Genomic DNA, 144,179 nt, shown 5'->3' on the forward strand with positions numbered 1-144,179 from the left:
GATACTTTTCAGCAACTTGGATTCGTTCACGACCTTCATTCAACTACGAACCTGAATGTGGCGCTAGCAAAATTGCCCAATGTCGTACGCCTTGAGTGGAACAAATTTGTGCTAGAAAAGGACTTCCAGCAACCATCTCTACAGATACTCTCTGATTGGCTTCTGCACTACATCAAAGCATGTCGAGATTTAAACTCTATCCCCCAAACTTTTCAATCAAGCCACGCACAATCGTCCTGGAAAAATTCTCCGAGTGTACCAAACTCCACAGCAGCTACAAGTGGATGGAAAAACAATCAATATAAACAGTCAATTAGCAGCTCTAGCAGGAACACGGTAGTTCAGTGCAGGCAACCCACTGTGAAACTTTGCCCAAGCAATGATAGTTGCCAATTCCTATACAAGTGCACCCACTTCCAAGCTCTCCCTGCAAGCATTCGCAGAGAGCACATAAGAAAACTTAGATTATGTTTCAACTGTTTTGGAAACCATCACGTGGAAAAGTGCACCTCCAAAAACGTTTGCCGTAGCAACAAGTGCGGCATGAAACACCACACTCTATTGCACGATAGTTTTGCTATTAAGTCAGGTTCAAAAAAATCTAATGTGAAAAAATTTAATTTTACAAGGAACAGGACAGGTAGCTGTTGTTCCTGTACAACTCAAGAACGGTGATAAAATTTTGGATACTTATGCTTATTTGGACAATATCAATTGCCAAAGCTTGTTGCTGAGGTCAACTGCAACAAATCTGAACTTAAGCATGAATACCATTGTCAAAATGCCAATTAGTGGCTATCATAAGACTAAAGAAATTGATTGTGCACCTGTAAAAGTTCAAATTAGACCCTTACAAGGGGAACAGTCATTCGAAAAAATAGACGTTGTCGCCGTTCCAGATCTCAATATGTCACCTGTAGATACAAGGAAACTTAATCATCTCTGTGATTCGTTTGAAGACCTCAACCATATATGTTTCCCAGACATAGGGGACAATAATGTTTCCATCATTCTCGGAATTGACAATCTAGATCTGATACACTACAAACAAATAGTTAAAGGACCCAAGAATGCACCATGCGGAGTCGAAACCCAACTTGGTGGGACATGTGCTTGAAAAACTGATTTAATCCCAGATGATTGCAATCCAGTTCAGTTCACTCAACTAAACAGTCATCATAATATGGACAACAGAATGTTCAAGTTGGTCTTCGATTGGATGAAAATTGAAAACTTAGGCATAAAATCATCCAACAAAGCAATGTCTAAAAATGACAAAAGAGCCCCTGATATTTTAGAAAGTACCACTAAACTCGTCAATGGCCATAATGAAGTTGATCTTCTCTGGAAAGAGAACGCCGATCTCCCAAATAACATATGGCTTGCGGAGAAACAGCTTTATCAGCTAAACAAAAAATTTTCAAAGAATCCAGAATTAGAGCAAAAAGACGAAGAAACGCTAGAAAAAGACTTAAAAAGCGGCTATGTCAAAAAAACTATTCAAGTAAAAGAACAACCAGATGAAAAAATTTCGTTCCTTCCTCATCACCCCGTGACTAATGAGAACAAACCTGGAAAAGTACGCCGTGTCGCTAATGCATCAAGTGTGTTTCAAGGTCAGTCCTTAAATTCTAATCTTCTGAATGGTCCAGATTTGCAAAGCAATCTTACCGGTGTAATTTTGAGATTCCGGGAGAACAAAATAGCGCTTTCCGCTGATATCGAACAAATGTTCATGCAGGTTAAAGTTGCTCCTGAAGACAGAAAATTCCTACGCTTCCTTTGGAACAATGATGGTCGTATTGAAACTTACGAGTACACCAGTCACACTTTGGGAGCCACAGACTCACCATGTATTGCCTCATATGCTTTGCGAAAAACTGCTCGTGACAACAAAAAACAGTTTCCAGAAGCTCTCAAATATGTAGAACGCAACATTTACATGGATGATCTTTATATTTCCACAAATTCATTCGAAGGTGCTCAAAAAATACTGCCAGGAATGAGAAATGATCTCTCTAAAGGAGGTTTCAGCCTAACCAAATGGAACTCAAGCAGTCCTGAATTTCTAAATTCAATTGAACCTAAAATAAGATTACATCCAGCCAACGCTCTCCCTCAGATACAAAAAGTACTTGGTTTACCATGGAACGCAGCATTAGATTGCTATGTGATTGAAAGTAAATTACTACAAAAAATTCAGATTACAGGCAATGTAACTCAAAGAGTTTTACTCAAGTTGGCGGCGTCTTTGTTTGATCCCCTTGAGTTCATTGCGCCTCTTACAATTCGTCTACGAAAATTTTTACAAGCCACCTGGAACCACGGTCCAAAATGGGACAAACCCCTTTTACTCGATAACATCCAGGATTTCAGTAAGTTAAGGGAAGAACTTCCGGCATTTAAGGACGTCGAAATTCCTAGGAAATTTTTCCTAGACAAAACTATAAGCTCAATTGAGCTTCACACTTTTACTGACGCTTCGGAATACGCTCAATCTGCCGTCTCGTACATGCGAATTGAGTACTCGGATCGATCGATCTCCGTTAAATATGTAATGGGCAAGGCTCGTGTCGCCCCAATAAAAAGGATGACTATCCCCAACCTGGAATTGCAAGCCGCTGTATGTGGAGCTCAATTTGCCCAGTTTATAAAAGAAGAACCAGATATAGAGTGTTCAGATTTTGTTTTTTTGGTCTGACAGCACTACAGTCTCGTACTGGCTGAGAACACCTGAAATGCGCCATAGAATATTTGTTGCAAATCGAATAGTCAAAATTCTTGATGTCTCCTCCGCTTACCACTGACCCCTTACCACTGACTCCAAATCTTTTTCTCCTAGGTCGTTCATCCGTTAACTTGTCTCCTTGCGTCTTCATTGGTACAGAGAAGAACCTTTCAAAAGGTTGGCGTTCATCACAACAGATTGCAACTCACTTTTGGAATCGCTTCCTACGGGAGTATTTACCAACTCAACAAGTACGATGTAAATGGCTTAAGATGTCGAAAAATTTACAGGTTGACAACTTGGTATGGATTCTAGAAGACTTCATCCCCCGTGGCCTCTGGCCTTTGGCTAGAGTCATTCAAGTTTTCCCTGGCACAGACGGGATTGTCCGATCAGTTAAAATGAAGACGTCATTCGGAGAACGCGTTAGACCCGTTGTGAAACTGAGCAAAGTTTTCCCAGAATGAAACCCAATTTTCGACATAAACAAATCAGTCTTTCTAAAGACAGGCATTTTAGGGACAACAATTTGCCCTTCTAAAACAAAAGTGCTTGCTCATATTTTCATTGCTTCTGATCAACACGTTTTACGCTCTTACATTCTGGATTGTCAAATACAAACCAGCAGATCGAATCATCACACTTTATGTTCCATTGATCTTCCCTTATCAACAGCCCATTTCAAATCGGAATACGCTCAATCTGCCGTCTCGTACATGCGAATTGAGTTCTCGGATCGATCGATCTCCGTTAAATATGTAATGGGCAAGGCCCGTGTCGCCCCAATAAAAAGGATGACTATCCCCAACTTGGAATTGCAAGCCGCTGTATGTGGAGCTCAATTTGCCCAGTTTATAAAAGAAGAACCAGATATAGAGTGTTCAGATTTTGTTTTTTGGTCTGACAGCACTACAGTCTTGTACTGGCTGAGAACACCTGAAATGCGCCATAGAATATTTGTTGCAAATCGAATAGTCAAAATTCTTGATGTCTCCTCCGCTTTCGATTGGAAGTACGCTTCATCTACAGCTAACCCTGCAGATGACGGAACTCGAGAATATAGCGTTGAGCAAATGACATCAAAACCTCGATGGATTTCAGGACCGTCATTTTTGAGTCAAAGAAGATCTGAGTGGCCGAAACAAGAAATTTTGCATGCCCAACAAGTAAAGGTTTTTTCGTTTTCTTCGGTAAACTCAACTGTATCGAACATTGTCGACGTGACAAGATTTAGCAGTTGGAACAAAACAATACGTGTGATAGCACTCTGTATCCTTTTTGCGGACAAGTGTAGGAAACGACACGCAGAAATGAAGTTAGCACATTTCTCTAGAGCTTATCTTTATGTTATTCAGAGACAAGATTTTGACCCAGAATACATGTTGTTGAAAAACTGAATTGAGGTCTCTAGTACTAGCCGATTGAAATCAATATCACCTTTCCTAGTCGAGAATAACAGATTAAGAGCACGTGGTCGATTGGCAAAAACAAGTTTTCTGATGACCGCTCGTCATCCCATAATACTTGATGGTAACAATGCTGCAGTTAAGCTACTGGTACAACACACACGAAACTAATTGTCATTGTGGTCCCGAGCAGACTCGAAGCACTCTTATGGAATACTATTGGATTCTTCGCTGTAGAGCAGTTGTTAAACAGACTATGCGCCACTGTCTGCCATGTCGTAGAATGCAGCAGGATGTTAGCAACCCCCGATGGCTGATTTACCCAAGGAAAGATTACCCAAGAAAAATCAGTTCGTCTTTGAAACAACTGGTCTCGGTTTCATGGGACCTTTTCCTGTTAAAAACAATGGCAGGTTATCTAGCCGATATGTTTTGCTCTTCAACTGTCTTGTTGTTAGAGCAGTTCATCTCACAACAGACTCTACAATCAACTGCATCAGGCGTTTGATTAGCCGCAGAGGAAAACCCAACAAATTCGTCTCAGATTGTGGCAAGTCATTTGTTGGTTCAAACAACGCTCTGCAATCTAGCATCGTAGAACTAAAGAAATCAAAATTATTGGCAGCTAAGCTACATTCAATGAACGTGGCGATAGATTGGAAATTTAATCCCCCAGCTGCTCCCCTTTTCGGAGGAATATGGGAGAGATTTTTAAACTATCACTTTACAAGGTCTTTGGTTCGAGAACTTTAACTGACGAAATTCTGAGTACAGTTTCTTGTGAAATAGAAGCAAGCATGAACTCCAGGCCTCTCACAAATATTCCATATGACATAAACGACCCCTTACCACTGACTCCAAATCATTTTCTCCTAGGTCGTTCATCTGTTAACTTGTCTCCTTGCGTCTTCATTGGTACAGAGAAGAACCTTTCAAAAGGTTGGCGTTCAACACAACAAATTGGAACTCACTTTTGGAATCGCTTCCTACGGGAGTATTTACCAACTCAACAAGTACGATGTAAATGGCTTAAGACGTCGAAAAATTTACAGGTTGACAACTTGGTATGGATTCTAGAAGACTTCACCCCCCGGGGCCTCTGGCCTTTGGCTAGAGTCATTCAAGTTTTCCCTGGCACAGACGGGATTGTCCGATCAGTTAAAATGAAGACGTCATTCGGAGAACGCGTTAGACCCGTTGTGAAACTGAGCAAAGTTTTCCCAGAATGAAACCCAATTTTTGACATAAACAAATCAGTCTTTCTAAAGACAGGCATTTTAGGGACAACAATTTGCCCTTCTAAAACAAAAGTGCTTGCTCATATTTTCATTGCTTCTGATCAACACGTTTTACTCTCTTACATTCTGGATTGTCAATTACAAACCAGCAAATCGAATCATCACACTTTATGTTCCATTGATCATCCCTTATCAACAGCCCATTTCAACTTGTTATTGGTTTTATTTTCTCGCAGGTCTAAGACCCACCCCTCTTACTTTCCTTTGACAATGGAGGTATTTTGGTTAGTATTTCCGATTAATGATTTGGTTGGCACGTTTTTACGAACCACCAGCTTTAATTTGTACTCTTATATTTCATTACGGTCAATTTTTATTTTACTTCCTGTTGCAACTTTACGGATGATTCAATACGCTGCAATCCGACAGTTTTATTCTTTCTTTGCAATCCTGCAAATGGGGCCGGCGATGTCAAGGACACTGTGACTTCTTGTTAGCAAAAGCCCGGCATAAAACAACAATCATAATCATCAAACTGGACAGAAGTAGCTGACTTCCAAAAACTGTAACAACAAAATCAAGCGAAACAAAACGTAACTGAATTACATTATTAATCAAAACCGTTCCGAAATCATAAGATCTAATTAACCCCATCCTTCCCTTATCCAATAACATCTATAACTTTTTCTTTAAAGGATATATATTCAACTTAAACAGACATTTGAGAGGTGTACACTCTAAATAAGTGTTTGTTTTGGCGTTCCTGCACGTTCCTTATTATAACATTCTGCCTTCTGTTTCCAAACGGAAGGCAACATCAAAAGTTTCCCTGAAAAACGAAATGAAGTGAAATTAATTGGAAATATTTTTTGTTGGAACAAAAAGTGATTGATATTCATCAAAATCTTATGATTAAACCTTTTGAAAATTTTTTTTTACATTATTATTATTAATCTCTACGCTGCACATTAAGTTGTGCATAGATTCTTATTTCATATTCTTTACATAACTAATTTACATAACTTTACATAACTAATTTATTTCAAGTTCTTAAACAACTAATTTAATGTTCAATAATTTTGCGTACTTGTATATTTTGAATCGTACAATTGTTCTTCAGTATTGTCGTTGTTTGTAGCACCACTGTCCACGAACGTTTTTTATGCAGAAACTGAACACTGAACGGAAAAAAAAGCCAACAGCTGGACGAATACGAAATTGTACCACATCTCCTAAAAAAGTTCCCTATTTTTATTTTCTGTCATATCCGTCTGATAACAGAAGGCAGAGTGTTATAAAAAGGAATTTATTTTAGAACAATTACACCACCTTAAAATAACTAATTCCTGTTTCAAATGTTTTTTCCCTGTGAAGTTTTTTTTGTCACTGTAGAGCGGCACTTTCTGTTGAAATGTCAGAGTTTTTGTTGAGCATGCAATAACGCAAATCTGCACAAGAAAACTGAATGATGAAAAACTGGTTACCAAAACTGAGATCTTGGGGATAAATTTTATTTCTTCTTTTAAGCTCACGTTCTGCATCAACACCAAAATTAGAAAACGGAATGTTAAACCTGACCCCTTACTCGTTTAGCAATATTTTTTTGCTGCAATTTTTGTCTTCTTGAGTAAGCTTTCACCATTTGTACTATTTCTGTATTCCACAATAAAAGTAAACACAAATTTTTACTTGAGTAGTATTTTTTCATTTAGTCATCAAATTATAATTTGCTTTCAATAACTATGCAAAAATGTTTCACATTATCTTAGTTTGATTTTTTTGTTGTCAACAATCAATACCGTTTTTGATTACCTTTTACTGAGGCTGAATATCATATCAACTTCCTTTTGTCGGTTAACCAATAACTGGAATTTGTCCAAAAATCGATATGCACTGAGATGCTACATCCAAGTTAAGACTTCATTTTTTAAAGAAAAGTCAGCAATTATCAAGGGTTTAGAATCTTTTTCCTCGATCATTACTAGATGGTTAAAGAAAAAGGCGGAAGGCAACAGTTCAAGACGGAAGCCAACATCAAGAGTTTCCCTGAAAAAATAAATGGCGTAAAATTATTTGGAAATGATTTTTGATGGAACAAAAAGTGATTGATTTTCATTAAATTCCTTTGATTAAAATTTTTGCAAACTTTTGTTTAACTTATTGTTAACATCTACGCTGCACATTAGGTTGTTCATAAATTCTTATTTCTTGCTTGTTTTTACTACTCTAAGGTCAACTCATTTACATAAAAAGTTCAATGTTTAATAAATTTGCGTAATGATATATTCTGAAAATTACAATGCTTCTTTACCATTGTCGTTTGTTTTGGCATCACTGCCTGCGAACGTTTCATTTCGCAAAAACAGCACTGAACAGAAAATAAACACTATAAGCTGAACGAAAGTGAAATTAAACCACATCTCTAAAAAAACTCCCTCTCTGTATTTTCTGTCATATCACTGAACTTTATTTTGTCAGCAAAAACTAAATTCTTTATCTGTTTTTGGTTTTCGAGCATACGTCTGCATTCCAACAAATGGGTTTTACGTTTATTTTTTCACTAACGCTTTTTGGTACTTTTTATCGCCATTGTTTTACAGAGCGTCTTGTTTCGAGAACGAAAACTGTTTCCTGCTACAACAAAGCATTACAGTACCAAAAAGCGTTACAGAAGAAAAACGTAAAACTCATTTGATGGAAAGCAAACGTATAAAAAAGAATAAAAACAGATAAGTAATTTTGTTTTTGCTGACAAGATAAAGTTCAATGATACAACAAAAATTACAGAGAGGGAGTTTTTTCTTCGAGATGTGGTATATTTTCGTATTCGTCCAGCTATTGGTCTTTATTTTATGTTCAACTTCTGTAAAATGGGACTTTGGCAGGTAGCGCTGCCACAGACAACGACAGTTCAAGTCAAGAAATCAAAACAAAGTTAATTTCTCTAATACAATAAAAAAAGTGCAAATGTTTAAGAAGGATTGCTTGATTCAGATTACATCATTATGCAAATTTAACAAACTTTAAATTAGTCATATAAAATACTTGACTTTATAGCACTTAAAACGAGCTTGTTTTAGAAATTTATCCTCAGCTTAATGTACAGCATGGGGATTTATAATGTAAAAAAAAAGTTTAAAAGATGTGATCAGAAGATTTCATTGAAATAATGGATATCAATCACATTTTGGTCCATCAAAAACTGTTTCCAAATAAATTTTACTTGAATTCGTTTACAGGGAAACTCTTGATGTTGCCTTCCGTTTGGAAACAGAAGGCAGAGTGTTGTAAAAAGAAAATTTTTTCTTAAAACAAATGCTAACCTATAACAACTGTTTCTTGTTTCAAACATTTTTTCCCTGTGAAATTTCGTTTTCAATGTAGGGCGACCATTTTTGTTATAATTTTGGAGTTTTTGTTGAGGGTGGAATAGAGCAAACCTGCAAAAGAAAATTGGAAGATGAAAAACTGGTTACGAAAAGTGAGATCTTGGAGATAAAGGTTGTTTCTTTTTTTAAAAACAGGTTTTAATTCCCAGTTGAACTGTTTTTCTATAACTATAACACACGTTCTGCATCCACACTAAAATTAAAAAACAGAATGTTGAACGTGACCCCTTAATCGTTAATCGTTTAGCATTATTTTTATTTGTGCAGTTTTTGTCTTCTGCAGTAAGTTTTCACCATTTGTACTATTTTTGTACTCCACAAAAAATTGTAGACACAAATATTACTGAATTAGTATATTTTCCTTTCTTCATCAAATTATAATTTGATTTGAAAAACTATGCAAAAATACTTCACATTATTTTAGTTTGATTTTTTTTGTTGTCAACAATTAATACAGGTTACCTTTTACTGAGGCTGAATATGATTTGATCTTCTTTTTGTCTGTTAACCAATAACTGGGAATTTGTATTTAAATACCTCGAAATGTACTGAGATGCTATAACCAAGTTAAGTGTTCAATTTTTAAGAAAAGTCAACCCTTTTTTAGTTGTGCAGTTTTAAAACATAAGACAGACATGATCCAATGAATTATATAAAAGATTTTGAAAAAACATTGGTTGGAAGTTTTATGATACAGCTATAATAAAATCTAGAGATCTGGACAAAGAAATTATATCCAGCTGAGTGTTCACTAGGTTTTTTGAAGTAGAGGTTGGACAGAGATTTCACAAAGGACAAGGTGAAAGCAAAAATTTCCGACAAAGATGATCTCATTACAAACAGAGATCTCAACAAAATTGTACACAAGCTGATGTGTTTTTGTTCAAAATGGAAGAAACATCAATGACAAATTTGCGAGTAGACCAACAACTGTGTAATAACCAATTCTCTTTCACAACGGGAAAGTCAGGAAAATGACTGCCCACCCTAAAATCAATTTTTGATAGAAATCTAAAACTTTATGTGGTATTTATCTTTAAATGTAATGGATGCGCTTTAATTCATTTTGGCAAACAGCCGAAATGTTACCACTAGAGTTTCAGAAGGTCAAAAGAAGGGTTCTCCGGTAGGATAACACCTCGTTGAATATTGCGGTGCAGCGCATAATGTTGAATGGAACACTTTGATGCATGTCGCTGGCCTGATAAACTAATGGTAATCGAAGCGATCTACATTAAAACGTTCAGGCCGCAACTAAACACTCGCGATGAGTACCGGGGGCAGAAAATAATATTGAAGTATTAGTTGAAATGCTAAATAATTGACTTTCGAGACAAAAAATTTATTATGATACAATTCAATGCAAAATTTTCTCGACCCCAACATCTGAAGGATAACACAGGATAGTAAACACTGATAAATACTGAGGGTAAAAACTCATTTTCAGGAAAGGAAAATAAAAGAACTTTGAAATAAAAAAGCTGATGTTTTTGGTTTCAACTTAGAGGATTTAATATTGTTGTCAAGTTCACATTCTTCTACATTTTAAATGCAACTTTGTTTATTTCATAATCCTCTTTAATCCTCATAATCGATACCATGAACGCAAGTCGCTTGGAAGCATCTTCTTTTTTGAAATGCGTTCCCGACAGATCTGTTTTCTGACAATTGGCATAACATTGGAAATTTAAACTATAATATTATGTTGTTGCTGTTGTGGTTTCGCAATTTCCGTCGCAAAATTTTGAGTCCCAGTCGTCGAAATTTAAATCATTGTCCCCTTATTTCCACAGAGAGAGGAAACACAGAACAGTTGCTCTGTCCAGACATTCTTTTCATAGTAACTTTTGTTGACTAAATGCCACGTTCTCGCTATTACCCTTTTCTCAAGTCCAGCTCTGAAGTTTAACGTAGTTAGCCGCTCTATTCAAAAGTCGCCGGTTTTGGGGACAAACTCTCCTCGAGACTATTCCGTAAGTTTTTTGTCTCGAACAGATTCCGTAAGTTTTTTGTCTCGAACAGATTCCTCTTTCTTCTCGAACAGATTCCGGCATTTCAATGCATTTTGAATCTTTGTTCATCGTTTTGGACAGAAGCAACAGATTATGTGCTTGCAGAAATAAAGGAAGAGCAGGGATATTCTCCATGCTGATTGGTTTTCATAACTGAAATTTGTGAGTCAAGTGATCCACTGGACAGATTTTTGGGAATTTCACAAGCCTTTTTAACTTGGTTTTTGATGCCGTTATGCAAACGAAACCAGAGAACAGTACTGGAAGAATCAAGGAACCGAATTCGTAGATTCAAAGTTTGATTGTCGTTTGTACATCCATTGCAACATTCATGCAAAGTAAGCAGATCCCCTTTTTTGCTTTCTTTAACCTTTCTTTGATGAGCTCCTTCCAATTATGGTTACACGACACATGAATCCCAAATTTTCTCACGGTCGTGGGTTTTGACGTTGAACTTCTATTAGTTTGAAAGATTTGTCATTTTCATTGAACGTAATTCTCGTGCATTTTTCCATACCTAGATCTGCTTTATTCATTTCCACCCATTTTCGGGTGGCATTAAGGTCTTTCGTACCTCTCAAATATATTTTTCAGTTAATTGTGAGTTTAGATCATCACCAACAAAATTGAATGAGAATTGGATTTGAGAATTAGAGGGCGTCGGCAAGTTCTTAACAAAGGTGAAGAAGAAAAGCTGGCCGAAAAGAGACTTTTTATCACTTGTCACTGCTGGTGTTCGTGATCTTGTGTTGCCGACACGTACAAATTGTTTCATTACTTTTAGTAGTTGATCAGGATCTCCAGTAGACACCCTCCTACTCCTATGGTTACAACAATTTTTTTGAGCTCGAAGTGAGGTACTTTGTCGAAAGTCTTAGAGAAATCTGTATAGAATGCCAAAACTTCGTTTTTATTTTCCAAAAGGATAGCATGTTGGTTGTGACCTATCGTTTTGTTACAAAACCGCGCTGATGCATTGTCAGGAAGCCACAGAAATGGTTTTAAAGTGATCTGTTTCAGCACTTTTAAAAATTCTGCTCTCTATATCCAGCAGTGAAGCAAGTCTGTAGTTGTTCACAGATCTTCTGTCACTCTTCTTATAAATCGGTAAAATTGCAGCCAATTTTCATCAAATAAAGATTTTGCTTTTTTGAAAATTTTGTTGAGGATTTTGCTCATGCTGTCATTGATTTTCGGAAGAATGCGGGGCAGTCCATTCGGATCTTTCGATTTTGGTATATCCAAGCATAGAAGCATGGGGTTGATGGTTTTCTTGGAAATGTAGAATTTGGTCAACGTTGATTGCTCAGTTTTAATGTCAGTTACACTGAACTCAGGTTTTGGAGAGAAAATGGAATGAATGAATACGTTTAGCATATTAATCGTGCGTTGATTTTTAACTGTCAAAGATCGTGATTTTGAATAAACTTTAAGAATTGTTCAAATTTTTTCAGGTTTTTGAATATTGCATCCATGGTCATTAAGCCCAGTAGTTTTTCTTGACACAATGTCCCAGACTTTGTAGTTCTGTTAAGATTTTTTTTGCGGTAATTCGTTTGCCTGTCAGTCAGCTTTTTCTCCGCAGAGTTTAGTTTCATCATCAAATTGAACGTTCAGCACTTGATCCAATGTAAGAGCTTAAGGATGTCTGGTGTCATGGGACATAGACATGGGACATTATCGTTATTTCAAAGTACTCTTAAAATTCTTCTACCATATTGTTGAGGTTAGAAAAACAAGTTGGTGTAAATGATTTTCTATCATGCATTTGTCCATACCGTCGTAATTGCACTTCTACAGCTTCTGAGAACTTCTACTACTGGTTTGCATTCTCGGGTTGGGCACTCAAGTGTTAGATGGACTGCATCGTGATTCGAACATTCGTACATTCCGGAGAACGAATGGTCTTTTTCAGATGACCGTTTACAATTCCGATAGAAGAGACTACATTCAGTATGTTCTGCGCACATATGCGGAATGTTATTGCCTGCCTGTATGATTTTTCTTCGCAAATCTCTATCACCTCCTCGTCAACTTCATTTGAAATTGTTGGTGTCTTCCAGTTCATCTCAAAAATAGCCGCAGAAAGATGTTGGTAAGTTTTTGAGAATAATTTTAGGAGCAGGTTGAAGACGATTACGTGTGGTTAAGTGCTGCCCTTTGGGGGTTTGAGAAAGGTAGGGTCGTGATTTCAGAGTTGTTAATTTTCATAATACAGGCAACACTACAGTCAGGCACTAGAAAAATCTGTCTTCGAGAAACAAAAGTGTTTTCAACAGCTAGCAGACTGCCGCCGTAATGGTTATTTTCGTTTATAATAGATCTATGTCATTGACAGATAGATTAAAGTCTAAGGAGAAATTCTGATGTATTGATAATATAGATTAGCCAGCTTCTTGCAGGGACATTTTATTGAGTAGATAGATATTACAACTGCATTTGCAAACTTCATTCTTCTCTCTAGGTTCACCAAGCTCTTTGTGGTTAGCTGCAAGATGCTCAAGAGTCCTAGTCACTGACCCTTTTCAGAGAAATCAAAAATTTCTCTGAAAAGAAACAAATTTGTTGTTGAAACATTCCTAGTTCCAGATCTTAAGTTTTCCTGCTGGCACTCCAGATTTTGAGGTATGTATGCCGGAAATAAATAACTGGAAGTATTAAGACGATTCTTTCTCTGTGTTCAATTCTCCATTGTGAACTCAACGCAATTTTCAGTTACTTAAAAACGTTCACTTGATACCGTTGCCAGTAGTGTTCTAGGTTTGCACTGCTTAAGGATGAATTTTCCAAATTGTTTGAATTTTTCGGCTTCTGTTATTTCTCCTATCTGGTGCCGTTTTCCATTCAGCTCTTCATGTGTTGGAACAAAATATTCGGCTTTCTTTTTGTTTGGGTCTTCACTGATCTTTTGTCCTCAAACAGATTACTTGATGTTGTAATTTTCTTTCTTTTTGTTTCAATTATGTTCGTCCTAATGGTTATGCTCCAAAGTTTTGTCCCCGGAAACAACAGCAGCAAACTTTTGTTCAACTTTTCTTTGGTTGATTTCAGAAAAATTCCCTCTTTATGATCAACTAACTCGGTTAATCGTTCTTCCATTGAAATCAGTTTTTCGGTGATATCAAGTTCTTACCTGTTTTTAGTAAAATTAGCCATGCTATGAAATCGGATAAAATAGTCCCGATCGTTGTTCTCCACACAAGCGTTGCAGAGTAGCATCCGGCTTGAGGTGCATGTAGGTGTTGCAGGACACACAAGAGTAAAACCATTCACTCGCAGTATTGATTTTCTCACAGGTTATACACTTTTTCCCAGAGTTTAGTTTTTGTATTAACTTAGGGATGAAAAAAATGAAATAGTTTTGATCAGTTACCAAGAAAACCAGCGTCTAAGTACTTCACAAAAATATTTTTCTTGCGCCTCGTCAGTTTTTGGCTACTGTTGTTGTTCTTTTGGTTCAAATTTGAATTGTGTCAACCTCAAAACTTTTGTACTCAATTAAAAAACTTTTGTACTCAATTAATTGTGAGAAATTCAATAGAAGTTTGGTGACTGGTACTCTGAAGTTAGAATTAGTTTTGATCAGAGCCAAAGAAACTAATTTCCAGAACTTCACAAAACTAAACAACCACGCTTAAAACTGGCTTTGCACTTACTCAGACTTTCTGTTGCTGATTTCTTCGTAGCTGTTATTGGGAAGGACTATGTCTTTTCTGACGATTGCTTTGAGGTTACCAAAGTACTTCCGCACAAAAGTCAGAGTCTTAATTTCCAGAAAAGAGTCAAGGTGCAGCTTTCTCTACTGCTTCATGATTTTTAGATCTTTTTCTTCTTGAAAATAGACGGTTAACGATGTGGAAAACTGCTACCTCTGTCTCCTTTATCTCCTCCGAGACGTCGGGTGCCCCGCTTCCGACATAGTAAACAATTCGAATCACCTCTTCCAAGTTCACAATTGCAAAAAGCAGTTGCACTGCTGTTATAGGTGTTCGGGTTCTTTTTGGGGTTGGTCAAGGAGTTTTCATGACATAATTCCAGAAAATGATTTTTTCCGACTCGAGAATTTTTGCTTTTACTTTTTTCACGATTTATCAACTTGTCTGTAGCCTTGGGCTAATGGTTGAAACCAGACTTCATTTACAACTGCCTCGAAAGACGGAATGGTTCTCTGGTGTTTCTTCACTTCTTCTCAAGAGAGTGATGTAGTGAGCTTGCACCAATAACAATTACAATCAGGAAAGAGCCACCACGGCCGCCCTAGATTTCATTTGTATCTGAAAATTTTTGTGTATAAATTTTATGTATACTCAACCAACGAAAAAAATAAGTTTGACAGCTGATCGTTCGCCTTTGCCATTTTCTCAGAAACCAGTACGTTTTCATATATGCTTTGTAGTTGTAAATGTTGAGGATTGACCAAAACAAGAACGGAATATATTCCGTTTGTCCTCCTCCCAGCTTCGTGGGTGCATATTATTTGTACCCCTCAGAAGCAGTGTCATATATTTACATTTTGAATTACTATGCAATGGCAGATGCTCTGTAACTGGAGGTGCATAACCTACTGGGGGGCGCAAACAAAAAAGATCCCAAAACTTTTCTGTGACTGCATAAAGGTCGTTTGCATAAATTGCAATTCGTTCAGCATCTTGTTCACGGGTGATCTACGGTTCGGGAAATGTCCTTTCGTGTTGCAACCAGTAGTAGTAGTAGTAGTAGTAGTAGTAGTAGTAGTAGTAGTAGTAGTAGTAGTAGTAGTAGTAGTAGTAGTAGTAGTAGTAGTAGTAGTAGTAGTAGTAGTAGTAGTAGTAGTAGTAGTAGTAGTAGTAGTAGTAGTAGTAGTAGTAGTAGTAGTAGTAGTAGTAGTAGTAGTAGTAGTAGTAGTAGTAGTAGTAGTAGTAGTAGTAGTAGTAGTAGTAGTAGTAGTAGTAGTAGTAGTAGTAGTAGTAGTAGTAGTAGTAGTAGTAGTAGTAGTAGTAGTAGTAGTAGTAGTAGTAGTAGTAGTAGTAGTAGTAGTAGTAGTAGTAGTAGTAGTAGTAGTAGTAGTAGTAGTAGTAGTAGTAGTAGTAGTAGTAGTAGTAGTAGTAGTAGTAGTAGTAGTAGTAGTAGTAGTAGTAGTAGTAGTAGTAGTAGTAGTAGTAGTAGTAGTAGTAGTAGTAGTAGTAGTAGTAGTAGTAGTAGTAGTAGTAGTAGTAGTAGTAGTAGTAGTAGTAGTAGTAGTAGTAGTAGTAGTAGTAGTAGTAGTAGTAGTAGTAGTAGTAGTAGTAGTAGTAGTAGTAGTAGTAGTAGTAGTAGTAGTAGTAGTAGTAGTAGTAGTAGTAGTAGTAGTAGTAGTAGTAGTAGTAGTAGTAGTAGTAGTAGTAGTAGTAGTAGTAGTAGTAGTAGTAGTAGTAGTAGTAGTAGTAGTAGTAGTAGTAGTAGTAGTAGTAGTAGTAGTACTAGTAGTAGTACTACTACTACTACTAATGTCGAGTCAAAGCCGAAGGTGAGAAAGGACGCTTATTTGATGTCAGAACGGGCGTTAGGCAGGGTGATGTGTGGTCCCCAATCCTATTCCGCCTTGTCATCAACTACATTTTGGCTAACTCGGTGCATGGAGGATTAGACATTGGGAGACTGGTGGCTGTCTTAGATTTTGCTGATGATGTTGCTCTCGTGGGGATCTCAGACAGTGAGGTGCAAGAAAACCTACATCGAATCGAGGCCCTTGCGGAAGCCGCTGGTCTGAAGATTAATGTGGCCAAAACAAAGAATATGGGCGTAAAATGCGACAGCCCAAATGTTGTTGCAGTGCCTAGTATCCAACAGAACGTGGAGATACTCACTGGAACACATAAAGGCAAACTAGGACTCCTGGCAGAGACATCTAGCCAGTCACGACTAACCATCAGCACGGAGGTGCTGCTGGGAACGAAAAAGAAAGCGGGCTGGTTCGAAACACAAGATGGCCGGAAGCTAAGATTGAAAAGCTTAGCGGTGGCTAAGCCAGCGTTGGTAGCTTCACAACAACAATCTGCGGTAGCAGATTCAGAGTCGCTAGAAAATGAGAGTCGGTCAGTGGTGGCTGACCAAGAGTCTTTAAGATGTCAGAATTGTCAGCGGCAATTCAGTACAGTTACCGGACGCAAAGTGCACCAAACAAGATTTTTCAAAGCCGGTGTGTCAAAGAATGTCGTCGAAAAGTCAAAGTTCGAGCAACTAGAGGCGAGCCTTACTTGTGACAAGTGTGAAAGAAAGTTCAAAACAGTCAATGGCCGAAAAGTTAACCAATCGAGATACTGTGGCAAACCTAAAGCAGTTGCCACACGCGTGTTTTCCTGCAAAGTATTCATGCAAAGATGTTCTCGGAAACGAGTTTGAAAACATAGAAGCGTTCAGGTATCTCGGATCATATGTCAGCCTCAAGCATGGAGACCTGCAGGAAGTCAATTGCAAACTTGCAGAAGGTAGACAACGGTTTGCTAACTTCCAAAATCTCTGGAAGAGCAAGCAGCTCAGCGTGCACCTTAAGTGCAATTTGTACAAAGCACTCGTTTTATCAGCCGTGCTGTACAGCTCAGAGACTTGGACTCTTTCCAAATAGAGAAAACTTGAGAGTTTCCACTGTGGTTGTCTTCGGAGAACTCTACGTGTGTCATATCTGGAGAAAGCAACGAACGAAGAAATTATGTCAAGATCACGAATGCCCCAACTATCCACGATGATCATGCTCAAACGGATAAAATGGTACGGACACATCCAGAGAATGGAACCAGGAAGATTAGCCCGCAGTGCCTTCGATTGGGACCCGCCCGATCAATACGTCCATGCTAGACGCGCTCCTGGGGGCAACGGAAAACGTGGATGAGTCAAATCGAAGGAGACTGTGTACGAAACAAAGTATCGTTCACCAGATTGCAGGAGAAAGCAGCAACCGGGTCAAAGAATGCCTTCAACAATTTCGTCGTACAGCAATTCGCAGAATAACCAAACAAATAACTCTTCTTGTTTTGTTTGTATTTGTTGCCAACCGTGCCTTTATTTCATATTTGGAATTAAAGTGTTGAAACAGTAGTAGTAGTAGTAGTAGTAGTAGTAGTAGTAGTAGTAGTAGTAGTAGTAGTAGTAGTAGTAGTAGTAGTAGTAGTAGTAGTAGTAGTAGTAGTAGTAGTAGTAGTAGTAGTAGTAGCAGTAGTAGTAGTAGTAGTAGTAGTAGTAGTAGTAGTAGTAGTAGTAGTAGTAGTAGTAGTAGTAGTAGTAGTGGTAGTAGTAGTAGTAGTAGTAGTAGTAGTAGTAGTAGTAGTAGTAGTAGTAGTAGTAGTAGTAGTAGTAGTAGTAGTAGTAGTAGTAGTAGTAGTAGTAGTAGTAGTAGTAGTAGTAGTAGTAGTAGTAGTAGTAGTAGTAGTAGTAGTAGTAGTAGTAGTAGTAGTAGTAGTAGTAGTAGTAGTAGTAGTAGTAGTAGTAGTAGTAGTAGTAGTAGTAGTAGTAGTAGTAGTAGTAGTAGTAGTAGCCGAAGCTGTTGGCCTAATAATCAATGTTGAGAAGACAAAGAAAATGGGTGCTAAATGCGAAAAACCCGGAGCTAGTGTACCCATTGCTCAAAGGAACGTGGAAGTTCTTACAGGAAACCGCAAAGGCCGTTATGGGACTCTCCTTGAGGCCGAAAATCAATCCCGACTACTCATTGGCAGAGAGGTGCTGGTGGGCAAGAAGAAGAATGCGGGCTGGTTCGAGACACTAGCTGGTGAAAAACTGAGACTGAAAAGTTCAGCGGAGGCTGAGCTTGTGACAGTTAGCAGCGACGAGAGGTCAGTGGTTGCTGATCTAGTGTCTACGGCGATTAGCAGATCATCTGCGGTCTCTGATGACGATAGTTGTGTATGTTCAGGTTGTAAACGTCGCTTCAACACTGCAAGGGGCTGCAAAGTGCATGAAGCCAGATTCTGCAAGTCTAAGAATTCAAAGAGGGTCGAAGACAGCGCGTCAAAGTTTGTTGGGCTAGAGAAAAGCCTCACTTGTCAGAAGTGCACTAGGAAATTCGCAATTGTGAAAGGCCGACGAATTCACGAGTCACGATACTGCGGCAAAGAAAAGGCTGGAAGATCTCGCATTTTCTCCTGCAATGTCCACGATCGAGATGGAGTGGAGTTCGAAAATGTAGAAGCTTTCAAGTATCTCGGTTTTTTCGTGAGCTTGCAACATGGTGACCTAAAGGAAATCAGTGTCAAGCTGGCGGAAGGGAGACAGCGATTTGCGAGCTTTCAGAAGCTTTGGAAGAGCAAACAACTTAGTATTCCCCTCAAATGCAAGTTATACAGAGCTCTCGTGTTATCAGTGGTCTTATGTAGCTCTGAAACGTGGACCATGAATAAATCAACGCAACGGAAACTTGAGAGCTTTCACACCAGTTGTCTGCGTCTGCGAAGGATACTATGTTTTTCATATCTGGAGAGGGTGACAAATGAAGAAGTACTGGCTAGATCACGTATGTCAACACTTTCTGCAATGATCAAGATTAAACGGTTGAAATGGTTTGGCCATATCCTGAGGATGAATGACGATCGTCTAGCGCTCCGAGCCTTCACCTGGGAGCTGACAGAAAAAAATCGATATGCTAAACGAGCTCCAGGGGGTCAACGCAAGACGTGGATGGATCAACTTGAAGAAGATTGCTCAAGGAACAACATGAGCTACATCACCTTACGACAGAAAGCGAAAAGAGAGTCTAAATCCCGCTTCAACAGTTTTGTCGAACAGCATTTCCTGGATTAAATAAACCCAGATAAGCTCAAACTTATATGCATTTTATTAACTTGTTTGTACTTATTGTCATTGTTCCTTTATTTCGTTATGGAATTTAAGTGTTCAAACAGTAGTAGTAGTAGTAGTAGTAGTAGTAGTAGTAGTAGTAGTAGTAGTAGTAGTAGTAGTAGTAGTAGTAGTAGTAGTAGTAGTAGTAGTAGTAGTAGTAGTAGTAGTAGTAGTAGTTGTTGTTGTTGTTGTTGTATTAGTAGCAGTAGTAATAACAGTAGTAATAGTAATAGTAGTAGTAGTAGTGCACGATTTAGAGTTAGGATCTTGGGTTTCCACCAAAATTATCATTCAGATCAGTTTGAACTTGTTTAGTATGTTGCACGTTCCACATCTGCAAATCACTCTCCATGGGCATTTGTTCTCTTCCACATAATGACTTGTGAAAAATTCCAGTATATTTTCTTGAAAGTAATTTCGTTTAGGGTCTTTCTGTAATCATTTGCAACTCTAGAAACGTAGTTGAAAAGCAATTTCGTTCTTCTATAAAAGTTATTGTTAGTTTTGTTATTTCTTGTTTTTGTGATTCGACATTCAATCCGTTAAGTCTGACGTGTTGTTTCTACTTCTTCTTCAATATCTTTTATATCTACAGCATAAACCCCTCGAATAATGGATAATAGAAGCAAAAGATCGTGCATGTCTACATAGAGACTCAGTGGTAACATTTTTAAGGTCACTAAACAATTCCAGTAGCTCTGATTTGAGCTGAGTATCAATTTTATTGCATGGTGTGGGTCTTTTCATATTCATGGAGGTTGCTTCTAGTTGGTAGCCACGTTTGCCGCTTGCAGGGCATAGACAGCAATCGGCACAACATATCTAGTGTATGAATTAAGTTTCTTTTTCCAGTCACATCAGCTTGACCAATTACGTTTTAATTGACAGAGTGAGCTAATTGCTTTCCTAAACTTACTAAGGTAATTTAAGTTTCCAACTTAAGTTTCGCTGTATAATGAGACCGAAATTACGTTGAGACTTGACTGAATACAGATCTTTCTCCCCAATTTTTGTTTGATGCTCCCTTTTATGTTAGTATTTGAGAATTCTTTGTTTTTGGTTTCATTTTGCTGGTCTCAAGCCATTTCCAAATATTTCTGTTGCCTTACTCTTGTCAATTTGGTTGCGCGCTATCCGTAACCGTTGCTTTCAACTTCTTGCATCTTTTTGGGCAGTCTATTGATGAACAGGAGAAATAGAAGTGGCACAAAGAATTGAGCATTGTGCTACGCCGCTTGTAACATTTTGAATGGAAGTTTTTTGGCGGTTTATTTGCTCAATTTTCTTTCTGATGGAGAGATAAAACTTTATTAGTCCCCATATGCTTCCACCATTTCCGGGAAACTTGAAATTTCAAAGTAAAACGACCAGCAAAATAGTGTCAGAGGCTTTGGCGAAATCAAGATACAGTCCATTTAAATTTCCAGTTGCTTAAAGATCGTTGTATTCAAAAACTTGATCTAGAAAGATGACGAATTGAAGTGTGGCAGATCGTCGCTTCCTAAAACTTTACTGACTTCGGTTGCAACTTTCTTTCAAAAAAAGTAACTAAATTTTGCCGAAATTAGTTTTTTTTAAAAGTTTGAGGTCCAGCAAAGGAGATTTATTGGCCAAAAATATGTCATATCAGCCTTACTTCTTTCGTTAGATATTGGCGTTACCTGGCTTATATTTCAATATGTAGGAAACTTTTGTTTCTTTATGCATGTCTGGAAGAGTAAGGTCACTGATTTACACAAAGTTTTGTGGCATTTCTTTGAAATTAGGTTCCCGATTCGATCCGGTCCGGTGGTCTTGTCTGAATCGTTGGTTTGCTTTTCGCTACTGCCAGTTTAATTAAAATTTCATTAGTATTCGTAGTTGTTACTTTTTTACACTTGCTAAATACTGAAATGAAATGCCGATTGATCAGTTCTGCCTTTTCCTTGTCACCGGACGTCTCCTCATAGTTTTGCTGATGCACCTCAGATATTTTTGAATCTGAAATAATATCTCTCTCTTCTAAATTGATTTCTCGAAATATCATAAATCATTGTCACTCGACAGTTTGATTTGCTTTTCTAGCTTTTTCAATTTAATCATATTTGCTGAGAGAGCACTCAGTTTGTTTTTTGAGTGTATTCAGTCCTTTAATTAAATTTGATGTAACACTTGAAATCCATAGAGCCGGATTAGATCGGTGTTTGTTTATCCGCGGACAATTTTGTCAATTTTTTTCCCATAGCCTTTTTACCATTGGTGCAATAGTTCGTCAAGCTTGCTGTAGCAAAAAAAGTTAAAACGTTTGTTGTTTAATACATTCAGTCAATATCTCCCAATTCGTTGTTTTAATGGAATTACTTGTAGATTTTGCTACGGATAAAGTTTCAGTTTTGGACAATTCAATTATTGTTTCAATCAGCTTGTGGTCAGAAAAATGTTTGCTGTTCTTGAAAAGTTCTATCAATACTTTTTCCTTATAATCACATTTTATGAAAAAATCAGGATCATTACAAATCGGCAATTGGAAAATTATTGAAATTAAGGATCAATTAGCTGCACTAATAATTTTTTTCGTAATCAATTGTTGACGACATAGAGGGCCAGTTTGTTTTTGAGAAGTTCAATTTACCCGTTATTATCACTCTATCACAAAAGTTTTCAATTGCTCAATAATGAATTAAATCAAGGAGCTGCTGCATTTCATTTAATTTGCATTGATATGTGCTAGGTTACCGTGCGTTGTATATATTGCAAATAATGATATCAGAAATTGTCACAATTTAGTCTGTTATTGTCAAAATTTTCATACTAATGAAGTCCGGATTTCCACTTCCTAACACTAAATATAAAATGAAGAGGAATATTCATTTTGACAGCGATGAGAACAACATCATGTTTGCCCTTTCGTATTTCAGAAATTTTTCTATCGTTTGTGTAGATCAAGTGATTATCAAGGAAAAGTGCTGAGGACGGTATATCTTGTGTTAGCCAAGTCTAAGTTATTCAGATGAGATAATATTATTTCTCATCGGTATAACCAATGAATGTTACACAAATTTTTTGTCCCTTAGAAGGCATAATGAATCTTGCTTGTGCTCCAAGAACCGACAGAAAGTTGATGCTTTCGAAATCTAGATTTCTCGAGTGGGAATCAGCAAAAATTAAGCAATTCTTCTGAAATTATATGAATTTTAATTTTAGAATACAACGGAAGCCACCACGGGAGCTGCTCCACCAATGGTTTTCAACTAATAGACTCTATTAACTTCCGATCCGGAACCCGAGACCTATCAGGGATTTAGAAAAGTTAATCGGCTAGACAAAATGAGGAACAATCAATTCATTTGATTGGCTCAACACAAAAATCAATGATTGAAATAATAGCAATTATTGATCAATTAAATTTGGCTTTGTATCAGTGATTTTTCCATTTATTTAAAGAGTTTGGCCTGGTTTACCCAGAAAGTTAAAAAAATGGTTATACTATCTGAAGCATTAAATTTTTTAAGGAGAAAGTATCCAGGGCGGAATTTTCTCCATATCAAAATATATCATATGTAAAATTTTGATGTAAAAATTTCAACCCGCTAAGAATTTGCTCCGAAAAACAATAGCGAAGCCTACAAGTATTACTTTATAGGTTTTTGACTAGAGAGAATCTTTTAATTTTCTCCAATCTTAAGGCTTTTTTTGTATTGTTCCTATAAAATGTCGAAATTTAATTAGTCTCATGTGACTTCTTCCGTTTGTTCCAACCCATTGGGTTATGCGCCTCCAGTTACAGAGCATGTGCCATTACATAGTAAATCATTATATGAAAAATATGGCACGTGAGTCTGTGGGTGGCAAATAATTTGCGCCCGCTTAACGGGGGGCACAAACGGAAAAGATCTGTCGCCAATCAATTTTTGCAATCAAATAACTGCCAATTATTGCAATTCCAATCAATTTCCCAAATCCCTGCGTACAATTGCGTTCCTTGTAGATTTTTCTAGCAGTGGAGGCCCGAAGCTGTCTGAGCATTGAATGATAGAAAGGCAAAACATCAATTGCTGGGAATGGTTGTTTAAAATTGCGTACCATGTAACTCTCGGTTTTCTGGTGGTTTTAGATGTTTCTGGTGTCAGATTTTAGGCATAGATATCAGATTACTAGCTGAAAGACGATGGATGAGGGAATAGTATTTGCCTTCTATTGTTTTTTTCTGTTTGGTCAAGATTTTGTTCCAACCAAATGACGTCAAAAACAATTCAAATCTGCTTTTTGTTCATTCACTTCATCTTCAACTGTTTTGCATGCGTGACATCTTTTTTCAGTCTTAGTGTAAAGAGTTTTTTGTTCATTAGCGTGGTTTTGGTCACACGTTACTTACCTCACTCTCAAAAATGACTTCCTAATTCTGAAATTGACTGTTCTTTGCTTTAATTCTAAGAGATAATGTCAATTGATTACCTGTCAAGGGTATTTGAGGGCAGCTTATAGAAACAGCAATAGGTTAAACAGATTCTTAATCCAAATATAACATCTCAGCATTTAATAAAAAGAAGTTTCCTTTTGAGACTGCTCTTCTATGAAGCTATAGCGGCTATTTTTTGCAACTTGCGAGATATTTTTGCTGTGTTTTGCAAAGCGTGTTATACTTATAACATAGTTATAAAAAGTAATCGAGTGGTTTTTGGGTTGAAAACAGACTTCCCTCGGGACCTTGTTATATGACAGAGTCTATATCTTGGCTGAGGGTGTGCTTTTGGCGTCGCACACAACGCCTCTAAAATTCTTTTGATGCTCTTGCTACAGTTAACGAGATTCTCAGAATCAGGTTATTTTGTAAAATAATGGACATAGTTGTTGATATTACAGCTTTATGAGTTCTTGTGACAATTGCTTTTTTAATTAAAAGCGGTGTCTTTAATGAGTACTCGATGTCTGTGCTTGAACTGCTCTCCTCGGCTGTACTAATGAAGTCCATGGGAGTAATGTCTAAACTTTGATTGTATTAAAAGTTGAGCCATTTCTATTTAGGTTTAGTTAGATTTTATTGGTGGAAAAATGTATGAATTGTTGAATGAATTAGTGGTAAGGTAGATAGCTTACCATTGGAAAAATTCGATTGGTAGAACTGAAGAAGTAGAAAGATTTTGAAAAGTTGAAGGAGAATATTTAGAAAGACTGAAGAAAAGAATTGGCTGTTGGAATTATGATTATTTTGGTATAATTGCTAGACCCACATCCGAAGACCTGAAATATATTATGATTATCATCAGATACTCAATAACATTATCAGAGAACACAAATAAAAATTTGTGTCAGAAAAAAGCAGTTAGAGGTAATGATAAAAAATTTTCAAACGCCAATTATTGTTTATTTGGAAAGCTAACTACGTTTAAGACTTAGAAATCCAACATTTTCAACGTTCTTGATAAAAAAAATCAGAGTTAGAGTTATCAGCGATATTGGTCCAATTTTATCTTACTTTATAAATTATTTTGACACAGCAATTTTCATATTTCCCCAAATCCGCAGTCGACCTGGTGTTCATATATTTTACAATACTGAAATTGAGCACAATTTTACTGAAATTAAATCGACTCTGACCAGCAACTCAAACTGCATCACTAATTTGAAACGCCGAACTCAAAGATTTTTGCCTTTTGAACCTTATTAAACAAACTTGATGCTATCCAAACGACAATATGACAGACTTTACCGCAACGGCTACGGCCATTAAGACTGCTATTCAAACAGGCATCACAGGAACAAGTTCAGGACAAACTGTTGTTCTCAATCCATTTTCTGGTGGCGAAACAGAAGATTTTCGAACTTTCAAGGAACAGATCAGAAGCTCAATGTCACCTGCGCAAGTAACGAACAACTCTAAAACAGATTATCTCAAACTACATTTGACAGGCAGCGCAATAGTTTTCTTAGAATTTCAAACAACAGAAAGACACACATTTGACAAAGCAATCCAAATTTCGAAAACCAACATCTACTTGAAAACAGAATATAATTACTCAAATTGAAATTCGAAGAACGACAATTCTATTTATCGAGAGACCCCTGAAAATTATTAAGCGGATCTGACGAGATTGTCGAATTTAGCATTCCCAAATCCAACAGGCGGAATGGTATCACAGGAGTGAACCACACGGATACGTGATGCATTCATAAGTGGTATGCGTTCCCAACTACGGCTAAAGTTGCTGATGGAGCCAGATACAGAAACATTTCAATAACGTCGCATATTTATCTCCAAGAGGTTAGCGTTGGAAAGCATCCTACCACATCAAAAAGCAACAAGTATTCGCTATTTGTGCTTGAACGGCTCTAAATGGCTGCCCTAATGAAGGCCATGGGAGCAATGTCTAAACTTTGATTGTATTAAAGTTAAGCCATTTCTACTTCGGTTTAGTTAAATCTTATTGATGGAAAAATGTGTGGATTATTGAATGAATTAGTGGTTTATAGCTTACATTGGAAAAATTCGATTTGTAGAACTGAAGTAGTAGAAATAATTTGAATAGTTGAAGGAGAATATTTAGAAAGAATGAAGAAAAAAATTAGTTATTTGAATTATGATTGTTTTGGTATAATTGCTAGACCCACATCCGAAGACCTGAAATATATTATAATTATCATTAGATACTCAATAACATTATCAGAGAACACAAATAAAATATGTTGTCAAATAAAAAAGCCTACCTCAAACTACATTTGACAGGCGGCGCAATAGCTTTCTTGGAATTTCAAAAAACACACAGACACACATTTGACAAAGCAATCCAAGTTTTCAAAAACCAATATCTAAGTAAAAACAGAGTAGAATTACTCCAACTGAAATTTAAAGAACGAAAATTCTATTTATCGAGAGACCCCTGAAAACTATTAAGCAGGTCTGATGAGGTTGTCGAATTTAGCATTCCCAAATGCAACAGGAGGAGATATATCACATGAGAGAACCACCCGGATACGTGATGCATTCATAAGTGGTATGCTTTCCCAACTACGGCAAAAGTTATTGATGAAGCCAGACATAGAAACATTTCAATAACGTCGCACATTTGTCTCCAAGAGGTTAGCGTTGAAAAGCATCCTACCACATGAACAGGCAACAAGTACAATTTTTGATAAACTATCTTTTAATGAGACAACAAATTCAATGACGAAAGCTCTTAATTCGGTTGCTGTTACCAATCGTGAATTAAAAACGCAGAAAGAGCTCGGAAATAATTTGCAGAGACTCTCGGGATTCATTAATCAAAGAAGGCCATATAGGGGCTTCATGCGTCCAATGGGAAATCACAACAACAACTGTTGCGGACAAAACTCATTTGCTAGCCCAACGCGCCAGAATAGAGGGAATTAGACTTATCCCAGACCACCGTCACAACGCGTTCAAGCCTCCTACCGAGGAAGAGATATTCTGTTTTATAACTGCCGTTGACAACCAGGACACAAAAGATGGGACTGCTGGTTTCCATCTTTATCAGAACGTGGGACAAAAATCCAATTCAACAGATACGATCCTTCAGAAAACTGAAAAAACCACAATATCTAACGGCTATTGTCCCCATGTAAAACTTGCAAATTGTCTTTACTAGGAGAGAAACTTTTCTATGTACCGCGTTTTTTTATACTTTCCACATTAACGTTTTATTAGATACGGGCGCATTTTTGAGCGCATTGCTATTTAAACACTTCATTCGATACTAAACAAGCAGCCGAGGAAGATCCTCAAATTGTCAGAAGTATTTACCGAATCAGTAAGTGGCCGATGGTAAAATTATCCGTGTTGAAAAGTGCGTTCGAATAACTATTGGGAATTGTCATTTTACAGAATAATTCTTGGTTTAAAAAATGACTTCACCGTTTCTCGGCCTTCCATTTATTCGCAAAACATCATTTCAATACATCCTTTAAAACGTCCTCTTTATTTACCGGACTTAACTATATCAATGGCCTCATCAAAAAAGTACGATAGAAAATTATCGAAATTACAAATTTCACATAGAATGTAAAATTATTACACATCCGAATCAAACAGAAATTTTTGATTGTGAATTGATTAAAGCAGACAAAGCTTATGAATATGCTTCAGGATTGATAGAACTTTCATTTCAATTTGAAAGTAATTCAGCCCTTTGCATAATGTCTTCTATTAGTAAATTAGATACAAATTGCCGAATTCATATTGGAATTATGAATCTCAATCCAGACAACAGCACAATTACAGCAAGTACAAGAGCAGTGAAATTTAAATTTTTGACATCAAAACGGGTTTCGTTTATCAAATCTATTGATCCCTCATCTTGTAGTCTGATTAAAACAATGAACACGACAATAGCTATCCTTAATCAACACATCATTTGCGTCGACAAGCACTTGAAGAAAGGTTTGATGGCTTTTGGTTTCCGACACCTGAAAATTGTAAAGGCCCCTGGGACCTTATCGGAGTATAAAAGAAAATTAATGAGTCTCAATGAAATTTAAGGAAGAAATGCTTTATTCAGCCATTAAAGGTGAAAGAAATCTCTGTCTTTGAGAAAATATAATTGGGATAAGTCAATATTCAATACCAGTCAAAAACAGAAAACAGAAGAACTGGTGCGTTTACACAAAATTTTTGCACAACACAGAATAGATTTAGGGTAAAATACCGACAGTCCAGTCAAATTGACAACTGAGCATAACCGTCCGGTATAATCCGAAATGCGATTTTTCTGATGCATTTACGGGACGAACTAATTATTGAACTCGCACTTATGCAATATTATGATATCATAACAACGTTACCATTTTCGAAGTATTCGTCACCGATCTTTGCTCAACGAAAGTCAAGTGCAGAACTTCTGATTCTGATTGATCTTAGAAACCTAAACCAATTACATAGACATGACTACTCGAATCATAATTCTCCTAGTCCGACAATGGCTGATGCAAGTGCTCATTTAGTAGGTAAATCAATTTTTGCAAAAATGGATTGCAGCCAAGCATACTTTTTGATGCAAATGGTGGATAATTTCAGTATTCAATTACCCGCATTTAATTTTGGAGGTTGTACATTCGCTCTCCAGCGACTTGCACAAGGCTTAATCAGATCGTCTACAGCCCTCAGTGCTTGTGTGAACAAACAACTTCATGAATGCGTTGCAATAAATAAATGCTATGTTTAATTCGATGATTTAAGATCAGGAGCAACCAATGGACATGCATTTATTGAAAACTTTGAACAATTTGTTTCAAATTGTCAATAGTAAAATGCAAATTTGGATTACCTGAATTCAATATTCTTGGTCATACAATTACGGTAATTGGTATCATGTCTAATGAAGATAAACTACAAAAAATATGAAACAGTGAAATTACCTAAATCTGTGAAGATTATTTGGGTTTCTTCAAAATTTTCAGAAGTTCAATTCAAACGTGGCTGAAAACTGCTATTGCTATTATTCTTTAACCTACTACAAACAGAAAGCACATTATAAATTCAGATCATCACAAAAGCCTTTAAAAGCTGAAGGATGAACTAGAAAAAGCGTGTTCATTGTCATTAAAGATTGCAAAGCCAAGCTGCCAATTCGTCATCTTATATGATGAAAGTTTCAATGTAGCAGGCTTTGTATTACTCATTGAAGAATACTCTATTCCCAATAATACCACTTCAACAAAATCTTACGCATCAGTAGCCTTTAGTTCCCATTTATTCTCCACAGCAGAGCTGAAACATTCAATCTATGTCAAAGAATTACTTAGTGTGCAGTATGCCTTTGAAACGTTTGAACGTTACTTATGGGGAGTCTCAAACAAACCTATTATTGTGTTATCGGACAAAAAACGTAATACGTTTCTTTCAAGCTAAACGGCTACCGAGCAAACTTTGGAACGCTGTTGACTACGTGCTTTCATTCAACTTTGTATGAGGCCATACTCCAGGCAAAGCAAAGCCAGCTGCGGAATATTTGTCTCGAATACATAAATTCGGCAACAAAAACAAAAGTAAAGCTTTGAGATGGAATATCAATACACAGAACTCACCTTGATGTTTTATCAAATAAACCAGATAATTCAATAATGCCAGTAATGTCTACTGAAGAAATCGCAAAAGAACCTACTGTCACCAAATAAGTTGGTGACAGGAAAAAAAACAGTTATAGATAATGATTAAATATTCCATTTGTCAAAGCGCCTTGAACATTGATAATTGCCACAGTTTTCCAGTCAATGGATTTTAAGGTCGATTCATTATAGGAACTGTTCTTATACAATTCCATTTGTTCGTTTAATGATAACGACAAATTTCGTGTACTTGGCATATTTTATCTTTTATAAATAATCCATTACTACCTCATGAATGAGGAATTTTTTATTTGTTTACCTTTGAAACATTAAAAATTGTGTTGCTGAAGATTAATTTGCGGATGTACTTAGCAAAAGATCAGCAATTAAACATAGCCAGCAGCATGCTTACAATACACAGGCCAGAGAGAACAACCACCAAAACTGTATAACAAAAGACTCCTTTTTCCGAAGTTTATTTCAAAAGTGGCTGAAAAACTGCAATTATTCCCTAACTTACTACAAAAAGAAAGCACCCTTTAACTTTAGAACATCACAAAAGCCTTGAAAAGTTGAAGGATGTCCTAGAAAAAGCGTGTTCATAGTCATTAAAGATACCAAAGCCAAACTGCCAAATCGTCATCTTATGTGATTAAAGTTTCTATGCAGCAGGCTTTGTATTACTCATTAAAGATTACTCTATTCTCAATAATACCACTCCAGCAAAATTTTACGCATCAGTAGCTTTTGGTTCCCATTTATTTGGTCCAGAACAGCTGAAACATTCAATCTATGTCAAAGAATATCTTAGTGTACAGCATGCCTTTGAAACGTTTGATTGTTACTTATGTGGAGTCTCAAACAAACCAATTATTGTGTTATCGGACAACAAACGTGTAATACGTTTCTTTCAAGCTAAACGGCTACCGAGCAAACTTTGGAACGCTGTTGATTACGTGCTTTCATTCAATATTGTATGAGGCGATATTCCAGGCAAAGCAAATCCAGCTGCGGAATATTTGTCTCGAATACATATAAATTCGGCAACCAAAATAAAAGTAAAGCTTTGAGATGGAATATCACTACACAGAACTCACCTTGATGTTTTATCAAATAAACCAGATAATTCAATAATGCCAGTAATGACTACTGAAGAAATCCCACAAGAGCCTACTGTCACCAAATAAGTTGGTGACAGGAAAAAAGCAGTTAGGGATAATGATTAAAAATTGCATTTTTCAAAGCGCCTTGAACATTGATAATTAGCACAGGTTTCCAGTCAATGGATTTTAAGGTCGATTCATTATAGTAACTGTTCTTATACACTTCCATTTGTTCGTTTAATGATAACGACAAATTTCGTGTACTTGGCATATTTTATTTTTAATAAATAATCCATTACTATCTTATGAATGAGGAATTTTTTATTTGTTTACCTTTGAATCTTTAAAAATTGTGTTGCTGAAAGATTAAATTGCAGATGTACTTAGCAAAAGATCAACAACTAAACATAGACAGCAGCATGCACACAATACACAGGCCAGATTGAACAACCACCAAATCTGTATAACAAAATACTCGACGTTCAGAAGTTTGTTTCAAAAGTGGCTGAAAAATGGCAATTATTCCTTAACTTACTACAAAAAGAAAGCACCCTTTAATTTCAGAACATCACAAAAGCCTTCAAAAGTTGAAGGATGACCTAGAGAAAGCGTGTTGATTGTCATTAAAGATGGCAAAAGGCAAACTGCCAATTCGTCATCTTGTGTGATAAAAGTTTCTATGCAGCAGGTTTTGTATTACTCATTGAAGATTACTCTATTCCCAATAATACTACTCCAACAAAATCTTACGCATCAGTAGCCTTTGGTTCCCATTTATTCTCTCCAGTACAACTGAAACATTCAATCTATATAAAAGAATTGCTTAGTGTACAGTATGCCTTTGGAACGTTTGAACATTACTTATGGGGAGTCTCATACCCACAAATTATTTTGTTATCAGACAACTAACGAGTAATAGGTTTCTTTCAAGCCAAACGGCTACCGAGCAGACTTTGGAACGCTGTTGACTACGTGCTTTCATTCAACTTTGTATTAGGCCATGTTCCAGGCAAAGCAAACCCAGCTGCGGATTATTTGTCTCGAATACATATTAATCCGGCAACAAAAAAATAGTAATGCTATGAGATAGAATATATCTACACAGATCTCAAATTGATTTTTTTATCAAATAAACCAGCGAAATCAATAATGCCAATATATGCCACTGAAGAAATCGCGCAAGAACCTACTGTCAGCAAACAATTTGGTGACAGGAGAAAAGAATTTAGAGATAATGATTAAAAATTGCATTTGTCAAAGCGCCTTGAACATTGATAATTGGCTCAGGTTTCCAGCCAATGGATTTTAAGGTCGATTCATTATTGTAACTGTTCCTAAATTATTCCATTGATTTGTTTAATGATAGAGAAAATTTTCGTGTACTTGGCGTATTTTATCATCAAAAAATAAATCTATCAATACCTGACGAATGAAGAATTTTTTATTTGTTTACCTTTGAATCTTTAAAAATTGTGTTGCTGAAAGATTAAATTTCAAATGTGCTTAGCAAGAGATCAGCTATTAAACATAGCCAGCAGCAAGCACACAATACACAGGCCAGAGAGAACAACCACCAATAGTAAATAACAAGGACTCCACTTTCAGAAGTTTATTTTAAACGTGGCTGAAAAACTGCAATTATTCCTTAAACTACTACAAAAAGAAAGCACCCTTTAATTTCAGAACATCACAAAAGCCTTGAAAAGTTGAAGGATGTCCTAGAAAAAGCGTGTTCATTGTCATTAAAGATAGCAAAGGCAAATTGCCAAATCGTCATCTTGTGTGATGAAAGTTTCTATGCAGCAGGCTTTGTATTACTCGTTAAAGATAACACTAGTCCCAATAAAACCACTCAATCAAAATTTTACGCATCAGTAGCTTTTGGTTCCCATGTATTCTCTCCAGAACAGCTGAAACATTCAATCTATGTCAAAGAATTTCTTAGTGTACAGTATGCCTTTGACAAGTTTGAATATTACTTATGGGGAGTCTGAAACAAATCAATTATTGTGTTATCAGAAAACAAACGTGGAATACGTTTCTTTCAAGCCAAGCGGCTACCAAGCAAACTTTGGAACGCTGTTGACTAGGTGCTTTCATTCAACTCGGTATTAGGCCATGTTCTAGGCAAAGCAAATCCAGCTGCGGATTATTTGTCTCGAATACATATTAATCCGGCAACAAAAAAAGTAATGCTATGAGATAGAATATATCTACACAGAACTCAAATTGTTTTTTTTATCAAATAAACCAGAGAAATCAATAATGTCAATATATACTACTGAAGAAATCGCGCAAGAACCTACTGTCAGCAAAAAATATTATGACAAGAGAAAAGAATTTAGAGATAATGATTAAAAATTGCATTTGTCGAAGCGCCCTGAACATTGATAATTGGCACAGGTTTCCAGCCGATGGACTTTAAGGTCGATTCCTTATTGTAACTGTTCTTAAATATTCCATTGATTTGTTTAATGATAGCAAAAATTTTCGTGTACTTGGCATATTTTATCATTAAAAAATAAATCTTTCAATACCTTACGAATGAAGAATTTTTTGTTTGGATACATTTGAATCTTTAAAAATTGAGTTGCTGAAAGATTAATTTTCAGATGTGCTTAGCGAGAGATCAACTATTAAACATAGCCAGCAGCAAGCACACAATACACAGGCCAGAGGGAACAACCACCAACAGTAAATACAAAGCCTCCACTTTGAGATGTTTATTTTAAACGTGCCTGAAAAACTGCAATTATTCTTTAACCTACTACGAAAAGAAAGCACCCTATAACTTTAGAACATCACAAAAGCCTTGAAAAGTTGAAGGATGTCCTAGAAAAAGCGTGTTCATAGTCATTAAGGATAGCAAAGGCAAACTGACAAATCGTCATCTTATGTGATGAAAGTTTCTATGCAGCAGGCTTTGTATTACTCATTGAAGATTACTCTATTCCCATTAATACCACTCCATCAAAATTTTACGCATCAATAGCGTCTGGTTCCCATTTATTCTCTCCAGAACAGCTGAAACATTCAATCTATGTCAAAGAATTTCTTAGTGTACAGCATGCTTTTGAAGCGTTTGAACGTTACTATGTGGAGTCTCAAACAAACCAATTATTGTGTTATCGGACAACAAAAGTGTAATACGTTTCTTTCAAGCTAAACGATTACCGAGCAAACTTTGGAACGCTGTTGATTACGTGCTTTCATTCAACTATTTATTAGGCCATGTTCCAGGCAAAGCAAGTCCAGCTGCGGATTATTTGTCTCGAAAACATATAAATCCGGCAACAAAGAAGTAAAGCTATGAGATGGAATATCACTACACAGAACTCAAGTTGATTTTTTATTGCAAGAGCCTACTGTCACTAAGTAGATTGGTGACAGTAAAAAAGCAGTTAGAGATAATGATTAAAAATTGCAATTTTCAAAGCGCCGTGAACATTGAGAATTGACACAGGTTTCCAGCCAATGGATTTTAAGGTCGATTCATTTTTGTAACTGTTCTTGAATACTTTCATTTGTTCGTTTAATGATAGCGAAAAATTTCGTGTACTTGGCAAATTTTATCGTTAAAAATTAATCCATCACTACCTTACGAATGAATATTTTTTATTTCTTTATTTTTAAATCTTCAAAAATCGAGTTGCTGAAAGATTAAATTTCAGATTTACTTAGCAAAAGATCAGCAATTAAACATAGCCAGCAGCATGCACACAATACATAGGCCAGAAAAAACAACCACCAATGCTGTTAAAAAAACTCCACTTCTTCAAAAACGCAGAGATACTCTACACTATCCGAGGTGAAGACAACCACCCCAGACTCCAAGAACATGGTTGCATCTTTGCAACACGAAACTTTTGAGTCAAGGTCTACATTTATCTCATTACAGGCCAAAGCCACAGGCCAAGGCCATAAACAAAAAAATAAAGAAGCAAACCATATTTCAAATGAAAATATACTTACCAATAGTGATGATTTAAATTTATTTCATACTTTGCGTTACAACACAGTTACTGAAAACAGACATTTCAATTCAGTTACCAGAACATTTCTATTGTTATGCAGAACTTATGTGAAACGTTACCTGTTGAAAGCTGAGGTCTAGTCTAAACCACCACTATTTTTTAGAAATTTGCAATAACAGATAATAAAATTCAGTTATTGAACATTTACGACGACACATCAAAATTACACGCTACACCTCAATACGACGGCTATCGGCATGATGAATGCAACAAACTAATCCCGGAGTTATTTTGAAAATAAAATAACTACTACAGGATGTTTTCTGAAGAATCTAACTATCTAAAGTTGTTATAAAAAGAGCCCGCGGATGTTTTCTTTTGAGTCTCAAGATTTGAAGTTGTTTTTTAAAATTAAAATGACTTGATGAAAACACAGTAAATACAAATTATTCTTAGCTCGGCCACGTAAGGATAAAAATCAAATCCTAACAAAAGTCTGTCATTTTCTCCCAAAATGGTTTTGCTAACAGCCATGAGTGTGTTTCATCGAGTTATTGCGAATATCAAAACAACGTCAAAGAAATTGTTTATCAACAAATTTTTTTATGATCTGAAGATTTTATTAACGTTCAATTTTTGGTTCCGTTACCAAAACTCATTGAAAGGATTGACAAGCAAACCATACATCTGGCCACCGGGTTATCAACAGCTTGGAGCAAATACGAGTTTGATTGCAACCTGTCAAATATATCAACAAATGAATTATCGCCTAACTTTGAATTGATTTCAAAGCCCATTGATAAACAAATACAAGCAGCCAAAAACAACATAAGAGAACTTCAAGGAGAACTTATTGAAACAATGGGATCAACAATATCAGTGAGTAGTTATTCATCTCATAGAAACAAAACGGAAGCCAGCTTAATATCATTTGGAGCATTAACTGCTTTATCAGCAAGGGCAGACATTGCTTGTCAGTATGGTCAAAATTTGGAAGTTGCGGAGGCACTGACTATGCCTAGCAAGAACTGGAAGAAAAAAACATCGCTGGACGGAATTCAACTCAAAATTAAACGAAAAATTTTCTCATAATTGCATCATAAATGAAAAATTCAAAAAATGCAATCACTTCCTACTGAAACGCAGAAAAACCAAAGCTTGACTTTACACAACGCTATTAAACTGCTAAATAAAAATACGAGACGCTTAAAAGCTTGCAATCAGTATTTCTACGCACGAGATGAATTGCTCCAAGTGCAATCAAACTTAGCAGTTTCACTGCTAGCAAATAACAATAAAATTTAATCTTACATAAGTGCTGTTTACGCCTAAAAACTCAATTTACTAAATTCTGTCATGTCAAGGGTTAATAAATTTCAAATTGTTTTGTCTCGACTACTGCGATCAAAACTATTTGAAGTTCTTTAAAAAATATTCTTACCTCGACTTCACGAGACAGATAGACTGGCACCTGCTATTCCAGCAAAACAAATTATTACATATTACGATACCAAGACCATGACAAATGTAGCTGTAAACTGTAGTCAGTTCAAAAATGATCTTCGCCTTAGTAATGCCTTTTGCATCTGGATTGACAACTCTCAATTTATATAGAGCAACTCCAGTACCAATGCCAGGCGGAAAAGATGTTTACGCCTCTCAACGTGAATTGGAATCAAACTATATTGCAATAGCTGAATCTACAAACCGCATAGCATTACTACTAACCGCATGGCAGCACCATCACAATTGTGTGGGCTCCAGTAGCTTTTCTTTATGCATAAATGAATTCTCATTGGAGACCGCAGAAAATACGTGTCTTAGTTCAATACTAATTGGCAACCAGTTCTCAGAATTACAGAACTGCAATATACTGACGGTCAAGCTTCCGATTACGGAAAAAGCAAAAAATCTTGGTAATGGTAAATGGCTGATAAATCGTCCAGTAAAAACTTCGATCTTTTTCTCAGCAATTTGAAAATTAGGGAACATCATAAACAAACGAAACTTCTTGGGTGTCAGGTATCTTTGTTAGAATTAAAATGCGGAATAAAAGTAGAGACTAGCTCAAGGCTTTTGAGCGCAATATTTACAGCGCAATAAATTTTGACATTAAACTAGCTGATCCTTCAAAGCCTCACTTTAGTAAGCTACCAGATATAGTGGAACTCACACAAATCTCATCAATGTCTATCGCAGATAAATTATGGAACAAGTACCATTAAAAGCTCTAACGGTGCCTGAATTTCAACAAAAATTACTCGATAAATTAGACGAGATTTAAGAATCTGTTATTCTCAACATGAAAAACTTGAGACCAAGCATTCAGAACAAGTTTTGAGAAGGTGGAACTTAGAAAATGACAGTGGATAATGGATTTTCTGCTTTTTGTATTCTCTTAGTATTGCATTTGTTAGCAATGTTATTGTCAACGATGTGCTAGAGTTATAACATCAGTGGTTACTGAAAAGATATTTAAATCAAAACCGATGTTGGTTGTTTCCGCCAGAGATTATAAGTATCTACAATTACATCCTATGAGTAAACTTCCAAACAATAATATTGTAATAATGAGTGAGCAACAGTTGAAACAACACTTTGACCTAACAAATCAAGAGAGCGCTGTGCAGATATAAACAATATGCAACTTTTTTGCAAACAAATTGCGCGAAACCTAAACACCCCAATTTAATGAATTCATATCTTAAAATGGATACTCCTTGCAAGCAAAACTTCAATATGCCAACCATAGCACCAAAACCTGTCTCCTTGATGTGATTTTTAAAAGCTTCACAGAATCAATGCTTTGTGAATTAATGCTAAGTAGTGTACACATTGATATTAAAGAAGCGGAAAGTAATGTCTAAACTATGATTGTATTTAAAGTAGAGCCATTTCTATTTAGATTTATTTAAATTTTATTGGTAGAAAAATGTAGGAATTATTGAATGAATTAGATGTAGAAAGCTTACCATTGGACGGACTCGAGTTGTAGAGCTGAAGTAATAGAAAAATTTTTAATAATTGAGGAGAATATTTAGAAAGAATGAAGATGAGAATTGATTGTTAGAATTATTATTGTTATGGGATAATTGCTAGACTCGCATCAGAAGGATTGAACTATATTATAATTATCATCAGATACGCAATTATATAATCAGAGAACATAAAAATAAGTATGGGCAATAACTGCTTTTATTGCAATAACTGTCCACTACGCCTAATAAAATTAGTTTACTACATATTGGATTAAGATTTAATAAAGGATTGTCAATTTAAATTTTTCTTACGAACGTTTTCGAACTCTGAGTTCATCATCAGGTTATAAACAATACAAAATGCTAAAATGAAAAGCCAGAACATTTAAAACGATTTTATACATATCTACGGTCGTATCTACAAAATTTTACATCTGAGTAAACATGCATTTTCGATTTGATATGGCAGATGCATATCGACATCTTTATTAATAAAAAACCTACATAAATTGCTTTAAATTTACTTTGGCTTTGTTAAATTGTAAAGTTGAAATTTTCGTTCAATAACGTGTCTTTCTTTCATGTTGGATTTCAATCTCCAAACTAAGCTTTCAGTGTCAATTCTCGTGTTCGGTATTCGTCGCCTGTGTTGATGGCTGGTTTCAAGGTTCTTATATAGAGCGCCTGTAGTGTCATTAAATTAGATTGCTGGCTGCATTGGTCTAATATCTTCCACTGGAAAGCTGCTTTATCACCGTTGCATTCGATTGCATGTACTCCCATTATTGAGTTCGCCTTGGCATGCTCTGCAACCATTGTGGTAATACGGCGGCATGTCTGCCCTACATAGATTGATTTGAAGCCATTACAAGTGAGTCCATAAACCACGTGGGATTTGAGATCCTTATCAAAGCTAGACTTAAGGCTAGGTAATCAGCTCATAAGTTCGAGAGTGGTAAAAATCGTCTATACAGGATGAATTTTGTTCAGCTTCTTTACAAATTAATTAGAGATGTTGCCTCTGTACTGTAGTACAAATTGTTGTTTCTCGGTATTTTCGTGTTGTTTTACGGCTACACCCGAGTTATATCTATGTCCTTTTCTTTGTTCTTTCATTCGCAGCTGGATAATTGTATCCTTGAAAATATTGCCTACCCAATGCCTTGGATATTGATTACGTTCCCAAATTTCTTCATTTTTGTTAATGCTTCATCAAACGCTTCCCAATTGCTGTTGGCTAGAAACAGGCTGTGTATTGTTCCCTCTGCGGAATGCAGAGCTACGATAGTTCACAGTTGTTCCAGTATCTGATGGTTTTTGAAACAATGTGCGAAAAATTGTCCCCTCCGGTTGTACTTGAATTGACATGTCCAAAAATGACAAACTGTTTTTCTCAACTCTTGTTTCTAATATAAATCGGAGATTTGGATGGAGGCTATTGACCGCATCTAACAGCTCCTTTGTGTCACATCTAACTGTTTTCAGAATATCGTCGACATATCATAGAAAAACTTTAGTTTCGGACGAATGGTTTATATCGGTCTGATCATTTTCACGGCAGAACCAGCACATCCAGAACATGCTATCATGTTCTGTGTTACTGATTTGCTGACATATTGAGTGGAAACATCTCTTGAAAATTTCACACTCAACGCTCCTGGAACGTGCTGTCAGACGGTGTTCCCAATTAAGACAAGTGTTAGATTGTGAGTTGGTTTTACATTTAGGTGTCTTTAATTTCAGTTGTGGCTCCCACGATTTCATGCAGAAGTTTGCCAACATCACTGCCAAGGACGCACCCATTGCCAACCCGTCTTTCTGACAGTACCAACTTTCCTTGCTTTTGAAATGAACGTTGGTGACGGCTAATTCGAGCAGACCTTACATTGTTGTTCTAGGTATGTCTGGTTTATCTTCCCAAGCATAAGGCGATCTTTCGTGCATCGTTGGTGTTAGTTTCTATGTTTGCTCCTTCGATATTTCGGAAAAAGGGTGCTAGAAACTTTTTAGGTTTATGGTAACAACTTCCCGGTATAGAGAGAACAGGTCTCAGGGGGGTTTCTTTTTTGGGTACTCTAGTTAATCCATAAAACCTTGCCGGTTGTTCTCCAGTGGCTCTTAAAGCCTCGTAAAATTAACCGGCATCTTCCCTTTTTTCCTCATATCCAAAAGTTCTTCGTTTAGTTCTTTTTCATTTTTCATTACGATATTATCACAATTCTTTTCAAGTTTTCTGAACTGTTCGCTATCTAATACTTTTTCCAGATATTTTTGCACTTTTGCTAATGCTCTATCTAAAGGTGTTTCTCTGATGTTTTTTTGTGTACGATTTTGCTGGTGCTTCAATTTCGAACAGTTTTTCACCTGGTACATTGTTCTCACGCAGATTTCTTATCGAGCTTTCTATGTCCGCCAAAAAATGCAACTCTTTAAACTTGTCCCTTATTGGATGCTTTGGACCAAAAGCGAGCAAGTCACTGACGAATCCCGGCAGAATGATATTATCTAGAACCACTACAGTCTTCTCATTAGATGATCTTAGCGGCTTGTCTTGTCTTTCGAATGTTTGGAAGTTGTTGTTGTTGTTGTTGGGGATTTACAGCTGTGCTGAAGGGTCTAAAGTCGCAGTCATCAAATTAAAATAATGTCTTTGTTCAGAACTAACTACATGGTTGCGAACTCGGTTGCGCAAAACAAAAATTACGGAGAGCAACAGGTGGTTATCTAAAATCTTGAGAACTTTTCGACTAGCAGCTCGCTTTTGGTCACATTTATGATGCGTGTCAGCTGCTGTGGAAATATCCGACCTTAGCAATTTTAGTTGAAAACTATGCACCGCTTGATCCGAAAAAAAAAACATCTGTTTTCGGAACACGAAATTTCAAAAAATCCGGTATTATATCTGTGTTAAGACAAGTTTTAAGAAAATTTATTCTGCATCTGCTACTTTCATACTTACAAACATTGTTTTGTAAGGCAACTGTTTTTTTTTTCAAAGAAGAGCTGCTTCTGATCATTATGGGAAAGTTATTTCATCCCTGTTAGCTTACAAGTTTACAGGGGATCTTTTCTCGTAACCCCTTTTTTTCATATTTCAGTTAGGCGATATGAATAAACCGTTGAACGGAACTTCGATTACTGTCAACGAGGCTAGATTGCAGTTCAGGCGCTGTGAAATGAATGGAATTGATTTTGAACAGTATTATTCAGAGCTGAAAAGGTTGCTGGCGTTTTGCAAGTTCTCAGAAAGCAGCAGAGAAGAACGATTGGTTGAGCAAATAATTCACGGGGTGTCAGACGATTCAATTCGCAACAAGTTAACAGCTGTTGACGAAATTGCATTGGAGGATGTTCTAAAAGAGTGTCGAAGTTTTTACGCCAACTCTGTTGAGGTAGGAATGAATTTTTGAGATCATGGGAGATATGAAAATTCAAGATTGGAAATCAAATATTCTTTACTTTGGGGGAAATAATCTAAGGAAAATTGTCATAAAGTTGGCTCATCACAGAATTAAGTTAGGCTATGAGAAGCTAGGTTATTTAATACTTTCCTTACTGTTGATGTTTTGTTAACCTATAGTCATTTACACGATCGCATTTATTGCTTTGTTTAAACATTTCTTGAACTGCTTGCTTCAGGAGTCGAGTACTGGCAGTCCAATCAATCAAACTGAAACAACAGATCAGCATTCAGAGCAATCATCAAACATATTAAATGGAAACAAAAGTCCAGATAGTTTGGTAGAGAACTTCCAAGAATTACCAGCTTCTAAACTCACAGCGAAACAAACCGAAGCTGACACTCCGAATAGTTTTAGACCAATTACAACGGCTGAAGAGCTGTTTAGCACAACTCCCAGTGAAAGTAATGTAATAAAACTTCTTGATAGTGAGTCCACTGATCCTGGTTCCGAAGTTTCAAAATCGGTTGATGACCAAAAAGACGAATCTGAAGATGCAGCAGATATTATCACTGTTTCATCGAAAACAATTTCATTGAAAAAAGCGGCGAAAGGTGGCAAAGCTATGACGTTAAAACTGAAGCGAATTGATAATGACCTTCTTGAAAAGCATGAAAAGACGGTCAAATCTAGTTCTAAAGCAAATTCAGTAATAAACGGTGAGTCCGAAGACACGACGAGCCACGAATTACAAACATTTAGTTTAAATACTAGTGGAAATGCAACCACTTCTGACGACGAGCTGAATTTGGCACTCGTCAAAAAGAAACAGGAGCAGAGTACTCGGTCGGAGCACGTAACAACTGAAAGTTCTAAGTCGGCTAAATCAACTGCAGAGACCAGTGCGAAATCAGAAGCTAACATAGCTGCTAGTGAAAGTGAACAGTCAAGTAGTGAGTCCTCAGAGGTAAGACTTATGTTGCGTTATTTCAAGAGTAATCGAGCTGTATATTTAAATACAGAAGGCATTGAAAGACACGATTTTTCAATTAATCACGCGAAAATTTTGAAAGCTTGTGAATCATTTGTCTATAAGAAGCGCAAGGTTTCATCCATAAAGCGTGCATCGGTAGAACATTTTAAAGAGCCTTTTGCCTTAAGAGTTTTTGGGTCTGTGGTTTTGAGTTTTCGTTTCTAAGTGTTTACTAGAAAGTTTAAAGTTCATTGTTTTTCGCCACACTATTTATCAACTCTTAAAAGTTTCTTTGTATGCTGAGGGATTTGTATTAAAAGATTAATTGTTTCAGTCGTCAGAAGACGAGAAGGTCGAAGAAATCGCGACACCTGAGAGCAACCAGGACTCTGATTTTGAAGTCAGCTCCAAAAGCAATGACAACGTGCGACGATCACGGCGCATCAAGAAAGACAAAAAGAGTAAAGAAAAGCAGAAAAAGAAGGAGAACGAAAAAAATAACAAACACGGCAAAGGAAAGCGGTCCAGGAAACGAGGCATTGATAACTTAAACGTATCGGATGAAATTAGTGATTCGGATGAAAATGACAAAAAGATATCTTTAGTTTCAGACGATGAGGACGTTGTTAAAGCAAGGCCTGGTAATCGCAAAAAGAGGCGAAAGTTTGTCATTGACGAAGAGGATTCGGATAATAACGGAACGACGGAAGACACAGCTGATGCGACATCTACAGAAGTTGGCGACAAAGAGAAAAAGTCAGCTAAGAAGGAAAATGAAGACAACGATGAACAAGATGAAAATGAAAGTCCAACCAAAGCGGGCCGTAAGAATATCAGACAAATTTTGTCCACAAAAGATTTAGAAAAAGACACCAGAAAAGCTAACATTGAAGAACGGGAGCGCAGAAAGCGAATCAGTGAGAAATCGAAAGACGGAATGACCGATTTTTACACACGCGAAAAAGATAAGCGAGTGGTGTATACAAGACTGTGTTTTGAGAAGAAGAAGGATGAAGACTTAGTGTACATGAATGAAGAGTTAGTGTCTCATTTGAAACCACATCAAGTTGAAGGCGTCCAGTTTTTATGGGACTGTACGGTTGAATCCGCAAGTAGGGCAAAAGAAACCCAAGGAAGTGGTGCTATACTGGCTCATTGCATGGGTTTAGGGAAGACCCTACAAGTCATATCGTTCGTTCACACGATGCTGTCATGCGAAGCTTTACCATTCAAAACTGCGCTTATAATTGTACCGGCCAATACAATTCTGAATTGGGTTAATGAGTTTGAAATTTGGATGCCGGAAGAGGAGGAATTGGCTGTGTTTGAGATTAGTCAGTACAAAGATGACAAGGTTCGAGCGGATGTTCTCAGCAGGTAAGCAGTGGAAGTATGAAATCATAGATCAAGGCTCTGTTTGACCTTAAACGCCATAGCGTACCTTGAGCTATTTGTCAATTTTCAAGAGACATTTATGAAAACAATTCACGGAGAAGTGTGTGAACAATTATGGCAAATATTAAACTGTTCACTAACGTGTTTACAAAATGGACACGTCAGAAAATGCCGTAGAAACATGCGAACTAAATTTAGAAAGACGTACTTCAACTTCATGCGAATGAAATATGACACATTTACATGGTAGAAGAAATCCGAACCGAAAAGTTTGCTTATGTATCAGATTTTGTTCTGCAAAATTTTACGAGTTCGGGTTTCTATGAGTTTCCACAGATTATTACTATAGTCCCATTTTAAAATCTAAGGTGAAAAACTAAAAACTCTTTCCTACTTTTTTTTTAAAAAGTTTTTCAATATTCAAATTTCTTGTTAATTCGTACCAGTCACATCTTGTTTTTTTTCGCTAACACGTTTTCCAATTGTTTGCTGCGGACTTTTTGAGTGAAAGAGTAAACGGTACAATCTTTAACTCTTCATGTGACAAGAGGGCGAGGCGACGGTTTATAGGGTTTGCTACTGGTGATGTCTTGTCTTTTTCATCTTGATTAATTAGCTTACTGGTCGAATCTTGATTAATTAGCTTACGTAGCCGATAGTTTTGTGGATGAGTTGTACTGTGTTCTAAAGTTGCATGCCTTTAGTGTCCAATGTAATTGTTCTATGAATTTATATATAATAGGAAAAGAGTAGTGAAAGATGCTAAGAGCGAAAGCGTTGAGCATTGTTGTTCTTTATCACCAAGCTTTTTAAAATATTTTTTTTTGCACTCCATCATGAAACATTATTTTATCTTAAAACCCAAGTGTTTTAATTTTTTTTTGCTTTGTGAAACCGTAACCAGTCTTTAGGATGGCATAATTTTGTTTTTTTTTTCGAAGAAATGATTAACTTGGTTTTTTATCCAATTTTACCTTGTTTCAAAAAAGTTTGAGTATGCGTTGAATGTCATTTTCTAATTTAAAAATTGTATAATTTAAGTTTTCATTTGCTGCCAATAATACATTCATCTGCAAATTTTTTTGTTACAACATCCGAACCTAACTTTGTTTAAAATTCAAAGCAAGCTAAATTTTATCGTGGAAAGTACTGCTGTGTCTTGAGGAATGGGTCTTCATATTTATCAAGTCGGCTTCTTTAACGAGGGCAGCTAAGGTTATTGATCTGTAATTATCAGACTATTCAATATAATATTTTTAGAGCAGAGCAAGGAGGCTCGGTAATGTGCGTTTGAACATAATGTTCCGACCCCGCTCATCAACAATTTTTCACCTAATTGTCTTCAAGTGTATGAATAAAAAATAGCTTCAAACGAATTAATTAATGACGCTTGAGATGTCCGATGAGATCTGCAATTTACGAGACAAGACAAACAATAAAGTCAAATATTAAAAAAAATATTACGACCAAAACCCAATTTCTGTATTTTTTTAAAGAACACTGAATAACAAAGTCAAAATGGCATTACTTAAAACCTAAATTAAACTAATTAACTTGTATTTTACTTTAAAACAGTCCTGATTTTGACTATGTAGTAAAGAGACAGAAAGAACAAAAAGGGCAAAACCCTTTATAATGCCTTTTGACAATTGTTTTTTACGTGAAAGCCATTAGCTATCAACTGAAATCATTTAATACGTTCCTTTTTTACCTTCATAAGAAGCTATTGGGACCTATAATTATCCAAAGTATCTTGCGACTAATAAAAGAACTACAAATACTGTCAACGATCAAAAATTTGACTAAAGTTTGCTAAGAATTAGTCTCGTTCGTTAAAATAATAACATCGTATGCCGTTAACTAAACAGTTTACACATGTAAAAGTTTCATGCAAGTTTGTAGAGTCAAAGCCAGGAAATCTTTCGTTTATACATGAAAACGCTTTTAGAATGAATTTTCTCTAAGCAGAGAAAAGCTGCGATATGTCATTATTGAGAATCAGCTGCAAGTTGACAAAAATAATGTTAAACAGGCCGCTGAATCGAAACAGTCGGTTATTTTTTCTTAAATTCATGGAAACCATTAGTGATCATTATAAATCCCTACATAGATTCATAAATGCTTCGACATTCCACAGAGAGCCAATGGAAACTATTATATTGCAGAATATATCATATGACTACAAACAAGGGCAAAATAGGCAAATATAAAAAGAATTCGTTCAAATTTCGCGGGTAATCGGTGTCGAAGCCGTTGAAACCATAATCGTTTTTGGTAAGAACTTAGATAATATCGATTGCACCTTCTTTCAACCCCCTGGATGTGATATGTGACCATTCATCAATGGAATGACAAAACCAGAAAAAAGAACATCAAAAAAACTGAAAATGTCTAAAGATAAAAAAACAAAAATTATGAAAACTCGTATTATCGATGCCAAATAGCCATTACAAAGCATTAAAACGCAATTTAGACTAATTTTTAATTTATTAGAAAGAGGACTCAGACTCTTTGCTGAGAATAATTTACAAATTGATAGTTATAAAATGAAAGATAAAAAAAATTCGTAATGCTCGAAAATCCATTGTTTTTGTTTTGAAGTAAATAGGCGTAACCATTAGCTTTCAACCGAAAGATACCAAAAATGTTAGCTTTTTTATCTTTGGGTAGGAATTGGACCTGCCAATAATGAGAATAGGTAATGAGACTACAAAATAACAACAAATACTGAACACATTTGTGAAAACAATTTTAAGCGAACACAAGGTGAAGCCATGAAAAACATGAGCTTTTAACTGGAAAAAATGTGTTTCTTGGCCCCATTTGCATGTAACTTGGATATGCCGAAAATTCAGCCTTGATTTGAAATCCTTAACATAAACAATTAACATAGTTAACATAAACAAGAGATTTAAAGACGATAATGTTTAAAAAGCCATCGATCCAATTAAATCCAATTTTTGTGAAAATCCACAATTTGATCCAATTAAACCTTGTTATTGCTGCACGTCCAGTAAACACACATTGTTGTTTCAAGTATTGGCGAAGTAGATAGTTAGACAAAAAGTCAATTTATCAAAAATTAATGATGAATTTGTGATATTTTTCGAGTTAGTCTAAAAGAAATCGGGCTGAATTATTATTCCAGAACACCCATAGTAAGCGGTTTAGTTTTAAACTTCGACTTAGTTTTTAAAGCAAAATTGAAAGTTTGGAGAAATACGGTAAACGTGAACAAAAACGGAAATCAGTCGGTTCACCAAAATGTGAATCTAAATCCTTGGAAAAAACGGAATTCGATGAAAATCTTTTTTGAGAATTTTCTGCGCTGTGAGTGGTTTCTACTGGTAGGTGGGTCGGAAAAATAACAACACTTTTAAGGCAGGAAAAAACTTTCTTGAAATTTTTAGTGAAGATAAGAGACAGTTTCTAATGTTACCTTCGTTCTGTATAAGTATTTTGAGAACTTTATCTAAACAGAACATCTGCTTGGAAAACTTTTTTTACAGAAGTGGTCACTTTTATTCGGAATTTTCCTACGATGTCTTATGGTTTTGCCGTCCAATGAGAAGATTCACGAAGATTGTAAAAGAGCTTTTTTCTGCACCTTTTTCCTTGAGTAAGCTTTTCATCTTAACCTTCGGAGGGTGTAATCGTCGTGTATTCTTTTCTATGGGTTTTTGATGCCAATTTTTTTTATAAAAGCTGAAAAGAGTGATATTTACTATTTGGCTAAGAGTTGACGTAGAACACAACTTTTTTGATAGAGGAATGACGACAAGTTTGGCGTATTTATTTACTCAAAGAAAACTTTCAAATATGTGAGTTTTGTTGCCCTTTATTTTTTGTTTGAGTTTTTCTCAATTTGGATTTTAAAAAGTTTCTTCCATTTAATTTAAGCCGGAACATTGTTTTTTTTGTTCATACTCTTCAGGTGGAGGAGAGAAGGTGGCGTTATGATCATTGGCTACAACATGTTCAGAATGTTTGTTAATCCAACCCGAAAAAAGGCCAAGCGACATTACGACAAAGTTAAATCCGCTCTACTTGACCCAGGACCCGACTTCGTAGTCTGCGACGAGGGACATCTTCTCAAGAACGACCAAACTGCGCTCTCTAAAGCAGTATCACAAATTAAGTCACGTCGTCGAATTGTACTAACCGGAACTCCCTTGCAAAATAACCTTGTTGAATATCACTGCATGGTCAATTTTGTGAAACAGAATTTGCTTGGTACCAAAAATGAATTCAGAAACAGATTTATTAATCCCATTTCGAATGGACAGCAAAAAGACGCGCGAGCATTAGATGTAAAAGTTATGAAGAGGCGTTCGCATGTTTTGCACGAGCTTCTTGCCGGCTGTGTTCAACGCAGAGATTATTGTTACATTACGAAATATTTACCCCCGAAGTACGAGTACGTTTTAAGCATACGAATGTCAGAGCGCCAAGTCCGTTTGTACAATTTGTACTTGCGAACGTTTTGCTTTGAGCAGTACGGAAGTTCTGATGATAGCAGCGCTGATTCACTTATCATTCCGAAAGAGCATCAAGTCGTGAGACGAGATGGCACTCGCAGTTTGTTCAAAGATTTCCAGATGCTGGCTCGCATATGGACGCATCCGTACTGTTTGAAACTAATCCCTCCCAAAGATTCAATATCGGATATGTCAGATGAAGATAGTTTTGTCACAGATGCAAGCGACGACGACAAGAGACGAAAAAATAAGCGAGGTTAGCTTCTTATTTCATTTTTAATTGCTCTCGAACGAAGTTTGAAGCAGATATAAGAGTCATGTGTGCATTTTTTGCATTTTTTTTAACGATTAGGCCTTTATCACGCTTGGCTTCTTGATATTTAGGTGATCGAAATTGCGCTCTGATTCACACTACTATGCATCCTATTTCATTTGACGGCAGTTTACTGCTAAAAGATTTTATTTTTCAGTTGCTCTCAAACAATATTGTAGCAATTATGTTTTTTGTGCTAATGTTTTTTGAATAGCCGCGTCAGCAATTCCAGGCGGCTATTATTGCGTTCCTAAATTTTTTAAAATCGTCTAACAGATTTTTGTTTCGTCTTACCCTGACTTTCATGACTTTGAGCTTTCAAAACGGTATAAACAGGTAAAGCTCAGCGGGCATCAAGTTTCATTAGAGGCCCTTAGCTGCGTTTGGTCTTCAAGTACTTAGAGTGGTGAAGTTACTGGGAACTTACCTCACTTGTGAAAAAAATGACTTGTGAAATCACTTAACTAACTTTCCCTACTTCTTGAGTATTAGAGTTTTGAATTTACGGTTTCGAATATTATTTTTGAAAAAGCTCCCTTAGGGTTTTTCCTCATAGAGCGTATGTGTCTCATAAAAATGACAGACCGGATCTAACCCAAAAGGTCTAATGGTCTATATTAAAGGACTGGTGGTCAATCTGTCTATCTTTTTTAGTTGCTTCAATTCCATGGAAGGCCTGAAGCGTCTATTGAGGCTATTTTCCGGAAGTCTGCCGGCTATGTTTATTTAATTGCTCTCAGACGAAGTGTTTAGCAATTATATTAGTCCTGTTGGTCTTTTATGCGATTTTTCGCTTGACCTATTTTTCGTCTGAGCCATTTCACTTTGCGTCCTTAAAAACGGGACAAACAGGTAGCGCCTAGCAGGCATTAAGTTTCATTAGAGACACTTAGCCGCGTTTAGCAGTCCTTCAAGTGCTGAGTGTGATGAAGCTACCGGGAAGGCCGTAGTATAAGGTTAAAAGGTCGTTTTTAGGAGTTTGAGAGCCCAAAATAATGCATTTTTTCGTGTTTTTTTTCGTCATTTTTTAGAATTTTTTGTTGAACTGGTCTAAAATTGAAGCTGGGTAAGGTTGACAAGGGTATTTTGCAAGACATAAGTATTTCTGCAACCATTTTAAGAGCTATATGTTTTGGTAATCGAAACAAAAACACTCTAAATTTATCCTAATCTTCACAATTGTTTCGAGCTTTTTGAAAGTTTTTGTCATTTTTGAGTTTTTTCATCCCTAGGTGTCAAGCAACCTCCTTTAATAGGTTACTGTGATTTCCTAGTGGTAATCGAATGTTTTTCAACATCTTAACATCACGAGTTTTAACCTTTTTTTTTTTTTACAAAACTTGCAATTTTTTTCAAATTTTTGTTGACAATTATTGTTATTATTCAAGTTTCTCCAGACCCAGTGGCCAGAAAATCTCCTTAAGGGTTCAATAATAAGTTACTGAAAGACATTTGTTGGCCATTGAGTAGTTGTGAATATCACAAATGTTAGCATTTTTTTTAATAAATCTTGCATTTTTTCTCAAGTTTTTTTGAAATTTTCAGGTTTCTCAAGCCCCGAAAGCCAACGAAACTGCTCTAGGGTTAAATAAATGGCTACTACATAGTTTCTAGATGTAATGGGTTGTTTTCAAATTACGACACGAATTTTCAACATCACGAATTATAGAAATTTTTTTGACAAAATTTGCAATTTTTTTCGATGTTTTCGAAATTTATTGTCATTCTTTAGGGTTTTTCAGCCTCAGGGGTCAGAAAATCTCCTTAACGGTGATATAGTAAGTTACTGAAATACTTTTATTGGAATAGTTTTCAACTTTTTAATATCACAATTTTTAGCAATTTTTTGATAAAATTTCCAATTTTCAAGTTAAAAAATTTTGTCAGTTTTTAGGTCTCCGGCCTAAAGAGCCAAGGAACCTACTCTAGGGTTTGGCAGTATGCTACTGCATAACTGAATGTTTTTCAAGATTTCAATGTCACGAATTTAAGCATTTTTTTCAAAAAAAATGTTTTTTTTTAATATTCATTTTTTCGTTGAATTTTTCTGCCACCAGGGGCCCAGGGACCTCCTCAGAGAATTGATACTCGCTGCTGCATGTTTTAATGAACTTTTAAATAAGAATTTATTTCAGGAGTTTTGGAAATCGTTAACAATATTTTTTATCTCGAGTTTTAGCAATTTTTTGATAAAATTTAAATTTTCACTTAAAATTTTTTATTTTCCAAGTTTATGGATCTTTGAGCCAGTGAGGCTGTCAATTTATTTAAGACTTGAAACAGGGGAACTGGATAGTCTCTTGAAACAATGAATTGGTGCCGAAGTTATTAATATCAGTAATTTTTTAAGATTTTAAAAGAGTTTATTGATCATTTTTGGCCCACCAAACTTTTTAAGTGTTGCAAATGGGTTACATGACAGAACTCCAGAGACAAAAAATGGTTGTGAACATTTTTTTCACTGCGAATTCTGGAAACTTTTCCTTTAGTTTTGCATTTTTCAGTTTTTTGTATGATTTGATAAGTTGCAGATTCGAATTTCATGGAAAATGTTCCTAACTCTCTCTCTCTCTCTGTTGGTTGCGATCTCTTTCCTTCTCTTTTTCGTTCAAGTTTTATCTCTTGCACTTTCTCTCTCTCTATCTCTCTCATTCCATAACTTTTTTGGTGATGCCCCACTTCAGCTGGTGTTATGTGGCGTGATGTGATCATCTATTACCCTCACCTCACGCCCCTTCAATTAAGCTAAAACTAGCCTCACTAAACCGTGGCGAACTATTGACCAAGCCAACCGCTCGCCGGTTGTTTGAGAGCAATTCGCCTGACGTTAGTTGGTTATGTTTTTTGTTTTACCGATCGAATTGCAATGTGATTTTTTTAAATTTATCTCAGACGAAGTTTGAAGCAGTTATAGTAAACGTGTGGGTGTTTGTTATTGCAAATTTTTGCTTGAGCCTTTTTGTTTTGATTTCTTTTTTCGAGTGGAGTTTTCACGCTTGACTTCTTTTTCGCGTGATCTAAATTGCTCCTAATCAGAAATTGAGTTGCTAAAACAAAACTGATTATAAGAGAGAATAGCATAAGGACCTGCTAGGCGAGTTGTAAGTGGTTCACTCTAGCACGTTGGAGGTCGCCGGTTTTAATCCCTCCTTATTCGATGTTTTGTGTGCCCATAAATAAAAAATTACCGAAGCTAAAGCCCCCTCTGAATGAAATTATATCGCTCATCGATCGAGATTAATTGTCCAACGTTAGTCAGTTTGTCTTCGTCTGATCATTTGATTTTTGGCCTTGAAAAACGTGATAAAAAGACGAAGCATCGAGAAAATTCACCGAATCTATTGAGAAATAACTTTCTGGTGTGACGGTGGTTTTTAAGAATTTGACCTCCACACACTCAATCCTACCTCAGAACCTCATTGAAGAACAAAATGAGTGGAGCGAAAAGAGTGGTTTTTTTGTTCATATCGCTGTTTTCTAGAGAACAAGAAATTGAGGTGTGAAAAAAATTCTGTAAGCAAGCGAAATGTTTGTTTTCACGTGCAGCATTTGAAAGCAATTTTTTGGTTTAAAGGCTTGGTTATGATTTTGTTTAAATTTTAGGCTGATTTTGGTAGTGGTTTGAAGGTTTCTGGAGTATCATATGCAGTTTTTCGTTTTTTTTTCTGTTTTTTAGACATGTTTCTTTGCCTATTATCACTTGACTATTGTTTTGCGAGCATCTGGATACCTTATTGGCTGAAAGGAATTTGGCTTTTGATTTATATGCTTATGTAATATTAAAAATTTATTAACTTTTTCCAGTTTTTTTGTGCAAGTTGTTTTTAGAGTTTTTTTTTCAGAATTTGGCCTTTAGTATTAAAAAATCACATAGTACTATTTGTTTTGATGAAGTAATATTGGCAGAGATAGTTATTTGGGGATCTCAGTTCATCACAAAATTTGATCAGATTTTTTATCATATTTTAAAGAATTGATTTTATTTTTTTTCTATTTTGTTTTATGGTTTTGTTTCAAGATAATCATAAATTAGTGGAGGCATGTTTTTGCTGATAAGTAGTTTGATGGCGTTTAAGTGGATTTCCACTTAGAGTCGTTTCCGGAATTCTTCCGGCTATGTTCTTTTTTAAGATCTGTTCACACATTTTCATGATTTTTGAAGTCAGATTGGAGTAGTGATTTTGGTCACTCCGAAACAGAACATGGAGCGAAAATGCTAGTTATTTTTTGCGGCTTGAAATTTTGCTCTCTTTTTACTGTAGAGTGAGAAAACGGTGTTTGAACAAAAATTCGCTTTCTCGCTAGTGGTGTTTTGTTCATATGCTGCAATTTCACTTTTTTACTTTTATTTTTTGGATGGGATTTTTTTTTCTAAATGGTTTTCTCAATCCATTCATAGTCCGTTCTAGGTTTAGTTTTCTGTTTAGTCAATGAAAAATCATTGGATTGTACGTCAGGACTTGTCTTGCTATGTTTTTAATTTGCTTTACTTTTTGATCACGTTTTTTGTTTTACATTGTTCACGGTTTTCACGCTTGACATCTGACTTACCTCACTCACTGTTTCATCCGAATGGATTTTAATTTCTTTCACGTATTGAATTACGTAATGTAGTGAACATGGTCAATGTCAAAAGAGCAAAATCAAAGGAAACAGGATAAACGGAGAAAGACCGGTCATTAAGTAATAGAGCATTAGGTTATCAAAGTTCATTAGAGCGATTGCTAGCTGATATTGGTATTAAGCTTAATAACCTTCAGTTTAGAAGCTGAAGTAAGTATAGGTTTAGAATCTAACTGAAACTGCACACTGAATTAGAACAATTATTGAAACTTAAGAAAAATTTTTGTCAATTTCAATCTTTCTTTTTTCTTTTTCAGTTTCATTCTGGATGTGCATCTAGCTCGTGAACGGCGGCTTTTTTCCTGCAATCTGCTGGCTATGTTTGAATTTCCATTGCAACGTTAATTTCGCTGAATATAAAGTCATATATAAATTGCTGAGCAAAAGGTAAACCAAAAGAGGCAGTAAATACTTTTTCAAAAAAAAACAATAAATTCTTCTGTTCTTTCTTCTTTCCAACTTTGAAAATGATGGTTTTCAGTTTAGGTTTTCCTGATTTGATTTAGGTGTGATAAAAAAATTTTTGCATGTTTTGTAACAAGAATTTACAATAAAAAACTGTAATACAAATTTTAATTAAAAAATACATACAATTTATTTTTAACGCAACTTTTTTTCAATTTTAAATTTAACCACGAATTTGTTACTCCATATGAAAAGTTATTCAAAGGGCTTAGATGTAATGGTAATTCAGAATCATATTCGGAATCAGCAATTGAAAGGAGTGCTTCTTGTTTGATAAAAAAGACCATTTGTTTACATCTTTTTGTTTACAAAGATGTAAACAAAAAGAGGTCTCCGGCAATGAATAATGAGATCAAGTGATGTTGTAAGCAATTAAAATCTCTCTAAACTCGAGAATTAAAGGAACGTGACGAGAATATGACGTGTTCTTAGACATAAAGATGATTTCGAAAAGTGATAGAATAAAAAAACCAAGTTGTTTGAGGCAAATCTGATTTTTTTGTGCTGACCTAATTTGTGAGTATGCCTATCATTGATCTTGTCGTTTCGTTAGGAACTTTGAATATAAGGTATGTTCACACTTGCTTGAGAAAGCTTTCCTTAATGCTCAGAAATTGCTGAGAATTCGGAATAATCTTAAAACTTTTATGCATTGTTTGCACAATCTAATTTTGTTCACAATGTAAAGTAATTGGTATTTTTGCAGTATTTGAAACCACCAATGCTGTTTGTTTGTAGGCAGCTTTTCCCGAATTAAGGGGACTCAAATGCGGGTGTTGAAAATGAGTGTATATTTGTGTTGAAATATATGAAGGAAGCTATTTTTGCGGTATCAGACTCAAAACTGAGATCAGCAAAAGGTCTAATATAATTTTTGTCTAGGGTTTGCCAAAGAATTTTGCGTTTTTTGCGTTTATTGTCAGGTAAAAGAATTCGTTCAAGAATAGATTTTGTTTTGACATAAAAATGCATTGATGTATACGTTTGTGAAGACAATGAGTATTTAATATGAAGTTCTAAATGGTTCATTTTCTTTCTGTAGGCTGTCAGACCGAAGTCATCTGAATTTCAGTGTTTGGTATTGCCACTTATTCCTATTGAATTTCAAGATTTCGCGAAGAACTGGTGTTTCTCAGCAGGTATTTTACAGTTTTTTGAATTTTGACGTCTTTCTATTGACCATTTACCTCATTTTTTGAACGTTGATTTCTGTTTTCAACATTGATTTTTAACAGTAGCTTAGTTTGCAATGTTTAGTAATTAGGAAGTGGTAGTAATATTCAATTTGAAGAGGTAATTTTGAGAGTTTTTGATCCCATATCAGTCCCTGCTACCTGTCTAAACCTCCACCTCGTATCTACCACGATCACCTGCCCATGCCTGCCCCTCCCTCCCCCCACCCCCGCCGAACCATATTCCTAACTAAAAATTTGTTGTTTCTAACTATATACTGCTTTTTTTGTATTTCTCTTGTGATGTTTCTGAAATCGGTAGGGTTAATTGACAGTTTTTATTGCATGACTCTTGGAGTCGTTTTGCGGTATTCTACTGGCTATGTTTTAATTTTTACTTGAGCGTTTTCCTCCTGACGAGTTTGACGTATCGTTTAAAGAAAAATGGAAAACTGATAACGTTCTCGTCCATTCAATTTGTAGTTTGTAAGAACTTTATTGGTATCTAAATATAGGCTTAAGTGCTGAGGCGTTAAAGGTATCTGTTGGCGCCAGTTCAAATCAGCAACGAGACGTCAGACAACAAATAACTTCTGAAAGTGATAAATTTTAGAATATGTCAAAACTCAAGAATTTTAAAAACTGAAAAATTGGAGAAAAAGTTTTGGGAAGGGAAAACCTGAGATACCCGAGGTTATAGCTTACGGTTAGGGTAACCTCTAAGCAATCCATGGACTCAACGAACATCGCTGCATCAAATCCACAAGTGTGGCTATTAGCACTTAAATGGTGCCAAAATGTTCATTTTTTGATTTTTTCTCATTGTTAAATTTTTTATCAAGAATTCTATGGTACTTTAGGTGTTCATCAATAGTCAAATGCCATATATTTGAGGCATTTAGCGCTTCGTATTAACCATCTGTGCTTATATCAACAGAAGCAAATATTGCAGTAGTTTGACATTTACTATGTACACCTTGACTTAAATAACATGACTTGATTAATCACTCATAAACAAGTCACAATGATATTATAATAGATATTTATGTGATTATTTACCTAAAGCGAATGGTTTGAATAGTGCAACTGTATTGTATTTAGAACCATCAGAAACTATTATAAAGAGCAGTTGGCTCTCAGATTAGATTATGTTTTGCTAGATCTTAAGATCTTCCGAGTTCTAAGTTAATTGAGCTTTCTTGAGAAACAATTAGCAACAATACGCATTTGGTTGAAGCCTTACAAACTTCAGCAGGAGATTGATTATAGATTATCACTAAGGATGTTCTTAACTTCAATCAAAATTAAAGTTAGTCCTTTAATACACCTGAGCGACTAATAAATTCGACGAAATTTTTAGTCAATTGGAACCCAATGAAGAACCAGGCCGACGTAAAGCTCGAGAACAAGGCTGTGATATTTCGGTTCCGCTGAGGTTCTTGAGCAGCTGCAACAGCATCCCGTCCCCAATTATGCACTTTACTTTTCTAAGCTTCATTTGCTTAAGCTTCTAGCTAAACGGAAGACAGCCATACGCCGATCGCTTGAAAACAATTCGTCTGAAGTTAGTGGGTTTATCTTTACGCAAGAAGGCTTCTCGAATTGTGTAAGTAGGGCAAAAGAAAATAAACAAATGCGCGGTAAAGGCATATTTTCATCGACCACCTAATTTTTCACTTGCGTTTCTATGTTTCAACTAGGTGACTGAGTTTAGCTGCCTTATTTTAGCACCTAGTTAATTGTACCCTTGATTATCTAACGGCTTTAACTAACAGGTGACAAAGGCGGCTTGGACAATGATAATAACAAGCCCTCTACCAGTGGTGTACAAGGAGGGGAAGGAAATAGCAAGAGGAGACGAAAGGAAAGCAGTGGAGGGAGTGAAAACGCATCTGTGAAGGATGTCGCTGAACAGGAAGATAGTGACGACGATGGAAGTGATTTATCTTCAAGTAAGTTCCAACAACATTCATTTTATATTAATTAATAGCCGCCCTCATCTTAGCCGGCTATTGTAGCGCTCCTAATTTTTTTTACAATTCAAAGAATTTGAATTGTATTGGGGCGCTGTCTTTTTTTTGAGATCTGTTCACACATTTTCATGATTTTTGAAGTCAAATTGGAGTAGTGATTTTGGTCACGCCAAAACAGGAAATGGAGCGAAAAAGCGAGTGGTTTTGCGTCGTGACTTTTTTTCGCTCTAATTTTAAAGTAGAGTGAGAAAACGGTGTTTGAACAAAAATTAGCTTTCTCGCTAGTGTTTTTTTGTTCACATGCGGCAATTTCACTTCAGTTTTTACTGTTTTTTCATTTTTTTGGATCGGATTTTTTTTCTAAATGGTTTTCCCAATCCGCGTGGTGTTTTGTTCTCCCTAGCGGCATTTTGACATTGATTTTCTGTTTTTTTGTTATAGCTGCGAAGCTGTAAGCTGAGCGTAGCTATATTGCGGTGCTCTTGGTTTTTTTTGTTTCGTCGTCTGACGCTTCATTTTCGTTTTACCTTTGTTCTAGAACATTCTGTCTCGTCACTGCTTAAATGGCTTTTTCGCGCTTGATTTCACGCTTCCTGCGTGACCTAAATTGCTGTTCCTAAAACAAAGTTGATTGTAAGAAAACAGATTGTATGGTCCGACAGCCGAGTGGTTAAGGCGACTGGCTGTTAATCCGGAGATCGCCGGTTCGAGACGCGACAGGGAAACTTTTTTTGCACCCAAAAACAACCTCCTTTGAAATAAACTTGTAAGTTTTATAGGCGGCGGCGATAACTATTATCAACTCACTTCTGTATCTTTTTCCATCTGTATTTTACGGCACGCAAGTCTATTTCGCAGCTATTCCGGCAATCTGCCGGCTATGTTTTTTATCTCATTTTTTAGAAATGGTTTTCCCAATCCACTCATAGTCCGTTCTAGGTCTAGTTTTTTGTTTAGTCAATAAAAATTCTTTGAATTGTACCTCAGGACTTGTCCTGCTGTTTTTTAATAGCCGCCCTCATCTTCTCAGCCGGCTATTATAGCGCTGTCTTTATGTTTTAAGATTGTTCATTTATTTTCATGATTTTTGAAGTTAAATTGGAGTAGTGAGTATGGTAACGTCGAAACAGGAAGTGGAGCGAAAAAGTGAATGGTTTTGCGGCATTAAATTTTTTCGCTCTAATTTTAAAGTAGATTGAGAAAACGGTGTTTGAACAAAAATTCGCTTTCTCGTGGTTTTTTGTTCATATGCTGCAATTTCACTTTGGTTTTTACTGTTTTTTTTTCGATTTTTTGGATTGGATTTCTTTCTAAATGGTTTTCGCAATCCATTGATAGTCCGTTCTAGGTCTAGTTTTCTGTTTACTCAATGAAAATTCTTTGAATTGTACGTCAGGACTTGTCCTGCTATGTTTTTTTTACTTCGTCGAATAAAAAAATGTTTCGCTTTACCTCATTTTGCCGCTTTTTCAACATTTTGCGTGATATCTTTTTGACTTCTCTAGGCTAGTTTCTCTCTTCTCTCATTCTGCTAAAAGTGATTTTGAACATCAGTTGCTCGGCAAAGCAATTCAAAATGAACAGAGTCAGTATAAAAAATTGAAGTCAGAAGTAGAAACGGGATAAACCCATAAAGCCCAATTTTAGATGCCCGCTATTTGAACGTCGTTCCTATAAGTCTTAGTTACCATCTCTAATGCTTATTGGTATTGATAGTAGCCCCTGTAGCCTCTCTCTAAGAAACAGAAGTACGTTATGTTCAACTACGAAATGCCATCAAAATAAATCGGACTTAAAAATTGTTTTTGTACAAAAATCTTTTTTTCAATATCTTCTATTCTTTCAATCCCAATCATGCTTATTGGAATCAACGGCGGCTATTTTCGGCAATCTGCCGGGTATGTTTTATTCTACATTTTCTTGCCTTTCTATACTTTTTTGATTTTTTTTTACATTATCGTTCCCAAGTTCGTGGTAGATTTCAGGTGACCTTCTGATATAACTGATATCAATTTATCACTGTTTTTGTTGTTGAAACATGGTCGAATAATCCGATCTCAGATCTGTTTTTTTTCTATTTTTGAAGTTTTATTGCTTTATTCTATTTATTGTTTGTTGTGCTTTTTTGTTTTCGTTTTTTTTTAATTCTTTGCGTTTCGTTGCATGGAGTTGACACTTCAACGTTTCCTGGGCCACGTTTTATTGATTTAAATAAATTTCCTTTAAGGGGACACGATCGAAAGACGGTACAAAGAAAGTCCAAATATGGAATCGAAAATTGAAAATTGTTCATGATGAACCGGCCCATTAGATTCAAGAACAATTAAATGTTGTTGGTATTTTGTATGTGTTTAGTTACAAGATATTCGGTTAATAATTTGTGCAATTGTTTGAAAATAGTATGATTCATATCAAGACCCACGGTCTGGAATACCGCCCAACGTATCAATTGATTGCAAAAAAGTGCTCAATTTCAGCGAACGAGAAAAAATCAGATTTCAACTTTTGTGTTTTCCGAAGTTTGGCTTGTTTTTTTGTTCACTTTGTTGTTTTATCCAAACTTTGTTCTTAGTTGCCATCTCTAATGCTTATTGGCATTGATGCTAGCCCCTGTGTCTTCTCACTACAAAACAAAAGAATGTTCAGCTCCAAAATGGCATCAAAATAGTTCGCAAATTAAAATTCTTTTTGCACAAAAATCTTTTTTTCACTTTTTCGATCTTGGTAATGGGAATCAACGTCGGCTGTTTTCCGGCAATCTACCGGGTATGTTTTTTATTGCGGTCTGATCACTTAGTTTATGACAGGTTTCATCGGTTGCTTGTAAGGATTTAGACGAAATAATTGTTTCAGTCCATAGCTGATGATTGGGTTCTTTTAAATATTTTGTTCTGAAAAATTGGCATTTCTATTCTCTTTGCGAAAATTGGCTATTTTTTGTTGCCTTATTAGTCTCATTACTGAAATTTTTCATCAGTTCATAGTAGGAAATAAGTGACTCTAATTAGTCACTGGTGTTCATATCAGTCGTTTTTGACAATGAAAACTGATCTTACCATGTTTTTCCTGTGTTCTTAGTTCCTATTCCAGAGAATGAGAGTTCTTTTTGGACTTTTTATGCATTGTATTTTCGGTCAAATTCGTGCCTCTAACTCTGGTTCTCTTGGTTTTCCTACTTTGACAAATTTGACTTCGCTGACTCCCAAAGAGGTTCCTCTTAAATTATATTTGTCCTGGGGTCTTTTTTATGCGGTTTTTCGCTTGACTGATTTTTTGTCTAACCCATTTGACTTTTCGTCCTCAAAATTGGGATAAACAGGTAGCGCTCGGAGGGCATTAATTGGCCCAGCCCTTCTGGTCTCGAAGTATGCAATTCGCCAAAACTCTTTTGAGGAGGCAATTTCAAGGTGTGAAGGGCGGTTCTTAGTCTTAAAAGTTTGAGCCCCTTACGCCATCCCCTGTCACCAATCCCCATCCCCTTCCAAACCCCTGTCCACTCTCCTCCAACCCGGCTTTTTGACCCCATTCCCCTTTCGTCCAGCTCTTCCACAACCCTGCCCCCATCACTTGACACCCCCATCGCTTGACCCCCCCACTCCACTCGCACCCACCTGATGCATCCCTTAGCCGAAGCTAGCTATTACCGAAGCCCACCGCTCGCCAGTCAATTGAGGGCAATTCCCCCGACGTTAGTCGGTTATGTTTAAGTTTTTCGAGTTACCTCTGTGCGTTTTGGTGTCCTCTTGAATGAAGAAATTAATATCAAAATTTTCGGCGACCTTTTTCAACGTTTGCAATTTTCTCAATTTTGAATTTTTTGTCAATTTCTTAGGTTTCTTGAGCTTTATGGGCCAATGAAGCCTCTTTAGGTCTTGCAGATGGGTTGCTGGGCAGAGTTTAGAGACACAAAAATGTTTATTATTGCGAAATTAAGAAAGTCATTATAAATTTTTGCAATTTTCAATTTTGAGTGTTTGTCATATTTTTTTCTGTCTTAATTGGCCAATAAACCTCTTTAAAGGCTTGTGCGTGGGATAGTGAGTGTATTTAAATGGATCAAATTTGGCCTTGAGGGTAAAAGCCTCACAGAGTTTTTTTTAAGTTTCTCAACTTCTGATATTGTTTTTCTGTTTTGGCTGGCATTTTCAATTGAGCTGCTGGTCAGATGCAGTGGTTCTAGGTTTTTAATTCAATTCTTTGGATTGTTTCTCATGACTTGTCCTGCTATATTTTTCAAATTGAATTCGATTTACCTTTTGACCGCGTTTTTCGTTTTATATAAGTCACGACTTTCACGCTTGACTTCTAACTTACCTCACTCACTGTGTTCATTGAATGGATCTAAGTTCTTTCACTCATTGAAAAACAAAATGAAGTGAATACGCTCATTGTCAAAAGAAACGGTATAAACCGAAAAAGCCTGGTCATTAAGTCCTTGAGAGTTAGGTTATCAGAATTCTTTATTGTTCGCTAGCTGACAATGGTATTAAGCTTATTAGCTTTCAGTTTAGAAGGTGAATTAAATATTTTTCAGAATCTAACCGAAACTGCACGCCAAATTAGAACACTTTTTGACACTGAAAAAAGAACAGAGAAAAATCGGTCAATTTGCCTTTTTTTCTTTTTGTTTCAATCCCGATCTGCATTGCGCGCGTCAACGGTGGCAGTTTTCGGTCAATTTGCTGTTTATGTTCTGATGTTAATAGCCGCTAAGTGACAGCGAGGTCTTTATTATTGGTCTCATTGTTGTTCTTTTTTTAGTTTGTCTTCTTAAGCCCATCTGATAACGCGCCAAGAAGTCAAATTGCTATTTCTGTAGTGACGTGTACCAAGATGCGGCTCTATATGCTTGCGCGACATTTGTTGCGGTCTTCTGTATACGTTCTTAGGCCAATAACGTGATAAGTTTTGTGAGCATACTTGACTTACCTCCCTCAATAAAATGACTTCAGCGCTCACTTTTTAATGCTAATTAAATTTAATTAGGTCCTCTAAGCGTAGTAATTAAAAATGCTATTTTGCTTGAAATACCTTGGTGATTTGTTTCTTAAATTAAAGTTAGTTTTAAATAAGGTTCTCCTATTTTGAATAGCAGCTTTGTCCATAGTCTTGGTGATTGTATAGAAGACATCGACCGTATGTTTCTTGGCTTTTATCCGGCAATCTGTCGGCTATGTTTTTGTATGTATATATAATAGATGCCGTCAGCTTCAACGGCTGTTATTTTGGCGCCCTCCTAATTCGCTTTAATTTTTGAAAACGTTTTTTGTTTTACTTAAGTCACGATCTTCACGCTTGACTTCTGATTTATTTCACTCACTGTTCCAACTGAATTGATGTTAATGTCTTCCACCTATTGATTTAAGCAATATAGTGAATACGGTCAAAGAGAAAAATAAAAAGAAAAAGGATCAACGTATAAAGCGCGGTCATTAAGTCATTGAGAATTAGGTTATCAGATTTCTACAAAGTGTTCGCTGGCTGACATTTGTATTAAGCTTATTAGCTTTCAGTTTAGAAGCTGAATGAATCATAGTTTTATAATCTAACTGATTTTGCACTCCAAATTAGAAAACTTTATGACACGGGAAAAAACCAAAAACTGGTCAATTTGTCTCTTTGAATCCCGATCTGCATCTTTTTCACTCCCGAATCACTCCCTGAGTTGGTATTATGCGTAATAGCCTTTGGTTGAAAAGCTGAATTAAGTGTAGTTTTGCAGAATTCATTAAGTGTAATTATTTAATGCAGTATTTACACACCGAATAACAACACTTTGACACTCAAAAGATTTCTGTGAATTTTTATCTCTTAATTTTTTTCTTTTTCTGTTTCATTCCCAATGTACGTAAAGCAGGTCAACGGCGGCAGTTTTCCGCAATTAGCCGGCTGTGTTCTGTAAGATACGCTCTAACAAAGTTTGAGTCTTTTACTGGTGTTTTCTATGAATAAGTTTTGGTAGAATGTTTCGGTAATTGCTCTCAATCGAAATTTGTAGCAATTATATTAGTCCTGTTGTCGGTCTTTTCTATGCGATTTTTCGCTTGACCAACTTTTTGTCTGACTCATTGGACTTTTCGTCCTTAAAAACGAGATAAACATGTAACGTCCAGCGGGCATTAAGTGTTCTTGGAGCCTTTCAGCTGTTTCAGCTCAAACTGTTTTGGAGACCTATACTTATTATGTCTGATGTGAATGGGGGTTCGTAAGAGCCCTCACTGTTGACCCCCTATTGCCCCCACCCCATGTCGATTGCTTAAAAGTTCATGTTTTTTACCTCAATTTTTTATTGTGATTTTCAATTAGAGCTTCCAATTTAATTGAAATTGATTTTTTTTCAAATTATATGGCAGTGAGAGCTTGCTAGCTTCACTTTTCAAAAATTATGAAAGACACTCTTTTTCTGCGAACGTTCTTAGGGCTTGGATTTTACATTATTTACTTTGATTTGATTATTTTTTGGCCATTTTTTAGTTTTATTGCGTTCACTGTGATTTAAAGCGACAACTATTGTGCTAAGTTTGTTTAAGTACCCATTTGTTACTGTTTAATTGCTCTCAAACGAAGTTTGTAGCAATTATATTAGTCCTGTTGTCGGTCTTTTCTATGCGATTTTTCGCTTGACCAACTTTTTGTCTGACTCATTGGACTTTTCGTCCTTAAAAACGAGATAAACATGTAACGTCCAGCGGGCATTAAGTGTTCTTGGAGCCTTTCAGCTGTTTCAGCTCAAACTGTTTTCGAGGCTTATACTTATTATGTCTGATGTGAATGGGGGTTCGTAAAGCCCTCACTGTTGACCCCCCTATTGCCCCCTACCCCATGTCGATTGCTTAAAAGTTCATGTTTTTTACCTCAATTTTTTATTGTGATTTTCAATTAGAGCTTCCAATTTAATTGAAATTGATTTTATTTCAAAATATATGGCAGTGAGAGCTTGCTAGCTTCACTTTTCAAAAATTATGAAAGACACTCTTTTTCTGCGAACGTTCTTAGGGCTTGGATTTTACATTATTTACTTTGATTTGATTATTTTTTGGCCATTTTTTAGTTTTATTGCGTTCACTGTGATTTAAAGCGACAACTATTGTGCTAAGTTTGTTTAAGTACCCATTTGTTACTGTTTAATTGCTCTCAAACGAAGTTTGTAGCAATTATATATTAGTCCTCTCGGTCTTTTTTCTGCGATCTTTCGCTTGAGCAAATTTTTGTATGACCCATTTGACTTTTCTTCCTCAAAAACGGGTTAAACAAATAGAGGCCCGCGGGCATCAAGTGCTCTTAGAGCCTTTCAGCTCAAACTGTTTGGAGACTTATGCTTATGGTGTGAAGCGTGTGAATGGTGGTTCTTTGAGGTTTGAGACACCCACACTGTTGACCCCCCACTATTGCCCACACACCGCGCTGTTGCTTTACCTCCTCCCCCGTGCATCTCTCCCCCCGTGCCTAGCTACTGACGAGCAAGCGCTCGCTAAAAACATGCAGGTTTATACTATTTTTCACATTCAAGTTTTTTGAAACTTGGTTGTTTTGAGTTTTATCTGCCCTAGGTGTCCAGAAACCTCCTTTACGGTTTGATAAAAGGTAACTGCATAGTTTCTAGTGGTAATGGAATGGTTTCAAGTTTTTTAACATCTTGAAATTTACCATTTTTTGACAAAATGTGCTTTTTCTTCAGTATTTTGACATTTTTGTCCTTATTCACGTTTTTTTAACCTCAGGGGACAGAAAACCTACAGAAGAGTAAGATAATATTTTACTGAAATTTTTTTATTGGCCATGGAATAGTTTTCAAATTTTTAGCACAAATTTTTAGCAATTTTTTGATAGAATTTGCTTTCTAGTTCTTTTCAAAATTTTGTTACTTTTTTAGGTTTCTCTTGCTTCAAGAGCCGAGAAATCTCCTGTTGGCTACTGTATGGTTTCCAGATGTAGAGGAGTGTTTTTCAAGATTTGTATCACGAATTTAAATAGTTTCCTAAAAATTTTTAAAAATTTTTCAGGTGTTAAATCTTTTTGTAATTTTTTTTACTGTAACAGGGGCCCAGGGACCTCCCCCAAGATTTGATAATAGCTGCTATATAGTTTTTGAGTCAATGGAATGGTTATCAATTTTTTTAATGTTTCCAGCTTCTGATATGGTCTTTTTGTTTTGGCTGGCATTTTCAATTGAGCTGCTGGTCACGTGCAGTATCTCTAAGTTTTTCATTCAATTCTTTGGATTGTATTTCATGAATTGTCCTGCTATGTTTTTTTAAAATTAGTTTTCTTTAGCTTTTCACGTTTTTCGTTTTACATAAGTCATGATTTTCATGCTTGACTTCTCAATTACCTCGCTCACTGTTTCAACTAAATGGATTTAAATTCTTTCACACATTGAATTACGCAATGGAGTGAATACGGTCAAAGTCAAAAGAAACGGGATAAACCGTTAAAGCCCGGTCGTTAAGTCCTTGAGAATTAGGTTATCAGATTCATTAGTGTCTGCTAGCTGACATTGGTTTTAAGCTTGAGATTTCTGTTTGGAAGGTGAATTAAATGTTTTTTTCAGAATCTAACTGAAACTTCAATTAGTACACTTATTGACACTGAAGAAAGAACAGAAAAAAAAATGGATCAATATGTCTTGTTTTCTTTTTGTTTCAATCCCAATCTGCGTCGATTGCGTCAACGGTGGCAATTTATGGGCAATCTGCCGTCTTTGTTTTTATGTTAATAGCCGCGAAAGGATAGCAAGTTTTTTATTACTGGCCTGATTGTTCTTTTTTAGTTTGTCTTCTTAAGACCATCTGATCACGCGTCAAGAAGTCGAATGGCTACGTCTTCTAAGATGTTGCTCAATTTGCTTGCGCGACGTTTGTTGCGGCCTTTTGTATACGTTCTTAGGCCAATAATGTCATAAATTTTGTGAGCATATTTGGCTTACCTCCCTCAATAAAATGAATTCAGCACTCACTTTTTCACGCTAATTAAAATTGAATAGGTCATCCAAGCGTAATAAGTAAAAATGCTATTTTGCTTGAAATACCTTGGTGTTGTGATTGGTTTCTGAAAATAAGGGTGGTTTTAAATAAGGATCTCCTGTTTTGAATAGCAGCTTTGTCTATAGTCTTGGTGATTGTATAGAAAGCCTCGAGCATATGTTTCTTGGCTTTAATAGATGCCGTCAGCCTCAACGGCTGTTATTAACGCGCCCTCCTAATTCGCTTTATTTTTTTAACACGTTTTTTGTTTTACTTAAGTCACAATCTTCACGCTTGACTTCTGACTTATTTCGCTCACTCTTCCAACTGAATTGATGTTAATGTCTTCCACCTATGGATTTAAGCAATATAGTGAATACGGTGAAAGAGAAAAATAAAAAGAAAAAGGATAAACGTATAAAGCGCGGTCATTAAGTCATTTTCTAAAAAGTGTTCGCTGGCTGACATTTGTATCAGGCTTATTAGCTTTCAGTTTAGAAGCTGAATGAATCATAGTTTTATAATCTAACTGATACTGCACTCCAAATTAGAAAACTTTATGACACGGGAAAAAACCAAAAACTGGTCAATTTGTCTCTTTCATTCCCGATCTGCATCTTTTTCACTCCCGAATCCGCGATTGCTTGCTTGAGTTGGTATTATGCGTAATAGCCTTTGGTTGAAAAGCTGAATTAAGTGTAATTTTGCAGAATTCATTAAGTGTAATAATTTAATGCAGTATTTACACACCGAATAACAACACTTTGACACTCAAAAGATTTCTGTGAATTTTTGTCTCTTAATTTTTTTCTGTTTCAATCCCAATGTACGTAAAGCAGGTCAACGGCGGCAGTTTTCCGCAATTAGCCGGCTGTGTTCTGTAAGATACGCTCGAACAAAGTTTGAGTCTTTTACTGGTGTTTTCTATGAATAAGTTTTGGTAGAATGTTTCGGTAATTGCTCTCAATCGAAATTTGTAGCAATTATATTAGTCCTGTCGTCGGTCTTTTCTATGCGATTTTTCGCTTGACCGACTTTTTGTCTGACTCATTGGACTTTTCGTCCTTAAAAACGAGATAAACATGTAACGTCCAGTGGGCATTAAGTGTTCGTGGAGCCTTTCAGCTGTGTTTCAGCTCAAACTAATTTGGAGACTTGTACTTATTATGTCTGATGTGAATGGCGGTTCTCAACAAGTTGAAGACCCCTCACTGTTGACCCCCCTTTTGCCCCGACTCGCACGCTGTTCCCCCAGCCAACTGTTGCCTCAGCCCCCTCCCGGTGAACACCCTTCCCCCGTGGCTAGCTACTGACGAACAAGCGCTCGCTAAAAACATGCAGATTTTTACTAATTTTCACATTCATGCTTTTTGTAACTTTGTCGTTTTTTGAGTTTTATCTGCCCTAGGTGTCCAGAAACCTCCTTTAAGGTTTGATAGTAGGTAACTGCATAGTTTCTAGTGGCAATGGAATGGTTTCAAGTTTTTTAACATCTTGAAATTTACCATTTTTTGACAAAATGTGCTTTTTCTTCAGTATTTTGACATTTTTGTCCTTATTCACGTTTTTTTAACCTCAGGGGACAGAAAACCTACAGAAGAGTAAGATAATATTTTACTGAAATTTTTTTATTGGCCATGGAATAGTTTTCAAATTTTTAGCACAAATTTTTAGCAATTTTTTGATAGAATTTGCTTTCTAGTTCTTTTCAAAATTTTGTTACTTTTTTAGGTTTCTCTTGCTTCAAGAGCCGAGAAATCTCCTGTTGGCTACTGTATGGTTTCCAGATGTAGAGGAGTGTTTTTCAAGATTTGTATCACGAATTTAAATAGTTTCCTAAAAATTTTTAAAAATTTTTCAGGTGTTAAATCTTTTTGTAATTTTTTTTACTGTAACAGGGGCCCAGGGACCTCCCCCAAGATTTGATAATAGCTGCTATATAGTTTTTGAGTCAATGGAATGGTTATCAATTTTTTTAATGTTTCCAGCTTCTGATATGGTCTTTTTGTTTTGGCTGGCATTTTCAATTCAGCTGCTGGTCACGTGCAGTATCTCTAAGTTTTTCATTCAATTCTTTGGATTGTATTTCAAGAATTGTGCTGCTATTGTCCAGCAATTTTTAAAATTAATTTGCTTTACCTTTTCATCACGTTTTTCGTTTTACATAAGTCATGATTTTCACGCTTGACTTCTCAATTACCTCACTCACTGTTTCAACTAAATGGATTTAAATTCTTTAGGGCTTTGAATTACGCAATGGAGTGAGTACGGTAAAAGTCAAAAGAAACGGGATAAACCGTTAAAGCCCGCTCATTAAGTCTTTGATTATCAGATTTCATTAGTGTTTGCTAGCTGACATTGGTTTAAGCTTATGAGATTTCTGTTTAGAACGGGAATTAAATGTTTTTTCAGAATCTAACTGAAGCTGCCCGCCGAATTAGAACACTTGTTGACACTGAAAAAAGAACAGAAAAAACGGATCAGTTAGTCTTGTTTTTGTTTCAATCCCAATCTGCATCGATTGCGTCAACGGTGGCAATTTTGGGCAATCTGCCGTCTATGTTTTTATGTTAATAGCCGCGAAAGGATAGCAAGGTTTTTATTATTGGCCTGATTGTTCTTTTTTAGTTTGTCTTCTTAGGATCATCTGATCACGCGTCAAGAAATCAAATTGCTACTTCTGTATTGACTTCTACTAAAATGCGGTTCAATTTGCTTGCGCGACGTTTGTTGCGGCCTTTTGTATACGTTCTCAGGCCAATAATGTGATAAATTTTGTGAGCATACTTGACTTACCTCCCTCAATAAATTGAATTTAGCACTCACTTTTTAACGCTAAATAAAATTGAATAGGTGGTCCAAGCGTAATATTTAAAAATGCTATTTTGCTTGAAATACCTTGTGAAATAGTCTTGGTGATTGTATAGAAGGCCTCGACCTTATGTTTCTGGGCTTTTATCCGGCAATCTGTCGGCTATGTTTTTGTATGTATATATAATAGATGCCGTCAGCTTCAACGGCTGTTATTTTGGCGCCCTCCTAATTCGCTTTAATTTTTGAACACGTTTTTTGTTTTACTTAAGTCACGATCTTCACGCTTGACTTCTGATTTATTTCACTCACTGTTCCAACTGAATTGATGTTAATGTCTTCCACCTATTGATTTAAGCAATATAGTGAATACGGTCAGAGAGAAAACTAAAAAGAAACAGGATAAACGTATAAAGCGCGGTCATTAAGTCATTGAGAATTAGGTTATCAGATTTCTAAAGAGTGTTCGCTGGCTGACATTTGTATTAAGCTTATTAGCTTTCAGTGCTGAATGAAGTAGTTTTAGTATCTAACTGATACTGAACAGCAAATTAGAAAACTTTTGACACGGAGAAAAGATCCAAAAAAATGGTCAATTTGTCTTTTTAAAAATCCCGATCTGTATCTTCTTCACTCCCGAATCCGCGATTGCTTGCTTGAGTTGGTATTATGCGTAATAGCCTTTGGTTGAAAAGCTGAATTAAGTGTAATTTTGCAGAATTCATTAAGTGTAATTATTTAATGCAGTATTTACACACCGAATAACAACACTTTGACACTCAAAAGATTTCTGTGAATTTTTATCTCTTAATTTTTTTCTTTTTCTGTTTCAATCCCAATGTACGTAAAGCAGGTCAACGGCGGCAGTTTTCCGCAATTAGCCGGCTGTGTTCTGTAAGATACGCTCGCACAAAGTTTGAGTCTTTTACTGGTGTTTTCTATGAATAAGTTCTGGTAGAATGTTTCGGTAATTTCTCTCAATCGAAATTTGTAGCAATTATATTAGTCCTGTCGTCGGTCTTTTCTATGCGATTTTTCGCTTGACCGACTTTTTGTCGGACTCATTGGACTTTTCGTCCTTAAAAACGAGATAAACATGTAACGTCCAGTGGGCATTAATTGTTCGTGGAGCCTTTCAGCTGTGTTTCAGCTCAAACTAATTTGGAGACTTGTACTTATTATGTCTGATGTGAATGGCGGTTCTTAACAAGTTGAAGACCCCTCACTGTTGACCCCCCTTTTGCCCCCACCCGCACGCTGTTCCCCCAGCCAACTGTTGCCTCAGCCCCCTCCCGGTGAACACCCTTCCCCCGTGGCTAGCTACTGACGAACAAGCGCTCGCTAAAAACATGCAGATTTATACTAATTTTCACACATGCTTTTTGTAACTTTGTCGTTTTTTGAGTTTTATCTGCCCTAGGTGTCCAGAAACCTCCTTTAAGGTTTGATAGTAGGTAACTGCATAGTTTCTAGTGGCAATGGAATGGTTTCAAGTTTTTAACATCTTGAATTTTACCATTTTTTGACAAAATGTGCATTTTTTTTCAGTTTTTTGACATTTATTGTATTTATTCACGTTTTCTAAGTCTCAGGGGACAGAAAACCTAAAGAAGAGTAAGATAGTATTTTACTGAAATTTTTTTATTGGCCATGGAATAGTTTTCAACTTTTAATTATCACAAATTTCAAGCAATTTTTTGATAGAATTTGTTTCAAGTTCTTTTCAAATTTTTGTCACTTTTTTAGGTTTCTCTTGCTACAAAAGCCGAGAAATCTCCTGTAGGCTACTGTATGGTTTCCAGATGTAGAGGAGTGTTTTTCAAGATTTGTATCACGAATTTAAATAGTTTCCTAAAAATTTTTAAAAATTTTTCAGGTGTTAAATCTTTTTGTAATTTTTTTTTACTGTAACAGGGGCCCAGGGACCTCCCCCAAGATTTGATAATAGCTGCTATATAGTTTTTGAGTCAATGGAATGGTTATCAATTTTTTTAATGTTTCCAGCTTCTGATATGGTCTTTTTGTTTTGGCTGGCATTTTCAATTCAGCTGCTGGTCACGTGCAGTATCTCTAAGTTTTTCATTCAATTCTTTGGATTGTATTTCAAGAATTGTGCTGCTATTGTCCAGCAATTTTTAAAATTAATTTGCTTTACCTTTTCATCACGTTTTTCGTTTTACATAAGTCATGATTTTCACGCTTGACTTCTCAATTACCTCACTCACTGTTTCAACCAAATGGATTTAAATTCTTTAGGGCTTTGAAATACGCAATGGAGTGAGTACGGTAAAAGTCAAAAGAAACGGGATAAACCGTTAAAGCCCGCTCATTAAGTCTTTGATTATCAGATTTCATTAGTGTTTGCTAGCTGACATTGGTTTAAGCTTATGAGATTTCTGTTTAGAACGGGAATTAAATGTTTTTTCAGAATCTAACTGAAACTGCCCGCCGAATTAGAACACTTGTTGACACTGAAAAAAGAACAGAAAAAACGGATTAGTTAGTCTTGTTTTTGTTTCAATCCCAATCTGCATCGATTGCGTCAACGGTGGCAATTTTGGGCAATCTGCCGTCTATGTTTTTATGTTAATAGCCGCGAAAGGATAGCAAGGTTTTTATTATTGGCCTGATTGTTCTTTTTTAGTTTGTCTTCTTAAGATCATCTGATCACGCGTCAAGAAATCAAATTGCTACTTCTGTATTGACTTCTACTAAAATGCGGTTCAATTTGCTTGCGCGACGTTTGTTGCGGCCTTTTGTATACGTTCTCAGGCCAATAATGTGATAAATTTTGTGAGCATACTTGACGTACCTCCCTCAATAAAATGAATTTAGCACTCACTTTTTAACGCTAAATAAAATTGAATAGGTGGTCCAAGCGTAATATTTAAAAATGCTATTTTGCTTGAAATACCTTGTGAAATAGTCTTGGTGATTGTATAGAAGGCCTCGACCGTATGTTTCTGGGCTTTTATCCGGCAATCTGTCGGCTATGTTTTTGTATGTATATATAATAGATGCCGTCAGCTTCAACGGCTGTTATTTTGGCGCCCTCCTAATTCGCTTTAATTTTGAACACATTTTTTGTTTTACTTAAGTCACGATCTTCACGCTTGACTTCTGATTTATTTCACTCACTGTTCCAACTGAATTGATGTTAATGTCTTCCACCTATGGATTTAAGCAATATAGTGAATACGGTCAAAGAGAAAAATAAAAAGAAAAAGGATAAACGTATAAAGCGTGGTCATTAAGTCATTGAAAATTAGGTTATCAGATTTCTAAAAAGTGTTCGGTGGCTGACATTTGTATTAAGCTTATTAGCTTTCAGTGCTGAATGAAGTAGTTTTAGTATCTAACTGATACTGAACAGCAAATTAGAAAACTTTTGACACGGAGAAAAGATCCAAAAAAATGATCAATTTGTCTTTTTAAAAATCCCGATCTGTATCTTCTTCACTCCCGAATCCGCGATTGCTTGCTTGAGTTGGTATCATGCTTAATAGCCTTCAGTTGAAAAGCTGATTTAAGTGTAATTTTGCAGAATTTTTTGAGCGTAATTTTGTAACGCCGAAAGTTCACACCAAATAATAACACTTTGACACTGAAAAGATTTCTGTGAATTTTTATCTCTAAATTTTTTCATTTCCTGTTTCAATACCAATGTAAGTAATGCGGTTCAACGGCGGCAGTTTTCCGGCAGTATGCCGGCTATGATCTATTATGTACTCTCGAACAAAATTTGAGTCCTTTACGGGTGTTTTCTATGAGAAGTTTCGGTAGACTGTTTCGGTAATTGCTCTCAAATAAAGTTTGTAGCAATTATATTAGTCCTGTCGTCGGTCTTTTCTATGCGGTTTTTTGCTTGACCGCTTTTTCGTCTGACTCATTTGACTTTCCGTATTTAAAAACGGGATAAACAGGATAAACTTAAAAGATCCCAGTGGGCATTAAGTGTTCTTTGAGCCTTTCAGCTGTGTTTCAGCTCAAACTATTTTGGAGACTTATACTTATTATGTATGGTGTGAGGGGCGGTTCTTAAGAGGTTAAATACCACCCCCCCCCCCCACTGTTGACCCCCCTATTGCCCCCACCCCATGTCGATTGCTTAAAAGTTCATGTTTTTTACCTCAATTTTTTTTCATTGTGATCTTCAATTAGAGCTTCCAATTTAATTGAAATTGATTTTACTTCAAATTATATGGCACTGAGAGTTTGCTAGCTTCACTTTTCAAAAATTATGAAAGACCTTCTTTTTCTGCGAACGTTCTTAGGGCTTGGATTTTACATTATTTACTTCGATTTGATTAATTTTTGGCCATTTTTTAGTTTTATCGCGTTCACTGTGATTTAAAGCGACAACTATTGTGCTAAGTTTGTTTAAGTACCCATTTGTTACTGTTTAATTGCTCTCAAACGAAGTTTGTAGCAATTATATATTAGTCACCTCGGTCTTTTTTCTGCGATCTTTCGCTTGAGCAAATTTTTGTCTGACCCATTTGACTTTTCTTCCTCAAAAACGGGTTAAACAAATAGAGGCCCGCGGGCATCAAGTGCTCTTAGACCCTTTCATCTCAAACTGTTTTGGAGACTTATGCTTATGGTGTGAAGCAAGTGAATGGCGGTTCTTTTAGGTTTAAGACACCCACACTGTCGACCCCCAACTATTGTCCGACCCCCACACTTGCCTCAACCTCCCCCCATTGTCCCCCCTCCCGGTGAACCCCCCTGTGGCTAGCTACTGATGAACAACCGCTCGCTAAAAACACGCAAGTTTATACTACTTGTCACAATTTTTTCAGGCTTTTTAAAAATGTTGGTCTTTTTGATTTTTATCTGCCCTAGGTGTCAAGGAACCTCCTCTAAGGTTTGATAGTAAGTTACTGCATAGTTTTTAGAAGTAGTGGAATGTTTTTCAGGATTTTAGTATCACTAGTTTAAGCAGTTTATCAAAAAATTATTTGCAATTTTAAGTTTTTTGAATCGTTTTGATTTTTTCCGGCACCTGGGTCCTAGGGACCTCCTCTAAGGTTTCATAATAAGCTGTTGCATTGTTTGTGAGTCAATGGAAAGGTTATAATTATTTCAATGACTGCAACTTTAGCAAATTTTTGATAAAACTTTAAATTTTCAAATTTTGAGAAAATTATTATGTTCCAACTAACGGATTTTTGTAAGCCAGTGAAGCTATTTAGAGCTGGAAATAGGGATAATGGATAGTCTATTGAGACATCGAAATGGTTTTGAAGATTTTAAGATCTTAAATTTCAGCGAGATTTTTTAAAATTTGCAATTGTTTTCAAAATGTTTTGTATATTTTTGTCCTTTTCTGAGTTTAACTATCATTATTGACCGACGAAACTTTTTAAGTCATGCAGATGCCAGAGTCAAAAATGGTTTTGAAAATTTTTTTTTCACTGCGAAATCTGGAAACTTTTCTTTAAATTTTGCAATTTTTTGCAAATTTTTTAAATCCGTTTTTCTTTGATTTAGTTACTAACAAGGCTAGAAAACTGAAAGTTGCATAGTCAAGTCAATCTAAAGGTAGCGTCACTAAACCTTGGCTAGCTACTGACGAAGCCAACTGCTCGCCGGTCGTTAGAGAGCAATTCGCCCGACGTTAGTCGGTTATATTTGTATCGACTGAGTTCTGCAACCGTGATTTCTTACATTTTGCGTAATCTATTTTTCTTATTCACTGGGTTAGTAGCTGAACAAAGTTTATTTATTCTTTACTAATTAGTTAACTATTCGTTTTGTTTTGAAGGGATTCAAGTTTACAATAGCCTCAGAATGGAGCCTGATGATTTCCGTCTTTTGTTTCTATTCAAATTTACAGTAGTTGTCTTGTCAGCGGAAAGGTTGGCCAATGAAATAACCGTGTTCCAAATCTGAACTCATTTCCTTGACTGGGCGTCACCCCATTCCGCTCCCCTCATTTGCACGTGATATATCCTTATTAAAACTTAGTGTTTTCTGAAATAGTATCTTAGTTAGTGCTTCAGGGCTACATCAGGAACATAACCTGTAATTTCTTAATGTTGATCCAAAACAACCGGATGACAACTTAATTGTCTTATGCGTAGGATCATGTAGCATGCTACTAAATTGTTTAAAGATTTTGTTTCTTTATGATAAAATAGTATAATTTATAAATACTGTAAGAAAACTGATGTACTTGGTGATGCCGCTAACGCAGGTGCCGATATTCGTTTTTATATGTACTCAAAAAACACCGAGAACCGCGTAAACCGGATAGGGGGCCTGCTTTGGAGATTGTCAAATATCAACAAAGGAGCTTTGCGGTCAGAAGTCAGGATTTAATCTGTATTTTTCGTAGTTAAAACACAATTACTACTGAGGCAATCATTAGCTACAAAGTGATTGGCAAACATCTGAAACCGCTCTAAGCAAACAACTGGTATATATAACACTTTCAGCTTAAAACAGCACTGCGAAACATCTATATAGGTGCTAATCAAATGCCCCAAATATTTCTCAAAACAGCTAATATCTCACGCAAAGGAAACCTTTTTAAAATCAAGGTGTAACCCTACTGTTGCAACAAGATTAGCTGGCTCTGAGTAAGATTATCTCAGTTTCTCACGCCCGTCTAGAAGGACCAACTATTTGGCATTGTTACTGTTTCAAGTTGCTCTTTTTCCATTGAAATCTTCATCCTGTTTTTGTTTTGGAACTCCTTAGCTGTTTTGCACCTGAAATTATCCATTTTTTGGTCTACAATGTTTTTTATTGGGGTTAAATTTCATCCTGCAGAGATTCTATTAACCTATGAGTTTTTAACTACTAGAATCAGTTGTGAAAAATTGTTGCTTCAAGAACGTCCATTTTTCGGGGTTGAGAAAAATATCCTTATTTTGTGCCTCTACAGATTGTCGTTCTATCAGCATTATTAAATGTCGTTTCGACCTGAAATTTTATTGGAGTATATTCACTGTTATCATCAGATTTAGTTTCAAAGAGTTCTGGTAACTCTAAAGAAATTTTATTGACTCCTATTTTATAAAGCTGTTCTGACAGATGTCAACGGTTTCGGTATCTGTAATGGTTCTTTTAGTTATTTGAAAAAAAAGAACATAATAGAGTGATGTTAAAACAATATTCCTATCCGCTTTTCAGTATATTACAATTGTATCACGTTGAATTTAGTCACTTAAGCTACTAAAGAAAACTCATTGGTTGCATAGAGACATTCCATCGAGGCGAAGCTGGAATGGTTACTTTCTGTTCTCATTGCAGAAACCAATATACAAAATGGGAAAAACAATTGAAACGATCTATGAGAGCTGACCTGAACAAAATAGAATGAAAACTGCACTTTAACGAATCCAGACTAATTTATGCCCACAGTGGGCGTAGGATATTAGGTGAAAACTCGATTAGGCGAAAGGAATTTGTAGCCATTAGGCGAAAATTCTTTGCTAAGCTTTTTTGGAGATTAGGCGAATACCAATTAAAACACTCAAGGAGGTACTGCAATATCCGATTTATGATATAATGTAATTAAGTGACTATAACAATTGACTTCGAAAAAAATAAATCCAAAAAACAATTGAAGATTAACCAGCGTTTTTTTTTTAATTTTTGAGCCTTTTTACAATGTGGTTTAACCTCCAACTCCTCCAATTTTTGGTTTTTTTTTACCGGTAGTGGTAAATTCTTTCTTAACCTTATTTCGAATGATTCTGAACATTCTCTATTCTTGCCCTGTTACTTTCTGAAACTAAGATTATTGGCTGCTATGATACTGAGCAGAGTAAAAGGGCCACAGAACATTGGGAAAAAAATGATACAATTAGGATTTAATTTTAGCTACTCGTTTTCATGTAAAGACAACTGTTAGGGACATATGACAATTTACAGCATCGAGTGCATTATGAAGTACCTCTTTTAATTGTTTTAATTGCTATTCGCCTAATTTGCATAAAAGTATAGTTCATAATTTTCGTTTAATGGCTACAAAAATTACGTTGCCTAATCGAGTTTTCGCCTAATATTCCATCCATCGCCCAAAGTAGTCACTAGACTCTATGCGTAAATTGTTTTGAGAAACTTTAATTCCCATGAAGTATATGACAGATAGTTTCCGCCAGTGTATCTTTAAGCAGATATCATCAGATCACGTCTTAATCGGTTGACTTCTTTGCTTTCTTTTTTGTTCTTTCTTTTCAAACCAAGTGTGTTATATTGATTTTGATGTTGAAGCCATTTTGTAATGGAGATTTTTTGTGCACTCATGTGAGTCGGTTTTTAGTCACCCAAGAGTTACCTCACTCCAATTTTAATTAGAGGAGCTTTGCTCAATTCAGAATATCTTAATATAATTAATTGCTCTTGAACGCAGTTCATAGCAATTATTGTAAACGTGTGTGTCTTTTTTTATGCAAAATTTTCGCTTGACGGTTTTGACTTTTCGAGTGACTTTTACGCCCTTGACTTTTTGCATTTCGCGTGATCTAAAATTCTTTCTCAATCACAATTTCAAGCAACTGAACTCAATTGGCGGCAATTTAATACTAAGAGTCAAATAAAAAATGCGCCGAAACTGGTGTCATTTTTTTACTTTAAATCTTAATAGTGGTATATGTTAACCTCTAATGTGGTTATTTGAAGCCCACTATAGAACTTCTTAGTCCCATTTAGGCTACCCCTCCCCCCCCCCCCCCCCCACCGACTGAAGCAGGCTGCAATTGATTAGAGCTCCCACTAGTCGTTCAAGAGCAATTCTTCCGACGTTTAGTCGGTTATGTTTAATAACCGCCGTCAGCCTCTCAAAGGCTATTATTTAGGCGCTCTCCGTTTTTACAATTAAAAAGAATTTGAATTGTATTTAGGCGCTGTCTTTATGTTTTAAGATTGTTCATTTATTTTCATGATTTTTGAAGTTAATTTGGAGTAGTGAGTATGGTAACGTCGAAACAGGAAGTGGAGCGAGAAAGCGAGTGGTTTTGCAGCGTGAAATTTTTTCGCTCTATTTTTACTGTAGAGTGAGAAAACGGTGTTTGAACAAAAATTCGCTTTCTTGCTAGTGGTTTTTTTGTTCACATGCGGCATTTTGACATTGATTTTGGTCTGTTTTTTTAGTCTGATTTTTTTAGAAATGGTTTTATCGACTCACTCATAGTCCGTTCTAGGTTTAGTTTTTTTCAGTTAATGAAAATTCTTTGAATTTTACGTCAGGACGTGTCCTGCTATGTTTTTTTAATTCGCTGTACCTTTTTATCACGTTTTTCGTTTTACATAGGTCACGATTTTCACGTTTGACTTCTGATTTTCTTCACTCATGGTTTGAACTGAATGGATTTCAAATTCTTTCTTGAGTTTAATTACGTAATGTGATGAATACTGTCAAAGTCAAAAGATCAAAATCAATAAAGACGGGATAAACCGATAGAGCCCGGTAATTAAGTCATTGAGAATTAGGTTATCGAAATTCATTTGAGCGTTTGCTAGTTGACATTGGTATTAAGCCTATCAGCTTTCAGTTTAGAAGCTGAATTAAGTATAGTTTTGGAATCCAACTGAAACTGCACACCAAATTAGAACGTTTTTTGGCACTGAAAAAAGCAAAAAATTAGGTCAATTTGTCTCTTCTTTTCATGTTTTTCTGTTTCAACTCCGATGTGCATCAAGCGAGCGCGTCAACGGCCGCTATTTTCCGGTAATCTGCCGGTTATGTTTGATCATTTGAGGGTCGCTTTACTGTATATTATTGTAAATCAATTACAGACAACAGAATAATGTGGATATTTTTCAATTTTCATTTAATTTTCATCTGTAATTTGGTACATGTATATGAAGTATCGCGGATATTTTTTGCAATCTGCCAGCTACGTTGCTATAATTTTTAGGCATCATTTATAACGAATACTCCTTTATATTTCATTAAAAAAAACTATGAATGCAAAGATTTTTTTTCCTCCTACAGAAGAAGTGATTAAGAAGTACAAAACAGCGACTGGACGTGGCTCTGGAAGAAGAGCGCGGGAGATGTCTCCACTTGTTGAGGAACAGTTCTGGTACTCTGACATTCTCCAGGAGGAAGACCAGTTCAACATCAGCCTCAGTGGGAAGTTGGTGCTGCTATGCGAGGTCAGTACTGATTAGATAGATTATAATTAATTAACATGGAGTTTGTGCTGTATGAGCTCAAGTTTATTGATATTTGAGCATTCATAATGCAATGGTCTTGGAAATTGACATTTCAGGAGATAAGTAAGGATTATATATGGGTTGAAATGTTGAAATTGATAAGAAAATTTGAGGAAAAAATAGATGGGAGCTTACCATAAAATTATATAAAATGTAAACGGGATTAACTTTATTAATTGCTCTCAAACGAAGTTTGTAGCAATTATATTAGTCCTCGCGGTCTTTTTTTTAATGCGATTTTTCGCTAGACCGATTTTTTTTTCGTCTGAGGCTTTTGACTTTTCGTCCTCAAAAACGGGATAAACAGGTAGCGCCCAGCGGGTATTAAGTGCTCGTAGAGCCTTTCAGCTCAAACTGTTTTGCAGACTTTTACGTATGGTGTGAAGGGCTGTTCGTAGAGGTTGAAGACAGCCCCACTGTTGACCCCCCCCCACCGCGCTGTTGCCCCAACCCACTGTTGCCCCCTCCCTCCCCAATAGAGCCCCCCTATTCACCCTACCCCCCCCCCCCCCCCCCCCCACCGTGGCTACTGACGAACAACCGATCGCTAAAACACGAAACTTTATACTAATTTTCACAATTTGATAGTTTTTGTCATTTTTTGAGTTCTTTCAGCCCTAGGTGTCAAAGAAACTCATCTGGGCTTTTATAATAGGTTACTGAATAGTTTTTAGTGGTAGTGGAGTGGTTTCAACATTTTAACATCACAAATTTTTTGTATTTTTTTGACAAAACATGCAAATTTTTTTGATTTTTTTGACATTTCTTTTTCATTATCCACCTCTTTCCAGACGCGGGGGCCAAAAAACGTCCTTAGGGGTTTGATAATAACATACTGAAAAAAAGTTTATTTGTCATGGAATAGCTTTCAATTTTTTAATATGAAAAGTTTTAGCGATTTTTTTTTATAAAACTTGCGGTTTTTCAAGTTTTTGAAATTTTTTTAAGTTTTCTATCTTTTTTTCCGGCACCAGGGTCCTAGGGACCTCCTCCAAGGTTTGATATTAAGCCGTCGCATAGTTTTTAGAGTTAATGGACTGGTAATCAATGTTTTCATGACTCCAGCTTTAGCAATTTTTTGATAAAATTTATGTTTTTCAACTTTCCGGAAATTTATCTTGTTCAAGTTTTTGGATCTTTTTGAGCCAGTGAAACTATTTAGAGCTTGAAATATGGATACTGGAGGGCTTTTCTGAGTTTAACGATCTTTACTGGCCAACGAAGCTGCTCAAGTCTTGCAGATCGGTTACTTGACATATCTCCAGAAACAAAAAAAATAGTTTTGAACTTTTTCCACTGCGAAATCTGGAAGCTTCTTTTAAATTTTGCAATTTTTTATAATTTTTAGAATATCAGTTTTTATTTGATTTATTTACTAACAAGGCTAGAAAACTAAAAGTTGCAGTGCTGGCTACTGACGAACAACCGATCGCTAAAACACGAAACTTTATACTAATTTTCACAATTTGATAGTTTTTGTCATTTTTTGAGTTCCTTCAGCCCTAGGTGTCAAAGAAACTCCTTTAGGCTTTTATAATAGGTTACTGAATAGTTTTTAGTGGTAGTGGAGTGGTTTCAACATTTTAACATCACAAATTTTTCGTATTTTTTTGACAAAACATGCAAATTTTTTTGATTTTTTTGACATTTCTTTTTCATTATCCACCTCTTTCCAGACGCGGGGGCCAAAAAACGTCCTTAGGGGTTTGATAATAACTTACTGAAAAAAAGTTTATTTGTCATGGAATAGCTTTCAATTTTTTAATATGAAAAGTTTTAGCGATTTTTTTTAATAAAACTTGCGGTTTTTCAAGTTTTTGAAATTTTTTTAAGTTTTCTATCTTTTTTTCCGGCACCAGGGTCCTAGGGACCTCCTCCAAGGTTTGATATTAAGCCGTCGCATAGTTTCTAGAGTTAATGGACTGGTAATCAATGTTTTCATGACTCCAGCTTTAGCAATTTTTTGATAAAATTTATGTTTTTCAACTTTCCGGAAATTTATCTTGTTCAAGTTTTTGGATCTTTTTGAGCCAGTGAAACTATTTAAAGCTTGAAATATGGATACTGGAGGGCTTTTCTGAGTTTAACGATCTTTACTGGCCAACGAAGCTGCTCAAGTCTTGCAGATCGGTTACTTGACATATCTCCAGAAACAAAAAAAATAGTTTTGAACTTTTTCACTGCGAAATCTGGAAGCTTCTTTTAAATTTTGCAATTTTTTATAATTTTTAAAATATCAGTTTTTATTTGATTTATTTACTAACAAGGCTAGAAAACTAAAAGTTGCAGTGCTGGCTACTGACGAACAACCGATCGCTAAAACACGAAACTTTATACTAATTTTCACAATTTGATAGTTTTTGTCATTTTTTGAGTTCCTTCAGCCCTAGGTGTCAAAGAAACTCCTTTAGGCTTTTATAATAGATTACTGAATAGTTTTTAGTGGTAGTGGAGTGGTTTCAACATTTTAACATCACAAATTTTTCGTATTTTTTTGACAAAACATGCAAATTTTTTTGATTTTTTTGACATTTCTTTTTCATTATCCACCTCTTTCCAGACGCGGGGGCCAAAAAACGTCCTTAGGGGTTTGATAATAACTTACTGAAAAAAAGTTTATTTGTCATGGAATAGCTTTCAATTTTTTAATATGAAAAGTTTTAGCGATTTTTTTTAATAAAACTTGCGGTTTTTCAAGTTTTTGAAATTTTTTTAAGTTTTCTATCTTTTTTTCCGGCACCAGGGTCCTAGGGACCTCCTCCAAGGTTTGATATTAAGCCGTCGCATAGTTTCTAGAGTTAATGGACTGGTAATCAATGTTTTCATGACTCCAGCTTTAGCAATTTTTTGATAAAATTTATGTTTTTCAACTTTCCGGAAATTTATCTTGTTCAAGTTTTTGGATCTTTTTGAGCCAGTGAAACTATTTAAAGCTTGAAATATGGATACTGGAGGGCTTTTCTGAGTTTAACGATCTTTACTGGCCAACGAAGCTGCTCAAGTCTTGCAGATCGGTTACTTGACATTTCTCCAGAAACAAAAAAAATAGTTTTGAACTTTTTCACTGCGAAATCTGGAAGCTTCTTTTAAATTTTGCAATTTTTTATAATTTTTAAAATATCAGTTTTTATTTGATTTATTTACTAACAAGGCTAGAAAACTAAAAGTTGCAGTGCTGGCTACTGACGAAGCCAACCGCTCGCAGTTCGTTTGAGAGCAATTCGCCCGACGTTAGTCGGTTGTTTTAGGTGTTTTTAAGGTAACTGAAATCAAGTTAACTCTAAGAAGCCATGAAGTTTCAAATGACTACTGTTCCAGAATTCGATGAAGACGAAAGTTAATACTTCTGCAGCAATTTTCTTAATGACGAACTTGATTATACAGCCCCATAGAACAACATGCTTGTAATGCATTAGATGTTAAAATCTCCCAATTTGATTGTTCAATTCATTCTTGATCTTTTTGTGAGCGAGAGCAGTTTTTTGTTCAAGCGCTGTTCTCAGTGAAGGACTTTTTGACTGTGGAAATAGTTTTTGAGAGAAATAGTTTTTGAGATATTTTGATCATGCAGCATGATTATGCAACCATCTATAGATACCACAAAGTTTTGGAGAGCTTAATAATTTGTTTCAAGTGCAAAAATGGGCATATATTTCTCATTTCTTTTCAATTTTGGGCTTTTTTCATTAATTTTTTCCTTATTGGATCTTTGGGCGAACTTTTTTTTAAACCAAATTAGTAAATATGGCAACGTCCGTTCTACAATTCCCGAAATGGATGCCTCTTTCTGACGTGAGGTGTTTTTTAAAATTCTACACATATTAAACCAATTTTGTTGGTTTTTAAACTTTTCAAAGTTTTTTGTTTGTATTTTGAGTTAAATTACCATAAAAATTGTCTTGGTTCACCATCGTTGTTTTTGGTTTCGTTCTAGTGCGGATTGAATTATTTTTGGCGATAACTCTTTGAAATTCATTGAATATTTTACCATTTTTTTTACCATTTTTCAAATTGATCTTACTGAGACAGGAAGATGGCTATTTAATTTTTGGAAACGTCGATTGCTTAAAAGTGCATGTTTTTTTACCTCAATTTTTTTCATTGAGATTTTCAATTAGAGTTTCCAATTTAATTGAAATTGATTTTATTTCAAATTATATGGCACTGAGAGTTTGCTACCTTCACTTTTCAAAAATTATGAAGAACACGCTGTTTCTGCGAACATTCTTAGGGCTTGGATTTTTTTGCGTTTGAATATTCTGTCTCTTTAGTCTTTCATGATTTACTTCGATTTGATTAATTTTTGGCCACTGTTTAGTTTTTTCGCGTTCATTGTGATTTAAAGCGACAACTATTGTGCTAAGTTAGTAAGTACTCATTTAAGTACCCATTTTTTACTGTTTAATTGCTCTCAAACAAAGTTTGTATCAATTTTATATTAGTCCTGTCGGTCTTTTTTATGCGATCTTTCGCTTGACCAATTTTTTGTATGACCCATTTGACTTTCTTCCTTAAAAACGGGTTAAACAGCTAGAGGCCAGCGGGCATTAAGTGCTCTTAGAGCCTTTCAGCTCAAACTGTTTTGGAGACTTATACTTATGGTGTGAAACGTGTGAAGGGCGGTTCTTTGAGGTTTAAGACACCCACACTGTTGACCCCCGCACTATTGCCCCACACACCGCGCTGTTGTTTTACGTCCTCCCCGGAGCATAACTCCCCCCCCCCCCCCGTGGCTAGCTAGTGATGAACAACCGCTCGCTAAAAACACGCAAGTTTATACTACTTTTCACAATTTTTTCAGGCTTTTTAAAAATGTTGGTCTTTTTGAGTTTTATCTGCCCTAGGTGTCAAGGAACCTCCTCTAAGGTTTGATAGTAAGTTACTGCATAGTTTTTAGAAGTAGTGGAATGTTTTTCAGGATTTTAGTATCACGAGTTTAAGCAGTTTTTGAAAAAAATATTCGCAATTTCAAGTTTTTGGAATCTTTTGATTTTTTCCGTCACCTGCGTCCTAGGGACCTCCGCAAAGGTTTCATAATAAGCTGTTGCGTAGTTTTTGAGTCAATGGAATGGTTATAATTATTTCAATGACTCCAGCTTTAGCAATTTTTTGATAAAACTTTAAATTTTATTTCAAATTTTGAGAAAATTGTGTTTCAAGTTAATTGTTCTTTATGAGCCAGTGGAGCTATTTAGATCTTGAAATAGGGATACTAGATAATTGTTTTAATTTTTTGGATATTTTTGTCCTTGAGTTTAACAATCATTACTGACCAACGAAACTTTTTAAGTCATGCAGATGGGTTTTTTGACAGAACTCCGGAGTCAAAAACGGTTTTGAATTTTTTTTCACTGCAAAATCTGGAAACTTTTCTTTAAATTTTGCAATTTTTTAGCAAATTTTTCAAATCCGTTCTCCTTTGACTTAGTTACTAACAAGGCTAAAAATGAAAGTTGCATAGTAAAATCAATCTAAAAGTAGCCTCACTAAACCGAAGCCAACCGCTCGCTGGTTGTTTGAGAGCAATTCACCCGACGTTATGTTTTTGTTTAATTTTGTAAAAGTGTTTTGATTCAGAGAATTTACGGAAATGGATAAATTTTGTAACAATTTTTTGCAATATTCAAATTTTTCTTCACAATATTGGGAACCTGACATGACTTTAGTTTTCTTGCTCACGTAATTTGATGTTTTCAATTGCGTTCAAAAATTTTGGCTTTTTTTATAGGTATAATGTAATTTTTTTTAGTTTAGTTGGTTTTATGGGCTATTTTTCATTTTGTCATCGAATTTTTTTGTTTAGTAGGTATTAATTCTTCTAAAAGGTTATTCTTTCACGAAGACGACTCTTCGAGTCGTTTCCGGAACTCTTCTGGCTATGTTTTTTGTTTCGTCGTCTGACGCTTTTTTGTTTTATATTTGATCACACATCAAAGCTGAAAAAGTAATTTTTCTGAATTACTTCTTCCTCTCACTTACATTTAAGCACGTAACGACATTTCTCACTCTTATTAACCAACGTTTTTAGCTCATTTTGTCATTAGATTTTGATCATACGTGACTTACATCACTCATTAAAATGACTTTGCACTTTAAAACTTAAGTTTATTTTGTTAGTTCAAGTTCAAAGGATTTCAAATGTTTAATAAAGGTCCCTAATAAAAAAGACTTCTGCCGAATGAATTTTAACAATCTCCATTAATTTATCGCGGAATGTTTTTTTGAATAGCTTTTCAAGCGGCGTCGTTTTTTCAGTTTAGATCTGTATGTTTATCTCTATTATACGGCATGCAAGTCTATTCTTTCGCAGCTATTCCGGCAATCTGCTGGCTATGTTGAGAATATAGCTGTGGCGTGTTAGGTGCTGAAGAGTGCGAGTGAGTGGAAGGACAAGGTGTTAGTTTTCAGTCAGTCCCTGATGACTCTCACACTTATAGAGGACACTCTCGCCATGATCACTGAAGCCAAGAACAACAACTGGAAGGTATGGACACTGTAGTATTTATAACTGGAGTATCTTCTTTCTTTCTATTGCTAGGCATGAAATTCAGACTTCAATGAGCTTTTAATGAATCTTAAGTCATCAATTTATCAATTTGCAACCATGGTAGCTAACAGTTGTTTTGCATTAAGTTATCAAAGCAATATGGGAAAACCGGAAAATCTTGTGCGTGTTTTCAGGTAGGAGAGAAAGACTCGGAGGGATTCACTCGCGCAGTTGATGGCACAGAAACTGGAGAGGGAACGTGGGTGCCGAACAAAGACTACCTCAGGTATGTTTTACAATGCCATGCTCGGGTTTTTTTGACGATCACAAAATTTCAAAATCTTTTATAGCTGCAGAGCGAGAGTGAGGATATGTGAGCTTTGAAATCTAATATTGAGCAAGTTGGGGGAAATGAATGACACCCTGCTCGACCGGTAGCATAATGACCATTTTCGAGTACCAACTCGCTTAGCCGCAAACGGTGGTGAATATCCATTAAGATGCTCATATATCTGCCAAAGATTTTGAAAACGCTAACCTTATGCCTGAAATTTCATCCTAACCATCTTTTTACAAGCAATGTGTCAAAATTTAGGTTAGATGGTGGTTCTTCAGTTCCACTAAGAAAGAAGATGTGTGATCAGTTCAACTCGAAAAGCAACCGCCGTTGTCGACTGTTTCTGATTTCAACTAAAGCAGGATCCCTGGGCATCAATTTAGTCTCGGCCAATCGAGTTATAATTTTCGATGCTTCCTGGAATCCCAGCCATGACATTCAATCTATGTTCAGGTGCTATCGATTCGGACAGAAAAAGCCAGTCTATGTTTACAGGTAACCAGTTCATTTATTATAGCTGCGAAGCTGTAAGCTGAGCGTAGCTATATTGCGGTGCTCTTGGTTTTTTACAATTCAAAGAACTTTAATTATATTGGGGGGCTCTTTTTTAAGATCTTTTCACACATTTTCATGACTTCTGAAGTCAAATTGGAGTAGTTATTTTGGTCGCGCCTAAACAGGATGTGGAGCGAAAAAGTGAATGGTTTTGCGGCATGAAATTTTTTCGCTCTAATTTTAAAGTAGAGTGAGAAAACGGTGTTTGAACAAAAGTTTGCTTTCTCGCTAGTGGTTTTTTTGCTCACATGCGGCAACTTCATTTTGATTTTCACTGTTTTTTACAATTCAAAGAATTTGAATTGTATTGGGGCGCTGTCTTTTTTACGACTCGAAGAGGAGTATTGGAGAAGTCCTTTTTTTAAATCAATTTTATTGGAGTGATTTTTGAAGCGGATAATGAAACGCGTTAAAAAATTTGGAGTGATTTTGGCGCGCTGAACAAAAGTGAAGAGCGGAGCGAAAAGAGAGTGGTTTTTGTTCATATCGTTGTTTTTTTAGAGAGCGAGAAATTGATGTGTGAAAAAATTTTCTCTAAGCGAGCAAAATTTTTTTGTTCAGGTGCGGCATTTTAAAGCAGCTTTTTCATTTATTGGGGTTAAGAGGTTTGGTGATGATTTTGTTTTAATTTTAGGATGATTTCGGTAGTGGTTTGAAGGTTTCTGGAATTTCGTTTGAATTTTATGATAATTCGGAGGTTTTTAATGTATTTCGCTGATTTTCGGGCTAATTTTTGCGTTTTTTTTTGACATTTCTTTTGTTTTTGCTGGCTCAATTGGGTATTGATGAAACCCCTTCTACTTGAACAATTTTTTGATAACAATTGGTTACAGCTTTGTGGGTAAGAATCATTTTTTGTTGAGAAATATGACAAAAAATGGCGAAAATTGGAACTGTTTTTCTTAATTCTTTGATGTTTTTTGTTTTTTTTTCTGTTTTTAGCTAAGTTTCTTTGCCTATTATGACTTGCCTATTGTTTTGCGAGCATCTGGATACCCTATTGGCTGAATTGAATTTTTCTTGGGATTTATATGTATTTGAAATATTAAAAAAATTAGTAACTTTCCAGTTTTTCAGTGAAGTTGTTTTTAGAGCTTTTTTTTCATAATTTTAGCCTAAAGTATTTTTTAAAAATTCACGTATGTGGTTTTTGTAAGTACTAGTTGTTTTGATGAGGTTATTTTGGCGGAGATAGTTTTTTCGGGATCTTAATCATATTTTAAGATTTGATTTTATTGTTTTTACTTTTTTGTTACATGATTTTGTTTCAAGATAATCATAAATTAGTGAAGGCACGTTTTGTTTGATGAGTAGTTGGATGGCGTTTAAATGGTTTTTTACTTCGAGTCGTTTCCGGAATTCTTCCGGCTATGTTTTTTTTAAGATCTGTTCACACATTTTCATCATTTTTGAAGTCAAGTTGGAGTAGTGATTTTGGTAACGCCGAAACAGGAAATAGAGCGAAAAAGCGAGTGGTTTTGCGGCGTGAATTTTTTTCGCTCTAATTTTAAAGTAGAGTGAGAAAACGGTGTTTGAACAAAAGTTTGCTTTCTCGCTAGTGGTTTTGCTCACATGCGGCAACTTCATTTTGATTTTCACTGTTTTTTACAATTCAAAGAATTTGAATTGTATTGGGGCGCTGTCTTTTTTACGACTCGAAGAGGAGTATTGGAGAAGTCCTTTTTTTAAATCAATTTTATTGGAGTGATTTTTGAAGCGGATAATGAAACGCGTTAAAAAATTTGGAGTAATTTTGGCGCTGAACAAAAGTGAAGAGCGGAGCGAAAAGAGTGGTTTTTGTTCATATCGCTGTTTTTTCAGAGAGCGAGAAATTGATGTGTGAAAAATTTCTCTAAGCGAGCAAAATTTTTTTATTCAGGTGCGGCATTTTAAAGCAGCGTTTTCATTTATTGGGGTTAAGAGGTTTGGTTATGATTTTGTTTTAATTTTAGGCTGATTTCGGTAGTGGTTTGAAGGTTTCTGGAATTTCATTTGAATTTTATGATAATTCGGAGGTTTTTAATGTATTAAGGAGGCATGTTGGAGGCATGTTTTAGCTGATAAGCAGTTTGATGGCGTTTAAATGGATTTCCACTTGGAGTCGTTTCCGGAATTCTTCCGGCTATGTTCTTTTTTAAGATCTGTTCACACATTTTCATGATTTTTGAAGTTAAATTGGAGTAGTGATTTTGGTCACGCCGAAACAAGAAATGAAGCGAAAAAGCGAGTGAGAAAACGGTGTTTGAACAAAAATTCTGTTTCTCGGTAGTGGTTTCTTGTTCACATGCGGCATTTTGACATTAAATTTGTTTTTTTTTCTTATTTTTTGATCTGATTTTTTTTTTAAAAATGGTTTTCCCAATTCACTCATAGTCCATTCTTGGTCTAGTTTTTCTGTTTAGTCAATGAAAATTCTTTGAATTGTAGGTTAGGACTTGTCCTGCTATGTTTTTTTGTTTCGTCGTCTGACGCTCTGTTTTGTTTTACATTTTTTACATTTGTTCACACAGCAAAGCTGAAAAAATCAAATTTTCTGAATGACGTCTTCCTCTCACTGACGGCATTTGCTCGCGTGACGTCATTTATCACCCGCTTTAGCAGAAATTTTTAGGTTAATTGCGTGATTAGATTTTAATCATAGGTGACTTACCTCACTCAATAAAATGACTTTTGCACTTTAAAACTTAAGTTTAGTTCGAATTTGTTTAAGGTCAAAGGAACTCATTTGTGCAGTAAAGGTCCCTAATAAGAGGCTTCTGCGGAATGATTTTCCACAAGTTTTATTACTTTGTCGCTGAATGTTTTTTACCTAGTTTTTTGAGTGGCGTCGATTTTTTTTCTTCAATTTAGGTCTGTATCTGTTTCTATCTCAATTATATGACACATAGGTCTATTCTCTCGCAGCTATTCCGGCAATCTGCCGGCTATGTTTTCAATTCAAAGAATTTGAATTGTATTGGGGCGCTGTCTTTTTTTAAAGATCTGTTCACACATTTTCATGATTTTTGAAGTCAAATTGGAGTAGTGGTTTTGGTCACGCCGAAACAGGAAGTGGAGCAAAAAAGCGAGTGGTTTTGTGGCGTGAATGTTTTTCGCTCTAAGTTCAAAGTAGAGTGAGAAAACGGTGTTTGAACAAAAATTCTGTTTCTCTGTAGTGGTTTCTTGTTCACATGCGGCATTTTGACATCAAATTTGTTTTTTTTTTCTTATTTTTTGATCTGATTTTTTTTAAAAATGGTTTTCCCAATTCACTCATAGTCCATTCTTGGTCTAGTTTTTCTGTTTAGTCAATGAAAATTCTTTGAATTGTAGGTTAGGACTTGTCCTGCTGTGTTTTTTTGTTTCGTCGTCTGACGCTGTTTTGTTTTACATTTGTTCACACAGCAAAGCTGAAAAAATCAAATTTTCTGAATGACGTCTTCCTCTCACTGGCGGCATTTGCTCGCGTGACGTCATTTATCACCCGCTTTTGCAAAAATTTTTAGGTTAATTACGTGATTAGATTTTAATCATAGGTGACTTACCTCACTCAATAAAATGACTTTTGCACTTTCAAACTTAAGTTTAGTTCGAATTTGTTTATGGTCCAAGGAACTCATTTGTGCAGTAAAGGTCCCTAATAAGCGGCTTCTGCGGAATGATTTTCAACAAGTTTTATTATTTTGTCGCTGAATGTTTTTTACCTAGTTTTTTGAGTGGCGTCGATTTTTTTTTCGATTTAGGTCTGTATCTGTTTCTATCTCAATTATATGACACATAGGTCTATTCTCTCGCAGCTATTCCGGCAATCTGCCGGCTTTGTTTACAATTCAAAGAATTTGAATTGTATTGGGGCGCTGTCTTTTTTTTAAGATCTGTTCTCACATTTTCATGATTTTTGAAGTGAAATTGTAGTAGTGGTTTTGGTCACGCCGAAACAGGAAGTGGAGCGAAAAAGCGAGTTGTTTTGTGGCGTGTATGTTTTTCGCTCTAAGGTTAAAGTAGAGTGGGAAAACGGTGTTTGAACAAAAATTCGCTTTCTCGGTAGTGGTATTTTGTTCATATGCGGCAATTTCACTTTGATTTCTTACTGTTTTTTCAATTTTTTGGATCAGATTTTTTCTAAGTGGTTTTCCCTATCCATTCGTAGTTCATTCTAGGCCTAGCTTTTTTGTTTGAACGAAATTTTTATTTTTCGCTAATGGTTTTTTTCACATGCGGCATTTTTACATTGATTTTCTGTTTTTAATTGTTTTTTATCTGAATTTTTTTATAAATGGTTCTCTCAGTTCACTCATAGTGTTTTCTAGGTCTAGTTTTTTGTTTAGTCAATGAAAATTCTTCGAATTGTGCGTCAGGACTTGTCCTGCTATGTTTTTTCTTGTTTCGTCTGACGCGCTTTTTTCGTTTTACATTTGTTCACACAGCAAAGCTGAAGAAGTCAAATTTTCTGAATGACTTCTTCCTCTCACTAACGAAATTTGTGCGCTTGACGTCATTTGTCGCTCGTTTTAGCAAAAGTTTTTAGGTTGTTTGCGTGATTAGATTTTGATCATAGGTGACTTACCTCACTCAATAAAACGACTTTTGCATTTTAAAACTTAAGTTTAATTTGAATTTGTTTGAGGTCAAAGGAACTCGTTTGTGCAGTAAAGGTCCCTAATAAGAGGCTTCTGCGGAATGACTTTCAACAAGTTTTATTACTTTGTCGCTGAATGTTTTTTACCTAGTTTTTTGAGTGGCGTCGATTTTTTTTTCTTCAATTTAGGTCTGTATCTGTTTCTATCTCAATTATATGACACATAGGTCTATTCTCTCGCAGCTATTCCGGCAATCTGCCGGCTATGTTTACAATTCAAAGAATTTGAATTGTATTGGGGCGCTGTCTTTTTTTAAAGATCTGTTCACACATTTTCATGATTTTTGAAGTCAAATTGGAGTAGTGATTTTGGTCACGCCAAAACAGGAAGTGGAGCAAAAAAGCGAGTGGTTTTGTGGCGTGAATTTTTTTCGCTCTACGTTCAAAGTAGATTGAGAAAACGGTGTTTGAACAAAAATTCGCTTTCTCGGTAGTGGTATTTTGTTCAGATGCGGCAATTTCACTTTGATTTTCTACTGTTTTTTCAATTTTTTGGATCAGATTTTTTCTAAGTGGTTTTCCCTATCCATTCGTAGTTCATTCTAGGCCTAGCTTTTTTGTTTGAACGAAATTTTTATTTTTCGCTAATGGTTTTTTTGTTCACATGCGGCATTTTTACATTGATTTTCTGTTTTTTATTGTTTTTTCTCTGAATTTTTTTTTATAAATGGTTCTCTCAGTTCACTCATAGTGTTTTCTAGGTCTAGTTTTTTGTTTAGTCAATGAAAATTCTTCGAATTGTGCGTCAGGACTTGTCCTGCTATGTTTTTTCTTGTTTCGTCTGACGCGCTTTTTTCGTTTTACATTTGTTCACACAGCAAAGCGGAAAAAGTCAAATTTTCTGAATGACTTCTTCCTCTCACTAACGGAATTTGTGCGCTTGACGTCATTTCTCGCTCGTTTTAGCAAAAGTTTTTAGGTTGTTTGCGTGATTAGATTTTGATCATAGGTGACTTACCTCACTCAATAAAACGACTTTTGCATTTTAAAACTTAAGTTTAATTTGAATTTGTTTGAGGTCAAAGGAACTCGTTTGTACAGTAAAGGTCCCTAATAAGAGGCTTCTGCGGAATGATTTTCAACAAGTTTTATTACTTTGTCGCTGAATGTTTTTTACCTAGTTTTTTGAGTGGCGTCGATTTTTTTTCTTCAATTTAGGTCTGTATCTGTTTCTATCTCAATTATATGACACATAGGTCTATTCTCTCGCAGCTATTCCGGCAATCTGCCGGCTATGTTTACAATTCAAATAATTTGAATTGTATTGGGGCGCTGTCTTTTTTTAAAGATCTGTTCACACATTTTCATGATTTTTGAAGTCAAATTGGAGTAGTGGTTTTGGTCACGCCGAAACAGGAAGTGGAGCAAAAAAGCGAGTGGTTTTGTGGCGTGAATTTTTTTCGCTCTAAGTTCAAAGTAGATTGAGAAAACGGTGTTTGAACAAAAATTCGCTTTCTCGGTAGTGGTATTTTGTTCAGATGCGGCAATTTCACTTTGATTTTCTACTGTTTTTTCAATTTTTTGGATCAGATTTTTTCTAAGTGGTTTTCCCTATCCATTCGTAGTTCATTCTAGGCCTAGCTTTTTTGTTTGAACGAAATTTTTATTTTTCGCTAATGGTTTTTTTGTTCACATGCGGCATTTTTACATTGATTTTCTGTTTTTTATTGTTTTTTATCTGAATTTTTTTATAAATGGTTCTCTCAGTTCACTCATAGTGTTTTCTAGGTCTAGGTTTTTGTTTAGTCAATGAAAATTCTTCGAATTGTGCGTCAGGACTTGTCCTGCTGTTTTTTCTTGTTTCTTCTGACGCGCTTTTTTCGTTTTACATTTGTTCACACAGCAAAGCTGAAAAGGTCAAATTTTCTGAATGACTTCTTCCTCTCACTAACGGAATTTGTGCGCTTGACGTCATTTCTTGCTCGTTTTAGCAAAAGTTTTTAGGTTGTTTGCGTGATTAGATTTTGATCATAGGTGACTTACCTCACTCAATAAAACGACTTTTGCAATTTAAAACTTAAGTTTAATTTGAATTTGTTTGAGGTTAAAGGAACTCGTTTGTGCAGTAAAGGTCCCTAATAAGAGGCTTCTGCGGAATGATTTTCAACAAGTTTTATTACTTTGTCGCTGAATGTTTTTTACCTAGTTTTTTGAGTGGCGTCGATTTTTTTTCTTCAATTTAGGTCTGTATCTGTTTCTATCTCAATTATATGACACATAGGTCTATTCTCTCGCAGCTATTCCGGCAATCTGCCGGCTATGTTTACAATTCAAAGAATTTGAATTGTATTGGGGCGCTGTCTTTTTTTTAAGATCTGTTCACACATTTTCATGATTTTTGAAGTCAAATTGGAGTAGTGGTTTTGGTCGCGCCGAAACAGGAAGTGGAGCGAAAAAGCGAGTAAATTTGTGGCGTGAATGTTTTTCGCTCTAAGTTTAAAGTAGAGTGAGAAAACGGTGTTTGAACAAAAATTCGCTTTCTCGGTAGTGGTATTTTGTTCATCTGCGGCAATTTCACTCTGATTTCTTACTGTTTTTTCAATTTTTTGGATCAGATTTTTTCTAAGTGGTTTTCCCTATCCATTCGTAGTTCATTCTAGGCCTAGCTTTTTTGTTTGAGCGAAATTTTTATTTTTCGCTAATGGTTTTTTTGTTCACATGCGGCATTTTTACATTGATTTTCTGTTTTTTATTGTTTTTTATCTGAATTTTTTTATAAATGGTTCTCTCAGTTCACTCATAGTGTTTTCTAGGTCTAGTTTTTTGTTAAGTCAATGAAAATTCTTCGAATTGTGCGTCAGGACTTGTCCTGCTATGTTTTTTCTTGTTTCGTCTGACGCGCTTTTTTCGTTTTACATTTGTTCACACAGCAAAGCTGAAAAAGTCAAATTTTCTGAATGACTTCTCCCTCTCACTAACGGCATTTGCGCGCATGACGTCATTTCTCACTCGTTTTAGCAAAAGTTTTTAGCTTGTTTGCGTGATTAGATTTTGATCATAGGTGACTTACCTCACTCAATAAAATGACTTTTGCAATTTAAAACTTAAGTTTAGTTTGAATTTGTTTAAGGTCAAAGGAACTCGTTTGTGCAGTAAAGGTCCCTAATAGGAGGCTTCTAATAGGAGGCCCCTAATAGGAATGATTTTTAACAAGTTTTTTTAATTTATCGCTGAATGTTTTTTACCTAGTTTTTTGAGCGGCGTAGGTTTTTTTTCAATTTAGGTCTGTATGTTTCTCTCTCAATTATATGGCACCCAGGTCTATTCTTTTGCAGCTATTCCGGCAATCTGCCGGCTATGTTTACAATTCAAAGAATTTGAATTGTATTGGGGCGCTGTCTTTTTTTAAGATCTGTTCACACATTTTCATGATTTTTGAAGTCAAATTGTAGTGGTTTTTGGTCACGCCGAAACAGGAAGTGGAGCGAAAAGGCGAGTGGTTTTGAGGCGTGAATGTTTGTCGCTCTAAGTTTGAAGTAGAGTGGGAAAACGGTGTTTGAACAAATATTCGCTTTCTGGGTAGTTGTTTTTTGTTCACATGCGGCAATTTCACTTTGATTTCTTACTGTTTTTTCAATTTTATCAGATTTTTTTCTAAGTGGTTTTCCATATCCATTCGTAGTTCATTCTAGGCCGAGTTTTTTCGTTTGAACCAAATTTTCATTTCTCGCTAATCGTTTTTTTGTTCACATGCGGCATTTTTAGATTGATTTTCTGTTTTTTATTATTTTGATCTGAATTTTTCTATAAATGGTTCTCCCAGTTCACTCAGTCTGTTCTAGGTCTAGTTTTTTGTTTAGTCAATGAAATTTCTTTGAGTTGTGCGTCAGGACTTGTCCTGCTATGTTTTTTTGTTTCGTCGTCTGACGCGCCTTTTTCGTTTTACATTTGTTCACACAGCAAAGCTGAAAAAGTCAAATTTTCTGAATGACTTCTTCCTCTCACTAACGGAATTTGTGCGCTTGACGTCATTTCTCGCTCGTTTTAACAAAAGTTTTTAGGTTGTTTGCGTGATTAGATTTTGATCATAGGGGACTTACCTCACTCAATAAAACGACTTTTGCATTTTAAAACTTAAGTTTAATTTGAATTTGTTTGAGGTCAAAGGAACTCATATGCGCAGTAAAGGTCCCTAATAGGAGGCCTCTGCGGAATGAGTTTTAACAAGCTGTATTGGTTTATCGCTGAATGTTTTTTTACCTAGTTTTTTTGAGCGGCGTCGATTTTCAATTTAGGTTTGTATCTGTTTCTATCTCTATTATATGGCACACAGGTCTATTCTTTCGCAGCTATTCCGGAAATCTGCCGGATATGTTTGAATTGTTTTAAACGATGCTGAATAATTGCTCTTGTAAGAAATGTGTCTTTTTTAATAGCCGCCCTCATCTTCGGAGCTGGCTGTTTTAGTGGAACCGAAGAGGAGTATTGAAGAAGTGTCTTTTTTAAAATAAATTCTATTGGGTGTGAATTGTAGCAGAAAATGAAACGCGTGAAAAAAATTGGAGTAGTTTGGGTGCTGAACAGAATTGAAAAGTGGTGCGAAAAACATTGGGTTTTTTTGCTCATACTGCTGTTTTGGAGATAGTGAGAAATTGAAGTGTGAAAAAAAACATCGTGAGCGAGCGAAATATTTTATTCACGCTCGGCTTTCTGAAGCAGTTCTCAAAATTTCTTTTGTTTAAGATGTTTGATTATGATTAATAGCCGCGAAGTGACAACAGCTATTATTGGGGAAATCGTTGTCTTTTTAACTCGTCTTCTCTATTGATGATTCTTACAGCCTGATTTCTTGGAATTTACTTTTTCAATGACTTCGATTGCTTTGCAGTTAATATTTGTGAGTCCATTTGCGTGACTTTAAAACAGTGATTTTAAGTCCATTGCGTGACCTACCTCACTTAAAAAATGACTTCTGAACTCACTTATGGAACTTTAAAGTTTATAAACATTTACTAGATGAAGATCAATAATGTGCATCTATGTAATGCCAAACTTATGTACACTAATTCTTGAGTATTAGTGTTGAGTGTTCGATTTCGAATATCAATTTTGAAAAAGCTTTAGAGTTTTTTCCTTATAGAACGCATGTGTCATAAAATTGATAGTCTGAACCGAACCCAAAAAGTCTATTGGTCTACTAAAGGACTAGTGGTCGATCTGTCTATCGTTTTTTTAGTTGTTTCAATTCATAGAAGGCTACAACAGTCTGTAGCGGCTATTTTCTGGCACTCTGTCGGCTATGTTTTTGTGTTAATGTTTTTGGGGTTGTTTTAACAGTGGTTCGAAGCTTTTTCCTGATTGATATAAGTTTTGTGCCAATTAGCACGTTTTTCAGCTATTTCATTAATTGGCATATATGAAATATCGAGAATTTTTTTATTAGACGCAAAATGAAAGCTGGGGCTATTATCGGCCTTCCCTTGGTTTTCTTTTTGTCACTTTAATCTGCTTTTTGCTTATTTGTTCATGCAACTTGAAGTGATTTGCGTGCGTGATGTCATTTAGCGGAGTTTTGTGCTCATTCGCGTGATTGAGTTTTTGGTCACATTGTGACGTCACTTCAGAGCGAGAAAGTGTGTGGACTTTACATGTGGTCACATTGTGACTTATATCACTCTCAAAAGTGACTTTCTCGCTCTGAAGGGGACTTTTCTTTACTTTAATTCAAAGGCAAGGTCAATTGAGTTTGTGCCATTCTAATTGAAGGTTGCCTTAATTGCCCATGTATTATAAAAGAATTCTTTATTTTTTTTCTTGGTTTTCCATGTTGCTTTTAAGAGCTTGCAGTTTTCATGAATTGACTTTAAATACTTCCCTAAGTTCTCGTGAATGATTTGTGTAAGTGCTAATTTTTGAAGAGGTTGTTTTTAGTTGCTCTGAAACAAAGTTTGTCACGATTGTATTAGTCCTGTTGGTCTTTTTAATGCGATGTTTCGCTTGACCAATTTTTCGTCTGACACTTGACTTTTCATCCTCAAAAACGGGATAAAGAGGTTGCGCCCAGCAGGCATTAAGTTCTCTTAGAGCCTCTCAGCTCACTGGTCTTCAAGTATGCGATTCACAAACTGTTTTGGAGACTCATAGTTATAGTGCGAAGGGCGGTCCTAAGAGGCTGACCCCCCACCGCCCGTCTAACAGTTTGTTGTCTCCCCTCTCACTGTTCTCCCACCCCCATTGTGTGACCTACCTAACTTAAAAAATGACTTCTGAACTCGCTTATGGAACTTTAAAGTTTATAAACATTTACTAGTTAAAGATCAATAATGTGCATCTATGTAATGTCAAACTTATGTACACTAATTCTTGAGTATTAGTGTTGAGTGTTCGATTTCGAATATCAATTTTGAAAAAGCTTTAGAGTTTTTTCCTTATAGAACGCATGTGTCATAAAATTGATAGTCTGAACCGAACCCAAAAAGTCTATTGGTCTACTAAAGGACTAGTGGTTGATCTGTCTATCGTTTTTTAGTTGTTTCAATTCATAGAAGGCTACAACAGTCTGTAGCGGCTATTTTCTGGCACTCTGTCGGCTATGTTTTTGTGTTAATGTTTTGGGGTTGTTTTAACAGTGGTTCGAAGCTTTTTCCTGATTGATATAAGTTTTGTGCCAATTAGCACGTTTTTCAGCTATTTCATTAATTGGCATATATGAAATATCGAGAATTTTTTTATTAGACGCAAAATGAAAGCTGGGGCTATTATCGGCCTTCCCTTGGTTTTCTTTTTGTCACTTTAATCTGCTTTTTGCTTATTTGTTCATGCAACTTGAACTGATTTGCGTGCGTGATGTCATTTAGCGGAGTTTTGTGCTCATTCGCGTGATTGAGTTATTGGTCACATTGTGACTTCACTTCAGAGTGAGAAAGTGTGTGGACTTTACATGTGGTCACATTGTGACTTACATCACTCTCAAAAGTGACTTTCTCGCTCTGAAGTGGACTTTTCTTTACTTTAATTCAAAGGCAAGGTCAATTGAGTGTGTGCCATTCTATTTGAAGGTTGCCTTACTTGCCCATGTATTATAAAAGAATTCTTTATTTTTTTTCTTGGTTTTCCATGTTGCTTTTAAGAGCTTGCAGTTTTCATGAATTGACTTTAAATACTTCCCTAAGTTCTCGTGAATGATTTGTGTAAGTGCTAATTTTTGAAGAGGTTGTTTTTAGTTGCTCTGAAACAAAGTTTGTCACGATTGTATTAGTCCTGTTGGTCTTTTTAATGCGATGTTTCGCTTCACCAATTTTTCGTCTGACACTTGACTTTTCATCCTCAAAAACGGGATAAAGAGGTTGCGCCCAGCAGGCATTAAGTTCTCTTAGAGCCTCTCAGCTCACTGGTCTTCAAGTATGCGATTCACAAACTGTTTTGGAGACTCATAGTTATAGTGCGAAGGGCGGTCCTAAGAGGCTGACCCCCCACCGCCCGTCTAACAGTTTGTTGTCTCCCCTCTCACTGTTCTCCCACCCCCATTGTGTGACCTACCTCACTTAAAAAATGACTTCTGAACTCACTTATGGAACTTTAAAGTTTATAAACATTTACCAGTTAAAGATCAATAATGTGCATCTATGTAATGCCAAACTTATGTACACTAATTCTTGAGTATTAGTGTTGAGTGTTCGATTTCGAATATCAATTTTGAAAAAGCTTTAGAGTTTTTTCCTATGTGTCATAAAATTGATAGTCTGAACCGAACCCAAAAAGTCTATTGGTCTACTAAAGGACTAGTGGTCGATCTGTCTATCGTTTTTTTAGTTGTTTCAATTCATAGAAGGCTACAACAGTCTGTAGCGGCTATTTTCTGGCACTCTGTCGGCTATGTTTTTGTGTTAATGTTTTGGGGTTGTTTTAACAGTGGTTCGAAGCTTTTTCCTGATTGATATAAGTTTTGTGCCAATTAGCACGTTTTTCAGCTATTTCATTAATTGGCATATATGAAATATCGAGAATTTTTTTATTAGACGCAAAATGAAAGCTGGGGCTATTATCGCCCTTCCCTTGGTTTTCTTTTTGTCACTTTAATCTGCTTTTTGCTTATTTGTTCATGCAACTTGAAGTGATTTGCGTGCGTGATGTCATTTAGCGGAGTTTTGTGCTCATTCGCGTGATTGAGTTTTTGGTCACATTGTGACGTCACTTCAGAGCGAGAAAGTGTGTGGACTTTACATGTGGTCACATTGTGACTTACATCACTCTCAAAAGTGACTTTCTCGCTCTGAAGTGGACTTTTCTTTACTTTAATTCAAAGGCAAGGTCAATTGAGTGTGTGCCATTCTAATTGAAGGTTGCCTTAATTGCTCATGTATTATAAAAGAATTCTTTATTTTTTTTCTTGGTTTTCCATGTTGCTTTTAAGAGCTTGCAGTTTTCATGAATTGACTTTAAATACTTCCCTAAGTTCTCGTGAATGATTTGTGTAAGTGCTAATTTTTGAAGAGGTTGTTTTTAGTTGCTCTGAAACAAAGTTTGTCACGATTGTATTAGTCCTGTTGGTCTTTTTAATGCGATGTTTCGCTTGACCAATTTTTCGTCTGACACTTGGTTTTTCATCCTCAAAAACGAGATAAACAGGTTGCGCCCAGCAGGCATTAAGTTCTCTTAGAGCCTCTCAGCTCACTGGTCTTCAAGTATGCGATTCACAAACTGTTTTGGAGACTCATAGTTAAAGTGCGAAGGGCGGTCCTAAGAGGTTGACCCCCCACCGCCCGTCTAACAGTTTGTTGTCTCCCCTCTCACTGTTCCCCCACCCCCATCAGCCCCGCGATGCATACCCTCCCGCTGTGATCACCTAACGCCCCTTCATTTAAGCCAACGCTAGACTCACTAAACCGTGGTCGGGCTATGTTTTTATCGTCGATTTTCGTTTTACGTAAGTTACAGCGTGTTTCATTCTCCAATCATTCTGCTCAAAGTGCTTTGATACAGCAGTTGCTCAGAAAAGCGATCTAAAATGAACAGAGTCAATACCAGAGAGCGAAATCTAAAATAGAAACGGGATAAAGCCCTTCGCCAGCCAACTTTGGACATAAAGGGCAGTCAATACCGACAAACGAAATCAAAACTCGAAACGGGAGAAACCCTTAAAGCCCAATTTTGGATGACAGCTACTTGAACTTTGTTCTTATAATTATTTTTTACCATCTGTAATGCTTTTGGGTATTGATACTAGCCCTTTTATCCTTTCAATATGAAACAGGAGTATGTTTAACTACGAAAAGAAAAAATTCGCACTTTAAAAATGTTTTGTTCCAGAATCTATATATTAATTCTAGCTCGAATGACGTACCACCATGTTTAAGCTCCACTCCTCACATCTTTTAACGTTACTTAAACATGCAATGCAGCCTACGTAATGCATGAATTTTGAGACGCGCTACATCGCCATATTAAATATTTCGTTGATCTAGCTCCTATTTCGCTAAATTTTTGCACTCATACCGGATGCCGCATAACAAAAACAATCGAGCCAAATAGCCACTGAACGAAAATTTGCACATTAGAAAAGTCAATAGGGGTATACAATAGGCATCAGTAGCGTGGAGGATAAGACAAATCACTGTCAAGCGAGGGGCAAGGGTTCGAGTATAATTAAAGGCGGAAAAAATGCTGAATTTCCGGGACCGAAATTTTGATAATTTGATTTTCTTTCGCTTTTCTCGTTCATTTTATTTGGTTCCTTTTCGTTTTTTTCTCTTTTTTTCTTATCTTTTTCTTTTGTCATATTTTGGCTCCTAATCTGCATATGTTTTGTGCTCATTAAGCTTGCCAAAACATGCCAGCTGTTAAAGCCACTGACAAAAATATTTCTGATTCAGGAGCTGCAGACAAATGCAATAAGCAGCGGTAGGGTAAGACCTATTGCTGTTAAGCGAGGGGCAGGAGTTCGAGTCTAAGCACGGGCGGAAAAATATGAATGATTTCCGGGGCGGGAAATTTGCGAAAGTGTATTTCTCCTTCCTTTCTGTTTATTTGCTCATTTTCTTTTTTTTTGTTTCTCCTTTTGCCTTTTTAATCTCCGGGTCTTCCCATGTTTTGGGCCCATTAAGCATGCCGGATATCTAAAACAGGCGAGCCAATAAATACGTTCACCGAAAAATGCATTACGCATCGGTAGCGTCAGGGATAAGACCTATGGCAGTTAAGCGAGGTGCATGGGTTCGCTCCCAATTTAGTGCCAAAAACTGTTATTCAGGTGTTGACCGAAAAATGGGTAATTGTTTTTTTTGATCCACTCTTATCTTTCTTTTAAAATATTTCTAATATTTTTTTAAATTATTTTTTGTCAACTGGTTTTATTAAATAGAAGTCGCACTAGAGTGAAATGGTTAACAGCGCTCATATCGTCGCATGCTTTAAACTGCCCTTTGAGCTGCAGTGGAGCGTAACACAAGCGCATTGAGACGCACTATACCTCATTTTAAGCTCCTATTCTGCACATGTTTGCGCGCAGTAAGCATAAATAGGCGTGCCATTAAAGGCATTGATCAAAATGTTGCTGATATAGAAAGAGCAATAGTCAATTGCGATACGCATCGGTAGTGTAGGGGATGAGATCTATGACTGTTAAGTGAAGGGCCTTGGTTCACGCCCTTGTTAGTGTCGAACATTGCTCCTTTTTATTGGCCTGAAAATAATATTAGTTTTTCTTCCTTTCCTCCTCTTTATACTTCTATGTTGTGTTTTCTTCTCTTATAGTGCTATGTCATTATGATTAAGCTCATAATTATCGCATGTTCTAAAGCTTCTCAAATTTGCAGTGTAACGTAGTACATGATTTTTGAGACACATTATGCCACCATTTAGAAGCTTGTTATCTGAACATGTCCTACCGCTCCTTAAACATGCGACACAGGAAATCCAAAAATAGGTTGAGCAAAAGTTTGTTGCTACATAGGACAATAGACGCAAACAGTAGGGATTGGTGGCGTGAGCGGTAAGACCTATGTTATTCAAACGAGGGGCATGGGTTCGACCCCAGGTTGGGGTATAAAAATTCTACTTTTTTTAACCTCATATTCTGGTAAATGATTTTCTTGCAATACTTTTGCGGGCCTGCTTCAATTTTCATTTTCTCCTGTTCTTTCATTTCCAATCGGGGTTTTGAGAGTCAATGGCAGCTATTTTCCGGCAATCTGCCGGTTGTGTTTTATCTTAGCATAGAGTGGAAAGCTTGAATCAGGTGTTAGAAAGCACAATTGCGCGACCCTCATTCAGGTTTGGATCATATTGAGTTTCTATTTTATTTATGTAGTACATATAGAATGGGGAATATATGAAGACTCTATCGGGAATTTTTTCTTAGGTTCATTGGACAGGGTACAATGGAGGAGAAAATCTACAACAGACAAGTTACTAAAGAATCGCTCAGTTTGCGAGTAGTGGATGAAAATCAAATTGACAGACACTTTAGCAAAGACGAGTTGGATGATTTGTACCAGTTTGAACCTAATCTATATTGCGAGAATGACCCTTCAGTACCTTTGTGCGATGTGCCAAAGGACGACCTGCTAGCGGACTTGATGATTCGACGAAAAGATATCCTGTACAAGTACCACCAGCACGATTCTCTCTTAGAGCATCAGGTTTGTCACCATACTAAGTTTTTTTCCTCGCAGACTCTAGATCGAAAAGTGGTATCATGCTGCTGCCATTTGTTTCAATAAAATCGCAGCAGAAATTATAACACAAAGATAAAGCTTTTCTTACTCATGAAGTATATTTGGACTTTTAACGGATTGGAACTGCTTTGGGGTTCATGACTTGGCGAAAAGTTATGAGAAGTTGGTAAAACATGTTTTAAGGCATAACCTCTGCGGAGTAAGTTTTACGCTTTTTTCATTAACGAAACTGATTCCAAATTTAATAATAAGAGATTCGTCTGATTATTTTATCTGAGTCGGAGACTCAATCAATAATTAATTGTTTATTTTAGTAATGATTGATGCAACTTAAAATTTCTCGATGTGTCGCAATTTTGCCTGTATATTTAAGTAGTTCTTTGCAATTAGGCTGACCAAAATTTGAGTGAAGAAGACAAAAGGGCCGCTTGGGAGGAGTACGAGCGCGAGAGACAAGGCGGGCCCAATGCTGCGCAAGTGAGGCAGCAGCAGATGCGTGAACAGATGATGGCAAACAACATGACAGCATTACAGCAGCAGTACCTCAGGCAACAACAGCACTCAATATCCCTGCAACAGCAAGTTCACGATGCAAAGTACCTAGAGAAAGCCTGTCATGACATGATTAATTGGGGCGCATCAATTGGGGTTCCGGGCGCAAACAAACAAAGTGCAGCATTGTCCATTCAAAGCTTCAATGACGCAATCCGAAGAATGTCCCCGTCTATAACATTCAAACAGATGGGTGACAAAGTTTATGATCTGTTTCCAAATTACTATCTGAACTCTCTGGGTATTCAGAATCCAAGATTTGCTCCCACGGAAGATGCAAATCAGGTGCAATTGCAGCAATTACAACAAACTCAACAGTTACAGCAGAACAACTCAACCTCCAATCACGTTAATCAGGGCTTTGGAGTAAATGACGTACAATTAAATGCCAGTAATCGCCAAGAGACCGTTAATTTATCATCTAGTGATACTGCCATGAATGAACGCAATATGCCAAATGCCACACCCCATGAATCGGCAACGTCAAGCAACGCCTCTGAGTCGACCACAAATCCTGGAACTACAGAAACACAGTCAGCATCGGAGTCGTTTACTTCGAGTTCTAGTTAATTGCTGTTGGTTGCTGATGCTTATTTTATTTATATAATTGCTAGAAATTGGACGGTCGTAATTTAAGCGCAAAAATACGCACTGATGTGACTCCTATTATACTGCGATATAGTATCGTTGTTTAGATGTTAATTTATATATATTTTTTGAGAAATGAGGTGTTGTTTGACGGAAAGGTTTCGTCAGCAATACTTCAGACGTTTTATGCTTTCTTGTTGAAACTGTTGACTTTGTTTATCTCTGTAATCAATCATAGCTAATTTTCAATTAAAAGTTGAGAGTATTCAGTTGTTGCTGAATTGAATTTTTGTTTAATAGAAGTTGAATTTTGACTTTTCTCTTTATTGAAGTTAATAAGAAGAATGTTATCAATAACCGCCGTCGGGCTCTCAACAGCGATTATTTAGGCGTTCTCCATTTTCTACAATCCAAAGTATTTGGATTGAATTGGTGCGTTGTCTTTTAAAGATCTGTTCACAATTTTCTGCTTTTTCTCGTCAGATGTCAATTTACAGTGGTAAAAAAGTTTTGAACTTTTTAGGCTAACTCTCTGACCCCATTTCGCAAAGGATGCAGGTCCTCATCTTTGTTTTTCATTTGTTTGAGTTACTTGGCTCGAAAGAAACATATCCCTAGTTCTCTTGCAACACTCCGATAGATAATTCGGATGTCTGATTTGCTCATATTCGACTAACGAGCCTCATGGCAACTTGAACTCCGTTATTGAGGTTAAAATAGAGTACATTTTTTCATATCATTAGCAGCTTGTATTGGATGCATTTGGGGACGATTACGTTGAGGCAATTATGAAAAAATTTCGGATATATGACTTTTGTTATTTACCTTTTCATTTTATTCGATTGTTCGCTGTGAGAACTATTTAAAAATAATGGTAAATTTGTTTTCTTATGTGTTTTCAGCCTTTTGCGAAAAAGTACGATGTTGCTCAGTACATTTAATATTAAAAGGTAGGTCATTCCGAGCATGTGACCCGGCGTAGCTTAATGCGTAGATTAAAGAGAGGTTTTTAGAGTTATAAGAATCTTCAGCCTCGAGCTTTTATTGAAGACAAAAAGGGTTGGCAGATATTCCGGTGTCAAAACTAGTGTGAAAGGCGCCCTGTGTACAAAACAAAGAACTTTGCAAATGATCTGTTGGTTCATCGGTAACCAATGGAGGTCGTGTAAAGTCGACAGGCAACATCCTTAAATCCGTAAACAAGTCGACATGCAACATTTTGTACCCGCATTTCATTTCAAATAGTAATTACTGCTAATTAATTTACGTAGCTGAAAATAAAGTGATTCAAAAACAGCATTGAATTGTTGTTCTAAACGGAAATAACGATCTAAAGTAACACCCAGGTTTTTCATTTGGCTGCCTTTGTGCAAAGACAGATTTGTTTTCCAAGCGTTGAGCCAAAACTTATAAACCAATTCACGCTGGTCTCAATTTGTTTTTGAATTTATGAACAATAACGGGGTCAGAAATATGGAGAGCAAGGCTGAGCCGAGTAAGGATTCCTGTGCAACTACGCTTTTGGTTAATAATTTAGTATATCTTGTTCCACGCATCGTAACATTATGCTTCCCAGTAACTAGATATCTTCTCATTAAATTAATCACTAAACCATCGAAACGGGCTTGTTTCTCCGAAATTTTGTGGTTGAGGGAGTCGAAGGCCGCGGCCAAATCAAGGAGGAACATAGTCAATGGCTAGCAGAAAGTCATCCGATGTTGATATGAGGGCTGTTTCAGTTTAGTGGTTTTCTATTTGTAGACTGTCAATGAGAATTTAGTTCTCAAGGTGCGCTACTAACTGAAGACACTCTAATTTTTGAAAAATTTGAAATGTTGCAGACGGAGCGATAGGAAGCTTGCTTCCAAGAGCCGCGAATCTTGTTCTGTTTTTGTGGAAAAACTACGGATGTTTTGAAAACTTGAGGAAAAATGCCGACCTTGAAACTATAACGTTAACGAGATTGAGGTAATTAACCTAGCGGCCTAAGTTTTTTGAGGTATTGTGTTTTGAAAGAGTCATCAGGCGATGTGGAGTCAGAGACATACGCAGCTGGTTTATTGACATCCGAGATTCACACCTAACGGAAACTGAACATGGATACGCCCTTCTTTGTTGTATTTAAGAAATCTGAAGTTTTTCCTTAACAACGTCGTCGAAAGCTTCATCAAGAACGTTTTCCTCAGGATACAGTTTTGGTAAAACATTTTTTTCTCAAATCCTTGAACATTTCTTAGGGCGGAGTGTTTGCGAGGATTCGGATCATTCTTGCTCAGTAAATCTTTTTAAACTTCTTGACATTCTATTTTAGGGGAAAACGCAGTTTTTAGTGGCAAATGCAGTCTGGATTCTGCACTTTTTCTCGATAAACAGAACGATTGATGAGTTTAGGAAAACTATTTTGGCCCGGTGCCTTGAACGCGTCAGTTCACGCAAATATGCATGAAAATCTAGAGTCGTGGAGTTGTTTTGGTTTCCGTGGTTCATGTTGACTAACAAGGAGCTGTAGTAGTTCAACTAGAAATTTCACCTTGGTCTTCACTGTTGTTATTGTGAACCATAATTTCTTCAGATCTGAGCTGAGTGTTTTCCAGTCGGTATCCGAGTACCATCTAAAATTTTAAGAAGCAATTGAGAGGGATTCCACGACACGTGTACTAAAAAAGTGGTCACTGAAAAAGACCTCGGCTATAAGAGTTCGTTACCTCAATTCACTGTTAGTAATAATCAGATCTTTTTTTCCGTTTTGAGTGGATTAATTGATGTGCTGATGGCTGTAGGTCGAGTTCAGAAGAACAGTCATGAAGTAGCTTGGCCGAATTGTAACTCGGCATGTTCACTGGAATATTCAAAATGCCCATAATCATCAGCCGTTTTTGAAGGAAGCTGCAAGTACATTATCTGCCAAACGTTCCAGAAATCTCATATTTTGCGATGGTGCTTTTGCTACAGCCGCTACAAGAAAGAGGATCTAAAAGATATAAGCTCCGATGCAAAATAATATCCTTACCATCGGCTCCATAATCGCGATTAAAGTAAACAACTCTATATAGTTTGCTTTCATCTTGATTGCAATTCTGATGTAAAACAAAACATTTTTTGTATTTCAGCGAAGTTGCGGTTAGTGTTATAGGGTCGCAGCCATTAGAATCAATCAAATTACTCATCTCGGAAGCTTTCAGCTGAATAGATCTACAATTTAGAATGCCAAGCTTTCGATTAATTTTCATCTGTTGTTTTTCGTTGCTGCTAGTTGTTCGGTTGTGATTTAAGTTTTTCTCCAGCATCAACGTTAAGATAAAGCGTCCCTTATTCACATTCTAGGGCAAACAGTCAGGGTTTTTAATTCCTGCAGAATCAACTAGGAGGAGCTGCCTGATGATTTTGCATCTCAAAGTCTGATTTGGTGATTTCTTGTGATAATAGGTCCCGCAACATTTGATTCACACCATTCTAACACGGCATTCAAAGTGGTATCGTCAATGAATCTGGTTAGGTTTAAATGTTGACATATCGGTTTTTTGACTCCGGGTACTTTTTGATTCAATTTTTCATCCTGTAAAGAACGTCTTTGCAGGTCCCTGTTTGTCTTGGTTTGGATCGTGCAGCCGGTGTTCGTGGAGAACGCTCACGTCTTTTCAATGCGTTAGGCTCGCGCTTGGGATATGCGAAATCACAGTCGTGTGCTTGCTGCTTGTTTGCTCCATGGAATTAAGTAAGACGGTAGGGGCTCTCAACTATGGTCGGTCTGTTAACTATTCTCTCCTCAATCGTTTTAAACTTCTAGTAAAGTTTCTAGCGCACTTAACTTTTCGTGTGCTGCCACTGTTGAAACAAAATTCATTGCCGAATTTTTAGAACAAATGGTTCTGCTCCATAGGGGTTCCCGAGTCTAAAATTGTCACTAATTCCAAGGCATGATTTGTGATCAAAGTTGTAGAAGAATTGAGAGTCAAGTGCATTGTTACCAGACCATTCAGCGCATTTATCGTAGAGAGGACATTTGTCTGCCATTTTGTCAAACGTATCAAACTTATGTGAGGCCTCTGAATTTCTGAAATCCTCGTTATGAGGCTAACCAATTAGAATATGCCGACTTCATTTACAAAACAGGAACTAACACAAACATATTAGGCGAGTGCTATTCAATAAGTTGCGCACAACAACTAGGCTACAATATACTTACAGTAAACCTTAATGACAGTTTAGCTGACTGAAAAAGAATTTAGCTGTAATCTATGTTTAATATTGAAAGTATCAGCTGAAACCATCAGTTATCCATAAGATTCATGGTTTTCCTTACCTCAATAGAAAATTCGGGAAGAGCCCAACAATAACCTTATAGATTTGACCGGACATGATTTATGATCTCGGTAATTTTTTTTACGAGAAAGCTCTTCTAGACGATATTTCACCTTGCTAATGGAAGGGCTGAAAGATTTTTCGGTTTTGTTTATGCAAAATGTTCTGAGGTGCTGTCTAATTGTGGACTCCACAATAAATGGTAGCGTTATTGTTCCGACCCTCTTGAGGGGGGAGGAACTATATACTCAAATGGGGTTTTTTTTTGTTCCGTGAATTTTCGCCGCTCGATATATTCATCGTAGAGAGTTGAGACTGGTATCATTAGAAAGCTCGTCCAGCGTAGAATATGGAATTAAAAAGATTTTTTAATTTTCGTTTTCTACAGGGAGTTATCGAGGTTTAAGCTTCTGAGAAAAGAAGAGTGAATTCACGTTCTTTTTATTCACATTTTCCGGAATTTTTGCCTAAATTTTCGTCAATTTTGCTAAAATTTGTTATAATTTTTAAGAATAGTGTCGTTGATTTTGTTTTTGAAGACGATCAAGCATTGTTGATTGTTTTGATTTAATTTTTTTGGTCAAGAAATCTGGATAAACATTTCAAAATTTAGCCTTTTTCATCAAAAACAGCACGAAATAAGCTACTTTAGTCCACTTTGATTAAATTTGCCGACAGTACACCCCCAAACAACACTCATACAATCTTTTTAGACTCAGAGGGGGGCTATTTCTACTTCAGAGTCTGCTGAGAGTGCACTGTAGTTAAAACTTTGCCGTTTTGCTAACTTTACTCGTTGATTATCAAAAATGAAGAATTTATTTTGAGTTTTTAACTAACAAATTATCTATATCTACAACATTCGAAAAATCAATTGTTCCTAACGGACAATAAGTATTAGCAGGGCTAATTTTGGGTCATTCTTGGACTGTTACAATCCAAAAAAAATCGGGTTGTAATCAGTCGGTCTTTTTTTTTAAAAAAAAGACTTTTTTTAATAATAAAGAACAGAACATATCAAATCAAAGCTCAGGAGTGATAGGTCCAACCAATGCGCTTGCTAAGCAGCTCCAAGCTAATTCATTTAGTTTTTTAATTGAAAGTTTATGGTCGTTTCTTTTTTTAAAAGTAATTGACTTTTCAATAAATAATGGCTTAATTAACTTTTCCTCTATTTTTTTCTTAATTTGTTCAACTTCCAGCTTAGTGTCAGCAAAGAAAGACTGCTTCTTCTTTCTACTGATTTAACATTTATTCTCGGTTGCGGTTTTAAGCCTGAAGTTATTGTTTTCTGGCTTTGATAGTACAAGATTTCAGATTTTTGTTTGTTTTGATATTTGCCAGTTTTTCACGTTTTCTAATTTTGTCACATTATCACATTATTGACAGTTCTCATGTCACCTTATTAGCATTCAGAATAAGGCACAATTGAACATATCAAAATCCTGATAGATATACATCATCGTTTTAACGGCCTCGACGCCTCTTTCTTGAAGATAGAGGCGTCGAGGCAATTGAATTTTTTAATTTTGTCTCTAACTGTCATACTTTGTCGTTTCGGTCGTATGAAATTTCCTGTATAGTGATAGCTTTCATTTGGCTTGGAAGAATAGAAGAACCGATATTCTGATATTAGTAGATAGCTGATGGCTTTCATGACTTTGAAAACAATCGTTTTCCAAAATTTAAGAAAAAAACTTTTTAACTTCGCAATTTTGTTCTTTTTATGTTTCTTTTTGTTACCTAATCTCGTTAGTTAATTACAGGTCAAATATGACATTATGGGTGTCAAGGGAATAAAAGGGATTGGTGTCCCAAAATCTTTTTTTTTAAAGAATTTTTTATGACCTTACTGGCTTCGACATCGGTTTTTCACAAAAAAAAAGTAAATTAATTTGATTTTTGTCATATTTGACGTTCTTTTTGTAGATGCAAGAAATATTCTGGATTATTACAGGTCTCGGGGGCTTCCTTTTCTAAACAAGCCTATTTAAATAACTCTTTTGTAATTAATGCCTTTCATGACATTGAATGTAATTTTGTTTCGAAAAAAAATTATGTATTACATACTTTAGCACTTCGCTTTTTTGTCTACTTTTTACCTAGTCTTACTAATGAATGGCCACGTACTACATTATAGCTGTTTGAAGAAGGCGCAATTAAATACATTTTGAGTACCAAAATTTGGCTTGACGGTTTTGACAGCGTTTTCTGGCAAGTTTCAATTGAAATTTTGTTTGTTCTTTGTTGTTCTTTTTAGCCACTTTAAAAAATGAATAAGGACAGGTCCTAATGCTCTTCTATAGAAGCAGTGGTAATCGTAAATTTGTGATAATATTAATTGATTCCTAAGGGTATTTATTACTTTGAAGTTAACTGTTTCAAAAAAAATAAGATAATTTTTTTACTTTACTGTTTTTGTTCTTTTTTGTATAACTGTTACCAAACCTTTGTATGGACTGGTCGCATATGTTTTCTGGTGATTTATAAGTTATTTTTGTTTAGTTTTAGGTTTATCTGACGGTATGTTGACTTTGTTATTAAATTTAGTTTTTAAGAGGGACATAAATTTTTTGATGTAATGTTTGTTGTTGTGGTTGTTTGATTTTGCTGTTCGTCTTGACTCGCTTGCTTAATATTGACATATTACAGCAATCTAATGCATCAATTTTTACTCCACTGAGTTATTTGCTTTGCAGGTCTTATCGTTCATACAGAATTTTTTGAAAAAGACTTGGGCTTTTTTGGGATTCGCAAAAAATAATTTTCGGGTTTTTCTATCTGTTCCTCATTTGGTAGACAATTATGTCAAAATTGTGGATGGGCGGGGTCGGAACCTTATGTGCCATCGCACATTACCGAGCCGCCTTGTTCTTCATAAAAATTTATTATCCAAAATTTGTTCCTCTGACAAAACGACCTTTTCAAAAAAAATTAATGCTTTAAAAGTTGATGGGTACTTGTACTCTTTTTTGTAGGCCTATTATGCATCACTCCACGCACGTTTTTGAGTCAAGATAAGATTAGAGGAGCAATGATTTTGCGAGTAGACATATTATTAAACTTATTTCCCCATTCTCAATTTTGTGAAAGATATCGAATATTGAATATTGTGTAGTTAATTTGAGTAGGTAGATGAGTTTGTAAGCCGTCATCGAAGCATTTTTCAGGCCATAAAGCTTAATTTTTGACATTTGTGCGTCTGGGGCATTCAAATGATATGCACCCACTAAGCCGTGGCGGGGGCTCAAACGGAAAAGATCCGATTTTTGCTCGATTTAATGCATCTATGAATAGTTTTCGTTTTACTATTATTTATTTCGGCCCCAAATTATATTTTTTCAATGATCTTATGCATCAATGAGTAATGCCACAGGGAATTATTCTAAAAGTCGAGCTACCTGTTTTATGCTCGGTAAACATCCAAACTACGATCTTTGATAAAGCGTGCTTTTTTGCCAAAATGTGTTGTTTCAACCGGCTGTCTTAACCAATAATGCGCTGATAGAACATGTGTTGTGCTTTTTACAAAGCACCTAAGGAGCGAAAGTTAACTTTTTCGAGGGATTTGAAAATCTATTTATCTTGCATTGTTTGCATTCTGTCTTCCATTTGTAATCTTTCTAAAATTGTGCAGAAATGGCATAAAAAGTTGATAAACTTTGTAGTCACCTTTTAATAGTAGTTTTGACATTCAGAGCTAAGCTGCAGATAATAATGTAGTGGAGGAAAAAGTAAAGCAGTTAATTTTCATATTTTTCGCAATATCATTGATCTTTTTTAGAACAAATGGTTGTTTCTTTTTGATGGATCTGTTTATTTGACAGTCTTTTTTTTAAATTTTAGCCGCGTGTTTTTAAGCTGGCTTTTATAAGTCTTTTGTTGCTGCTCTGTCAGTTTTTGGTTCTCACTCATCCTACATACCCTCAAATTTGAAATGATCTGATTTAGTCAAAGTCTGGACATTTTCTTGACATTTTTTATTGAACATTTTTTATTGGACATTTTTTCTTGGTTTAAGTGCTGCGAATTTGCTGGTAGAGCGTAAGTACGAAGTAAAAAAAGTAGTTATTGAACTTTTGAGCTCAGGATGGTCTAGCTGTCTAGTTTTTATCTTGTTTTTTCTTCTTTTTTATAAATTGGTCGTCGTTTATTTTCGGTCTCTAAGGTTAATTACTTCTTACCAATATGTTTTTAATACCGTTTAGATGAATGTATTGTTAGTACCAACTTTACCATCAAAATTGATGTCAAGCTGTTTCATCTTTTAGATTTTTTTTCGGGTCACTCACATTATGACGCCCCTCCCCAGCTTAGTGGACAATTAACCTATAGCTCTCCCAATCATGGTAAATATACCATAATGGGGGGCTATAATTTCATGGGCTGCTATAATGGGAAAGACCCATTTTTTCAAGTTTTTGTCTGTTCTCTATTCGCTTGTAAATTAGACAATTGTTTCCGGTAGCTTGGAGGTTTGATATGCCGTTTTTTGAAGCACGATGTTCAGAGTTTGGTTTTGAAGACTATTATGCTGAAAATTTCAACAATTAGTTGTTGGTTTGTTTTTTTTTTCAATTTTTTCCTGTATGTAAAAATTGAGTATTTGAGATTAAAAGAATCAAGGTTTCAGTTGATTTGCTCTTTTCTAATTATATGATCAAAGTGTAATTTTCGCCATTTTTGCGAAAGGTCAATGAGGGGCTGTTGTTGGCCTGCATATTTGGTACTTTTTTGGTGCTAGCTGTTGGTGTTAGTCATTAAATAGAAAATTACCCGAGAAAAGTGACAGGTATGTAAACATTCTAGGATCTACTAAATTTGTGAATGCGCTAATTTTAGCTATAGGGAGTGTTGATCATCGTATTATATATATTTTTTTTGCATTAGACATTTATCGTTGGCTTTCGCTTTTTAATGTCAATTTCTCCTTTTGTCAAATGTGGAATTTTCCAAATTTTTGCATTGATGCCCCACTATGTCTTTTAACATTCTGCAGTGAACATTTTCCTTTGTGTTATTGTTCACACTTTTGCACGAAATCTAGGTTCTTTAGGCTTGTGCCATTATCGCGTCATTCCTCTCTGCTCTTACTTAACCAACAGCGGTTCAGCTAATCGATTTTGAATTAAATTTTTGGAGAAGCAAAATTAGACGGCACTACCGATTATCAAAAAGGTACTTCAATTATGTATTTTTTCTTCCTGACCTTTTAATTTATTTGAGGTCATACAAATGGATGGCTGCTAATTTCTCCAAGGTGGCAGCTATGTTTCATGTTATGAGTAGTGCGGTTGCAAATCTTTTTCAGTGATTTTTCAATTCACTCTTGCGAAGTTCAACCTGCTTCTGCTTTTTGGACTATTTCTAAAATGTGATTTGTCGAACTACATTACAAATCCTTGTGTGAAATTTTAACATCTGTTGCTGCAAATAAAAGTTTCTAGTTTTTGGATATTACCATAATGTGTGGGCTGACGTTACAAAACAATTGTCCCCTAAAATTAAGTTTACACTTCTTGTACAGAATCTAGAATAATTTTGGGCTTTTTTCGCTCTTTGTATATTAGATAATTTTTTATTTAAAAAATGATTGCAACTATAGATCTGTAGAGAGCTTTATGTGGCAGCAGTTTTTGTAGGTTCAATTTTTGGCCTGTTATGATCACAGTTTTAGTTAATCTGACCGTTTTTTTTTTGCATTTTCCGGCAAGCTTAATTATATTAATGGAATTTTTTTCCTTTAATGGCCGCCTCATAAACGTTTTTTCATTTTCTACAAGTCAGAAAATTTAAGGCCTTTAACAGTCAACTGATGTTCTTGTTTTCTTGTTGACGTGCAAAAATTTTAATTTTTAATCTGATGGGTACAGGCATATAATAAGCAGTGGGTTTCAAACATTAATATTGAATATTTTCGAAACATTGTTACATTTTCTTCATGATAGTTTATCTCGCTTCCGTTTTGTTTTCAATTAAACAAGGAATTTCTGAGGAAGTCAACGCCATTGGCGATTACTCGTTCGGTTTCATTTATTGGTAAATTTTCTTTTGAACGCCAAATCAAGCTTTTGTATGGCACAGGTGGTTTGTTTTTCTGCAACTTTGTTTCACTAAATTGATCACCGCCGTTTTGGGGGCGATTGACGTTCGATCGAGAATTGGCGTTGTGAGGGTCTATGCAGAGAGTCATTTTCTAATATCTGTTGCCTTTAAAATTATTTTCAAGTTTCCCAATTAGATTTAGTTGGTAATAATAATTTGGCAAGAATGGACTTTTTAGTTTGACATGTTTCATGAAAGTACTCAGAAAGGACTTTGGTTTTTTGATTCTCCGCAGCAGTTAGCTGATGTCCGCTGCGCCAAGTTCAAAAGCATCCCTGCTATTTCATTTGAAGACGAAGTCAAGGTGGTGTTATTCTACGATCGCTTACTTCGAGAGTTCTGCGATACGTGCGAACCCACGATACCACGCGCTACAATGGCAACTGCTTGTGCTTATCTGAAAAGGCTTTATCTGAGGAACAGCATTATTGATTACCCTATTGAAAAATATTACAGAACTTGCATTTATTTAGCTTGCAAAGTTGACGAATTCAATTTGACTTCAGATGATTTTGTGAGAAATTTTAAGCAACAAGGAGCATCCGAAGGCGTTGCTAATGAAATGGTTACTGAGATTTTGAAAACTGAGTTGAAGTTGATTTCGCTTTTGCAATTCTCCTTGATTGTTCATTCGCCCTGCCGACCGCAATCTGGTTTTTTAATTGCTGTTAAAAACTATTTTATCAATGAGAATAAACCAGAGCACGTGGATGAAAAGGTTATTCTAACAGAAATTGACGGTTTAGCCACGAAAGCAGATAGTTTTGTTCTGTGGTCTTTGGCCACGGATGTTTGTTTTCTCTACAGCCCTTCACAAATAGCCCTGGCCTCTTTACTCTACGCCTCGAAGTCAGCAAAGGTTGTTAATATAGTACAATTTATGGAGAATTTGACAAATCGAGTTGAAAAACCTGAGGTGTTTGATAAGCTGTATGCTAAAGTATGTGAAGTTGTAAATACTGTAAAATCATTGAAAATTCCCACTAAAGAATTTGCGGATTCTGTGCTGTTAAAAGCCAAAGAATATAGAGAACGAGACATGCGATTGTGAGTAATAATTTTGAGTTATAACTCGGAACTGTTTTCTAAGTATAAGTGAACTTTGAAGTTCTCTCTTTGTGCCTGCTCTCAGGTGTGATTGACTATTTTGCTATTTTTTCGATGAGGAAATAAATGTTTAATCAGACTTCTATTACATCCGTATAGTTTCATCAGACTTCTATTCTATCTGTCTATATATGATTCTGTCGACAGCGAGATTTTCCTTATTAATTGCTCTCAAGCAAAGTTTGTAGCAATTATTTAAGTCCCGTGGTCTTTTTTAATGCTATTTTTTTGGCTTGACCGATTTTGCGTCTGACCCATTTGACTTTTCGTCCTCAGAAACGGGATAAACAGGTAGCGCCCAGATGGTGTTAAATTTTCTCAGAGCCTTTCAGCTCACTAGTCTCCAAGTATGTGATTCACGGAAACTGTTTTGGAGACGTCTACTGATAGTGTGAATGGCGGTTCTTAAAGTTTGACCCCCACACCTTCAAGAACCCCCCCCCCTTACTGTTGCTCCCATCAGTCCCCCACGCCCGATGCACCCCCCCCCCAAGCTACCTCACGCCCCTTCAATTAAGCTACAGCTAGCCTCACTAAACCGTAGCTAACTACTGACAAAGCCAAGCGCAATTGAGAATAATTCGCCCGATGTTTGACGGTTATGTTCCCTAAGTTTTCTGGCAATTGTGAAAAAGGGAGAGAAGACTGTGATAGCATTTTTGCCCTAACCCTCCGGGGGTTCGATTTCCTATCTGTTTGGAGCTTTCAGACTCATCAAGAAAAATTTATCTGGACTTCAGCCCCTGAATTACTTGTCCCGCCTGTTGTTCGAGATTTTGAATTTTGAATTCAAGAAATTGAACATTTTGAATTGAAGAACTTGAAAAAGAACTGAATTATAATAGTTTTAAAATTTTTTTCATTTCTCGAGGAAAACATTGGTCGATTTTTTATTCAATTTATTAGAATTTCAATGGCTGCTATGTAATGTTCTTTTAAATGGCTCAAACAGCAAAAAGTAGATTTGTTCGGTAAGGTAGAAACATAAAAAATTTAGCAGAAAGATTTATCCCAGAGCAAAAAGTTATTTATCCCATTAAATTTAAATCAATTTTTACTGTCTTGTAATTATGCTAAATGGAACATTTAATTTAAAGTATTAGATAGATTTTGAACGTTTTTATAAATTTTTAATCAAAGTTAACTTCGAAAAAAAATACTCAGACAACTTTTTAACTGAACTACTCTCAGGTTAATAATTGAAGCACACTTTTCCAGTTTGTTTCATTTGAGAATGAATACGTTGCGACTGAGTGAGTAAGGCGGAAGTAGACGTAAGTAAAACAAAGTGTGTCCATATTTTAAAATACCACTCAAATTTGGTTTTTTTATGCTCTTTTGCAAAAAAAACGTTTTGTTCTAAAAGTTTTTGTTGCTTTTAGAACAGAAACTTATATGAGCGTAACCGTAGATGAAAAAATGGTAGTTTAACGGTTTACTGTGGTTAACAGGTTTTTGGTAAGACGAAAGTGAAGAATTTTTATTTTATAATTAACGCAGTTTTAAAGCTTCAAACTAAGATTTAAATTGACAATGGTCAATCTGAGTTTTGTAAATGTAATGAATGATAAAATATGGCAGATCAGTGGCTATTTATTCTACTAATGTCAAATAATTTTAAAAAATTCTGCTTTAGTGTCCATTCAAAAAAATGTTCTTTAATGATTTTTGGGTTCTTGTTTTCATCTGCTGACCTTCTGCTTTGAACAAAAAAAAATAATTTTTCAAGTCAGAACTTGCGATATCTGAGTACAGTCTTAATAGGACAATAATTTGACTTCATCCGGCACACTCTGTAAGTTGTGTGCAATACTGAGGATAAGGTGTTACTGGCGAAACTTAAAAATCGCAAGCGGTGGGAATGGCAATGAAAATAAATCTTCGTTTTTTTTGTTATCTGTTGATTATTTTAAGAAGTCAGCTTATTTTGAGCTAGTTGGATATTCGAAGATTCTTTTTTTAGAAGTCATGTAACCAGTGCAACCGATGGATTCTGATGCAGTGATCGCCTTGGAGTCCGCGTCTGTAGAAACTGAGTTCATGAGTTTTTTGTCTGATAAGCAGGCAAGTCTACCTCCGGAAATTTTACTTAAGGTTTTCCAGTTTCTGGACTCAGATCTGGACATCTGCAGATGTGCCCAGGTCTCAAGGCACTGGCACGATGTTGCAGAAGATCCAACGTTGCGGGAAGTCCTCACGATAGATACGGATGGATCTGCTAGTCAGTTAAACAATTCGGATTCAAACTCCCAGAACTCGCCTGGCGATTCGAATGGATCTCCGGCTTCGTTGCCTGATCTTCCAGTTGGAGATATAGAAGAAAGCTTGGCAATGTTGCCAAAACGCTGTTCTAGATTAGTATCCTTAGAAATGCGACAGGTTCCGCCAAATTGCATTGACGGCCTACTAGCGTCGTTTATTTCAGACTGCCCTGAACTGCACGATTTGACTTTATCGTTCCTTTATCCTCCTCTACGCAATTTTGCAATATGTCAACTTGCTCTGTCCTCAAGAATTAGGTCTTTGACGATTGATGCTGCATTGCTGTGCAATGAAAATGCATATGAACAACTTAGCGGCTGCCAATACATAGAAGCCATGACGTTTACAGCCAGTGGAAATTACAATTCGCATCAATTTATGCTGGGACTTCAAATATTCTTCTCTGAGTGTTCAAGTCCTCTGGCCAAGATTACGCTGCCTGAATACGCCCCTTTGTCATCAAATACTTTGTCAATAAATTTAGTGCAACTCATCTGCTCTCGATTTGAGCATTCCTTAGTAACCTTAAACATGTGGCCTGTGAGGTCTACAAACCAAGTCGTAGAAAGCTTGTGTCGCATAGAAAACTTGACGAATTTGAGCCTCTTCGAGGTCAAGTTCACTCGCTTTTCTCCTGCGTTATGGAAAGATCTCAACAGGAAACTGAATGAGTGCGAAATAGTTCAAATAAGTCACTCGGCGCTTACTAAGCAAATTGTTGACTTATTCTCTGAGGAAATTTACTACCAAATTCGCGAACTAATTTGTATAAGCTGTGAATTCGACGATGATCAAAGTTTGACCTCTTTTTTGAAAAAGTTCAGAGCAGCAGTCAATCTGGAGTTCCATTTACACTACGGACTTTCGATGAAAGTTCTTACTGAAATTTGTGAGAAGTTCACTCGAATTGAGCATCTCACGTTGAGTGACCTTTCGGTTCCCGATACATTGGAACAAAGAAGTGAGTTCATGCGTATTTTTGAGGATAACAACATGATTCACTTGAAGCAGTTGAACTTGTCATTTATAAGGAAAGAAGAGGATTCACAAATGATAATGGGAACCGAAGACAGCTTTGGTGAAGTTGAAGAGTTGCGGTCAAGTCTGCAGAAGATCTTAAGCGGGGACTGTGAGCTGTCAATAGAATTGGACGCCATTTAGTTTGTTATTCATAGTGGTGTGCTTATTGAAATACCAATATATAAATATGTATATAGAATTAATTGAGGTATAAAAGCCGTGCTTGTAGCCATTTGAAACTTTTGGATTAAGTAAACGGTTGAATTAAAATTCTAGGTCACTGTTATTGTTTTGATCATTGTGATTTCAATCATAACATGTTCAATCATAACATGTTCAATGGTTATATATGTAAGAATGCACCACTTATCAAGGAAGTATATAATTTCAGATTTCTCGCTGTTAGACAGTGAATTTGTGTTTTGTGGAATAATATGAGTGGTATTGATATGGAAACGATAGAGATCCCAGAAGTGCCTTTGGAGAACATCACTGGTGACATATCAGCACAATTGGACCCCAGAACGAAGTGAGTCTTGAGTCTGCCATGCACTTATATCCATTGCTGAATGAGCATTAGTTTGGGTAGTGGTAATAAAAAGCGTTGATTTGAAGGAATGAGTGTTACCACTCAGTTGCTATATCCATCAACAGTTTATCAAAGTAAAGTGAAATCGAGTTTTTGAATAACTACAAGTGGACGATCTACAAGTATAGTAAACCATCATATAGAAATGTTTCGATCAGTTGTCGTTGCGATCATAACAGTTACATAACATATAATTCGCCATTGTTGCTAAATGTTGATAGGGTATAAAGTTGTATAAACCGTGGAATAAACTCGTACTCTAATGAGGAACCAATGCTGGATTCACACGCCTATAAAACCAAAAAAAGGTTCATGGGTGGAAATGGTAATACCCATCTTCCAATTAAATTTGCTTTTGTGGCGTAATGCAGCTCTCATTGGTCATGTGTGTGCGAATTTCAGTGAGAAGATAAATTTTAGTTTTCGTAGAATAGTGTAGTTGGGTTAATGCACTGTGAGTTTTATGGAATCATTTCAGGACACAGTTGGAGAACCTAAAAGAGTTGTCATTGAGCTACTACACAAAAGTGAGAGAATGCATGAAACCGTGGAGTGAGTTTGCCAATGTGCGCAGCATGAGCAAGCCCGCGACTGCTGGTGAGGCGGGACACCGTATGTACGTCAATGTGTTCAAGTACCAGGGCAACTACCTCTGCCTCATATTCCTTCTTTTCATCTACTCCGTGTAAGTAAATGTAAAAGACTATTTGCCATGAAAGATTTCATAAGGGCATATAAAAGCTTCCAACAAGGAAATGTACGAATATTTGCCTTAACTATTTTTATGGAAGCGGAGCTGTGTTTCTCCAACTCAACGGCAGTTTCTTCTGGAGGTTTTCTTTTAACTTAATTGCGTACAATATTTGGATTTTGGACTTATTCTGATTTATTTCATACGTTAAAAAATATTTGGAAAGTCCACAGAGTAAAAATCTCATTGAAAAGTTTATTGCCATGAACATCGAAGCCTGGGTTTTGTTTTCATTGCTAGATTGACTATATCAGGGATGCAAATTTTGCAAATTTAATTTTTAGTATGCCTAGAATATATCGTTCATTTGAAGTTTGATCCAGTGCTACGTTCATGTCTGTTTTCTTCAAAAAATTATATAGCCAAAACTGTAAATAAGAACTCTGGTTATTACTTTGAATAAAAGTAATGTTTGAAAAAAAAGCTTTGATCTTTTGGTTCACTAATCCGATTACAATTTTGCAGTCGGCATTAAACGCATTTTTCACTATGCATAACAGATAATTTAATCTAATTTTTGGTTGTGATAGTTTTCTTTCAAGTCCTAGGAGTCGTTGAGGCTTGGCCTTGACCCGCATGGCATGCGCTAATGAATCAGTGTTACATTGAAGTATTGTCAAATATGTTTTCTTACATGTCAATTTATCGGGAAGGGATTCGGAGTTATCGATCAGTCTCAGTGGGGTCACTGCTTACAGCAGTGGACGGCCGATTGAACGCCATTTCTACCGAACAAAAAGTCGTTTGCGCATCTTCATCGGTATTTTGTCTGCTCGGCAGAGCATAGAGCGTTCAATTCTTTTGCCATTCGTTCGCACGAGCCACAGTTATTGGGAGCGGATGGGAGAATGTGCCGTTAAATGTCAGTGTGCCATTTTGTTGGCAATTGCATTGTGATTCAACTCTAGATACACATGGAGCCGGTTGGTTTTACCTGTGTCTGACCAGAGCACTTGGTGTGATCCACTTGACGATGTACTTTTGGATTCTGATTTCATTAAATTGGATTGATCTTTGTACAGTGGAGTTTGAGGCTTCATTGCGTCGTTGTACGCAAGATCTCGAAGTCAGCGCCCTATTAGTTAATTGCCAAAATTTTTCATGAGAGTTATTCTTACAACGGGAAGATGACGTTCAGCAATTGTTGTTTAAAGTTGTGCTCCACCTGGCTTCTACGCAGCTCTGAATGCGGCAGCTTGACCTGGTCAAACCATTGGGGCCAAATGAATTAGCAAACGTGGCGGGGGGGAATTTTTGTCAGCAAGGTCTTTTTTCTCAACAGGAAAGGACTCGCATTGGAGGACTCGCATTGGACAAGAAATTAAAATTTATGTCGGCTATTCTGATATTGTCGGTTGACTAACTCAATAATTAGATGAGCCGAATTGAATGTTTTGCGTGCACACTGCGCGCAAGAAATAAGCGATGATCCTGATCAAGTTATAGAGGAAAGCTATGAAAGTTGCACGCTGATTGACCTCGTTTCGCAAGTTTTTTCTTGGATTATATGTTTTTTGGTGAAGTCGGCAAGAATAGAATAAGACTTAAGGATAAAAACTTGGACCTATTTGGATACATTAAGTGATGCTATCTCTAGTTTATGATTGCTGTGGAAGACCCTGGTGTTACATTGACTCCTCACGAAAGCTTGGAAAGAGATAAGCTCAGCTACTTTTGTCAGCACCAGATGTTAATAAAGTCCTATGGAAATAGCAATTTAAAACAGAAAATATAGATTTCTCATAATTCGTGGATGCATTTTTTTTCCAGTGCAACACAAGAAGGAACTTTGTAGTATATGCATTGAAAGCATCCTTTAGTCAGAATACCATGAAGAGCGTTTAAAGCAACCATAAAGGTTTTTTCTGTGGGTTTTTGAAGGACGGCGAAACCGATATTAGTAGCCATGCTGCGATATCGAGGGATCATAGGTAGGTTTTTCTCTTTCGCTATCTGTCTTGTTTTGTTGTTACCGTTTGATCACCCTTCAAAACCACAGAACAGCGATTTGTCTTACCTGGTCTGTGAATTCATTTACAAAGTTGTGGTGGAATTGTATGCGTGACGTCATTAACTACACTTTTAGGTATTTTTGGGCCTATTGTGAAGTAATTGTTACGTAACTTAACGCAAAATATCAAAATAATTTTGTTTTCCAGTGCTTATTAAATTGGATACATTATAGTTTAATGCTTGATTTTTTTTCAAACAAAAGAGTAATAGATTAGATCTTTAATTTGTTCGCTGATTGCGGAGATTATTGGACAATATGCCGACTTTTTCTTTGAACTTGTTGTTCCGACCCCATCATATGGGGGGGAGGAACTATATACTCAAATGGGTTTTTTTTTGTTCAGTGAATTTTCGCCGATCGATATATTCATCGTAGAAACTTATGAGTGGTATCATTAAAAAGCCCGTCCAGCGTAGATTATAGAATTAAAAAGATTTTTTCGAAATTCATTTTTTACAGGGAGTTATCGAGCTCCAAAATTTTGTGATCATTCTGGCGTTTTTGTTCACTTTTACAGTTTTTTTTCACTTTTCCGATAAAAGCATGTGTCATATCATTGAAAAGCCCTTTGAAATAGATTATATAAGTTTTTTTTGAAAAATCCCTGATCAGGTAATATATTTTTTTAGTTATCATATTGACATTTTCGTGGTGTCAAAGTGACCACTTAAGAAAGAATTTTTTTAATTTGTCTGAAAGCTTTTATTGTTAATATTCCAATTGTCTTGTTTTTCAGAAAGAACTCAAAAAATATCTATTTTATTGCCCCAGGTTTTCTTATTAATATTATGCATTGGTTTATGTTACCGCACATCAAAGAAGGGCTTGTCAGAAATTCAGTTTTCAATTATCAGATAAATTACATCCCGTACTGACAATTTCGAGCTCAAAAGATTAATTGGTTGTCGGAATTGTTTCAGAAGCTGGTAGTTCCACTAATTAAGACAAGACTCTCTTTCATTAGTGCAATTGCTTGGTTGGTACCAAGTACAATTCACATAAATAATTTGCGTATGTCGCGTCAAGTAGTCAGCATGAAATAGTCATTAATTTTGTGTTTTTGGCCATCTCCTGTAATTGACACTAATTGCTCACAGCGGACGCATCGTCAAAGCCTCATTTTTATTCTGATATCAAAACAAATAGAGCCATTAATTGTAACCGCCATACTAATTAATCACAAGGCCTCAATTTGAATCCAAATTAGTTAGGGAGATCAACTGGAGCGGCTAACTCATTCAATTATAGTTTTTCGTTCGATATCAATTAATTGTATGGATCAACTAGATATATAAAGAGCTCGAATTATTTGGGCTGACATTTCATTAAAAACAAACTGCGCCTAGGGTAGAATGATACCAATTTCGTAAAACCTTCGAAACAGAATAGATTCAAAAATTTCTAATTTCTGTCTGGAAAAGGCAAAAACAAAATTTTTGGTTTTTGCCAGTTAAGGTTATTAAAAAATTATTAAAAGGCTTTAGAAAGTTAAATTTAAAAAAGTTATGTCACCCTGATTTGGGGTTTTTGAACAATAAAGTTCGAAAACACCAAATCAGATTGACAAAACCTTTCTAAATTTAAATTTCAAGAACTAGCAGATTTGGATCTAGTCTATCCCCCACCAAATTGGGTATCTATTTTTACGCCGCCCCACGCCTACGTGCTGTTGTTTTGCACAGTGATACGCTGCATCAGGACTCTTGAATTGTAAATGGTAGTAATGAAAAAAAGATAGGGGGCGGCGGAGCAGAACAGATCCCATAATTTTTTCCCCTTGTCTAAAAAACAGGGGTCTTCCAATTATAGGACCCCCCCCCCCACCTCAACTTAGTGGTCAGATAACCTATAGCCCCCCCAGTCATAGTAATTATACAATAATGGGGGCTAAAATTTCATGGGGGATATAATGGGAAAGACCGAAATATAGATCTGCACAACTTTAGTTCATATGTAGTTGAAACCTATTCAATAAATGGTCTTTCACATTATAACCCCCTGCAATTATAGCTCCCCATTATGGTATATTTACCATGACTGGGGGTTATAAGTTATATAACCACTAAACTGGGGGGGGGGGTTATAATGGGTAAGACCCCATTATTGAGCCTGTTTCAACTAAAAATTTATAAAAAAATGTGTCGGTCTATCTTTTAGATATGGGGGGAGAATTATGGGATCTATTTCCCCCGCCCTCCGTACCTTGTTTCTTATTACTACGTTTTACAATTCATGTGTTGTGATGCAGAGTATTACTGTGCAAAACATTAGCATGTAGGCGTGGGGTGGCGTAAAAGTTACGGGTCGTTCCCATTATAGACCCCCCATGAAATTTTAGCCCCCATTATGGTATAATTACCATGATGGGGGCTATAGGTTATCTGACAACTAAGCTGGTGGGGGCTATATTGGGAAAGACCCAAAGTTACATACCCACTTTGCTGGGGGGGATAGATTGGTTCCAAAACTGATGGTTGCAATAATAGCTTTGACCTCATTCTGATGGTGATAATTAAAATGGGAGTAAATTGTATTGTGTTTGCAGAAATCAAACGTGCGTTCAAATCATCAAAAAAGTTGTGATTTTTGGCAGAGTTGTTTTGCTGCTGATGATTTCGCGCCAAGTCAAAAATTGCAGCGACAAAGAATTTTTTGCTCATCTCAATCTATAGAAGTCAACAGAAGTTATATTGTTGGGAAAAAAGTCGGTGTCCCCAAAGTACTAAATATCATCCCCCCCCCCCCAAAAAAAACATACATACACAAAAACACACACATACCCAAACACACACACACACACACACACACAATCATGTATGCGTGGAGGGCGTTCGAAGTGGTTGGGGGGGGGGGTCGGAACATAATGTGCTGTGCACATTATCACGATTCGCCTTGTCAATTAAGAAAATGGATGCAATTCTGATATCTTGTTTCCTGAACTAAATCTGGTCCAAGTATGGTAAAAATGGTTAATTTAACCCCCGATATTAAAATTCTATTTTAAATTCGCTTAAATTGAAAGCTATCACTGATATAATCTATCTTCAGGGAGAAACGTAGTTATTGAACTGACATTTTAATTTCCAATCGTCACATGCCATTTTGGATGCTTGTCTCGATTCTCTTCATAATTTCCTTGGTTACGAAGGAACTTCACTGATGCTTATGTGCCGATTGAACTGAATGTTTTCGCTCAAATGAAAGTGACTGTTTATTGACCTCCGAATGGCAAATCTTAACTTGGTGTGTTAAAAAAGTTTGTGCCATTATGGAATTTATAAACTGGAAGTTCAGATTAACTGTGATACCATTCAATTTAAGCAAATTGAAAATAGTAATCTAGTATCATCACAATCGTCATCGTAAGTTTTAATCATGCAGTACCTAATTTTGGAAGTTAAATTAGTTCATCCTCATTAGATAGCTACAGTAGCTATGGCGTGATATATGATTATTGCGTTTTCCTAAAATTTGTTAATAGAATACAAATTGAAAGGAATTGTACAACACGTGTAAAACTTTTTCATAGAACCAGGAACTGTATAAAGATCATTTCAAATCGGGCGCAACAACTCCTCGGCATAGTTTAAAGTTTCAAGCTAAACTCATTGAACAGGTAAAATCAGTGACAAAACAAGAGAGCAAAAATTTTGCACATAGTTTTGTGGTAACTACATTTAAGGAACTCTTGACTTGATCGGAAAACTTTAAGATTAGAACGGCAATTGATTTAAAAGGTTATTGTTTTTTCGCCCCTATTCTATTATACTTGGCAATTGTTCTGCTTCTCTGTTAGTGTTGCTTCTCTGTTTTGGAATTAGATTATGATTTTCGTTAATTATCCAGAAATAGCATGATTACTAGAAACGTGCATATTAGAGCATACAAAATGCTTAGCTCATATATCTGAAATTTGAACATAGTTTCCTAAAAACAGCATTTCGTTGGTTTTTCGTATTTTACCAAATTTGCCCAAAATCAGCGATAATGCGAAAATCAGCGACCAAATTGCCATTTCTCGTCGCTAATGTCGGCAGAGAATTCTAGAGAATTGTCTACTAATCCCCCAAAAATCAAAGGACTAGATTAGAGTTGGCGACGAGACCAAAGGATTAGAATCAATTACACTTGTCGCTAGTATTCGCGCACTGTAAAATGCGAAAACCTGCGACCTATATACAAAAATTTGAGGCTGTCAGACCTTTTCGTGCTCGCTTACTTTCCTGATATTAATTCATGTACTTAAAATACATGCGCAAAACGGCGACGAGGTGAGTATATATACTCGAGCAAATATGCTTTTTGCAATGTAATGGGCGCAAATTTCATAAAATGTTGATTGTATTTTTTATTGCATGTAGTGATTTTGAAAGGAAAGCAAATCACCTCAAATTTAGTATTTCAAATTAGGATTGGATGTTACGAGTCAGTTGTTTTTTTCTGCTTCAGTGCAACAAATCCATATCTTTTGCTGGGCATTGGATTGGGGTGTTTTGCACACCTCTACTTCGCTACTAAGCGCAGTCCCCATGACGGAACAGTCAGAGTTGCTGGTAAGTAAGACAATCTTGACTCATGATGGTTGACACTTGTCGAGCCCATTTGTTAATGTTTCTCTATTACTGTGTTTAGAGAACATTACGAGACACCTCCCCTACCTTTTTTTAAGACTGCGTATATTTCTGGAATTTAGCGACAAAGACGTTGTATAATTACCCTTTACACATTAAAGTAGAATATATGGAATTAAAGAGGTAAAATGGACCAAATGGCCTCCATTTTATTTAGTAGAGGGCGCTGGCTCGTAGTGAAGAGTCAATATGATCTGTTGACAATTTGACCATCAGTCGTTTTGAGAGCTGCAAATTTAACCATCAGTCGGTTTTGTGCTTGTTGTGAACTTTTATTTGAGCTACTGCATTAGAGGAACAACTATATGGAGGAGAAACATTGGCGTTATTACGTGTAATTTGCAAATTAAAAGCTAGTCTACTGAATCATTAAATGGGTGTGAAGTTTATATATAATCTGATTCTTCAAATTGAAGTAAAGAGAGGAGTTTTGATTTTAAAATTTGTAGATGACGGAAGTCCGTGATTGTTATTGGCGCATCTATATTATGGATAGTTGTGTTTGTATTGTTTTAGGCCGTGTCCTGACTCTTGGGCAGCAGTATGGCGTGTTGTGCTGTATCACGATTCCTTTACTCTTCTTGGGATCAGCAGGCTCAGTTCTCTTCTGGCTGATTGGTTAGTCATTTGCATTCATCACCCGCCTCAAACCCCTCTCAAAGTTCCCTACTCAAAGTCTGCAAGCAGTCTGACATTATTCCACTTTGTTTCATTTAATAAGGCCATTTAACATAGATTTCACAAGAAGTTTTGGTGCAAATAGCTATTCAGAAAGTTACTCTGGTGGAATTATGCATGCTATTCATGTTGATTTATTGTTAAAAACTATGTTGGGCCACAGCAGATTGTCCTTGTCTTATTTCCCCACATACAAATATATGCTATCTGTGGTACTAGTAGTCTTGACTGTCTTAAAGCCAAGTTCAAGTTATTTTCTTCAAGCTTATAACCGAAGAACGGCAACTGCAAATACGCTCTCTGCTCATATAATATAGCTCAAATATCGTTTGTCACGAGCCGTGGGCATCGACGACAGTAGCGGCTTTACCCCCTATATGATTTCGGGTGATTGTTTCAGGTGCTTCCGTTGTACTCGTAATGCTGCATGCCTCGTTTGTAGCAGTGGAAACCTCGCGCGTGTTCGAAGAACCAGTTTAACAATTCACAATGTGGGTTGACTTTGTTCATACGCTCAGTCACCATTCAATGAAAACGTGAGAACTGTGAAATATGCGAAGACTTATTTGTACATAAATGACCCTACAATGAATGGTTAAATTATCTATCGGTGTAAAGATCCATAGCGTCAATTTGCAGATATAACGCCTTGTATTGACTATCTAAAGGTTTAGGGAACTGGTTCCTTTCCCAACCTCATGAATCAAAGTTCCTTTGAGTGTGTGAACGAACTGATGTGTGTTTTGCAATGATTACATTTTGTCTGGCATAATATGAAGAACTTAACGCTACTATTTTGAATGCCAATGGAAAGGTGTAAAAAAATGAAGTATAGATCGTTATATTCTATGAGGATGGGGGGGGGGGGCAGTTCCGTTCAGAGCTCTTTTTATCTCTTCATGGTGCTGATATTTTTGAGCATGTTCACTTCAACCGTAGTTTTAATTGTCCTCAAACAAAGTTTGCGGCAGTTATTTGGGTGGGTTCTGTTGGTCTTTTAATGCGGCACTTGGGTCTTAACGAATCGTTTTTTCCTCGTGACATTCTGAGTTCAACATAGTGTAAATAGATATTGCTCAAAGTTGTAAGATTACGCAATTTGAATTGCATTATAAATTTAAATTACATCACGCAATTGAAATTAACTGACGAGTGAAGACAAAATAGTTTTGTTTGTTTACGCCAAAGCGTATACTCTCCATATTATTGCCGATGAAAGAAACTTCGTGGTGCAAATCCATATGACGTCAGTCGGTTGTTTGTTACCATTGGTCTAGAACGCAGACCAGCTGTAATATCACAAGAAATCATTGGTGGTGTACTTGATAGTGTTTAGGGTGCTCACTTAATTTGTAAATATGTAATTGCAGTAACTTTTCCTCCATACTTTACATATTTAGATATACTGATTCTATAAATTCATTGGAATTATCCTCTTAGCAGTTTCACTTTTGCAACAAGTTAGGTTTCCACCGCTGGGAAGTCTAGGAAATCTAATTGCTAGCACTTTGAAATGGAGTAACAGACACAGTGAAAAACAACTATATGGTGTGATTGCCGAGGTTTAAAATGAGATTTACATACCAAATAGGCATAGTTCAATGACCTTCCTTTAATTATTGTTTTCATTTCAGCGGACTGTCGTTTTTTGGGCAGCTATGAGCTTTCTTGATTAGTATGGGCATTTCACGCAAAATAACCACTGCAACCGATGCATACGCAAGCTATGGTCAACCTGAAGCTAGGAGTTGGTGAAAGAAGCTCAGATGTCAATTATAAAGGGAAGGCTTTTCAAAACGTAGTTAATGTTAGCTGAGAGTGAAAATTGTACTGGCTTAGATCAATTAAAAAGTATGGACAAAGTCAACAAGGAGGCTCGGTACCGAAACCCGCTTAACCACACTAATGCTTCATTAGAGGGCCGATGATATCTGCCAATAACGAGAATAAAAGACAGGGCAAACAGCAAAATCAAAGCATTAATTACGACACTCAATGTCTATTTTTAATGTCAAAAATCTTAAAAACAAATTCTAATAGCAGCAGATAAAAACTCAACTAAACAAATTAACGTGCGTTTCAACAAGAAAGATATGGGAGCTGTCCTTATTGAGAATAGATATTAAAAAACGAGAAGTTAACAAAATACATACTTTTTGAGAACAATTGATTTCGAAGTAATAGTTACATTTTTGCCTTCAAAGGAACCCATTGAGATCTGTTATCTTCGAGAATACCGTACGTCATTCAAAAGAATAAATATAGGCAGAGACCAAAAAATCGTTTAAATGTTAGAGAAAACGGTGTCGAAGCCGTTAAATAATCTAATTATTAAAAACTTTAGATATAATAAATGCGCTTTATGTCAACCTCAACATTTTGACATGTAAATTATCATAAATGTAAAATGTACAAACATAATATCGTTACAAGTCATCAAAGGAACCACAAAAATAGAAATTGTCCTAAATTAAAAGAAAAATGAAAACTTGATATTTAAAAAGACAAAAAGTCAATTAAAAGATAAAACAGCAAAGATAAAAGTCTAGTCGACTTGACAGAGGATGCAACATCTCCTTTAGTTGAGATTGTGCGTCATGGTGACAATCGGTTAGATACATGGCAAAGCTCAAAAACAATTGAGCTGTGATAATTAGTTCGCTGGTCTGTGATCAACGTGAATACAACATAAAAAATTTTGAAACAAAAATTAATTTGACATCCGACAAATTTTTGGATAGTAAAATTTTACCATCAGACCAACACAAGTCTCTCTTTGTGCTAAGCAATTTAAACAATTAATTGTTCTAAATGTTAGCGAAAAAGCTAATTTGGCAAAAATATGTTTCAGTATATGAAAAAATAATTTGCAAAAAAACTTATCGAGTTATTTAGTTATTTTAGCGAAAAACCATTAGGTATCCATTGAAAGAATTAGAAAGTTTCACTAAATGCTCCTGAATAAGGAGTTAGACCACTGTTTTATTAAACTTAAAACGAAAAACAAAGTTGAGAAATCATTAAAAGTTGAGAAAGCTCGCGAAAAATGAGAAATCAATAAGAGTTCACGAAAACACATTGTCATCAAAGCCAGTATTACTCAGAAAACAATATTTGTTTGTATCATTTCAACATAAATGGGATCTTTCATCGATTAAACCTCCACATGAGAACAGACTTGTCTGGATTTGGAATTAAAAAATGCAATGCTTTTGAACAATGACGGAGCCAAATTTCAATCCGAAGCCTTTGTATTTCATTTCAAAAATCAACGTTGAGATCAAAAATGGCCAACTTGTTAAATCCAAAAGATTCTCTTTGAAACAAAAGGTACAAATAGCCCTTTTCTGAGAAAACAAAGATAGCATTAGCAATTTTTATGTCTGCACTACCGGTCAAACAGAAAAAAAGTTGACTGAACAAGCAAATTCGTTGCAGGTTTTCAGTAAAAAATTGGAAAAGCTATTTTTTCAAAAAAAAGTAGCCAGAAATTTACCCAGAGTACTTGGTGTAAATAATTCAGCATCTCTTACTATCTTTTATCTCTAAAGGTGAAACTAATAAAACTCGTTAAATGTTTTTTTTATGTTTGCAAAATTGATCAAAACTCCAGCAAAATTTCTGAAAAATGTGAAAACAAAGGAAGTGAGGCTAATGTCCAAAAATTTTTCAACCCCGTAGCTCCGCAGGAAAAACCATATTAAAAAAATCTTTAAAATCGATATTCTACGCTTCAAAAGTTTTCCAACGATTGCACACACAATTCTGTACCATTTGTTTTTGCAAAAGTTGACTGAACAAAATAAAACTCACTGAGCATATAATTCCTCCCCAATTAAAGTGGATCGGAACAGCGAGACGGCTCGTGCGAGTCTGAGTGGCACAGAATTTTCCTTCGTACTCTTTTAAAGCCAAAACAATCAAAGAGGCTCGGTAATGTGCAATCGCACATAAGGTTCCGACCCCGCTCATCCACAATTTTGGCATAATTGTCTACCAAATGAGGAACAGATAGAAAAACCCAAAAATTTAAGTATTTTTCAAAAAAATTGGTGTATGAACGAAAAGATAGCCTGCAAAGCAAATAATTTATTGGAGTAAATTATGATGCATTAGATTGACGAGATATGCAAATATTAAGAAAGCGAGTCAAGAACAGCAAAATCCAACAACACCAACAAAGAATAATTACATAAAAAAACAAATGAACAAAAACAGTAAAGTTGAAAAATTCGCTTATTTTTTTTTAAAAAACAGTTAAATTCAAAGTAATGAAAACCATTAGAAATCAACTTAAAAATCGCATAGGTTTACACTTGCCAATGCTTCTATGGAAGTGAATTAAGAACTGTCGGTAATCAATTTTTATGGGGTTATAAAAAGAACAAGGAAGAAATAACCAACAAAAAATCAATTAAAACTTGCCAGAAAACGCTTTCGAAAACTTAATGCCATACTTTGGCCCTCAAAATATGTTTGATTGCACTTTCTCCGAACACCGATGTTTTATTATGAGACCTTTTATCAATGGAACTAGTTAACAAGTAGACAAAAAAAGAAAAGGCAAAATTAGGTAAAACTTGTTATTTTGAAAAAAAATTATTTCCAAATACATGTAAGCCATTAATTACAAAATTAAAAAATTAAATAGGTTCATTCATTTTTTCAAAGGAAGCTTTTGAGATCTGCAATTATCCAGATTAAATCTTACGTCTACAGAAAACCGTTAATTATGACAAAATCAAATACAAATTAACTGTTTTTTAGAAAAACCCGTGTCGAAGCCAGTAAAGCCATAACGAAATCTTTTAAAACATTAGATTTTGTGACACCAATCCCTCCTGACACCGTGTCATAATGTCATACTTGACCTGTAAACAACGAGACTAGGTAACAAACAGACATTAAAAGAAACAAAAAAATTGCGAAGTGTTTATTTTTTATTTTGGAAAACAGTTGTTTTCAAAATCATGAGAGTCATCAGCTATATACTATATCAGAATATTGGCTCATTTATTTTTTATTGAAAAGCCAATGAAACCGGGTCATTGTACAGGAAATTTCAGACGACTAAAAAGACAAAGTAAAAACGACAGTTTCGAGAAAGTAGTGTCGAAGCCGTTAAAACCATGATCTATATCTTTAGCGATTTTAACATTATCAATTGTGCCTTATTTTGAATGCCAATAAAGTGATATATGAACTGTCAATAACGTGATAATGTGACAAAACTAGAAAACATGAAAAATGGGCGAATACATAAAAAAATAAAAAAGAATGTGAAATCTAGTAGTATCAAAGCCAGACAACCATAAGTTAAAGCTTAAAATGGCAATAAAGATTGAATTTGAATTCAGTAGAAAGAAGCAGCATTCTTTCATTGCTGACACTAAGCTTTAAGTTGACCAAACTAATAGAAAAATGGAGGCAAAGTTCAGTAAGCAATTTTTTTTTGTAAAATCAAATATTTTTAAAAGTCAAAATGACCATAAGCTTCCAAGTAATAAACCAGATACATTAATTTGGAGCTATTTAGGAAGCCAATTGGACCTATCACTAGTGAGCGTTGATTTGAAATGATCTGTTGTATAATTAATATAAAAAAGATCGAATTTTTTAAATAAAAAAGAACGACTGTTTACAATCCGAATTATTTTTGGTTTTTAACATTCTAAGATTTGTCCAAAACTAGCCCTGCTAATGCTGTTTGTCCATTAAAATGACTCAATTTTTCGAATGTCATAGATATAGATATTTAGTTTGTTAAAAAATCAAAATTAAATGCTGCGTTTTTAATAATCAACGAATAAAATTAGCAAAAAACGGCAAAGTTTTAATTACAGAGCACTCTCAACGGAATTTAAAGTAGAAATAGCCCCATTTTGAGTCTACAAAGATTGTGTTAGTGTTGTTTGTGTGTGTACTTCCTGCAAATTTAATCAAAACGGACCAAAGGAATTTATTTTGTGCTGTTTTTGATGAAAAAGTCTACATTTTGAAATATTTAGCCAGAACTTTTGACAAAAAAATTAAACAAAAATTACCCGCGGTATTTTTTGTCTTTAAAAATAAAATTAACAACACTTTCTTTAAAAAATTTTAACAAATTTAATATTTTATTTAGCTAAATTGCCAAAATTTTAGTCAAAAATTCCGAAAAGTTTGAATAAAATCACCGGAATTCACTCTATTTTCTCAAAAGTTTAAACCTCGATAACTCCTTGTAACGAACGAAAATAAAAAAAAACTTTTTAAATCCATATTCTGCGCTGGACAAGCTTTCTAATGATACCAGTCTCAACTCTCTACGATGAATATATCGATCGGCCAAAATTGTCTGAACAAAAAAAACCCATATGAGTATATAGTCCCTCCCCCCTCAAGAAGGGTCTGAACAAATAGTAATCAATGAATCCATTGCTCTGGAAGTTGGCATCAGGAAAGAAGGTGAAATAAAGAAGGTCTTTTGCAAGGATGTCAAAATAAAGAATACTTCATTGAAGCTTCGGATGTTTTTGAGCAATGTTTCAACGTTTGTTGAATTTGAGTTCGCTTCCAAAAAAATGGTCAAAGTTGTAAGCTGTTTCATCAAGAACGACTTGAGCTCAATCGGTTCGACGTGATTGATTTTGACCTTGCTCATTTTCCATTAGACTGATTCAGTATGATTTTTATCGAGTTCAAATAGTCTGTTGAGAATAATCTGAGTAAACTGGATAGATTTCCAATAAAATTTTACCTTCAACTTTAATTGTTGTTCATTTTTTGCTTGGTTAAGCTAATAAAGCAATTTGATTAGATTTTTTAAAAATAAGACTGTTGCTCTAAAGCCAAATTAGAATTTTTCATTTCTCGTTTCATTGAATTAAATCTTTTTCTGGTTTTCTTTTTTGTATTGCTTGTCATGAGCAGATATCTCAACAAGAAAAGTGGTTGTAGCTCTATTATGTATAGTAAATTTTGCATTTGCAAGTTAGTCATTAGGTATATTAAAGATATTGTTTGGTCTTCAATTTAAGCCTTTAAAATTAAATTCAAGGCTGTGAGATGATATAAATGTTTTTCTTCACTATCTATCGTAATCAGTTAACTTCAAAACTGGTCTCTCTGAAATTGTGTTCTGGTTATATCAATTTTTGTTCCGACCCCCACTTTAGTGGGGAGGGAGGAACTATATACTCAACTGGGTTTTTTTGTTCAGTCAATTTTGGCCAATCGATATATTCATCGTAGTGAATTGTGAGTGGTATCATCAAAAAGCCCGTCCAGCGCAGAATACGGAACTAAAAACATTTTTTCAATTTTCGTGTTTTACAGGGAGTTATCGAGATTTAAAGTTTTGTGAACATTCGATTGTTTTTGTTCACATTTTTAGTAATTTTTGCTAAAATTTGGCACAATTTCGCTAATATAATTCAAAATAAGTTAAAATTTTTAACGGCAGATTGTTGTTGTTACCATTAGAGATAAAAGAAAGTTCCTGAATTGTTTGATTGAATTTTTCTTTTGGCTAAAATTTTTGATAAATTTTTCAAAATTCAAACTTTTTTCATCAAAAATGGCACAAAATATAATTTTGGTCCACATTGTAAAAGTCTGCCAGACTTAGTGACCTAAAAACCTTAACACGGACTCTCTAATCTCAAAAAGAGCGCTAGTTGCAACTAGGCGCCGTATGAAAGTCTTCTGGATTTTAAACTTTGCCATTTTTTGCAGATTTAACTCGATAATTATACGAAATGCATTTTTTTTTCAATATTTGAAGAGATCCACTCAACAATTGGACTATTTCGCAAACTCTTGGAACACTTGGTCGGTTTATTGGGCGCAAGAAAAAATAAGGGGGAGGTTCGATAATATCATGAACTCTTAGAATCAAAGACTTTTTGGTTTTTATTTTGATGCTGCCTTTTTTCAAATTATTTTGCTTTTGTTCTTTTAATGTTAATTACTGACAATACATTTTATTGACGTCTCCATTAATGGCAGCTCCAATTTACGTAAATTTGAGGCCGAATGTAGATACAGTTTGTTTTCCGGGAACCAAAGGGCTTTTATGGCTTTGAGGAAGAGATTTAGTAAAATTTAACTGAATTCTTGGCTTTTGCGTTCAATTGTTATTCTTTTGCAGTCTGATTTTTAAGTTTGACAACTCAAAGATCTAAATTTCTTCCTCAAGAAGTGCAAGTGAACGTTTTCTATTCATTCGGTTGTTACCTAATGTCTCTTATGTTTTTGAATGTATTTGTTTAAAACTAATGGCTGTGATTTTTTGAACTTGTCATTTTTTATATTAGTTAGTCAACAATTTGCTTATTCTCAATAAGTACAGGTCAACTTTTCCTCCATAAAAAATGAAAACTAATTTTGTGGCCGATTGCTTTAACAGAATGTTTTATTGCTTTTTGTATTACGAGTTTTTAAATAAAATTTTCTGATTTTTGTGCATGATTGCCCATTTTCGCTGTTGTTTTTGTTTCTTTTTTAAATTGTCACATAATTTAACAACCTAACTGAAAAAAGTTTTACAACATCTGAAATTGAACATGATTTTTGTTTTTATGACATATGGTTTGAAGGGCTATGCGACACCGTTCTCTTGCAGAAATTGGTAGAGTTTTTTATTTTTGCCCTTTTATTTGTTGTTAATTTTTGTTGTCATATGCCAAATATTGTGTAATTAAAGGTCTCTGTGGCCAACTATAGATAAGAAAGTGAACTTAAATAACTGTTATCGGTAAAAAAAAACTAATGGCTGTTTTGACTTTCGATTTAAATTTCTAAAAAAAAAGCGTAATTGTGTTCTTCAACTTATCCTTTTTGTTCTGGTTTGCGTTTTTTTCTTATTTCACAATGTTGTATAATTATCGTAATTTAGCCTCATTATTTAGAGCTGTTTTTAATGTTTTGTTGAATCAAACAATAATTTTTCTGTTATTTAAACTTTTTATATGATGTCTTCAGGGCTTAGACAATTTGTTTCAGAAGAATTTCGTGAATATAGATACTTATCAGTTTTTATGATTTTTTTTGTTGTCATTTTGTGACAGTCGTTTTACAAAAAGATGTAATAATTATCAAAGGACACGCAAATGAAGATGTTATATGTTCGTAGTTAATATCTTATAAATTTAATGGCTTCAAACTGTGGTTTCGTAAAGTTGTTTTTGAAACTTATTAGTTCAGCATGTAATTAATGTTATTTTATAGCCTAATGATTTAGTCGCCTTTTGTTTTCGGAGTAGTTGCAAGACAAACTGTCCAATCTTCTAGTCGAAAGCTTTTGTTGGCTATGAATTTTGAAAATATTTGTTTTTAATAAAAACAGGGATAGGTTTTTGAGGTCTGCCAATTTTATTTCTGTTAAATTGTAGCTAAGGATCTAGATATACAAATCACATCATTTATCTTTTGAAATACAATTTGCTAATCATAACGGTTTTATTTTCCTCAAATGGTCTTTCTTCTTGGATCAACCAGTTTTCATAAAACCAATTTTCGAGATTTTTGCAAAATTGCCTCTTTTTGTAGGTTTTTGTTTTCTTTTCGCAGTATCAAAATAATGGGATTCACTTGACTTACAAATGTTGTCACCTGCAAAAAATGCAAACGAAGACTTTTATTGTTTTTAGTGATCACCTTAAAATTTAATTGATTGAGGGGACATCGTTTTCGTGCATAATTTTTCGTGCAAATTTTGCCTATATTTGTCGTTCTTTTTGTAGTCGTATGACGTATTCTGGATAATGAAAGGCCTCAGTTGCTCTCTATTGGGATATGAAAGACTCTCTCAATGATTTCCTTTGATGCGTAATGTTTCTAATCAGTTCGAATTTTAAAAAAAGCAATGTTTCAGTAAACTTTTGCCGCTTTTGCTCATTTCTAGACGACTTGTTGCCAAGTCGCCTTGAGGAAAAGTCCCAAATTGTGTTCCAAAAAGCACCGGTTAATCTTCTTAGTTTAAATTTTATCTGACGCCCTTTTGATTTTGGTTTTAGTGGTTGGCAAAAAATGGACAAAGAGTTTTGGTCGTAATTAATATTTGTAACTATTTGATTTTTATTGCCGTCTTTTCTAGTAGTCTTATTATGGTAGCCACAGGTCTCATAGACCCTCTAGAGTAGATTGTTCTATTCTTTTAGTAGTTTGTCGAACGATATGTTGATATGTTAATTTTTTTTATCTCTTCCTCATTTGGTAGACAATTAAGTGAAAAATGTAGATGAGCGGGGTCGGAACTTAATGGGCGAACACACATTACCGATCCTCCTTGTTTATCTACATATTCAAGCCTAAGTTTTGTTTCTTTTTCCTATCTTCAACATCTGTTACCAAGAAAATAAAGAAATGAGCAATCCATCTAGCGATTATTGCTTCTATTTCATAACCATTTAACTCTAATGAAATCGATTAACCAATCAGAATCGAGTACTTATCAACGTTTAAATTAGCATAAAATCCGTTCTTTTTAGCGTAGAAAGCTCGGAAAAAGTGCAAATAACCTAATTTTAAGTGAACCTACTTATAAACTAAATCAATTGCGCTCTTTTCAGTCTATTTTTTTCGGTTTTGTAAATATATTGAAGACCGATCTTACACGAAGACCTAGCAAAAAACACTGGTAGATTTGCCGTTTTGATGTCTTTGAGTTTGCCTTGAAATTTAACACTGAACAGTTAGTTGCCTTATCGGGCCTTATCGTTGTGAATTCTTCAAATAAGAGGAAAAACTTGTCCATGATTTGAATTATTGTGAGCTGGATGCAGAATGTTCAATGGTTTGAAACAACTGTTTGAAACAAACATGAGCATGTAGTTTCCGAGTCAGAGTAAAGCAATACAATTTATTTTCGAACTCCTTCGTTGTTTATTTTCTCTGTTGCAAAAAAAGATGGTTTGAGTGATAAGTTTTCACGTGATCAAAGTTTTCGATATTGAAAAACGCATGTAGCCAAGTCTTGAGTGCAGAAATTGGGCGGCATATTTTTTATTTTATTCGATCTAATTTTGGTTTGGTTGAGAGTTAGTGTAGTAGGAGACGTGAAAAACTTTCTGACAAAGCGATGCCCTAACAACAGTTATTAATCATAATTGAGAAGAAAAACTTTTTCTGATTTTTCTCTCTATACTTTGCCTATTTAACCATATTGTCAAATGGACTAATAAATGTAATAAATGTTTCCCCACGTAATTAGAAATTCATTCAGTGGGTAAGCAGTTCGTCAGTATCAGGTAATTTTTACGAATTGCTCAATGCAGAATTAAGCTTCAAAATAAAATTTAACTTTTCAAATACGTTTTCTCAAATCCCTCAGTTAAAAGTGATAATTCCACAATCTAAATGATCTAAACCTTGGTTTGACTTATAAGTAGAAATTCAAAATAAACGAGACTTTAAAACGGCAACGATTTATTAGGATCAGCTATTTGCTCAAATTAAATTTTTCAGCTTTCCGAAATCTCATGGCAGCTATGCTCTTCATTTGAACTTTCGAGCCAACTGAAGCCTTTTCAATATCAGTTGTCGGGATTTTCAGAACAAAATACGACATCAAAATTTCCAAAGAAAAATAAAAGTTGGAAACTGTTCTCGAAGTCATCCTCTTTTCGGATTTCCTGTGGATTGTGACTGCCCTTAATAGTCGAAGATAAAATGACATATTGTTTGATGTTTAGTTAATTTTCAGGATTTTGGAGGGTTTTTTGTCCTGTCTCATCTTTAAAAGTATCAGAATTAAAAATGGTTCATATCCCTGATGTTTGATTAAAAACCTCAGATCTTGCATACTGACAAAAATTTTTGTTAGCATTGGTTACTTCCTTTATAAGGCTCTTACAAGACGGCTCGTGTGAGACTTTGTAGCCCAGAATGCTTTAACATACGTCTCCAGTTTGTCAAAATAGTTGTTTGTTCTGACAGGAAATGCTCTCTGACTCTACTATTAGTTTTCCAAAGCTCAGATTGAAGCTGTTTTTCGGGAGCAAATTCGTCTATTATTTTCTCGAATATGATAGCTCAAAGACCAAGAACGCACATTTTGATTTCTTTTACGGGATATAGAACCACATTCATTGCGCGTGATTTTTTATTATAATGCAGCTTTTCACAGAAAATAGAGGCAAGATCAATTAGTTGCAGAAAAGAGCTTAAATAAACTAAATTTACTAATATATTTACGCTCCTTTGTAAAATTTCTCCTTTGAAAAAAAATTCAATTCGGGTTGAATCAAAATTTTTCAATAAACTGGTTCCAAATGAGAAGAAGAAATCAAGATAGAGAGTTGAAGATTATGTCAAGTTTTGTCGTTTTAGCAAAAGAAAAATTTCAAGCTAAATTTAATTCATTGTTACGACCAGTAGCTCGCAGTAATTTAAAAAAAGGTTTTTGATTTCATGAAATACAATGAGTGATTTCCAAAACTGATTTTTGTTTTATGAGAAAAGAAGAAGAATGACCGTGTCCGGACAAAACAGTCCCAGACAAAACAGTCCCAGACAAAATAGTCCCGAATAAATATCGAAATAACTGTAAAGTAATCTAGAAACAATTAACAACCATAATCTATGAGTTAATTTTCTGAATGCTTTGTTTTTAATTGATATGAACGAGGATTACACCAAAAATTGTTTCAAAAAACATATTTTGGCTAAAACTATGTTGTAATCAGCTTAATATTTGTTCAATGAATTGCAATTATATGAATAACTTAAGTGTTTCCTGTGTTAATTGGTGTGCATATGTTTAACTCTGTTTAGTTCGGACTATTTTGTCTGGGACTCTTTTGCTTCTTTGGGACTGTTTTGTCTGGGACTGTTTTATCTGGGAATATTTTGCTATTCGGGACTGTTTTGTCCGGTACTGTTTTGTCTGGGAATGTTTTGTCTGTTCACCAGAATAACACCTCTAGAATTTACGCTACATCCAAATGCTAATGAGGATCAGGCAAAATTGACACTGCGAGCATCAGATCAGATCATTAAATGAATTTAAATCACTGATGCAAGGAGTTTATAAAGCGTCTTTATTCTCTTCTCAAGTGGTTGAGTTTGTTGTTCTTGTTTTGTCACGTTTTGTTTTGTTCCCTGAAGAAAAAAACTGTATTTTAACATCAAACAATCCATTTCAAATTAAGCGCCAAAGTTGAGCGTAAATTTGCTCAGTGTCTTTTCCCCGTTCTCTCGAAAAAGGAATATCTCGTTTTCTGACAAATCAAAAAAGTGAAATTATCTACGCGGTCCAATTTAGTTTTAAAAGTAGTTTAAGAGTAGAACATAAAAGAAAAGATTTTATGTTTTTTTTCTCCAAAAGATGATGACGTCTCTTCGAAACTTTTGGATTCCAATGTTTTATGAAACTTTTCGTTAATGACTATTTCGGCAACCAGTTCAACTACAAAAACTTAGAAATATAAAATAAATGCAATCAAGACGGGAGAAAATCGTGAACATTAAAAAAAATTTTTTCTCGAGTTTTTGTCTTTCGAATACTTGTTTTTAGAAATTTTACTATGAAATTTTCGCCTTGTTTTTGTTTTTTTATAATTCAATTTTTTTGCATTTAAATTTAAATATCTTGTATCTGCATATCTTTGCATATAAATTTAAATATCATTTCTTGTGTAAACCGTTTTCTACTGAGAATTAAACAGCAATATATAATTTTACAGTTTCATAAAAATCGTTGTATTTTTATTAAGTTTTATGTTAGATTTGCTGCATTATAAACGTAGTCAAAACCGACTGCTCCAAATAAATCGCTTCCTATTGTTTACTGATAACTAGACTTCTTTTGTTTTATATTGTTGAGCTAAACATATGCATAGGTCCCGACTTCGACTTCCCTTTGTTCATCCATGTTTCCAGATCGTGCGATTTTGATCACACGAAGCCGCCTGCTGGATTCAATTGGGTCCGGTTTTATGGATTTTTGGCTGGGGTACAGACGTTCTAGAAGCTTTGAACACTTAAATGTATAAAAATTGTGTCCTTTATCCACCTCACTTTTATAGTTGTACGAACTCATCGTCTGAAATAGAATTTTCTACATGAGTCAGTCTATAATCAAATCTATCAAAAATGAATTATTCTGTTTATTACGTCAGTATAATAATCAAAAGTATCTTCCGACTAGATAAACGTGTTTATTTCTTTTCAACAGTGTCGGAAAATAGCTTTATAGGTATCAAAACAAGGCCAAATGTTAGCATCTTCTATATTTAAAATAATTGGCAATCTGGTTAATTAACTATATGTCTGAGCATACATTTGATGTTGATAGATTTGTATTAATGCATATTAAAATCATCTGATTATTAACAGAAACTTCTGGTAGAATTCATTTTCTGTACATCAAGCAGAATTTTGCAACAGTTGAGTGGTTCGTGACGCAAGTTGGGATCAATTCCGTTGCTTGTTGATGTTTCCCTGATAAAATTTACTATTCGTTGGTGAGAGTGGTATATTTCATTTGGTTCATCTGTCGTTTGGTGACGATGAACAGTCCAAGTGCTACAACCCCAAACACGCACCCCACTGCGAACAGTCCGAGGGAGAGTGTGTCCGAGAGAAGGTTGTAGGAAGCGCGTGGTTCCTCCTTGACAAAGTTCATCTTATCTCTTGCTGGCAGAACAATTGCCTTGCTCACCACTCTCGACCTGCTCAACTTTGAAAGAAGACCTGCATTTCCTGAAAGTGCTCGACGAGCCCTTCGACCTGCACCACAACCAATATCAAAAATAGTGGCCGCACAATCTGTGGAGGAGCTGTCTAAACTATCGCATGCATTTACATCACAGTGTACGTACATGGTTTGTCCATAACTGTCTCTGTCGTTCATTTCGGGTACAGAATCGTTTTGGTACCGGAAGGCGTCTACTTGGAAGGCATCGGTGTATGACCCGTCATTATCAAAGCTGCCATCGCACAGTGCTAGTACTGTGTCATCATCTTTTGCGCTCATAGTGAACAAGTCGTATACATTGTAAGTGGGATCGGGACTGGATGTTGCCCAGCAGTGGGTGGTGCTAAGTCGGATGTTCTTGTGCCAGGTTGTCTCAATGGAGGTTCGGAAGCAGACAGGTTCAGTGACGTACACAACAGCTTGTTCGTTGCCAGTTCCGTCCCCACAGTCAATCCGGTCCATGGCAAACGTGAGGGAGCTCTCATCGTGCGCATCCAGTGCATTTGGGGAGCTGGGCTGGTACGCAGAAGTGACAGTTCCATCTGGGTTGTAGTTGCACTGGATGTCAGCCATGAAACATCTCTCGCGGGTGATGATAACTCCACTGTCGTTCTTTTCAACCCTCTGGTTGTTCCCAGTTGTAAAGAATGAGCCCCTGCCGTCATATCTCTTCACTGTAAGTCTGTACTGAATGTAGTACCCGTCGCCACCCCCATCCGATTCCATTTTAATGTTGTTCAGAGCAATGCAACCACTCATGCTAAAATGATGCAATAATCATGAGTAATATAAACTTCTAAGCTGTACAATATCGCTGAGGAACATATCTTTTCTAGCGAAGAACAATGGACTAGTTTTTTGTTCAGTTTAGGTTATATCTGCCGTTATTTAGACTTTGTTATTAGGTTTTTCCTACAGATAGACATCGAGTTTTGAATGTTATTAATGTTTGTTGTTGTTATTTGATTTTGTAGTTCGTCTTGTCTTGTATTTTTTTAAGGAAAAAATTTCCTCGGCCTAAAGCGGCATTTTTAAAGTCTACTAAGTGATTTGAGTTGGACGCAATCTTTTATTCATACACTAGTTATTTTCAAAAAATAACTGAATTTTTAAAACTTTTCTATCCCTTCCTCATTTGGTACACAATTAAGCCGAAATGTGGATGATCAGGATCGGAGCATAATGAGCAAACGCACATTACCAAGCCTCATTGTTTTATTATCTATGAAATGAGATCAATGGTTCCCCACTTTTTGACTGGTTAGCTATGTGACCGGAGAATGCGAAATCGCAGGACAATTTCTGCGATACATTTAGAAAAGTCATTGTTTATCGATTCCAATGGCCTATAAATTTACGATCGTGGATATAGAATAGTTCATTCTGGAAGACTTCAAACATTAAATGCTTTTCAGAAAATTTGGTCAAAAGTACTTCGTCAAATTATTTTTTATCGTTTATCAATCAACTCCAACTAGTTCATAGTGATCAGGTCTAAATATTTATAGTGGGCTCAATTTATACAATGGGCTGGTTTTTCTCTTTCTCCGAACATGCATGGTGATTCTCTATTGCATGCTCCAAAACACGTGTTTTCCTTATGTGGTTCTACTGAGAAGAAAACATGGTCCAATGAGCGTCATGTTTTGACATAATTGCAAGTTTTGCGCGGGAATGTGTTACAAAGCAGGTAAAACTTGGTGCACTTCAACGGTTTTTTTGTACCCACCCTTTTAAAACAAATCTGTTGCTCCCATTATAAGATTACAGGGAGTCCAATGATAAAGCAGTTCTAATGAACAATTTTTTAGGTCGCTTCTCAAAAAATTGTGCGAAATTAATTTCTACCCCATTCTATTTTTGGGCTCGAATATCTAAATATATTATCTATAAAACTATAAATATCCCCTTTTCTTCCAAATTGAAATTGACTCAAACGTGTAGAAAGATAACTATGTTAACTCACTCATGAAGGCTATCGTAGCTCGTGAAAAATTTTGTATAACATTATATTAAATTTTCTGTTTACTTTACAAAACAGAAAAAAAGTTTTTTCTTCATGTGAAATTGATCACAAATATTGTGGCTTTGATTCCGTTTTCTCGGAAAATCTCCTCTGTGACTGTGAATTGAAGATAACTGAAGGTGGAGCATGCAATAGAGAATCACTATGCATGTTCGGAGAAAGAGAAAAACCAGCCCATTGTATAAATTGAGCCCACTATAAATATTTAGACCTGATCACTATGAACTAGTTGGAGTTGATTGATAAACGATAAAAAATAATTTGACGAAGTACTTTTGACCAAATTTTCTGAAAAGCATTTAATGTTTGAAGTCTTCCAGAATGAACTATCCTATATCCACGATCGTAAATTTATAGGCCATTGGAATCGATAAACAATGATTTTCTAAATGTATCGCAGAAATTGTCCTGCGATTTCGCATTCTCCGGTCACATAGCTAACCAGTCAAAAAGTGGGGAACCATTGATCTCATTTCATAGATAATAAAACAATGAGGCTTGGTAATGTGCGTTTGCTCATTATGCTCCGATCCTGATCATCCAAATTTCGGCTTAATTGTGTACCAAATGAGGCAGGGATAGAAAAGTTTTAAAATTTCAATTATTTTTCGAAAATAACTAGTGTATGAATAAAAGATTGCGTCCAACTCAAATCACTTAGTAGACTTTAAAAATGCCGCTTTAGGCCGAGGAAACTTTTTTCCTTAAAAAATACAAGACAAGACGAACTACAAAATCAAATAACAACAACAAACATTAATAACATTCAAAACTCGATGTCTATCTGTAGGAAAAACCTAATAACAAAGTCTAAATAACGGCAGATATAGCCTAAACTGAACAAAAAAACTAGTTCATTTTTCTTC

At 35.7% G+C, this 144,179-nt stretch overlaps 4 protein-coding genes across 4 annotated transcripts in view; 3 read left to right on the forward strand and 1 right to left on the reverse strand.

Moving 5' to 3' along the window:
* The first annotated feature begins 40,758 nt into the window (after positions 1-40,758).
* Positions 40,759-103,462, forward strand: LOC142339275 (uncharacterized). The gene is made up of 11 exons (XM_075389181.1): positions 40,759-41,048; positions 41,296-42,024; positions 42,365-43,407; positions 47,360-48,159; positions 56,252-56,428; positions 78,173-78,336; positions 84,758-84,880; positions 85,078-85,169; positions 85,479-85,715; positions 101,693-101,972; positions 102,399-103,462. Exons 1-11 carry the CDS (start codon positions 40,764-40,766, stop codon positions 103,128-103,130), a joined length of 4,662 nt encoding a protein of 1,553 aa, XP_075245296.1. The 5' UTR covers positions 40,759-40,763; the 3' UTR covers positions 103,131-103,462.
* Positions 103,463-113,700: 10,238 nt separating this feature from the next.
* LOC142339276 (cyclin-H-like) lies at positions 113,701-114,741 on the forward strand. The gene has a single exon (XM_075389182.1). The coding sequence runs from the start codon at positions 113,740-113,742 to the stop codon at positions 114,604-114,606; it is 867 nt and encodes a 288-aa protein (XP_075245297.1). The 5' UTR covers positions 113,701-113,739; the 3' UTR covers positions 114,607-114,741.
* A 3,592-nt stretch (positions 114,742-118,333) lies between these two features.
* Positions 118,334-127,410, forward strand: LOC142339277 (uncharacterized). Its single transcript, XM_075389183.1, has 5 exons — positions 118,334-118,473; positions 119,012-119,218; positions 125,748-125,851; positions 126,446-126,547; positions 127,008-127,410. The coding sequence occupies exons 1-5, from the start codon at positions 118,379-118,381 to the stop codon at positions 127,085-127,087; spliced, it is 588 nt and encodes a 195-aa protein (XP_075245298.1). The 5' UTR covers positions 118,334-118,378; the 3' UTR covers positions 127,088-127,410.
* Positions 127,411-140,629: 13,219 nt separating this feature from the next.
* The window catches only part of LOC142339278 (uncharacterized), a 36,825-nt gene continuing 33,275 nt past the window's right edge, over positions 140,630-144,179 (reverse strand). Inside the window, exon 5 of the mRNA XM_075389184.1 lies at positions 140,630-142,047. Coding sequence (XP_075245299.1) covers positions 141,045-142,047 — 1,003 coding nt within the window. The 3' untranslated portion in view covers positions 140,630-141,044. The remainder of the gene's footprint in view (positions 142,048-144,179) is intronic.

The sequence above is a fragment of the Convolutriloba macropyga genome, chromosome 5 (genome assembly GCF_964194025.1).
Source record: "Convolutriloba macropyga chromosome 5, txConMacr16.3, whole genome shotgun sequence".
NCBI classification, from domain to species: Eukaryota; Metazoa; Xenacoelomorpha; order Acoela; family Convolutidae; genus Convolutriloba; species Convolutriloba macropyga.

Excerpts from the sequence above, each read along its gene's own strand:
- LOC142339275 (XM_075389181.1), top strand. The coding sequence starts at position 40,764 with ATGAATAAACCGTTGAACGGAACTTCGATTACTGTCAACGAGGCTAGA. Across the intron at positions 41,049-41,295 it reads TTTACGCCAACTCTGTTGAG|GAGTCGAGTACTGGCAGTCC; the intron begins GTAGGAATGAAT and ends TGCTTGCTTCAG. Across the intron at positions 85,716-101,692 it reads AAGCCAGTCTATGTTTACAG|GTTCATTGGACAGGGTACAA; the intron begins GTAACCAGTTCA and ends ATTTTTTCTTAG.
- LOC142339276 (XM_075389182.1), top strand. The coding sequence starts at position 113,740 with ATGTTTCATGAAAGTACTCAGAAAGGACTTTGGTTTTTTGATTCTCCG.
- LOC142339277 (XM_075389183.1), top strand. The coding sequence starts at position 118,379 with ATGAGTGGTATTGATATGGAAACGATAGAGATCCCAGAAGTGCCTTTG. Across the intron at positions 118,474-119,011 it reads CAATTGGACCCCAGAACGAA|GACACAGTTGGAGAACCTAA; the intron begins GTGAGTCTTGAG and ends GAATCATTTCAG. Across the intron at positions 125,852-126,445 it reads CGGAACAGTCAGAGTTGCTG|GCCGTGTCCTGACTCTTGGG; the intron begins GTAAGTAAGACA and ends GTATTGTTTTAG.